Source organism: Mustela erminea, chromosome 10, assembly GCF_009829155.1.
Source record: "Mustela erminea isolate mMusErm1 chromosome 10, mMusErm1.Pri, whole genome shotgun sequence".
Lineage (NCBI taxonomy): Eukaryota > Metazoa > Chordata > Mammalia > Carnivora > Mustelidae > Mustela > Mustela erminea.
The window spans coordinates 34,025,590-34,152,696 of NC_045623.1; the positions used below are offsets into that span (position 1 = coordinate 34,025,590).

The window sequence follows — 127,107 nt, forward strand, 5'->3', positions numbered from 1 at the left end:
GCCCCTCCTCCTCTGCTCGTGCTCTCTCTCACATAGAAATAAATACAGTTGGGGTGGGGCGGGTAGTTTGAACACAGAGGACACACAGGGAGGATGCCAAATGAAGATGAAGGCAGAGATTGTGTGACGACGCATCTTTCAGTCAAGGATTCCCAGAGATTGCCGACAAACCACCAAAAGAAAGGAGGGGCGTGGAGCAGATTTTTTTCTTACAGCCCTTGGATGCCACCAGCCCTGTGGACACCTTGAGCTAGCATTGTGAGACGATACATTTGTTTGTGGAAGCCACCGGGCGTATGGTAGTTATGGCAGCCCTAGGACAACAATGCTTCCCAGAAGCAGGGATGATGGCCCTTGTAGCCCCAGGGCTATGAGTTAATAGAGTTAGGCTGTCCAAATGTTAGAGTTTGATTTTTAACACAATTACTCCACAAAGACTATATGAAATCATAAAGGAATCCCAAGAACCTTTGCAATTAATATAGAACAAATACAACTTTTTATATTAAAATCACTGCTGGAAGTTTATTATTTTTTCTTCGACTATAAAGGAGATATAAAACACAAGAGTTACATGTTGCCTTTTTTGTGTCACTGTTCCCAAGAACTATATTAGTTGAAACTATTACTAAAAAGTGAATAAACTTTTTAAAATGGTGATGTCTAAATGTAACTTGAATTGAAATAAATTCCTCGAAAGGTAAAAAAAAATAAAGCCCATTTTCTACTTGTTTGCAAACTTTCTAACAGGATTCCCTAAATCAAAATAATCAGAATGGCCAGTTATATTTGGTAATAACGTCTTTGCCTAATGCTGTGTCTTTTATGAAAAATCTTTAAACTAGGAAAATAATCTCCAATCTATGGTATCATATAAATGTTTGTACCTTGCTTTGCTCAAATGTGAAATCTTAAGTATATAGCTTGTATTCAAAGATTTACATACAAAAATAGTACAGCCTCTCACTTTTTTCCTACTGGGTACTGAGGATAACATTCAAACTTACATTCTGAAATATGCAGGCCTGGGGCCATGTGAGTACCCCCACTGAGTCTAAAATTGTCTTTAGTGACTTCCCTCCTGTGTACTTCTGGACTCAAACAGAAATGCTGCTAGCTCACTAGCCTGAACAATGGACTTGATTCATTCAACATCAGTGTTTATCTCAATATTGTATATAAATGAAAGGACTGGAACATGGGACATTGGAAGGTACCAGGAGACAGTCTTCTCCATATCGCAATTGCAACAAATCATCAGCTGTCTCCATTCTATTGCATTTCTCAGCTAACGTCTCCAAAATTTCTCCAGCTGCCACACAATCCTGCGCTTCTTTTTTAAAAAAAAACTTAAAAAAAAAAAAAGATTTTATTTGTCAGAGAGAGAGAGAGAGCACTCACAGCAGGGGAAGCAGCAGGCAGAGGGAGAAGCAGGCTCCCCACTGAGCAAGGACCTGAGCCAAAGCCAGACTCGTTACCCGCTGAGTCACCCAGGGGCCCGCCTGTGTGTTTCTCATGCACACATTTGCAGGGCCTCTTGCCCCTCTCAGAATCCTTCCTTGTCTCTTGTAGACTTTCTCCCAAGGGCTATCAGTTGATAATCAGTAAAAACGGTGGGGTCACAAAGGACTACAGAAAAATACGGTAAGTGACAATTTAGCTTCAGAAGTCACCAATCACAATTTTCTTATGCATAAGTGGTATATGGGATTTTCTTAAAAAGGGCATCTGTAAGTCCAGTGTGTGTGTGATAAACGATTCCTAGCTGAGCAGGAACCATTCTGATTCCTTTAAGTAACCACAGTCATTACGGTAACAGTGTTTGGTGAAAGCCACGTGGGTCAGCAATCGCATAATCGGATCTGGCAAAGGCAGCGCCATTGCCCTCCAGACTACATATTCGAGCGCTAATTACTCAAACGGAACTCCAGGGGCACCTGAGGTAGATGCGGCAGTTCACGGAATTAAGGGAGGAAATAATTAGTCACGGTTGCAGAAACTAGCTCGACATGAAGTGAAAGAAGGCACGTGGGCTAGTTTCCTGCGCAGCCCGGAGAGCCTTCGCAAGGGCAGATGCAAACGTCTGGGAGAAATGCAAGGGATAAACATGGCTTCTGTAATCCAAGAAGGGACGAATCTCAACTTTAAATTACAAAAATGACTTTATTTAAGTTATTTTCTGTTCCTGTGTACTACATAACCAAATAACATGAAGACATTTTATTGGGAATTTGCACTACAATGAATCAACTTTCAAGCATTTTCTGGACAGCCTTAGAGGTTTTAAGAGCATTTGACACAGTCTGAACACAGTGGGAGAAAACAAGTGGCAGAAGACCGACGAGGGGAGCACATGAGGCATTGCGTTTCAACCCAGTAAAAACACTCATTCAAGAGGCAGAATCAGGTTGGAGAGGGACTCGTATTCAGGAGAGAGCAAATGTCTAACTACATTAAAAACCATGCACAGGAACTGTCACTTCACATGGCCAACAAGTTGTTCAAAGAACCCCTTTTCACAGTCTTCTGATAAAGAAAAAATTCCCTGGGGCGGCAGGATATTGTTCCCTCTCCCCAGAATGAACCTCAGGATGTTGCCTTTGTCCTGCATGGCTCTGGGAAGACGCAATGAGCCGGAACACCTCGTTTGAAAGGCTGCCGTGAAATTGTATCCAAAGCATGTCACTGAGGCCAAAATCTGAAAAATCAACGGCAGGTCTGGTCGAGACTGTCCAAGTTTTCTTACAATGTGTCTGATTTGACAAGAAAGGATGAGAATCTCTTACAGACCCTTGAGGCATTCCCTCACTCATAACTGTGCTGTTTCGTTTACTTGTTTTACTAACTTAAGGTTACCGTGGGGCCTTACTGTGAGTTCCTGAGATCCTACCAAAAATGTCAACTGCATTGACGAGCATTATCACATTCAGAATTAACGGGAGAACACAAATTAAAATTATATGAAAATTTATCTTGTCTAGTCACTACTAAGTATTGCTGACCATTTTCATCACGATGGATCATGGATGTCCACTGTTGAAGTATAGCATTACTATTGATCAGGTATTTGGTAGGAAATTAGAGTGTAGAATAAACTACTTAAAAATGGACTTTTTTTTTTTTTTTTTTAAATGATAGACTTGGAAAAATAACAGCAAAAATCCTCTTGGGGGAGATAGTAAGAAGAGATATAAAGACTCTCTCTTCTTTTTTCTTAATATCAGAAATCATAAAACAGCATATTGCAAGAACTTGGACCTTCCTCATCCCCAGTAGCCTGAGAAAGATGCTAGCTTGTTTCAGACCCTCTCTAAGAAGATGGCTTGAGAGGCAGATACGGGGGCACCTCTAAATGGATGAAGTACTCCTAGAAGGCGACTTTCCAGGCCTTCCTGCCAAACGGGATGCCATGTAAGTTGTTGGAACTCTTTACAGCAGCTTCGGGGGAAATGTAATGGCATTTTTCTTGTTGGGTGAACAAGAAAAATCTACAATTGTTTCACTGTATCAAGAACACTTATGTTAAGAGTGTTAAAAGAACAAAAACAACGAAACAAGAACCTATCACATAACTAGTTTTCTGAGGTGTGATCTTCTTAGGGGAGTTCCACTGGGATATACTTCTATGCTCTGCTTCAAGCAGACCCTCACCAGACAGATACCTGTTCTGCGCTTAACCATGAAAACCGACCAGAAAGCGCGTCCATCATGGGCTTCCAGCAGCCATAGGCGTGGTGAGCACCTATGGTGCTTTTCCACTGACAGAAGCAGTTTCTCATGAATCCTACAGAGGTTGGAGAAATAGAGCTAGTTGTTCCTTTTTAGCAAGAGCACTTGTAAAATACAGAAAGGGATTAGGTAAATACCCCTTTTACACTGAGTTGATCCATTAAAGGACTTTAAAAAAGTCAGCAGTTCATTTACCTGAGTTTCCCATTTAAAGGCTAAATGCAATTGAATACTTTTTGCTTATAAATGTGAACCCAAACTCATGACATTAAAAAGGGCCAGAGTCAGAAAACTGAGACTCCAGATGAAGTTTGAGACTTTGGAATTTTTATAAAATCCAATAGAAACATCTATGAATTTTCCTTCTTCTTTAAAGCATAAAGTCACAGAACAATACTGAATTATGGGCTGTTATTTAGAATTTAGGTTAGGGGTCAGCCTGTGACATCATTAAGCAAGCAAATCAGTCTCTTTTAGAATTGGGAGCAAATTATTACAAGTGATAAAACTACTTACTAGTCCCTTACTTCAGTTGTGAAGCTCATGTGAGATTATGAATTAACACTAGATAAAAGACGTCAGCACGAATGATTTTTAACCTGAATAGATCCCTTTTGAAGGGTGATATAGAAAACAACTATAAATTTTATCCAGAAAAGTAGTGCACCCAGTGTTTTACCAGTAGTTATTTAAGCTTACCTTTCAAGAGGGTGTTTTTGTCATACTCAGTCATGGAGAATCTTTGAAGTCTTTAGTTTGTTTGCTTAAAACAAAGAGGTCTGTGTTGGTAAATACAACAAATTGTTCATAATCAGGATCCTAACTATGTTCTGGAATCAAATATTCTCTCCCATAAGAAATACAGCCATGTACTCTTTTAAACATATCACTTCAATTCTAGGTGGGAAATAAGTTATACAAAATCACTGTTCTGATACTTGGACAAGAGCAGAAGTCATAAAGCATCCTAGACTTCTTGATTTCATTATTAAACAAATGAAAAGCATCTCTTTCCCAAATCTTCCCTCCATAACAACTCTCTGCATCTCAAACACGACTGAGGTACGTGTGTCTGCTGTGTAGTTCCTAGAAGTTGTGTTCTGTACGTGACTCGGAGCAGCACTGTGCGAAGTCACTGGGATCAAGGCGTAAAAATTTAAAAGCAGTTAGTTTGAAACCCCAAATCATCTTCCTAGTTCCTTTCATTGTTAAGTCACAAAACTCTCCTAGGTGAGACTAGAGTTCTGAAAACAGTCAAGTGTGAATTTATTACATAAAACAAAATTCCCACAATCAGCAATACCAGTCTTGGATTGAGGGCACAAAAAGTGTTTTCATTTTCCTGTTCTACACAGCAGAAGAATCAGGAACAGATTTTGCCCAAGATGCATCTACTAGGTTGGATTAAATACAAAGATAAGGAAAAGCCCTGCTGACCATCAAGCAAAAATTATTTTCTAGGTGACATCCACTTAGCAATTTGTTCACCCTTTAAAAAAAAAAAAAAAAAGTAACAGGACCATTTTAGATGAGATGCTTATTTTAAGCCAAAAAGCAGAAGGAGTTCCTGTGTCTGCAACACTCGCATCCACAGCATGGGCAGGGTTACGGGAGCTCAGTTTATGGGGATGTGAGTTATTCGGTGGAGCAGGCAGAATGGAAAGCGGAGGCTGGACCCACCGCCGCCTGGGGCCACCAGCACACCTGGCTACAGGGCGCCAGCTCTATCAAAGAGTGCTTCAGCGGGGAATATTTTTTCCATCTGATGTACCCACATATCAAGATATCAAAGATTATTACATTACTAAAAAACCAGGCTTCTGATTCTGATTTTTAAATTTAATTACCTATTTTAATTAAAATAAATTTAGCTTCTCTAAGGTGGTTCACCAGTACTACATAGCAATATTCAGATGGAGGGCGGGGGTGAGATGGGGGAAGGAGAGCCCCTGTACTTTGTGTTTAAACGATATTTTTGAAATGTTGGTGAGAACGCAAATCAGTTATAAGATGGGAAATGACCAATTCAGATCAGCTCAGCATGGAAGAGATTACTGTCTTCACTCACGTAACAAAATCCCAGCCTAACGATCACACATGGATCGTCAAGTAGAGGAAATAACACAAGTGGGGTTCTGCTGGAGATGAGGAGAAATTTTGAAAACAATGGTCTGTGGCAATGCACTTCTGTGAATTTACCCTCCAGAGGAGAGTCTTCTGTAGGACGGAGGACTTGGCCAGTGCAGAAGGCAGTCAGTAGGACGATGACTAGTACAGACTCCTTGGTACATACACAAGGAAAACAAATATAAGGACCCTGGACAGGTGTAAACAAGCAAAATAATCACCTTGGCAAAATATGTTTTTAAAAAAGACCAAAGAGCATGCAACTTAAAATTTCCTCCCTTTCACGAGAATGAAATGAAACACACACAAAAAACCCCCAGATGGAACCACCTGTTTCTGTCAGTAGAAAACAATAATAGATACATTAGGTTCCAGGACAAATAAAACTTTAAAATATTAATATTGAAAAAATACAATTAAATTTTTATTAAAAAATACAGACTCCTTACTCAATCTCTGTGTACATTTTGTGTTGTGTGAAAAAGAAAAAAAAAATAAAATAGGAAAGGCATTAAGACTACCTAATTATTTATACTGTATTTGGTAGAAGCACGGTTCAGTGAAGCTTTAAAGAAAAAGAAGTTATTCCGCTTTCATTTGCTCCCGGACGTCCGAAGGCAGAGTTTCAAACAGAGCGTCTTCCACAACCAACCCGGCTCTCTTCAGGGCTCGGCAGTCTCCCAGTTCCGGAGGGAGGATTTCAAAGTGATTGCCTTTAACGTCTAAGTAGGAAAGAAATAACAAATTCCCGATTTTCGGTGAAAGTACCGAGAGGCTGTTTTTCCCTATCTTCAGGGTTTTCAGTTTCTTGCAGAAGTAGAGTTCGTCGGGAAGGCTCTCTACTTTGTTACACGTGATGGAGAAGTACTGTAAACTCTGCAGAACTCCGATTTCGGGCGGGATGAACCGGATGTCATTGTAGGACAAGTCCAAATACCGGATTTTGTTACACAGGAAGAGGTGGGAAGGCAGCACCTCTATTTTGTTGTGACTGAAGGCCAGGCGCTCCAGGCTGGTGAGCTTCTTGATGTGCTCCGGGATGTACGTGATGCTGTTGTGCCACAGTTTGAGCACCGTCAGCTTTCTCAAGTGCTGGAAGCTAACGATTTCCTCTATGGACTTCAGATTATTCTCTTTGAGGTCCAGTTCCTGGAGGCTGAGCAGACTGAACACAGCATGGGGAATGCGCTCCAGGTCACAGTGGACCAGCTCCAGCTCCGTCAGGTTGGTCATCTTCTTCAAGTTGTTGAGCATCACCAGCTTGCTGCCGTCGTTATGGATGCACATCTTCTGGAGATGGCTGGCCACGTCCACCACGGCCTGCGGGATCTTGGAAACGTTGCTTTTGATAGAGAGAATTTTAAGGCTTTTGAGATCCCGCAGAGACTCAAGGGTGACGTTTTTGGAGATATCGTGACTTAGAGAGCCGACCAGGTAGAGCTCTTCCAGATTCCGGAGCCCGTACATCCAGGGGGGCAGCTCCCTCATGTCATCAAACTTGACGCTCAGGACCTTGAGGTTCTCCTTCAGGAAGGAGAGTGCTGCACTGTGGATTTTGACTGAGCACTGGTGGAGTGAGAGCTCCTGGAGATTGTCGAGCTGCGCGATGGTGGCTGGGATCATCACATTCTTGATGATTTCAAGTTTTAGAGACTGCAGCTCTGTGATCTCAAAGACCGTGTCCGGAAGGCCAGAGAGCATGATGAGAGGCAGTTCCAGCCGGTTATGGGCATTCATCTGCAGCTTCTGCCTCAATTTATCAGGAGTCCACTCGTTATTTAAGTTCAGCTGCTTTAATTTGTTCTCGCTCACTTCAGACAGGAACACGGCAAATCTCTTGGAATACAGCGGGTCATACTGGTCTATCATATGAAGCATGAAAGCAAAGTCATTTTTCACATCTGGAATGTCGTCGATGCCGGTCTCCTGGCGGACATACTCGAAAGAGTATTCCCGTAGAGAACGGTAGAACAGCCAGTATAAGGTGTAAAGGCACGTCAGTCCGTAGATGCTTACAAAACACAGGTAGCAAAAGGACAGTTTTGAGAACAAGTGGGCCATGGTGTGATTACAAGAAAAATTTTTATATCCGGTCATGTCCTGAATGTCAACATTGCAGTCCACGGTAAACTGAACTTTGGAAACCAGGGCGCTGTTGTACGCGATGATGATGAGGAATTTTATGACCTTCAGCACCGTCTGGCGAACATACATGGCATAGAGTATATCGCCTTCTTCGACATGCAGCCTGAACTTCTTCACCTTCTCAAATAAGGCCTTCGCTTGCTCACCTTCCTTCTTATCCAGGGCCCCTGCTGTGGACTTGTCAACCACGAACTTCTCAGGGATGGACTTTAATGACTGAGAGTTGACCAAGCTGCCTTCCGGACCAGACTGGATGGTGTTGGACCTGCTCATGTTGTTCTTCCTGTTGTCCTTTTCCTCTGAATCCTCCCCAGACACTTCTGATAAAGCCCGTGTGGTCCAAGGGGAGTCAAAACACTTCCCCAGGATCGAGATGAAATGCTCTATTTTGGAGCTGGAGCCGGGGAACTTGAACCAAAAGTTGCTGCAGAGCATGAAGACCAGGGTATGGATGAGGACTAGGTAAGGAAAATACTTGGCATACCAGTGGAGGGCTCGCTCGTAACACATCTGGTTTATAAAACTGTACTGCTGGAGGTCCAGGTCTGTCTTGAGTCCTTTCATCTCCACGGTGGCGGGGTTGGTAGGCGACGGCTTAGGGGGAGGCAGCGGGGTGGTGCTGGCAACTGCCTGAGAGACATTAGACACGGAAGAGTGATTCTGAGAAGGCTGGACCCTTTTCGGAAGGCAGATGATCTTGTCTTGCATGACCTGAAACACACAAGTAATATTTTCGAATTATATTATTCAAAGAGCTCTGATAATGTCATTAGTGTGAAGACAGCAGCAATAACATCCAATAAACGTCCATTTCCTTTGCCTGGAGAATACAATGTTCGATTCCGGCACCCGGATTTCATTCCCTGCCCACGTGCCAGGAAAATGAATTATTTGACTTTGCTCGTCAGGTCTAAGTTATGACACAGAACACAGTGGTTTTCTTAGGCCACAGAAGAACTTACAACAAAGTATTTAGAGAACATTTGTGTGTTTAAAAATTTTGCATTTCTTCTCTCCCTGGAGCCTGGGAGAATCAGTCATTGGTGTGGGAATTATATCCCCTTATCAGACTGGATGGCTCCCCGGATTAGATGGGGTTGTGTATGGAAATTAACAGGATTGGCAGGAGGAAATGTAGAAGAAATTCCTGTCTTGATCCTCTCCCCTTTACTTTCTACCCATATCCTGGATTGCATGCATAGATGGATGCAAATGGTCTTCATTATTCACTAAGCTTTTATAAAGACCATTTCATCTCTCTGAAGAGAGGTATGAAAGAATACAGAAGCACTCCATAGTAAAACAATTAGGTTTAAACTTGCTGGCTTTTCACCTAAGACATTACATTGAAAACTTTAATCTGACTACCAATATCATAATTTTGGGGGGAAAAAAACAAAACAAAACCAGTAAGCCCTGAGAATGTCCAGGAGTCTCCTACCATTGCGATTTGGGTAAGAGAGAGGGCATCTTCTTGCAGATGAGGGAGCAGGAGGCAAAATACTGTTTGAATCAACTGGGAGGAACAGTCTCACCACTGAGAAGACCAAGGCACAGAGAAGTTAAGTCACTTGCAACTGTCGTCGTACTCAGGCCACCTGGACCCAGAGCCCACATTTTTATTTTATTGTACCACATTTCTAAAATTAAACCAAAAAGATGCCAATTTGACTTTATCATAATAAATTAGCATGTGCAAATTATGTTACAGGAAAAGAGCTTACTTCTTCAAGACCCTATGCAAATAAAAATGAAAGAATGAGGTTAAGGGGAAGAGAAGAAGTCTCACTACAAGAGTTACAAAAGCTTTGTCCAAGAAGATAAAGTGGGAAGCAACTATTTACTATGTCAGTCAGGACATGTGACTGCATTTCTAGAATCTGGTGGCCACAGAGGTATGCGAACTGAACAGTGGTCTTCAAGCATTTTTGTAAAAAAAAAAAAAAAAAAATTTAATAGAGAGAGAGAGAGAAATCACAAGTAGGCAGAGAGGCAGGCAGAGAGAGAGGGGGAAGCAGGCTCCCTGCTGAGCAGAGAGCCCAACTTGGGGCTCCATCCCAGGACCCTGAGACCATGACCTGAGCCAAAGGCAGAGGATTAACCACTGAGCCACCCAGGTGCCCCGGTCTTCAAGCATTTTTATCACTTGTCAGAGAAAAAATTGTGCGTGCCCACTCAGTATATGTATGTCTATTCATAATTATATCCACAAAGCACTGTTGAGCCATATGTGAAATATTAGAAAACCTTAATCATTTGAAGCTTAAAATAAATACAGCAGGTTCAGTTCCAGACTACCACAATAAAGCAAATACTGCAACACAGTGAGTCAAATGAATATTTGGTTTTCCAGGGCATGAAAGAGTTACATTTACACTATACTATAGTCTATTTTTTTTTAAAGATTTTATTTATTTATTTGACAAACAGAGATCACAAGTAGGCAGAGAAGCAGGCAGAGAGAGAAGGGAGGGGAAGCAGGCTCCCTGCTGAGCAGAGAGCCCGATGCGGGGCTCGATCCCAGAACCCTGGGATCATGACCCAAGCTGGAGGCAGAGGCTTTAACCTGCTAAGCCACCCAGGCACCCCTACTATAGTCTCTTAAGAGGGCAAAGAAGTGTCATGTTAAAAAAATGTCCACCACCATCTGAGCTTTCAGCAATTTATAATCACTGGTCATGGATCATCAGAGCAAATAGAATAATAATGAAGAAGTTTAAAACATTGGAAGAATTACCAAAATGTGACACTGAGACAGGAAGTGAGTAAATGCTGTTGGAAAAATGGGGCCAACAGACCTGCTCGACACAGGGTTGCCACAACTCTTCCATTTGTGAAAAACACAGTATCTGCGAAGTGTGATAAAATGAGGTGTGCCTGAATAAGAGTTTCCATTTTTATCTCACATCTCAATGCACACCCTTTGCATTTCTGGGGGTTGAAGCACTCTACCTTGGAAACCCCTGGAACAGAAAATAGCAGGAGGACGTCTAGACAAATGGCAGACTACCCTTAAGGACTGTAGAAGAGAGACAAGCAATTCGGCCTTTGGGGTCATGTTCTGGATGCATTCCTGCTCGTGGTCTCATTTAATGCTCCTACAGTCTGTGTAGTAAGCAGAAGGTAGGGGTGAGAGATGAGCAGGGAAAGGGAGTGTTTCCCTGAGCACTTTCCCCAAGAGTGACACCTTCGAGCTACTGTATTCATATGGCCTTGTTAGCGTTGTGAGAAAAACACCGAAGACGTGGTTTGTGGAAGCGAGATCAGAAGGTAAAAAGGCAGGTACCTTCTTAAAGTGCTAACTCCCTGCCAAGCAGCCAGGCAGACCCCGTTCCTGGCCCCTTGCCCAGCACTTCCCCAGGCTGTTCCTAATGGAGGAAGATGACAGACCTGTGGAGATTGCTTGCACAGGGTTTCAGGATAGGCATTGCACCAGGGAGCTAAGCAAATGGGGCAGACAAGGGTGGGCTGGGCTCCTGCTGGGCTCCCCTCAGCGGGATGGAAGCCCCATCCTCTTGGGGCTATCTATGGTTACACGGTGGGGCTACTTTTTAATATTCTGCATAAAGGCACCCGATTGGCTAATATCTGCCATGCTAAGGAGGGAGGCAGGTCATATTCTCGCCATTCTACAGAAGAAAAAACCAGCTAAGGTTCAGAGAATGTCAGTAAGTTGTCCAAGTTCACATAGCAGGAATTTAAGCCCGTCTTCTGTTTACAGCCTAGTGTTCTCTGACGCCTCCACACGTCTTCTCATCTCACTGAGCTTCTGCTGAGAGGGCTTCACAGAGAACAGCCCAGAGCAGGGGAGGGAGACCGAGCTGACCTCCCCAAGTTCCTCTCAGTCTTCTGATGCCAGATTTCTTTTTCAGTCTTCATGAAGACAATTTTTAAAATGTGCCTACTTCAATTGCAGGAGGGGAAGGATGGTGATCTGCTTTCCAGCAGCTGCTAACTGTTCTGAAGTGAGCACAGGGTAGAACAAATGCTGGAATTCAGTTGCTAAGGACAAGAGCTGCTCCTGCGGTTGAGAGAACATCTCATCGGAAGCCTCCAGCAGAGACGCAGCTCAGAGTAGAACTCCCCAAAAATGTGACAGTAGGTTGCCTAATCCAGGACTACAAGAAGGAACAAGGCGGGTTCAGCGTGAGGATTTAAACAGTAAAATGGCCACAGGATGGTGGAAGGAAGTTGCCTCCTCCATGCTAAAGAGACACAGTATTTCTGAACATGGTAGCATTGAGGAGTGGGTGAAGGATCTGTGTTTTCGAAGGCACGGTAAAAGAGGGAAAGACAGACAAAAGTAAGGCAGCCAGGCTTCCTAAAACAGCAGCCGCAACCACAACAACAAATGGCACAGGGTGCTCTGTGGTATCTTTGTAAAAAAGAGTATCTTGCAAGAACTTGAAATTCTTTGTTTCCTCTTTTCTGCTTTTTGGAGTAATTTGTTAATTAAACCTACATACCTCACTTCTCTGTACATTTATCAGTCCTTTAAAGATTAGAGCACCGAACAAACCTTACGGAAAGGCAGCAACATGGATCCTCAGGGTTCTAGGCTACTGGTGCAGGACTGAGGGAGAGCGTCTGAGGGGTGGGCAGGGACAAAGCCATGCCCCCCACACCCCTCGCTCCTCATCAGATCATACACACACACATCACAAGGCAGAGGAATTCCACCATTTTTACCCAGAGGAAACCCTCAGAATGCCTTTGGAGGAAAAGGGCTTGAGACCAGTAGCTACAATGTGTGTTTGTGAAGGGAGATGGAGGGGCAAGGAAAATGGGGTTGGGGGGAGAGAAAAAAATGGAAAAGTAGGATAAACCAGAGAATCCAATCCAAAAATACAGCAAGGTGAGAAAGTTATTATCCTAAAGGCAAATATAAGAATAATTCTTGAATAAGAATCATCTGTGTTGAGGAAAATACCTGAGTTGGTTTGGGAACTGGGAAGGGAGATATCCAGAAGAAGGTGAGTCACTGAGAGCAAAGGTCAGATGCACCATGGCAACAAAGAGAGCCAACCCTACACTATATTGGGTTGAACAGGCTTGGAGGTGGGAGGAGGTGAGTCAGCAGAGCAGAGAGGGGCTGGAATCAAAGAAAATGGGTCAGGCAACATGGTGGGAGGCTGGAGTGTATACTCATTATTTCTATTTTGAGCTATAAATACATTTCAGTCTTGCCCAAAACTTTGGTAAAATCTGCTACACAGACACAGACACACACATGCACACACACACAGAGCTTCTGTGAGTTAATTTTATAAAAATCACAACAAAAAGGAACAAACTTTCATGCTTGGGTTAAATCCGTACAGACAGGGAGAATTTGCCTGTGATGGTAAAAATCTATGATCTAAACTGTTTCCATGGCAGCAGGAAGGAGGACCAAGAGAACAAAATCCTTCCAGGAGTCTGTAGAACTTGGAGAGGGTCATGGGTCTGGGGGCTGGAATTTGATCCATCACAGTCTAGATCATAAGGAGCAGCTAATGTCTAGGTGGCAAACATGTATAAAATGCTCTTTCAAGGCCTTACAACGAAAGGCCTGGAGGGATAAAAATATACAGGTAAAATTGTTCCATCACTGTGCTAATATCCAGGTAATGTTTCTGAAAAAGGAAGCCAAGGGTTTCAGGGTTTGCAGAAATAGGCTCAGTAGAATTTGGACTCATAAATTCTCATTTGTAAATTATTTTGAGATAACATAACAGCTGCGTTTAGGGGGGAAAAATGAAACTTGATGTGTTTTTGAGAGAGAGCGAAAATTCAAGCTGCCTTAAGAAAGGAAAACGGCCCTTCCAAACCATGCTTGAAATGCTGCTCAGATCTAGGAAAAGAAATAAAATATTCAGATCATAATTATCAAATTTATACCAGCAAAGAGATGAATTTTTAAGCGGAATATGGGCGTACTACATCACCTATTGAAATGCCTCACACGGTCAAGCCTTTGGGTGGTAGCTGTCACTATTTTAAAACATTAGTGATCATGCCTCCATCTTAGATTGTTTGAGGCAGCTTTGATGACAGTTATTTGAGTCTCAGTACTTTGTTAGAATTATAACAACCACTATGATAATGTAAAAACAAGATCTGCTTAATTTAGACAATTTCCAGAAACCGCAGTGCGCAGTGCGGTGAAAAGCAGAACCCACCTGTGGTAACAAAGAAGTATCACATTTGCATGAATGAGACACCAAAGAGCAGAGGTTAAAACAAAACAGAACAAAACCAAACCACTTAGCTTCAGAGAAGCTGCTTGAAATAACAAAGACAGAGCAACAGAAGTAAGTGCCAGCTAATCTCTAACACTCTGGAGATAGAGAGGACATTGATGGGAGGGGCAGAGCAGGAGAGTGGAGTAGTTCTGCGCATGCCCTCCGGAGAAGGCGAGCATTTTGGCCTCTCCGCTCTATGTCAGATAGTCTGTTAGGGTTACCAAGAGCAATAAAGTCTTCAAGGTCCAACACGCGAGAAAGACAACTAATCAGCAGTCAGTGTGATAACTGCTCAAACCCCTGCTCGTCTTTCACAATGAACTTTCTAATCAACTTGCCTAGACCCAGAAGGGGGAAAAAAACCACCTTGGTGGTATTTTTATTGGAATTAAATTACTTATAAATTAGTTTAGGAAGAACTAACATCTTTATGGCATTGATTCTTCTTCTCCACGGTGTGTTTCCATTGGTTCTCATTCAATTTTAAGACTTCCAAGAGTGTTCTATAGCTTTCCTTACATAGATTGAGGACACTTAATGTTATGCCTAAATATTTTTATTATTTGCTATCATAAACCTTTTTTTTGTTTGTTTGTTTTTTAAACACAGATGGTAGAGTCCTTCTTTCCTCCTTTCCTACCTTTGTGCCGTTCCTTAGAAAGCCTGGTGAGTCTGGTGGACGCTCTTCCAGATCTCTATCTGTGCATTTGCATATATATGACATATAAATGCATGGAATCTCACTATATGAACTGTTCCTCCACCTTGAGCTTTTATGTCCTGAAGACCCTAATGCGTTGGCACACAGGGCTCTATTTCATTTTGAGGACCAAAGAATTCCTAGTGTGGGGATTAATTTACTAAAAACTTTTCAAAGATGACATTTCAATGATGACATGCATTTAGGTAATTTTTCTACTGAAACCAATGTCAATGTCAAAAAATGACACATTGTCTCACTTTATATGGAATTCTACAAAACGGGACAGAGAGCGACGGGCAGTCACCAGAGGTTCTCAGCAAAGTTTTGGCACCAGAATGTCTTGGCGATTGAGATCTTCTGTATCCTGTTTGTGGCAGTGGTTACAACTTTTATGCATGTTTTAAAACTCAGATGTAGTCCTTGTTTTGATAAAGAGTACATTCTTGAAGATGGCAGGGTTAAATGAGATGTAATATTAACAATACCCCACCAGCTTTAAAAAAAAAATTGTTCTTTCAGACTTTGCACCTGTCTGTGATTTTGTTTTATTTTTTAGGTGTCTCTCTTATGGATCTTAAAAAAAGAAAAATCCAACCAATCACCCTTTTTATAGTGAATTTAACTCATTACATTATTTTGTTCACTCATATTTGGATATTTACTAGTATTTGGACTTATTTCTGTATATTTTTTATTTTTATATATCTCTTTCCTTCTTCCTGCCTTCTGCTGCACTGATCATACCACTAGCTAGTTCCCATCCTGCCCCACCTGGTTAGTAAGGTGTAGACTGCATTTCTAGGAAGAAGCTACCTAAAATTTCTTAAAACATACATATTTTAAGTTCTCAGTATTGCAACCCTGTACTCAAGCATGTTTGAACTACCCAGTGAACTACCCCATTGCGCTCTTGGGCTTTGTTTCAGTTTTCTCTTGAAACACACATTAAAAAAAAAAAAGACCTATAGTTGGTTGAGGTTATTTGTAGGTTTATGAAATCATGAGCTCATCAGTTTTCTTCGTTTCTGCATCTTCTCTAAGTAAATTCCTTAATAATTCTTTTAATAAGGGTCTGTGGACTGAAAGTTCATATGTCCTGTGTATCTGAATGTGTGTCTATTGCTTTCATTCTATAAAATTCTCTCTTGACAGCAGTTTCCCTTCTACACTTTAGAATACTAGTCCATCTTCTTCTGGCCTTTATTTTCACTGCTGGGAAGCCTGCTGTCTGATCGAGTTTGTTCTTTAGTGGGCAATCTAGCTTTCTCTACGGTAGCTTTTAAGATCTTGCCTTTAATCCCAGATCCTCTACAATTTCACTTTAATTTTGAATATACAAGGATTAATCCTGCTCAATATCTGTAGCTCAGGACTCAACTTTCTTCAGTTTTGGAAAACTTCACCAAAATTCCCTTAAATTGCTTACACACTTGCTCTATCATTTCTTCCATTTTTTCCCCCCATCATTCCTATTAGATGGATGTTAGAGCCTCTCAGGGATCACCCATGGGTGTGGGTGCTTTTTAATTTAATTTTAATCTGGGTAAACACCAGAATCTTACTGAATTCATAGTCTTATTTTTCATATTTTTAAATTCAGTGACTTTTTTTTATTTCTATGTTTTCTATCCATTTGCTCTTCCGTCACAGCTCCCTAAATTTTTAATGGTATATTTTTTCTCTCTGACCACTGTAAGTATATTTACTTGAACTTCATTATTTGGTTCAAAATGTAGTTTGGTCTCAAGTAAATCAATGGACCAACGGCTAATTTTGCTGAGAGCTTTCTCTGAGAGTAGTTTTCTTCCTGTGCCCTCAGTGGGAGGCTGGTTCTGAGGTGGAGATTGTCTCCCACCATCTCCTGTGTGCTCTTTTGTGGTTTCCTGCACCAACCCCCAGGCCCCCAACCCACCATTGGCTCTTATCATGGCGTTCTGGTTGTTCTGCTCCCATGTCAGGGTCTCACAGATCCGGTTGGGAAATAGCAGGCAGGCTGGCTCCGCTCCTGGCTGGGAGGCTCGGTTTCCTCAGAAGCACCAGTCCACCACCCAGTTACTTGTCATTCTTTTCAGCTTCCTTTTGGGGAGTGGGGGCCTTTGGCTTCAAACAGTAACCAGGCTCAGGTCTCTTATCTTGTTTCGTGCATTTTTAGCTCCCCTTGCTGGCGGGAGCGCAACCCCTGGCTGCTACTGCCTGTCCTTGGCTCACAGCCCGGCAGTCACTTCAGCTCAGCCCCACTCAGTAGTCCGTTCCTGCTCCACAGAAATGCTCTCTTGTTTTCAAGTCCGTGTAGGCATTTTAAAAAAATCTCCTCTTACACTTTATCGTGGCTACCTACATTGAACAAAGCAAGAGTTTTCAAGTACAACACTTGCTCTAGGATCTTTTCCAGAAGAAAAATCTGCGTGTGTGTGTGTGTGTGTGTGCGTGTGTGTGTGTTTTAATATGAAAATTTAGTCTCGACTATGAAGAATCAGCATTACTTGGGCAGTGCCAGACAAGGTACACCTGTCATGCCGAATCTCTCTTTCTATCACACAAAGGCTGAATTTCTTTATGTGTCTCCCAACAACAGCACGAGAGTACGTATTATCCTACAACCTTAACAATTAAGTCCATTACTCTTTTTCTGTACATTAGAACCCCAAGATTATTTCCCTCATCTAGACTTTAAGTCACAGTTATGACTATATTACCACTAAAAGAAGTGAGAACTTCTTTGCTGCGTATGATAAAATGGCAGGTGTCATTTCAACATGCTCAGTTGTGATCCAGGCATATTCTTTAGATTGGGGTGATTCTTTAAAGAGGTAGTGGTTTATTTTTTTTTTTTTTAAGATTTTATTTACTTGTCAGAGTGAGAGATAGAGCAAGAGAGCAGCAGGCAGCAGGAGAAGTAGGCTCCCTGCTGAGCAAGGAGCCTGAGGCGGGACTTGGACCAGAGCCAAAGGCAGATGCTTAACTGACTGAGCCACCCAGATAATTTGGTTATGGTCTAGTTACAATCAGGTAGATGATAGCCACAAAGAGGCAGATGGGTCAGTGTGAAAGTGATAAACCCTGTCCTTTTCCCACCCCATAGATTCAAATACAGCTGATTCCAAAGGGTTCTATCCCACAGCTAATCATCTAGATTTGCCCCCAATCTGACATTAAAAACAACAACAACAACAACAACAACAACAACCCCTCTCCTAACCCAACAATGACCAGCAAGAAACAGATCCTAAAGACCTCTTTCCCAGGACTTGTTCAGAAATATTAAGGATAGAGTAGTTTCAGCTTTATCAGCTAGAACTTCTTCTTCTTCTTCTTCTTCTTTTTTTTTTAAAGATTTTATTTATTTACTTGACAGAGATCATAAGTAGGCAGAGAGGCAGGCAGAGAGAGAGGGGAGGAAGCAGGCTCCCCGCAGAGCAGAGAGCCCAACGCGGGGCTTGATCCCAGGACCCTGGGATCATGACCTGAGCGGAAGGTAGAGGCTTAACTTACTGAGCCACCCAGGTGCCCCTCAGCTAGAACTTCTTGAATATCCACTCTATGTTAAGCATCATAGCAAAATCAAGGAGGCATAACCAAGGTTTACTCTTCTAAAAGCACTTTAGCTCTATTGGAGAGACATAAAGAGTCACATGAAAAGTCACACAGGGGTGCAAACAAGGCATGTATACACCAAGTGAATGGTGTGGTAAGTACAATGAGCACTCAGGCTTGGAGTGAGGCGGGTAGGCTTCATGGGGTTGGAGCACCTTCACTTGGATCTTGAAGCTACTGGACTTGGATAGGTTATGGGAGGGTTAAGGTCAGAACCTCGTGGGTCCAGAGGCAGGAACAAAGAGTTGCATGGGAAGAGCCAGAGAAAAGAAGGGAAAGATGGAGTGTGGCTCTTTCTCTCTGAGGCAGACTCAATTCTCCCGGGAGAAGGGAGAGATACAAGGGAAGGAAGTTAACATTCATGTCTCCAAGTTATCAGTTAATGTACAAATTTAACTCTCCAAGAAACAAGGTGCTAGAAGATAAAGAAAGCACCTATTCTCAAGAGACTATATTTGCCTCCATCAGTGACAGCATTCACTCTGAAAATGCAGATTTCACTTCAGGGCTAACCGATGGAAATATTTTAGACACAAACACATCTTGGTGAGAAAGAGAAGGAACTGAAAAGGTAGGAAAGGTGGTTTTAGGGTGGTGAACACCAAAATGGGTTCATTCTCAGCAAATGTCTGAGTCATATGTCTTCCTACTCTCCAAGGCTGGCGTGTGTACATTTGTGTGTACATTTGGGGGCAGTCACCGCGAAGCACAGACACAGACATCTCCAAGCACCACATCTGGCATCCCTCTCACCAGCACAAACAAGCACCTGTCTCCAGGGGAAATGGGAACACATAACTGCGAGGTGTGCGGTTCACTGTGTGCCGTGTGCATTGCATCTGCCTTCTCTTTAAGGATGGTGCTTAAATCTTATGTGATGGACAGGTAATAAGACACTGTACGGAGGAAGTCTACCTATAGCCAGAGAGTAACAAGGAAGAGAGAGAAGAAAACACCAGTCTTAAGCAAACTGCCCAGTTTTAAGGTGTTTATTAACAAACACAAAGACTGAGTAAAATGTCTGTTTTTATTGGTTGCTCATTTCCTTGACAGCAACGGGAAAAGGAGAAGAAGGAAAAAAAGTCATACCCTGGCACTTCTGATGTGCAGAGTCAATGTCCTTGAAGCCAAATTCAAGGGAATGGAGAGAGGAATTGATTAAAATGTGTAATTTTGAATTCATGAGTTCTCTCAGTAGTAAGGTATAGCAATAGTTCACTTGCTATAGGTTTCATCTGTACTGACTAAAACCCAGGCATCAAGCACTTCTTCTCGGTCCTGTATTATCAGAAATTTCTGTGCTTGAGGGACTTGAATGCCATTAGTCTGGGAGAAGAATTAAACACTGAAGAAGTTATAGTTTCTGGAGTTATTACCATATAGAATAAGGACATATAGTTAAACAGAACAGGAAGAGGGAGCCTGGGTGGCTCAGTTGGTTAAATGGTTAGGCAGCTGCCTTCAGCTCAGGTCATGATCCCAGGGTTCTGGGATTGAGCCCCCGAGTAGTCGGGCTCCCTGCTCCGTCAGGAGTCTGCTTCTGCCTCTCCCTCTGTCCCTCCCACTGCTAGTTTGTTCATCCACGCTCTCTTTCAAATAAAATCTTAACAAGAAAAACAAAAACTGAACCATCTTTCAAGCCCTGGTTTACCCCCTATCATAGCAGATAAGGAAGCAGGATGATTGTTCATCATTTTACCTCCTAGACCAGCAAGCTCTCTAAACGTTGACTCCATCCTTAACTAACACTGCCTGGTACAAATTAGGTATGCAATAAATAAAAGGTGAATAAGCAAACACATTTTCCCACCAAAGGGAAACAAACCACAATGGTAAGCACGCACACTTATAAAATCGGATGCCAGTGAACATCTGGAAATATATGTGTTCGAGCTACCTTCCTCTGAGATGAAACAATTCATTTCACACATCTTCCAAATTGCCAAATGATGTCTGCCTTGTGATTCCTAAAGCTGGAGCTGAGTGGTTACTCATTTAAGATACATGAAGAGGGGGCCAGAATTGGAAAGCAAGATCCATTTATTCCTCAGTCAGAAAGAAACCATCACATCTGCCTTAGAATCACATCTACATTTGATACTTCCCTTAATAAAGGGGATTCTCCTACCACTGTAAATACACTGACTTTTCAAGGGTGAGGACGACTACACATTATAAATGTTATTTTAATTGACTATTTTTAGAGAGAGCACGGGTACGATTTTGTGAGTGTGGGGGGACGGGGAGAAGGAGAGCGAGAATCCTAAGCAGACTCTGTGCCCAGCGCAGAGCCCCAACGCAGAGCTTGATCTCACGACCCTGAGCCAAAATCCAGAGTTGGTCACTTAACCGACTGAGCCACCCAGTGCCCCAAATATTAATTTTTTAAACCTTTGGTGAGTCTGAGACTTTTCGGTCATCAAGGATGCTCTCATTTCCTGTATCTTAGTGGTATCTACATTGTGTTTTCTTCTCCATTTGAGGTTGGCTGCACCAGGATGCAAAAGGAATTAGGGGGAAAAAAATTAAAAAATGAGGGAGTGGATCAGATTCAAAACCGTTTTTGCTTCATGGCATTTTTCCATAAGCCAAGTGGACTAGTGAATTATTTGATTCTTGGCAATTTAAGATTTAAGTGGAAAGCATTTCAAAGTCAAAACCACATGAGAGAATTTAGAGGATTTAAAAGAAACTATGGGTAAACATTAGGAAACTACATAGTTCACAATAGAGAGAGTTTGTTTCAGTTGCCTGTGGAATTTAAAATATTTATAGTTATGCTCTTGAAATAACGAAGGAAAAGATCTTTTTGAAACAATCTCCAGGAACTGAAATCCTAGTTCTGCAATCAACTGACTTACCCTGGACACGCTGTAGTTCACAGATAAATGTGTGAACAGGACTAAGATGAAAGAAATTGGAAGAGTCCAAAGAGAAACATAAATCCTCTGGGCTATCCAGACAATAGTGCTGTAAACCAGCACAAAAATGCATAATTCTAAACAATGCAAGCATACAAACAAAAAAATTATACTGAGGGATTTTTTAAAAAAATGGTCATTTATTTTAGAAATTTACTCTAATAATCCAAGAAAAATTGCTACAGTACTCAGCAAGTGAATGATGTCAAGGCTGTGGTCAATCTTATGTGAAGGAACAGAGGTTATCGTTTATGAGAGAATTCCTGTACCTTGTTATGACGTCACGGAAGACTAGCAGGTAAAGCAAGAGATGGCAATTCTTAGTCATTAGGTTTGTTGGATGGTAGGAAATCATCATGCTTTTTGGAAGCTAACCTATCTGGACTCCAGAAATATCATTAACTTGGATAAGAAAGATGCCACACCTTCCAGGTAAATATATCTTTTACTTTGCAGGGTGAATTTCAGTTACCGATATTTTTCTGACTTATCTAGATAGTTGACCTCTGGGAAGAATGCAAGATTCTTCTTTGTTCCTCCCTACTTTCTAGGAGAAATGGGGCTAGTAGTGACAGTAGCATTAAAGTAAAAGTAGGGAAGCTTGGTGCTCTTAAGACGGGCATGCTCTTAAGATTTGGATTCTTTCTTTAGAACTTCCCTTGGGAGTCACTTTTTTTTTTTTTAATTTTTATTTTTTTAAAATTGTTTAAAAATATTTTATTTATTTGACAGAGAGAGAGAAATCACAGGTAGGCAGAGAGGCAGGCAGAGGGAGAGAGAGAGAGGAAGGAGCAGGCTCCCCGCGGAGCAGAGAGCCTCATGCGGGGCTCGATCCCAGGACCCTGGGATCATGACCTGAGCTGAAGGCAGAGGCTTTAACCCACTGAGCCACCCAGGTGCCCCACTTTTTTTTTTTTTTAAAGATTTTATTTATTTGACAGAGAAACATGGCGAGAGAGGGAACACAAGCAGGGGCAGAGGGAGAAGCAGGCTTCCCGCTGAGCAGGGAGCCTGGTGCAGGGCTGGATCCCAGGACCCTGAGACCATGACCTGAACCTAAGGCAGACACTTAATGACTGAGCCACCCAGGTGCCCCTGGGGGTCACCACTCTGAAGTCTCTTTTCTTCCTTGAAGGTGGTGTGATATGATGGGTCTGGAGCCCCCTCTCTCTTGGAAGCAGACCGTATCCAAGGAATGCCTGGGGAAGGTAGACCAGAGAAGCTCTCCCCTTAGCTTTACAGTGAATCAGCAATCTCTTCCCCTCTCCTAACCCTCCCTTCTCCCCTCAGTCTCTTCCTTGCCTTTCTCGCTCTGGGCAGGCAGACATTAAATGCAGGGAAAGAGGATACTGAGGCTTTTTGAGCTCCCCTCAGCCCCTCTTCATCCAGATCACATAGCCTTCAGTGCTTAGGCAAAGGAAGGCCTTGTGACTTATCTGAGGTCTGCCTTAACTCAGCAAAAGATGGATATAGTGACTTTAGGTGGGGCAGAGCTGGGCTTTCATCAAATGTTCTTTTGACTGGTCCTGTCCTTTGTCTACCAAGCTCCTGTGTGGTGCTCTGGGAGAGAAAAGAATTGAGCATCTGGCCTTTATCTTAGACCTTTCTCAATCTGCTTCGCAGAGAACCCAGCTAATCACACTTTGGGCTATAAGGAAATGCACCAGATGAAGCACTTGAAGTATATAGTTAGAGACTAAAAATAACAGATTTCTATTTTATCACCACTTTTTCACAATAAATTGTTAAATAAAGATGATGACTATCCTGCTCATTTAATAACACTGAGGTTCAGGAAAGCCATGTGTTTTACCTAAAAACCCATCTATGGGAGAATTCATATTTTCTGTTTGAAATCTGGGGGAAAGACTTTACTTTTCTCTTTAAATTTACTTGATGTAGCTGAAATTATAAAAATCAACTCAGGTTTTACATTTCCAGTGAGCATGAGGCTTCTTACAAGGTAAATGATGATGTAATTGATGGTCTGTTTAATAGACAAAAGCCTTGTGGTTGATGGTGTAGAATTTCTAAAAATATAAAATTAAGTGACTAACCAATATAGTCATACACGAAAGTGATCCAGAAGGAGGTCTCTCCACATTTTCTCATCATGCATTAAGCATTTCTGAGTCCAATATGTAGCACCTACATTTTATTTTCTTCTTTTTTTAAATTAAGTTTTTATTTTCTAAAGATTTATTTATTTGAGAGAGCACACACAAGCAGGGGAGGGGCCGAGGGAGAGAAGAGAGAGAATCCTGAGCAGACTCCATGCTGACTGACCACGGAGGCCGATGCAGGGCTTGATCCCACGACCCTGAAATCATGACCTGAGCTGAAACCAAAAGCCATCTCTCACCCAACTAGCCACCCAGGCCCCTTTAAATTTTTATTTTAATTTCAGTTAATGTAAAGTGTTCTATATAGCACCTATATTGTAAAAGTTAACATCATTATCCCAAAACATAAGCTAACATGTTTGAACTTAAAGCTACAGAGCCTTAGCTTTAAGTATCAGTGCAAAGACTCTCACCAGTCTGAAGGACTAATATGCTTGGAGCTCAATTTTAAAATAGCTGACCCTAATATTGCCAGTTAGCATAGTTTACTTCTTAAGAAAGCTAATGTTTAGGACTTGCTATTATTATTATTATTATTTTTTTTTTTTTTAGGACTTGCTATTATATGATGAAAAGTCACTATGCATTTTAAGAGCCTTTATTTCTTTATTCTTTAGGGAGAAGATACCCTGTTAACATTAAAAAAAAAAAAAAAGAAAAAGAAAAAGAAAAAAAGAAAAAACCCTGAGTCTTCTTTTGCTATAGAATCTTCCAAGTGAACATATATTAAATTTTACTTTGCCTCACAAATCGTATTCCTTGTAACACACCATAACCCTTTCTTCCCCAGGAATGTAATTTAAAAATCATCGAATAATGAGTATTGACAAACTTGATTTCCCCAGGTAGACTTAACTGTTCTCCATCGTTTGTCGTCATTGCAAACAATGGTCATTGAAACATGACCACATGTGAGCATGAATGTACACACATGCTACAATTATCTTACACTTTAGATGGATGTATATGAATGTTTATCTTTGTAACAGTGCAAACAGCTTCAGAGCCAAGACCAAGTTTTGTGTTGTTAGAACTTAGCATATAACAGAGCGTGTAAAATAAAATGGTATAATGAATGAAAGAACATGTTATTTTGCCTTTCTAACTATTCGTTAAGCTCCCTGGAGCAGAGATGGACCCTTAATTATTTTGTTTTCCCCATAAAGCCAAACATAGTCCTCGGCACCTAGTCACCATTCAATAAATACATACTGATTTTGTTGAAATTTGCAAAAATTTCATTGAACAGAATACTTCTCCCTATCACCACATATACTCAAATAGAAACTCTATATTAATCTGTCAAGGATGTCATAGAAGAGATTTGTCTATTGGGTGGGAACCTATAGTAAATCACCTCAATTCCCTGCCAATTCTGAAATTCTGCTGTTTATTTTTTAAGGAAATTTAATTAGTTCAGGACTACAAACTTTGGATAATAAAATAACCAAGTATTATGAAAGTATGACCATTACTCAAGAACCACTAAATTTTAAGTTAATTTTTAAAAATCCCTGAAAGACTAAAGTATACTAAAGAGTTAATGAACATTAAAAAAAAAAAAAAAAAAGCCCTGAAAAGTCCATTTGAAAAACTGGTTGTTTAGAATGAAGAAATCATTTTCCTACAAAACAACATGGAGGTTTTCAGACTTCTAGGGAAGCTCATAAAATCCCATCTCTGGGTACAAGATCAAGTATTAATACTGTTCTAGAACTTAATCAGTACCCACAATATGGTTTACTTCGGGATGTTGGCAGTATACTTCTCTGCACAACATCTGAATAAATGGGCAACTGTCTGGATAAGAAAAACCTGGTTTTCACCACAGCAGTCAACTACGATTTTATTATAAGATAACCACATATGGTCAAAACATAACAAATTCTCAGTTCTGTACAATATATCCCACTGGTCTCGCAGAGCTGACTTTATAACTTCTTCTGTGTAGGTACCTCAATTTCTGGAAGTTTCTTTGCTAAAAGAGCATGATTTTTTCCTACACAAATTTTGGCCTGTACTTTTCGAGTACACGAGGGCATATAACCACATATTAATCAGGCTGTATTGATCTGTAGCACATTACTATAATACATCTTCAAACAACTTGTTTTTCCAAGTCTGTTGCTCAAACATAGGGCCTATCTCACTTCTTTGTCACTAGGCTTATGCTGATTATTATTTTTTTTTTCCCAAAGATTTTATTTGTTTATTTGACAGAGAGAGAGAGGGAGATCACAAGTAGGCGGAGAGGCAGGCAGAGAGAGAAGGAGAAGCAGGCTCCCTGCCAAAGAGAGAGCCCAATGCGGGGCTCGATTCCAGGACCCTGGGATCATGACCTGAGCCGAAGGCAGAGGCTTAACCCACTGAGCCACCCAGGCGCCCCATGCTGATTATTCTAAGAATGATGCTTCCTCCGTGCTTACCCAGTCCTAGAAGGCTGCATTTAATCTCTGATATTTCTAAAGGAAGATTACTTGCTACTGGCTGCTTTTTCTACTTTTGGGGGAAGATCTGATTTTTATTTCCTCCTCATTAATTACCCCACACAAGTTTTCCTGTCAGTTTATGATTCAGTTTTAAGCTGCACGTTCATACAATTGTTTTTATTAAGACAGTCACTGAATTCTTCGGGCTGCTGAAGCATATTAATGCATCTACCCCACACATTTCTTGAGTCCGTGGCAAGTCTGAGACAAGCAGGTGGGCACAAAGATGAATCAGACACACATCCTGCCTTTTCGCAACTTCAGGACTTGTAGGAACAATGAGGTATGCTCTTGACATTTTCTGCCACGCACTCTGGCTAAAGTGTCGACCAAGGGTCATACTAATTGCTTTGGCAATTCATAAGGTCCTAGGTCCCCAAAGCTGTAGGATTAAGTTCTTTGTCCTAAATCTCATGAGTCAGACTTAAATCTGAAAGCTTCACTCTAAGACCTCTGATATTTGTGGGAGTGCAGTGCTCCCAAGTACTGGTGGTGATGCACAAGGTAGGTTAATGCTGATGTCAAACCTGATGAAAAGGATGCAAATAAGAAAAATTGCAAGGGGCAGCACTCCCTTATGCTCCCTCTGGACCTGGCACACTGGCCTCTTCTGTTTTATTGTTAGCATTCTCTTCCTCTAGATACCCACAGCCCTCCCTCTCTCAGTTCCTTTAATTCTGCTCAGATGTCACCTTTTCAGAGAGGACTTCCTTGACCACCCTTTTTACAGTAGAAGGCTTGTCACTCTCTCTCCTTATATGGCTTTATTTATTTTTTTAATTTTTGGAATTTTAAAAATTTATTTTTATTTTTTTAATAAGATATTTATGTATTTATTTGTTAGAGATCATAAGTAGGCAGAGGCAGGCAGGGGTTGATGGGGGGGTGGAAGCAGGCTCCCCTGCTGAGCAGAGAGCCCAATGTGGGGCTTGATCCCAGGGCCCCGGGGATCATGACCTGAGCCAAAGGCAGAGGCTTGAACCCGCTGAGCCACCCAGGCACCCCTGGGCTTTACTTTTCACAAAGCACTTCTATCTAATGTATTTTAAGTTGATTATTTTATTTATTTATTTTTTTACCAGAGACTTGTCATTTTTTATCACTGCCTGACCTCACTGCTTAGCACTATTTATTATAGAGAACAAAGGAACATTGTTTGCATGACACACGGATTCTTGGGCCATGTGGAAGGTCATCTCCAAGGAAAGAAAACTCACTATTTTACATGACATTTTCAGAAAGTTCTAGACTTTTTGAGAGTCTGGGTTGGTACTGAGCCAAAATCTTTCTTCCTAAAACTTGTTATTAGTTCTATTTGGTGTTCTAGGACACAGCGCATAAGTTTAAGACATTTCAACTTTCCACACATATTTGCTGTCTATTCTCATGCTCCCATCAATCTTCTCAACTTTAGGCCAAGCATACCTTCCACCAGGCCTCAGGGGGTGTGGGTTTCTCTCTTGCATTGGTCATAGTCTCTGAAGTTATGGTGTGAGATACCCACAAATGGATATACCTATCTTTGGGATTCAAAGCTCTCAGCCCCCTTCTACAGCTGTTAGAGTCTCACTGCACCTTACCACTTGGCAAAAACTGTGTTATCTACTCTTCCTTATTCACTCATCCCTTCATTCCACAGAATGGTTTCTCGTGAGTACTTACACCAATGTGCTATTACCCTTGGCCCTGGGGCTAGAGGATAGACTTGACATGAGGCATGACCTTATGGAGTTTAGATCACTTAGAGGTATTTCTTCCAGCAGATTTTTGCCTTCGAAACAAAAGTATGATGAATCTTATAGCTAATGACTCTTCTACTTGTGGAATTTGGAGTTAAGAAATTTCCAGCTTGGAAAAGAAAAAAGAAATTTCCAGCTTGTAAAATACAACGGAAATATTTGCACAGAGATTTAGAAGTTTATAACTGAAAAAAAGGATAAGATTTAAATGGAGCACTTGACTCTATAAAGAATACTTAAATAAATTAGTTCATATTGTTGGGGTGGTGTGTGTGGAGGGGGACAGGGAGAGGGGAGGCTCAAGGATAGAGGGCTGAATTATCCATATTCCTCAGTGCATAGTAATTATCATTCCTACAGTGCCTCTTCCTTCCTCTATTCCTCCTCTCTTTCTTTCTTTTTCTCCCTTTAAGCCATTCTATTTCCCATCACTACTGTTAAGTGAGCACTTGTTTTATAAACTTTGGTATAAATTTATCAAGTGTCTAAAAAAAATCAAATTAGAATTTTATTAATATTGCTTTAAATTTATAAAACAATTTGTGGGGACTGGACTCTTTGCAATATCAATTCTGTACTATCTGAGGACATATAATATTTCTCCATTAATTTGAATTGTCTTATATGTCATTCACTAGACATTTTAAAGTTTTCTGTGAAGTTCCTGTGCATTCTTGGCTAGCTTAATTCCTCTACATGTGATAGTGGCTATTTTGAATGGTATCTTATTTTTTGTTAAATCTTCTAGTTGGTATGTATCTTCTAGTTGGTAGTGTTTTATTACATATTTTTAAAAATGAACACAAAACAATACTGGGTTAATTTTTTTTTAAACTATACTAAGGCTAGATGTTCCAAAACAACAGAAATTATAAACATAACAAAATGCAAGTGTTTATACAGACAAACAGTACAGTGGAGGAAGAAAGAACAGCACTCTTTATATTAAGCAGAAGACTCCAGATATAACCTAGAAATTTACTAACCTTACAATTAAAATGTAGTCCCGGTGTTAGCCAAATGTTTACCTCAGAGTCCCTGTGTGGATGAGAGGACCCAGATGCTGTCAGTGTCCTCAGTGAAATGGGAAAGAGGGGACTTCGAGAGAAACCAAGTGAAAACAAAGGAGGACTAGTGGGTCTATTTGGCTGATAGGATTAGAGGACTAGAGAGGGTCTCCAAGTGCAGTGCCCTGATTAGAAACACAAGATCATGCCCTTCATATCAGAGCAAACCTACTTGACAGAGGCCTTTAAACACAGGTCTTGGTGACTTATAACTCAGGATGAACAACAGAGACTAAATATATGGTAAATCTCATTTGCTTCTTATAGAAACACACACACACACACACACCCACACACCCACCCACCCCTAAAGTCTATCAGTGCTATGTTATTTGAGGGAAAAGATGCATTATTAAACCATCAATAGGTAACATGATCATAACAATCCATACTAGTAAGATAAAAGGAAATGTTCTTCATTCATTAACTGGCACTGGACGGCACCAGATGATCTAAGAAAAGCATTTAAATTCATGCCCATGTTAAAACCAAGAGGATGAGGTGAAAGGCACTCATATATTATTCTCATGGCCAGGAATTCACTGCACATTAAATTGTCAAGGTGATAGATGACAAGAGTTAAGTTCTAGGGAAGACCAAAAGTATCAGTTTGAATAAACCAGCGTTAACAAGGAAGTCCGAACTTAGTTACTTAGATGCAACAAGGACTTTGAAAGAGTGTTTCCCTTACAGCACCCACCACCATCCTAGAGAGGTGGGAAAGGTTGCTCTTTAAAATTATTTTCATCATCAGATGATTTCTGTTTTACATCCCTCAAAGACCTAAAGTAGAATGGTGATATGAGGGTACACAGAAACTTTATAAAACAGATCTTAGATCAGGGCTTCATTTTCAGCCTCCCCACTGGGGCCATCTGCTCTTTCATCAAAATTCTGAGTCTCACCTAAAACATGAGGTTAATCTAAGTAGGAGTTTCTGACTCTCCATCTCTAAATTCAAATTTGACGAAAGACATGGGGTGCCTGGGTGGCTCAGTGGGTTAAGCCTCTGCCTTTGGCTCAGGTCATGCTCTCAGGGTCCTGGGATCAAGTCCTGTGTCGGGCTCTCTGCTCAGCAGGGAGCCTGCTTCCCTGGCTCTCTCGGCCTGCCTCTCTGTCTACTTGTGCTCTCTCTCTCTGTCAAATAAATAAAATCTTAAAAAAAAAAATTGATGAAAGACAAAGATCTACTAGAAATGCAGGCAGGATGGGGCAGAGGGTGGGGGAAGGAGACAGAAGCTGGAATTCAGGGCATGTGATCAAAATGAACTCCTTCAGAATCGTTCTGGAGTCTCTCATTTTTTCACCTCTACTTTCCAGGAACCGTCTGTGAGTCTCTTCACCTGCAGGCCATTTGCTGTGAAGCTGACACTGATGGCTCTCAGAGAAGCAGAAGTTACCTTCAATAAGCACCAAAAATCAAGGTGGGGATCGACTCTGACCAACAAACTCTGATGTCCCAAACTCTTCTCCAGGGTGACCCTGCTGGCCAGACTAAGCCCGAGTATTGGATTACATCCCCAAGGAGTTTTTGGTAGGTGCTCTCAAGTCACTGAAATCATTCTCTTGGCTTTCTTTCCTAATTCAGAAAGCAGGAAATGTCTTTCTTGTGTAACAGTCACAATGCAGTCTCTTTGGACTTCCAGGGGGCTTGTTTCGTCCAGTTCCTGTTTCTGGTTTCTAACTACTAACTCTATATTTGGTAACAGCCTGCCTGTGGGCTGTTTTGGATTTGGTCATAATAAGATAACCTGGAGTCACGGAGCAGAGATCTAAAGCAATCTTATTTTTCCAGGAAGCAATGTGTTGACCTTTCAGGATTTGTTACATTTTATTGAGTGTGTTGAGTCTTGAATAGTGTTGTTTATAGCACAAAGTTGGGTGTTTACACGATTGGTCCTCAAGGGTGTGTGACTGTGCAGGAATAGGATACGTACAGTCTCCTGGTTTACAATGAGTTTACATTTGCTTCTAATGTGCACTGATGTAATCTAAGGAATGCTTTTTATATGTGCTCTTATTGCATGGCAGTCTTGAAAATAGCTACTTGCTTGGAAATGGACAAATATTTGTCCAAAGAGTAAGACCCGCATGTTGACTGTAACCCTTTACACCAGGGCAAAAAAAAAAAAGGACACTGATAACAACTGATTCATAGGTAACAACTTCCTCCTTTCCCCAGTAGTCTCAGAATGCAAAGTGTTAAACCTCTATGAGCACAATGTATTTTTTAAAGATTTTATTTATTTATTTTAATGAGAGAGAGAGAGAGTATACATGCACAGGGAAGAGGCAGGTTGGGAGAGGAAGAGACAGAATCCCAAGCATATTCCATGCTGAGCTCCCAGCTGAGTGCGGCTTGATCCCATGACTGATCTTGAGATCAAGACCTGAGCTGAAACCAAGGGCCAGACCCACAACCAACTGAGCCACCCAGGCACCGCTGAACACAGTATTTTAGGAATAAACAATCAAGTTTTACTTGCTATTGGAAGAAGCCATTTCAAAAAGTCAAAAAGCTATCAGACTGCTGTTTTATCACCACTGAGTGTCCTTGTAACCCTACGTTAGATTTGCTTTGTTATGTGTTTGAACAATAGGAATAATTTGTTTTGTAAATAAGATCAGAAAGAAAGATCACATTTTCATTTTACAAAGGGAAACCCAAGGCATAAAAACCTATTTTATGATATGATTTTAATGATTAAGTATTTATTTATTTTTTAAGATTTTATTTATTTATTTGACAGAGAGAGAGACAGCAAGAAAGGAAACAAGCAGGGGGAGTAGCAGAGGGATTCTCACTTAGCAGGCTTCCCACTGAGCAGGGAGCCTGATGCGGGGCTCGATCCCAGAAACCCAGGATCATGACCTGAGCCGAAAGCAGACAAGGACTGAGCCACCCAAGCACCCCTATTTAAGTATTTAAACTATTGCCTTGGAATTGGGAAAGGAATTTTAGTTTCACAGAGAAGCTTTTGTTTATGAAATTACCAGTCATTAAGCCAATTTCAGAGGATTATAGAACTAAAATAAGAGCTCAAATTCTTCCCCTAAGGAACATTACTTTCTTTTGTAATGCGGCTATATGGGATGTTCTTACTTTCTTAGGTAATTTGTACCATATTTTATTTTTTTTGTTTCTTCAATGTTTACTATAGATTGAAAGTTATTCTTTTTTTTTACGGCGGGTGTACAGTGAATAATCTTTTAGGAAATCTAAGACGGAATTGGGGAAATTCATTCTTTCTTTCGATTTTCCCTTTTTGTCGTTTTGTACTTGTTTTTATACTGAAGATCCTGTTTTACAAGTAGTATTTGGCCCTGTGATTTGTGCAAGTGCACAGGGGTGAATCAGCAGGAGATCTGAATGTCCGCTGCATTCTTTTTGGCTTTGGGACAGATTACCTAACCTTTCAGATGAAAATTCTCATCCGAAAAATGGGACTAATCCACCTCTACAGTTTCCCTCTAAAGAGCCGAAGTACATAGATATTCTCTGGTCTCTAGATTCTGAGCATTGAGGGCAGGGGCTGTTCTGTAGTTCTCTTCCAATGCCTAGCACCCCACACCATGCTTGGCATATTGTGGGTATGTAGGGATGTTTGTTGGATCGAATGGTCTACTCTGTCTGAATCTGCAGCCTGGAAGCCTTCATATTCTGACACAATCTTCCTTTGAGGCATTTCCCATTGTTTAGAGCCTTGACATCTCAGACTATACTCCCTGGATCTAGTTAACTGAGGTCTGTTTTCTTTTGAAGGCTGCGAGGAAGAAACAGGCCTGTGAGTGAAGGGCCAAGGGTAGGTCACTCTCTGAGGCGTGGTGGTGGCGCTGGGTGGGGTGCTCCTTGGGGAGCACCAAGAGCCACTGCACAATAGTGAGACATGACAGGGCTGTGCTCCAAGAAGATGACTGTGATTGCGGCACAGGAAGAGATGACCAAGTCATGCTTGAACTCGCTTGAACTTCTTCGCTTGTCCCTTCTGAGCCCACTATGGGCACACTTTTTTTTTTTTGAAGATTTATTTGACACAGAGAGGGAGAGAGAGAGTAAGGGAGGGAATACAAGCAGGGGGAGTGGCAGAGGGAAAAGCAGGCTTCCTGCCGAGCAGGGAGCCCCATGTGGGGCTCGATCCCAGGATGCTGGGATCATGACCTGAGCCAAAGGCAGATGCTTAACAACTAAGCCACCCAGGTGCCCTTATGGGCACGCTTCTTAAATGATGTTCACTATAGACATTTTCATGGGTTCATGCTTTTGTTTTCATGTTGTTCCAAGTAAACTAATAGTTTTTTTTTTTTAAGATTTTATTTCTTTGAGAGAGCACAAGCAGGGGGAGTGGGAGAGAAAGAAGCAGGCTTCCCACTGAGCAGGGGGCCCGATGTGGGGCTGGATCCCAGGACCGTGGGATCATGACCTGAACCGAAGGCAGACACTTAACCAACTGAGCCACCCAGGTGCCCCAAACTACTAGTTTTATAGACCCTCTGTGTGATTTCTCTTTCCTGCATTTCATCCTGCCATGGGGACACAAATGAGAGAAACGATTCCTGCACTCTGTAAGTAGGTCTTGTGGCCGGGCCAGGCGCAGTGACATAGTAATAAAGTAAAACAGATGGGAGTCCTCCTGGCCATGTCACCTCCCTCTCAATTTCCCAAACCGGCCACTTGAAATATTTGCCCTTCTCCTGGAGGACCCTACTCCATGCCTTCCTTGTTGCCACATGCCGCCACCCCCCTGACCTCACCAGGTCCCTGCAGATGTGTCACTTTCTACCTCACAGAAGCCATGAGGCATAGACTTTCATTTTCCTAAGCCTCTCTCTCACTCTCCCCCCACAAAACCGTCCATTCCTCATAGATCGGGTGGAAGACAGCCCCTCTCCCCAAATCAAGGGTTATCCTGCCACCTGGACCAGAATCCATCACCTCCTTCTTTGTGAAGAGGACCATCCTTCTTTACCCACCCTGAACTCCTTGGTCTTATAGGATATCTAGCTATGGATATCTAGTTATGCTCAAAAACAAACTTTTCTCAGATGCTCAGCCCTTACAGTCATGATTTTTTTTCTCTCTCATATATCACATTCCATCTTCCATCAAATCTTAGTGCTTATCCTTCAAAATGTATCCAGAACCACAGCTTCAATCCTTGTACAAGCCATCGGATTCTTGTCCTGCCTGAATTACTGCTCTGGCCTTCTAAATAATCCCCTGGCTTCCACCCTTGCCCCTTATACTGTGTTCTTAATAGCTAGAGTGGTCTTGTTGAAACACAAGGCAGAATCTGACAACCTTCTGCTTGAACCTCCCATCTCACTCCGAGCAAGGCCTAACCCTTCATAGGGGACAACAAGGTCCTACGTGAACCACAGCTGGGGCCTCTCAGGCCTTATTCTTCTACCCTGCCCCTCCCTCCCTCTGCTCTAGACCCTGGCTTCACGGCTCTTCCTCCAGCATTCCACAGACACCCCTACTTCAGGCCTGGAATGTCAGCAGGGGTCTTTCTAGGTTCATCTCAACATTCAGACTCTAAGATGAGCCTAACACTCATCTGGCTGTGGAATCACCTAGCAAGATCCAGGATGAAAGTCACAGCTTGCCGGCAAAGCAACATCAGGCTTCCTACCTTTGGAAGAACCTTCATATCTGTGTATGGTCCACACCCTGCCCAGGACCTCACTGCAAGCCCCTCCTCCCCAGATCATCTCAGGCATAAGGAAAAGAGATCCGCTGGAGGTGGAGGTCTGCCTTTACCCTGTTTTAAAAGCCTTATGCTCCAAAGGGACTGATAACCTGTTATAACTCAATAGATACCCTTTCCGTGCATCAAGGGATGTGCCTGCCCAGTTATAGGTGTCCGCACAGTCACAGAAGTCCCATGGTGTGGCTTCCTCCCAGGCATCTGTCATTCTTCCAGCCCAGCCGCAATTGACCAAACAGCAGTCATTTCTACCATCAGCACCGTTGCCTAGTAACACGGCTAACATTCTACTTTCATCAGGTCTCCAAGGAAACAGAGCTAGAAAGTTGAGAAAGTCAAATGTCAAATTCTCCTGGAGAAGGGGAAGGGATCTGTGAACACTCTGTCCACGCGTCTCTTGTTTTTGCTCTTCCCTCTTCTGGGGAGGCTCCTCCCTGGACATTGGCCTGGCTTCCTCCTTCACTTCCTCCAGTTCCTTTATCCGACGTCCCCTTCCCAAGGAAGGCTTCCTGCTTGAGAAATGCAACTCCTAACGTCACCTGCTGAGACCATCCTCATATACTCTCGTTTCTTTTCCATTGTCCTTATTACCTTCTAATATATAATATTATAATAATATAATATGATATGATTTAATATGATATGATATAATATAAAATAATATAATATAATTTTCTGATATTCTAACATATAATCCACTAACTGGTTTTTCTTATTGGCTTTCCCACAGAATTTAAACTCCATAAGGCAGGGATATTTGTCTTTTACTTTTTCCTCCTGCCTTGGTAATTCTGAGCACCTAGGACAGTGCCTGGGACACCGTGGTTTTTTTAACAACCATTTATTTACTAGTGAACATATGTTCTTTCTCTCAAGTTCTAGTTTTTCACTGGCATCCTTTTTGCGGGGCAGAGGAAGGGCAAAATGTTCTCAGGCTACAAATAAAAAGCAGCATGGGCTTAGAGATTAAAAGCAGAGACTTTGGGGCTCAACTGCCTGGGTTTTTGCCATTTATCTTGGAGGTTTCCCTAAGCTCTCTGAGCCTTTGTTATCTCACTGGAAATGAGGATAATAATAGTACCTACATCTTACAGTTGCCATGAGGATGAAATGAGTTAAAATATGTATGAAGTATTCAGAAACTCTCCTGACACTTGGGAAACACTATGTGGTAACTATTATTGAAATCAACTTTTTTTAAAAAGAGGTTGGCGGAGGAGGGGTTGGGGCAGAAGGAAAGGGAGAGAAAGAATGCTAAGCAGGCTCCACACCCAGCACAGAGCCTGATGAGGGCTTTAGTTCATGACCCTGAGATCATGACCTGAGCCAAAATCAAGAGTTGGTTTCTTAACCAACTGAGCCACCCAGACACCTCTTAAAAGTCAACACTTAAAAGGCCTTTATTTCTATTCTGCACCATTTCTAGTTATTTTCCTTTCTTCCAAGTTTATCTTCCTCTCAGCTAATCTACTTGAAAGTCACATCTACCCCACAGTCTTTAATTTCCATTCACTTTTCCAACCACTCAAACTATGATTTCGAATGACCTATGTGCCACTTTTCTCTCCTTAGTCCATGAGTTAGCTGTATGCCTACCATCATGATCTTCCTGACTTTTGAGCCCCTCCTCTCTCCTGGTTTCCATGTATCTGTGTGGCTGCCCCTTCTCAGTCTCCAGCAGGGGCACCCCTTTTTCCTTCACTCTTGCTTTGATACTTCTGACATCATGTCACCTGCCACATTCCCCTGGGTGATTCCAAGGCATAGATAGCTTCAACTCTCACACTCCTGACACCCAACAGGTGTCAGTCCTACTGACAATTTCCCAAAGAAATCACGTTCTTCCCCGCATCCATGACTTAGAACTTTCTTTGTCCTTCTTGGCACCTTTTTCCACCCCTAGTTCCCTCCCCCTGACTACTGCTGATTCTCCAAGGTTTTTTTTTAAAGATTTTATCCATTTACTTGAGAGTGAGCAAGAAAGAGCAGGAAAGAGAGGGAGAAGCAGACTCCCTGCTGAGCAGGGAGCCCAATGTGGGGCTCGACCCCAGGACTCTGGGATCAAGACCTGAGCTGAAGGCAGATGCTTACCTGACTGAGCCATCCATGCTCCCTGGTTTTCCAAGTTTTAATATAATCATCCCCTTTTCTCTTTTCTCCAAGCCCAGTGCCCCATCTCTGTAATCCCTTACTGCTTTTTATCCCTCTACCATAGTATAACACTTAACTGCTGGTTTATTTAGTTTTACCTGAGACATTAACTGTGTGTGTGCATGTATATATGTGTGTGTGCATCTCCTTAAAGTATAGTGCCTGGCACATAACAGGTAAGCAAAAGCATCTGGATTCAATATATGAATATATAGCATCTACACAGAATAAATTTTGATTGGGTTACATTTTAATTCAGAAATAAATCTGGGGGGTGGTGCCTGGGTGGCTCAGTCAGTTAAGCATCTACCTTGATTTTGGCTCAGATCATGATCTCAGGGCCATGAGATCGAGCCCCACATCAGGCTCTGCACTGAGCATGGAGCCTATTTGGGATTCTCTCCCTCTCCCTCTCTCCTTCCCCTGACCACACATGCACAGATGTGCACATTCTCTCTCTCCTCTCTAAAATAAGTAAGTAAATACATATTTTGAAAATAATTAAACATTAGGTGAAATAATTTTATCTTCTCAAAATGCTAGTTCTTTCAGAAAATCCTATCAGGAATTAGTATAAGAGGTAAAGAAAAAGCTTCCATTCGGGCAATATAAATGACACTGTGGCTGTACATACTATATTTTCCTGTAAAGCCAACGCTGAAAGATAAGGGATTCCCTTTGATGTCAGTGGCATCAAGTATTACTTGATCACAGGCAATGACTATCTGGGCTCAGTGAAATCTTACAAGTACCCTATTTACCTTATTAGGAACATTCAGTAAATACGTGTTTTGGGCTTCCTGCTGTGACTACAAATACCATACACAGGTAGAGAAGAGCAACTAGTACTTACATGGTTCAAAATCACACTGCCAGTGCTTTTTAGAGGTTTCGATAGCTGAGCGTCTTGCTCTGGCTTCCGCTGGGACCCAAGTCTAGGCACCTACCTGGAGAGTACATCCGAACACACCGATCATCAGCATAGCCACCGAAAGGTAGTCGGTAAACACGTCCCACCATGGTTTCAGCACCCGGAAGGCAGGCTGCTGCTCAGAGAACTGCCGGAACTCTGTCACCGGAATCATGGTTCTGAGAAAGGAGAGGTTGTGGGTTAGTTCATCTTCGTGCAACACACTGCACTGACAGCCTTGGAGATGCCGCTTCAACCGTGAGAAACAGTCTGCATCTGTCCAGGAGTTGTGATGGTGTCTGAGTGTTTTATTAAGCCAACAAACAAACCACCGGTAGCGTGGTTTCCTCATGGAAAAGGCAAGTCCTTTAGTGACTATTATCCCATAAGTGGGTTCCCTTTGGCTGCATGTGGATTGGAGAGACCATGGCCAGGGAAGAGCATTATTTCCTGGACTCTCCCTCCCCCTAAACAAAAAGGGAAGGCGCTAGAGGGAAAAGAGCCCCACCTTTGAAATGTTTCTGTTATTTACCTTACCATCCTGGGTTGCTGATTAAACTCGTACGTGCAATCTCAGCACTGGTTTGTGTTATTTACTGATCTCTCCTTGTAAAAGAAAAGCGCTTGCTCCCTGGGAAGGCTAAGCACTTTGCCACATGGTCCTTGTCATGTAAGAGGGAAGATCTCCCTGGTGGTGGTTGCTGTAGGGCGAGGGGATACTTTGGAAAGGACTTCATTTTTTCTTGCCTCCCATTTTTGTCCCTGTGCTTTTGACTTCTTTTCTCTATTTTCTGTATTCTCATCTTTCACCTTGAACCTCAAATTCATCCTGATTTTCTCCTATGCGAAATCAGTTGCTCCCAGAAATATCTATCTCTAGCGAAATAACAGAAGATAAAAGAATTAGAGCACCTGAGGCTCTGGGGGAGAAGGGGAAAGACGCCCATCCTCTTCTAGTCTGTGTTGTACTTTCTCACGGCTCAGCCACACTGCCTTTACTGTGATCCGGGACTCGAAGTTTATCATCCTGCTACTGTGAGAAGGAATGTTCTTTTCTTATGGTAACAAATAAGGGTAGCCAATGAGAGACAAAAAGAACATTTCTCTCCTGTTTGGCTCCTTTGGAACCAATAATCTAGCTCTCTGCATCTGTCCTTGTTACTCAGTCCTCATTAAAGGCAAGGGCAAGGCTACATTGGCAACCGATTTCCCAAGCTTTGCTTGTGTTTTGGATCTTTCCTTCCTGAATACTGAATTAACAGCTATACAGCAAACAGTCCCAAGCCAAGTCAAGCCAAGCCTCTTGGAGTTCATAGGTGGTTTATCTTTGGAAACTACTGTTACCCATTCTGTTTTGTTGCTTTAGCTGACTTCCTTAAGCAGAGATACATCTTCTTTTTGGATTTGTGCCTTAACACAAGGTTGAAAATTTCAACTGCCCAGTGCCACTCTCACCTTCAACCTACCAGCTTGACATCTGTGTAGCATCTGATTTGACTTTTTTTTTTTTTTAAGATTTTATTTATTCATTTGACAGACAGAGATCACAGGTAGGCAGAGAGGCAGACAGAGAGAGATAGGGGGAAGCAGGCTCCCTGCTGAGCAGAGAGCCAGATGCAGGGCTCGATCCTAGTACCCTGGGATCATGACCTGAGCTGAAGGCAGAGGCTTTAACCCACTGAGCCACCCAGGCACTCCTCGACTTTTTTTTTTTTAATGATTTTCTCATTTTATCGAAACCCAACTTGCCTGTTACTAACACTAGACTGCAAGCTTCTTGAAGGGAGATCCTATAAATCAAGCATGTGTATTCTCAAAACATATGTTGCCGGCAAGCCGCACAAGCTAAATAAAGAACTTTGCCCGATTCCTCGAGTCTTTGACATTTCAGACTAGTCCAGGGTTTGATATCCCGACACTTTATGACCTCTTTGCTTCTCAGTGAATCATTACAACCTCACTGCCCCAAATGTTTCCTAGTCCTGAAGGTTTCAAGGGCAGTCACAGAGGCTCTCACTCATCTTAGCTTCTGAGTTCTGCTTCAGAAGCTGCTGTCTTATTTTATTTTTCTTTCCCATCACTTACCACAGTACCTGGCAAACAGGAGGAGGCCCTAAACCAGTATTGTTGAATACGTGAATTCCGATGCTTGTGCGTGGAGCAGTGCTCTTCCAAATCAGTTCTGGGGTGAGCCGATCTAGCCGCTGTGGCAACGCTAACAAGGACGGCACTGGTGCTCTGGTCTACGTTCTCAGATGGATTTTTTGGTTGTTTCTTCACAGTAAGTGCCTGTATACTTAGGGGGACCTGGGCTTATCTTGTCATTATTTTCCATATTAAGAGACTAATGCCTGTGAAGGCAACTTGGCCAAGGACTCAAAGAAACTCGCTTATTTTGGGTGCCCAGGGTTTGCTTTTTTAATGAGGGCTGCAGATAGAGAAAAGAACAGTAAGCCTCTACCTCAAAGCTTCTCGAAGTGTGGTTCATGTTTTAGTGGCCTAAACCCTTCAGGGAGTCCACACAGTTAAAACTATTTAATGTTAAGTTTTGTTTTTGCTTTTGTTTTCGTTTTTGCCTCTTTTAAATCGTGGTGCAAAAGCAATGGTGGGTAAGGCACCTTAGCATGAATCAAGGTAGAGATTTCAGACTATACTGTGGTGATTGTATTCTTCATTGGCATATACTTACAACTTTGAAAAAAATACCAGTTTCATTTAATGTCCTTATTGACCTAATAAAAATTATTTTAATAACTCACAACCCATGACTACATGTTGTATTAATGCACTATATGATGGAGAAGAATACATAAAGCATTTCTCCTGCATTCCACAGTACGATGGTTGTCTCAAAGAAAAGTCCTTATTTGAATTGAAAGCTGAATTAGCTACTTTATCATAGTACGCCACTTTTATTTGAATAAAATAACTGGTTTTTCAGACTTTAGTATGTCTGCAGATAATTTATCGAAATGAATAAAGTGAGGCTAATACTTCAAGAAAAGCCACTGATACTATTTGCTGCCTGAAATGAAATTCAAACTTCCAGTGGTGATTAGACAAACTAAGGATTCTAAGAAACTTAAGTATTATGCACTGCCTCCTAATACTGGCACAGCCTAATTAAGATGGGTCGTTAGAAAGAAAATATAACACATGGTCAACAGCACATGAAAAAATGTTCCACATCACTCGGCATCAGGGAAAAACAAATCAAAACCACAGTGAGGTTCCACCTCATACTAGTCAGAATGGCTAAAATTAACAAGTCAGGAAACAACAGGTGTTGGTGAGGATGCGGAGAAGGGGAACCCTCCTACACTGTTGGTGGGAATGCAAGCTGGGGCAGCCACTCTGGAAAACAGCACGGAGGTTCCTCAAAAAGTAGAAAATAGAGCTACCCTATGACCCAGCAGTTGCACTACTGGGTATTTACCCAAAGATACAAATGTAGTGATCGGAAGGGGCACCTGCATCCCAGTTTTTATAAACAGCAATGTCCAAAATAGTCAAACTATGGAAAGAGCCCAGACTTCCAACAACAGATGAATGGATAAAGAACATGCAGGGTGTGTATGTGTGTGTGTGTGTGTGTGTGTGTGTGTGTGTGTGTGTGTGTGTGTGTATATAAAACAGGATATTACTCAGCCATCAAAAATTATAAAAAAAAAAAAAAAAAAAAAAAAGAGGCGCCTGGATGGCTCAGTGGGTTAAAGCCTCTGCCTTCGGCTCGGGTCATGATCCCAGGGTCCTGGGATCAAGCCCCGCGTTGGGCTCTCTGCCCGGTGGCGAGCCTGCTTCCCTACCTCTCTCTCTGCCTGCCTCTCTGCCTACTTGTGATCTCTGTCTGTCAAATAAATACATAAAATCTTAAAAAAAAAAAAAAAAAGAAATCTTGCCATTTGCAAAGTTGTGGATGGAACTAGAGGGTATTATGCTGAGCGAAATAAATCCATCAGAGAAAGACAATTATCACAGGATCTCACTCAGATGTGGAATTTAAGAAACAAAACAGAGGAGCATAGCGTAAGGGAGGGAAAAATAAAACAAGGTGAGATCAGAGAGGGAGACAAACCATAAGAGACTCTTAATCTCAGGAAACAATCTGAGGGCTGCTGGGGGGTGTTGGGGGAGGGATGGGGTGGCTGGCTGATGGACATTATGGAGGGCATGTGATGTAGTAAGCACCAGGTGTTATATGCAAATGGTGCATCACTGACTTCACCTCTGAAACTAATATACTGTATGTTAATTAACTGAATTTAAGTAATTTTTTTTAAAAGGTGGGTTATTAGAGAAATAGCTGGTCAAAATGTCACAGCCTTTTAGTGTTCGAGTCCCCAACACACTTCACCTCTTTTGGGTAAGTGTATGTATATGGTCATGCTTATGTACATACATGTGTGCACATATATACTACATATGAATGTATGTAGACAGATGTATAATACATAGATGCACATAGACTTTATAATTTTAACATATCATAATCTCACTCAAAGGTGATATCCAGCACAGCAATAATCCTTGGGATTATTTCTGATGCAAAAAAAGGGTAGGAAAAAAGAAGTTGATTAAAAAGTTCCAATAATTAAAGACAGGACAGATGGACCTTATGCTCACTGGTTGAAAAAAAATTTTTTCTATTCTTTCACGAATGTCAGCATCTCTGATGACACACATGTGTAACCCGGACTACACTTGATTTCTCTTTCATTATTATTTTAGCTTCCAATTGATTTGTTACCATTTCAAGAGTTAGTGTTTCAAGCTGAAGGAGTCATTTCTGAAAATAAACTGCTTGGGTTTAAATGGTTTTTTTCCCCCTAAGCATCAATCAGCATAATTTTATTTCTTTTTATTTTTTTTCTATTTCAGAAATGTAAATGATTATCTCTATATTTCTTCCAACGTGGATTTCCAACATATTATGTAAGAGTTTAGTTTAGCTAATTAAGTAATGTCTTTGGAAATACAGCTTTCAATTCAGTCATGAGATTCTGGTGTCTTAATTAAAATTATATAATTTTTACATTATGTTAAATATCTGCCCCATGTCCCTTTGGAGAAATCCAAGTGCATTTCCTTATTAAAAATATTTATTTCCAAAAGTCCTTTTAATGGCTCTACAAAATTTACTTCTCCAGAAGATCATATCATATAATCCTTTGGTAAAGAGTATTGGTAAGGTTAGTTGCAAACCTAGAGTTTCTTATTTCTTTCATTTATTTGACTCTTCCTGAACAATCCGTCTTCTTCCCTCTCAGGAGAATCTTCGTATCATCTTCTCCAGAATTAATTAAACAGAACAAATTCTGCTCTATTAATCCTTAACTTTAAGACTATGAAACTTATTCTACTTTGATTCAAGCCTGATTGCTAACATTGTTCAATGCCTACTGGCAGGTACGGCCAGCACTTGCTTTGTTCCACATTTTCCTGGCAGCTGGAAAGTGGCATCAGCTTTAGACAGTACAGCCATATACCACTCAAAGGAACAAGAGCCAATTCCAAATGAAAACAGGTATTAAAAATGAATGTAAGCACATAGAATATGAATTCTACAGAAAAGAAATCCACATACATTGTTCATCTATGTTACTAAATCAAATGGCCAATTCTCAGTCCTCTCCTGTTCACTCTATCAGGATATCAGCAGAAAGGCGTAATTTGACCATTCTTTATTTCACTCTCAGGATGCCACAGCCTTTAGGTTTTCCTCCTCTTTCCTTGGTTGCCCATTCTTTAACTCCTTTGCTGTTTCCTCCTCTTCTTCCTGACCTCTGACTCTGGAGTGCTCAGTGCTCAGTCTTTGGTCCTCTTCTCTTCCCAAAGTCATTCATCATCTGGTGATTGCATCTAGTCACATTGCTTTAAAGAGGATCCTTACCAAACACAAATTTATCTCTTCATCCAGAGTCATGGACCCAACTGTCTACTTGACATCTCCCTGTGGATATCCACCAGACACATTAAATGCAAACCCACTCCAGTTCTATCCCCTTATTCCTACCTCCTCCGAACTCCAAAAAGTCTTGTTTCTCTTGTAACTCTCTTATCTCAGTTGATAGAACTCCCTTTCCAGTTGCTTATGCTAAAAACCTTGGGGTCATCCTTGACTGTTCTTTGTCTCTTACATCACACATCCAATCTGCCAAAATATATTGTGTTCCTTAATTTTTTGTCTGTCTCCTGCAAGAATGTAACTTTTATGAACTTATATTCACGAAATGTAGGTACTTTTCAATTCTACTTTGTACATTGATGTATCCCAATTACCCAGAAGATAATGCTTGACATACAGGAGACACTCAATATTTGCTGAATAAATTAGTGGATATGTAGTCATTTTAATGAGGAACATGGGTGCAGTTGACATTAGCTTTAGACATGATCATTATAAAGGCAAAGCGTGTCTCTGAGTAATGTCATAGGAGGAAGATTCCAGTGCAGGGCCAGAACATCAGCTGGTGTCCCGATGCCCGTGTGGAGAAGGAGTGCAAGTGAGGAAGAACACAGAGATACCATGATTTATTTAGGGGTTCTTTCCAGCTGTACCCAAAGGCTCCATAAATCCAAACAAAGTCATCAGGATATGCTCAAAACATCAATTACAAAAATAAAACAAACTGCTTTTCTTCTGGCAGTGCAACGATGGAGATAAAAAACAGGATAAAATGCCAAATTTTCCAGTTCCTAAAATGATAACTTTCTCTCTTGGGAGAACATGACTTTAGACTGTGTTTTACTCTGTAGTTGTGGTACACATGACAAAATAGCTCTAGAAAAGAAGATCATAATTCTACAGTTCTATATGCCATTAAAAGAAAACCATAAACGAGTTATAAAATTTTAGAACCCGAATGGCACTTCAGAGATGACTCGTCAAGAACTCTCCTTTTATGAGTGAAGAACTTGACCGGAGAGATTAGGTGACTTGCCCAAGGAACACAGCCAGTGGTGAGCCATAACTTCTAACCAAATCTCACCCTTTATAGCTCTTAGTGAATACTGCATCAAGATGATTCAAATGTAAAGAGTTTTAAATATCCTAAGAAACAAAGAGTTTAAGCAGAATTTCTTCTGCATTCAGTTTTTCTTTTCATATCCCTATTTGATGGTATGAAATTTTAAAAAGCTATTATTAGTACATTTAAATGATTCTTGAGCTCTCCTGGCCTTACAGTCCCCAAAAGCAAGAATTTGACTAAGGCAGAGTGAGGAGAGGCAAGTGAAAGTTGCAAGCCAATGGATACATCTGTGTTATTATCTCCTTGCATATTTCCATGACGCCATATGTTAAATTAATGTTCCAGTCACATCATTTGGAAAATATTCAAATTGAATTTCACCTGTTTTTCTGAGAGTGGTAGTCGTGGTGGGAAGCAAAAATTACTCCTACTTAGCAGTTCTCTTTCTTAAAAAAAAGATAAACCTCTTCCTCATTATACATTTCACATACCTAAAGAAAAATCCCTTTCATAATTCTTCTTCAGGTCCTACATTTCAAGGACTTGACTTTACATGGTGGTTCCACAGTTATCTCTATTGTAGTCAGAAGCTTTTGAATCCACTAAAAATTTATATATGATGATCCACAGCTGAACTTTTTTTCTCTCAAGCATGGGTCATGTACTTGCTATAGAATCAGGAGAGTATAAGCTAGGTCAGGTATTGAGCTAGGTGCTAGAGGAATGGAAGTGCGCAAAACAGAAGACAAGGTGCCTGTCCTCACCCCCGTGTTAAAGAAATTCCTATGAAAGCAGGAATTATAATTGGTCTGCTTTGTAAATGTGACTGATTAGTATTTCCTATGCCAATGTTGCATTTTAAAAGGTTATTTTTATTTCGCTGAAGATAGGATTTAAATCTTGTTTATCTCTGTGTCTTCTAGAAAACAATACAATGCCTTAGAATGGACCTCGATTCACATTTGTTAAATCAAAGTAGGCCTCCATATACACACACACTCACACACAGATACGCACACCCATTGGAGCATTTTGTAGTAAGGACCAAGCTCTTGTTTCTGTTATTATCCTCTGTTATAAAGTATAGAGTGACTATTACCATATAGCTTCACACTGTAAATAATGATTATTCAAAGAGCATGCACTACTGGAGACAGGGAGAAGAAGAAGAGAGTCAGGAATAATTTATAATTTCAAAGTTAAGGATCACTGAAATTTTAATGCACAATGTTCTGTCATGAATGCTAAAGGGGATTTGTGGATCAATAATGACTTCTGAGGTCCAGCGTGTACCCAATGGCCAACTTCTGTAACTCCCTTATCAGAACATTGCTCTATTAAGAAACAAGAGACAGAAAACAGATCCATACGCAACAGTCTTATGATAATAATGGTTTGGAACAATGCGCTTCTAAATCTTGCTGAGATCTTAAAAGAAGGCTTTGCTTTCTTTAGAATTTTCGTCAAAGAGCTTCAGTTCCATCTGTATGACACTAGTTACTATTTAATGTTTATGGTGTACATGTCCAGTAAATGTGAATTCACAAATTTTTTCTAAAATGAGGCTACATTGTGATCTAATAGTCTTAAAAAGTGATCATAAAGGATTATCATCAAATGTTACTTACTGCCTTCCCCTGTCATTGCAAATTTATGGAAATTCTCTCCGAGAAAATATGGCTTTGGCTCTCAGACATCCCACTGGCCTTCCTGGTCGCCTCTTCGTTTCCTGCTGTTTCTCTTTCCTTTAAAGCAGGAACAGTCTTGCAGGAGGCACTGTGTATGCACACACCTCCACCCTTTCCCTAAGGGGATTCGAAAGCCTTGAAAAGATTGTGTGTTTCCCTTCCAACCCTTGATATCATTTAAATATGATTGAGATTTCAGTTCATCTTATCAGTCTTGACTTCTAAAACCCAAGTCTAGGGTTCATTTGAGTAGATGCGTAATGACTGCTTTGAAGACTATCTCTTCCTTTAATGGACAAAGAGAAACATTAATCGCCAGTTTTGCCTGCCTGAGCAAAGAAAACATAGCAGTCCTAAGTGGCAGATGCACGGTGAGCATTCTGAGTGGGCCAGAAAATGCAGACAAAAGAAGCCTGGCCAAGAGGTCAGTCCACCTGGGAGTCTGCTTCCTTTCTGACAGGACAGCCAGCAGAGGAGGGTAGGGAGACACAGAGACCCCGTCCTTCAGAACATCAACACTGAAAGTTCTTACTCATTTTTTAGATTTTTGGAGTTTAAAATGGTCTGAAGCCTTTGGTTTCATATTGTTAGCTCAAGGGCCTACCACGCTCCATTGTTTAAGTTGAATTCCTAATGAGTCTGGGGGGCGGTAGTTGTCTCATCTGTTCCAGTAGGCAGTTTGCCATGTTTTATAAATACTTTTGACAACCATGGATAGACTGATACCTAAAAAAACAGAGTCAACCAAAAATGTGACAGGCAGCTAAAGTAACTCATTACTAAGAACTTTCCCGCTAAGCTGTTTTTGTTTTGTTTTGTTTTGTTTTTTAAGTCTGGTAAGATTTAAAAAATTCTAGCTATGTTCAATATAACAACTAGGAAACAAAGTCACACTACTCAGGAAACCAGAGATTGGCATTTAAAGTGAGAGACTGGAAGACTCACAGATTTATAGCATAACCTTTTGATTGCCCTTTTTATTAAACTCTTTACAGGGAGCTACACTGAAGGTTTGGTAATAGCAGAAAAACATTAACTGCTAAATAATCCTCTTTGGAGCTTTTCAAAAAGGTTGTTTTCAAGAAATCAGCTCTTGGTTTGTCTTTCCTGTTGGACGTGCTCAGTAAAATCCCTGATCAAAGGAAGTCCAGGTCCTCCAGGCCCCAGGAAGACAGGACTCTTTGTAAGAAAATTAACAACCACCATATTTGGCTGTCAGAATATTAAAATGGATGTGGATGCACCTAAAAACTAGAATATTAGTTTTTGTTCATCCAACTAATAAATATTTAATGCAAGGCTTCTCGCCTACAGGAAAAATATTTGTTGGGTTTGGCTCTAAATTTAACATATTGATTTAATGGCCCATCTTCTCTGAGTTAGATATTATATGAGTTCCCTCCTCTCTTATTTTCTCACAGCAAAGCTAAATGAATTCTAACATGATGATATCTGATACTCCTAGAGGCTTGCGTTCTAGAAGCTGGGAATTAACAGTTTCTTTGGACGAAGGTTCTAGGAGAATATGGTCAAAGGCTCCTTGCCTCTCAGACCTAGAATGTGCCAAAAATCTAAATGAAAGAAAAACTTGGAAGATATGAATCAACTAGTTAAAGTACATCTGTTTCTGAAGATAATAGATTCTTTTGTGTTAAAAAAAACACAAAAACAAAAAAACTACTCTCCTCCCCAAAAGAAATAGTGAAAGGAGGTGATACACATGACGTGACTGCAAAGGTCAAGTGATCTGTGTGGCTCTTGAAAAGTCACTATGAGGGAGATTGAAGCCATAGTAGCAGGGCCTTGTGGTTCATCCTAGGACTGAAATAAATGTCCTTGCAATCCCCACCCCCTACCCCCTTGCTCTGCAGATTCCTATGCAGCCTGCAGACCTTGGCTCTACCACCACTTGCCCAGGCAAAACATCCCTAATCTCCCCAGCAAGGTCCAACCCAGCCCGCAGGCTGGGCAGCACCCTGGACTCCCAAGGTGGCCCCTCTGTCACAGACCCCATAGTCCACTCATTTGTGTGGCTCTTGGATGAATGCTGCTCTCCATTCTGTTCCCATTACCTAAGTTTTTGGCATGTAACAGGTGCTTGACATATATTTGTCGAATAAATGAATAATTAAAATAGAGCTACAAGACCATTTAAGAGTGAAATCTCAGGCTTATTCATTGAAATACTTTGTCAGCAAAATGAAAATAGAGGAAAAAACATAGAACCCATCAGTTAACATGGAATAAGACCCAAAGTAGCGCCATCTTTATAGATAAACTGTATCATATTATGAAATTGTTTACTTGCAGTTGCTATTATTAGTAAGAAAGATGGCTTAGGGCCAGTGGAGTCCCTTCCTGAGAAAACTATCTCAAAGACATGGAGGACTCTGCTAAATATATATATTTTTAAATGGTTGAAAGACCTAGAAAACAAGATACTGAAGCTCTGTAATCTATCAACTTGCATGGTGCTTTTTGGTATCTAAAGCTATTTTGATCCACAACTTCATCAGTAGGATGAAAAAGTAGGCTAGAGAGGCTTGAAAGGAGCACAACTAGTTCAGTAGTTGTTAAACTGGGAGGGTTTTTTTTTTAAGATTTTTATTTATTTGTTGGAGAGAGGGAGAGCACAAACAGGGGAGTGAGGCAGAGGCAGAGGGAGAAGCAGTCTACCCATTGAGCAGGGACCCCATTGTGGGACTCCATCCCAGGACCCTGGGATCATGACCTGAGCTGAAGGCAGAGGCATAACTAACTAAGCCACCCAGGCATCCCAGATTGGGAGGTTTTATTTATTAATCAAAATACTGAAAAATGTAAAATTGTGTAGAAAGGTCACAGGAATTTATCTAAAACCTTAGATTTAGTTGGAAAAAGTAAGGAAGAAACAAACAAACAAATCCCTAACTTTTTAAAGTCAAACGTTTCAAAGCTAAGAGACTCTGGAAGTTCTGAAGTAAAATGGGATTTAGGAATGTGTGGATGATCTTTTGAGTGGCTCAGGTCCAAGGGAAAAATCAAGGTTTACAGAACAACAACTGTGGGGATTTGTTTGTTTTTATTTGTTCTGTAATGTTTGATTCTATTTTCAGATGACCCATGTTAATAGACTAATGTTTTAAGGACCAAAAAAATATCTCTCTAGACATAAATTTAAAGTGTTCTGGCAAAACCAAAATAAATATCCACTTAACAAAGAACCAGATATTGATGGAAAGATAGGACGGTTCATTTCTACTCCATGTCCTTAGATACAAAGAGTCCATGTTGGGATTCTTGTGGGAAAGAAGTTGGATTTGGGAAGATGAGGTGGAGAAAGCCATGCCATCATGATTCACCCTTGCTCTCTGCCCTCTGGAAGCTGAGAAAGGGATAAATTATCTTTGGAGATACTGACTTCAGGAGCATAGTTTCTCAAGGATAGACACAGTGTCTTTAAGAGCTTTGTATCCCTAGCACCTACCACAGCACCTGGCAGCTTTATTCATTCATTCCCCCCCACCCCAAAGATTTACTTAATTTTGGTGCAGGGCAGAGAGAAGGGGAGCAGGCAGAGGGAAAGCGAGAGAGAATCTCAAATAGACTCCCTGCTAAGAGTGGAGCCCAAAGCAGGGATTGATCCCAGAACCCCACGATCATGACCTGAGCCAAAATCAAGAGTTGGACACTTAACCGACTGAGCCATCCAGGTGCCCCTTATTCCTTCTTCCTATAAGCCCTAGAGTAGCTTAAACTGCCAGGTATTGAGCTCACCCATGTGGATATACCAGTGAGTAAGCCAGAAATAACACCTGTCCATATGAACCTTACATTATGATGGAGAGACAGTAAAAAATGACAACCATCTACTCACAGTTGTGATAGGTATGATGAAGTAGAAGTTTAGGACACTGACACATACTGAGATACCTGAGCTACTGGAGGCTCAAGAAGTGATGTCTGCATAGGAACAGAGGTAGGAATAGTTATGTAGGTAAAGCTGGAAGCCAGGACCAGGAGAACATTCCAGGCAAAATGAAAAGTCTGTAATATGATGACTCTTTTTTTCCCCTTTAAGATGTATCATTTTGCCCTCCATCACTCTGCCATAACTCTTTCATTTCTGTGTACTTTGAATAAGGTTAGATCTGATATTTTCTATCTCTGGAGACATAGGGTAGCCCAAGCTGGTCCAGATTGTGAGACAAAGAGGGCAACAAGTTACACATTCTTAGACGGAAATGCCAAAGGCACCAAGACTCACCAAGAGTCTTTTTCTAGTTTTCTAAAAATTTATGCAAAGCAACCTTTTTGTAGAAGTATGGAGACCTTATCAGCTTCAGCTTGTACTTTGTTGGTGAACTTCCTTCTAAAACACATGAGCTAACCTCCACCGGATCTCCGGAATTATCCCCCACATAGTGCCTTCACTCTCTTGTTAATTGGCTAAAGATGCCCCAAAGTTCTGGGTGGGGAGGCCACGTTTGGTACTGAATTCACAAAATGCTCACCACAAACAGTGAACATTGTTCGGAATCTCAGCAGATCAGTCACGTCCAGGAAGGGGCTGTTCAGTAACTTCCTGGGACTGAACACAGGTGGTTTATTATTATTATTTTTAAATTTTCTCCTTTTCTTAATTCCTTTGAAAATATTCCTCTTCCTTCCTTTACTTTCTCCCCCCTTCCTTCCATCTTTCCTCCTCCTCTCCCTCTTTCAACATTTGTTATCCAACTACTGTATGTCAAGAACTGGGGATAAAAGATAAATAAGAAGCTATAGTCAAAGAAGTGGGCCACAGATCTGTTAAACTTTTCTCTTTGCTCCTCAGTTTTTTGCATAAATTCAAACTCAAAAGGTTTATGAGCCAGACCAGCACTGGGAAAGATGCACACCAGCTAGCCATTTAACTTCTGCAGGGATAGTGTGCCAAGAGACGTGCCACAGAAGGACAGAGATATAAAGCCAAACAGAAGATTGCCCTGGTATGAAGGAAAAACGAAAGCAGAAGTGAACAGAGGCCTTAACGTTTCACAATTTGAACTTAGAATAGAGTGGGACAGATTTTTTTATGAATCCCTTGCTACACAAACTCTTGCAACTTGCTATTCAAAACCCAAGACCCAAATAAATTTGGATAATGAAAAATAATATTTGTTCCATATTTTTATGTCTTTTTAAAAAGATTTATTTATTTTGGAGAGAGCACGTGCACGTGTGCATAAGAGTAGGGGTAGAGGGGGAGGGAGATAAGCAGATTCCTCGCTGAGTGGGGAGCCTTGATGCAGGGCTTGAGCCCAGGGCCTCGAGATCATGACCTCAAGTGAAATCAAGAGTCAGATACTCAACTGACTCAGCCACATAGACACCTCATCATGTCTTTTTTAGATCAAGGTATAACTGACATATAATACTGTATTACTGTAGGTATATACTATGATTTGATATATGTGTATATATTGTTAAATGATTACTCAGGTCAGTTTAGTTAATATACACCAGCCACCCATAGTTAAAACTTTTCTCTTATGATGAGGACTTTTAAGATGGATTCTTTTAGCAAGTTTCAAATATATAATACAGTATTGTTAACTATAGTTTCCATGCTGTACATTACATCCTCAAGACTTACTTATTTTGTAACTGGAAGTTCATTTCTTTTGATCCCCTTCTCCCATTTTGCCTATCCTTGCCTCTGGTAACCACCTGTCTCTACAAATTTTGTTTTTTATTTTTTAAGATTTCTCATTTAAGTGAGATCACATAGTACTTGTCTTTCTCTGTCTTCCTAATTTCACATTACATTATGCCCTCAAGGTCCATGCATGTTCATAAATGGCAGAATTTTCTTCTTTTTATGGCTGAATAATATTCTACTGTCCATAAATACACACACCACATTTGCTTTATGCACTGGCCCATCGATAGATGCTTAGGTTCTTTCCATGTTTTAACTATTGTAAACAATGCTGCAATGCACATGGGGGGTACTGCTATCTCTTCAAGTTAGTTTTTTTTGTTTGTTTGTTTCTTTCAGATAAATGCCCAGAAGTGGAACTGCTGGATTATACAGTAGTTCTATTTTAATTTTTTCTGGAACCTCGTACTGTTTTCTCATACTGTTTTCATTGATGTCTACACTAATTTACATTTCTACCAATAGTGTACAAGGGTTCCCTTTTCTCTACATCTTCCCAACACTTGTTATTTCTTGTTGTTTTGATAGTAACTATTCTAACAAGTAAGTGGTTGATAGATAACAGGAGGTGATATCTCATTGTGGTTTTGGTTTGCATTTCCCTGATGTTGAGCACTCTTCATATACTTGTTGCCCATTTGTATGTTTTCTTTGGAAAAAGAACTATTCAGATCCTCTGCCCATTTTTAATAGAACTGCTTTTTTCCCCACCTATTGAATTATATGAGTTCTTCACATATTTTGGATATTAACCCCTTATCAGAAATATGATTTGCAAGTATTTTCTCCTATTCCCTAGGTTGTCTTTTCATTTCATCTATGGTTTCCTTTCCCACATAAAAGCTTTTTAGTTTGACGTAGTCTCCACTTGTTTATTTTTACTTTTGGTGTCAAATAAAAAAAAAAATCATTGCCAAGACTGATGTCAAGGAACATATCCCCTATGTTTCTTCTAAGAGTTTTATGGCTTTAGCCTTACATTCAAGTCTTTAATCCATTTTGAGTTTACTTTTTTGTGGGGTATAAGGTAGTGGTCCAGTTTCATTCTTTTGCAGGTAACTGTACAGTTTTCCCAACACCATTTCTTGAAGAGTCTATCTTTTCCCCATTGTCTATTCACCCATTCTTTCTTTCTTTCTTTTTTTTTTTTTTAAAGATTATTTATTTATTTATTTGACAGAGAGAGATCCCAAGTAGGCAGAGAGGCAGGCAGAGAGAGGAGAGGAGGAAGCAGGCTCCCCGCTGAGCAGAGAGCCCGATGCGGGACTCGATCCCAGGACCCTGAGATCATGACCTGAGCCCAAGGCAGCGGCTTAACCCACTGAGCCACCCAGGCGCCCACCCATTATTTCTTAATCTGGCATTTATTTCTTCCTCTGCTGAGAAGGTCCATAGCCCTTTTCAAATCCTCAGTAGGATTTGTAATCCCCCCATATACTTAACTCCTATACTAACACTACCTCAGCCATTGTGGCTACAGAAAAGCAGAAAACATCTGTGTAAAGAAAGTAGCAGTGGGAATTAAACTAGAAAAGAAGTAAGAACATGAATGAGTCAGCATGAGGGTATAACAGCTTTAAAGGCATCAACTTCAAAGAGAAAACGAAATTATTTGGGTTGCCCTAGTAACACCAAGATAAAATGTGGAAGTGAAAATGCAAGATTTAACATTAAGAAAACCTCCTTTAGCACTAAGGTTTCTCACTCATGGAATGAGCTTTACCATGGCAACAGGCAAAAAACATGTAAACAGATTAAAGAAAGAGAATATCCAAGGGAGTAGAACCATAGTAATAAGGACTAAGCTAATCTAATAAACATTCTGTACCTTTCTTTTAACTCCCTGAATTAAACGGGGGGAAGGCAAAGGGTCTACAGGGATCAGATGAGACTTTCTTCAGTAATGTGTGATCTTAAATGACTTTAGAAGTTCAGCTTTATGTATTATTTCCAACGCACTCCTTTTTCCCCGAATGGCATGGCACCTCCACACCTTCTAGGGTGCTGGCTTTAGGAAAAGACAAAAGAAAGAAACAAACGTAAGGAATAGGTTACATTTTCCAAACCCAAGCTCTGCATTTTGGGAGGTGATATGTCCCTAGTGATGAAGGCAAGAATAGACAGTCACTATTAACGTAGCACAAGGGTTTTAACATATTCTTCTAGAATTACAGTGATGGGGGGCACAGCACGCAAGTCAAAGCACCTGAGTGTGAATCTTGGTTCTGCCTGCTTGTGAGATGGGTGACCATGAGCAGGTTTTACTTAATCTGTTTCTTCTTTAAAATGGAGAAAAGGATAGAATCTTTCTTCACTACTGGGAGATCTGTAGCAAACACTAATTGCAATACTATAGCACTCAACATGACAGCTACTAATACTATCGATAAAGCTGGCAATCAAATTTGGTAAGTGTGATAGGGTGTTTACTAGCAAGAATAAGAGCTCCTTGGTGTTTGGAGCCTTCAGTTCTCTGGGGTATCACACTCCAGAGCAATTCTTTAAAAAACAGAAGAAACAAACTTTGAATCATTGTTGTTAGATGGAAAAGGAAAAGCATAATAGTAATGACTATTTAATATTATTGTGTCTCCTAACTGCCAGGCGTTAAGCACGCTTTCTGTGGGGCTTCCACATTAAACCCATGAGGTAGTATTATCTTTGCTCTACAGAAGAGGAAGTGTGCAAAGAGAGATTAAATAATTTCTCCAAAGTTTCAAAGACTGTTAATGGCATAGCAAAGCTTCTCACTTGGGTCTGTCAAATTCCAATGCCCAAGCTCATTGCAGTTCATTAGAGAAATTATTTCAGTCTCTAACAACTTCCTTTACGGGAAATTCAGCCTTGTCATCCATGGGCAACAACACCTATTTGAGGAGTTAGCTATCTGAGGACTGAATTCAGGGCAATCATATTTGCAATTTGCTCACTCTAGTCTAAATTCTGGCACTGAGAAATAAATCCAATCTGAGGGAAGATCTTCTTAAAGGTTATAAAGGGCTCAGCTTCTCTCTGGAAAGGAGGAACTGGTATGAGACTTATTATTCTATCATAAATAGCTAGAAAAACAGAATTTTACCAGAGGAACAGAGAGTCCTTAATATTATACTTTTGGTTATACCTATTTTTCATTTGATACTAAACCCTTGGTTGGAGAAGGCCATGCTCAAATTTTATACTGTTCCAATATCTTTTTGGGGGATTCCCCATGTGATTTCCAGGAACTCAGAGTAGCAAAACAGCAAGAACCTTCTGTACTGAAAACTTGAATACTGGGAAATGTATACCAAATTAAAATAGAAGGACAGCGACTACTTACTTCCTTTTCATTGTTCTTTTTCAAATTAATTTGGCCAACACACTTAACTATTAACCATCTCTTGCCCCTAGAAAATTACCAGAATTTCCCTTCCCTGATGCCCCAGCAAAGTGTTTTGCTTTAGTACAGATATGCCCACAAAGGGCACTGGTTTTTCTACAAAATGGTTCTAATGTTCACCGTCTTTTTAAAATTATGACTCTGCATTTTGGGCTTCCCCATACAGGTCCACAAAGTTTCCAGAGGCACGGAATAGAAATATATTTCAGTTGGGGGTGACTGGGTGGTGCAGTCGGTTGAAAGTCCAACTCTTGGTTTGGGCTTAGGTTCGTGATCGAGCCCAGTGTAGGGTTCCCCACTCAGTGTGGAGCTGGCTTAAGACTCTGTCTCTCTCACCCCCCCTTCCACGTCTCCCCTCCCTGGCTCTCTCTCAAATAAATAAACTTTACAAAAATACTTAAGGTGAATTTCATGTGAATACTCTCATGGGTACCTAAAGTCTCCTTCCAATCCCTGGGGCTATAGCCTTAGTTGTGCCAGCTAATTTTTGATGTTAAGATATATCCAAATATAGTGGACCACTCTGAAGTTGTAGCTCTTTTAGGGACACATCTGGCTTATGACATAGCTTCACATCAACTGAGTTCCAGGGCGCACATTCCCTTAGCTTCAGTTTTCTTCACACCATCAAAGAGTGCCCTGCAGATCCTTCCATTACTGCTAAGCTTTCTGCTTTATCTCACTTGCTTTGTCCCAGCTCTCCAAGTTTCCACCTTTTCCAGTTTTCCCCAATATAAGTAATTCTGATCAACCTGATGTAAGAGATGTGGGGTTTCAGAGAGGGAGATGACACCAAGATTTTTGACTTGCAAAAGAGAAAGGATAGGATTGCCATCTGCTAAGAGGAGAGGGATGCCTCAGCAAGAGCGGGTTTGGGGACGGAGTGATAAGCTTGGTTAGAGACCTGTTAAGTATGAGCCACCTATCAGGGGCTCCACTCACAACTGGATACAGTAGGCTGGAGCTAGGAAGATCTGGGCAGGAGATACAAATGTGGGAGTCATCATCCTACAGGAAGTAGGTAAAGCTATGGGGCAGGATGAAGTCACTTAGGAAGTGCATAGTGAGAGGAAAGCTGTCTAAGGACTTCCTGTAGCAAGGAGCATTTTCCCACCAGATGCGGGACTGAGTCACTCTCATTTCCTTAGGTTTCTGTGCAAATGTCGTATTATCTGATGCCTTCTCTGGTCATGCTATTTTATTTTATTTTAAGATTTATTTGAGAGAGTGAAAGAGAGAGAGAGAGCACAAGTGAGTGCAAGTGGGATGGGCAGAGAGAGAATCTCAAGCAGACTCCCCGCTGAACACAGAGCTGCATGTGGGGCTGGATTCCATGACCCTGAGATCATGACCTGAGCTGAAATCAAGAGATATGCGCTTAACCAGCTGAGCCACCCAGGTGCCTCTCTGGTCACCCTATTTAAAATATGAATACTAACTTGCTAGGACCAGTAGCGCACCAGTCCAGCATTCCCTTTTTCATTCTAAGTGACTTTTCTCAACAGCATTATCTTTGACAGATGCCCTACATATGCACTCCCTTGTTTACTTGTGTTGTCTGTCTCCTGAGTTATAAGCTCAGTTGTACAAGAAACGGGAACTTTATTTTGTTTATTCCTATCGCCCAGTGTGCAAAACAGTGCCTGGCACATAGAAAGTACTCAATAAATAGTTGTGGAATGAAAGACAAACATATACTTATTTTGAAATTCTCCCAGTGGTTAAAAATGTGTAACAGATATATTTCTGGGAATACCAGGATTTAGAATCAAGTGCGCTTAGTTTTGGGGAGGAGAACCACCAGATGGCTTACAACACACTGCATTTCTCATGCAAACTGCACTCCACATAGAGGCAAAGGGGATGCAAAGAATGCATCCAAAGCCCCCTGAGAGATTTATGAAGAGGCTGAAAAGGAGACTTTTTTTTTTTTTTTTTTTTTTTGTGGTCTTGTTCAAGGAGTTGGGAGAAGGAAGATGAGAGTGTTCTCAGCCTGGTTTATTCTGAACCCGAGGTTCCTTTATAAAAATATTAGTAGGATTATGTTCTTTCCTCTATTCCCATGGCCTGCCTAAGCTACCTTCCAGGGTGCTACCACGGAATCAGGTAAAGGCCACAAGAAAGGAAGAACAGGTGTTTACTAGGCAACAGCAATGCAACAGTGATCACTGATTATTTGTGTCAATATAGTCTGCCGGCAACAGAGCAGTAATGCCCGAGAGCAGAAAAAGGTGAGAAGTTAAGGTGGATCAGAAGTAGAACAAATCAGCAATACTGCTGCTCTTTAAAAAAAACAACAGGATACGGAATTGGGGGTATTCAAGAGCCAGAAAGTTAATCTTTTCCTATAACTGCAATGATTTGGGTCTGTTACTAGAGTTTGAGACTCTTTTAAGAGGAATGTGGAAAAACATCAGACACTTACTTAAGAGCAACAAATTCTACAAATTCTATCCAGATCCAACTGTTTCTGACTCATCTCTGTTGCTGTTATCCTGGTTCAAGCCATCATTATCTCTCAACTAGATTATTGCTATTAGAACAGATCTCCCTGCTTCTACCACTGACCCATGCAGATTAAGTCTCAACAGAGCAGCCAGATGATTGTATTAAAATATTGGGCCAGACACTCTCCTAGACATCTCCTCTGCTCATCTCACTTAGAGAAAAAAATCCATAAGCTTTCCCAAAATTCTATAGGACCCCATGCAGTCTACACCACTCCCCACTCCAATATCAGTATCCTAGCCCTGCCCTTCACTCTCACTTTGTACCAGGGCACTGGTCCTTCTTGCAGGTTCTTAAACATTCCAGGTTCACTCCTGCCTCAGGACATTTGCAGTACTTTCTGCCTGGAATTCTCCCTTTCATGATATCTGTCTGGTGCAATCCCTTGCTTTCTGAAGGCCTCACTGAAACATATACAGATTCGAACCAGTTTTCACCATCTCTGTCACCAATGCTCTGGTCCAAGACTTCACCAGCTCTTGCTTGGATAACATGGCAAAGCCAATTTCATACCACAGACCACCCCGAGCCCCAGCACTCTGTGCCTCCTGCCCTGCTTTATTTTTCTTTATAGTATTTAGCACCTTGAACATACCACATATTTTACCTATATATTCCTCTTCTGTTCCCTCTCACTTGAATGTAAGTCCCACAAGGGCAGGAATTTTTTGCCTGCTTTGGACATTCTTTTGTCTGTAACATTTAGGAGAGGGTCTGGCTCTATTTGTCATTCAATAGATATTTGCTAAAAGAAAAGGCAGTAGAAACAGAACCCATACAGGAATGTCACGTACACTGAGATAAACAAAGGAATATAGACGTATAGCAGGTGAGTCAAGAACCTTCAAGTGCATGGACAGACTAAGGTACCAGATACAAAATGCTTCAACTTTGGGTACAAAAACAGACTTCAAACCACTAGGTAAGAAGTTTAAGGTAGACAGGAAGAACCCGTTATTAAATGACTGAATAGAAGGCTCTAGAACAAAACCTGTCAGTTGGTCATGCCTTGGAAATGTGAAAAAAATAGGCAAGACTCTCTCTCTGGAGGCAGAATGCCAGCTGAGAAAAGCCCCCTGCCGCTCCACTCAGAGCCTAAGATAAATCTTTCCCTGGGAGCCAGCGTCACTTAGGAAATGGCAGAAAGTGGCATGTGTTTCCAAAGGGAAAACACGTGACCTGATAGGAAATTACGAACTGTCAATTGGAAAACCTGTTGACAGAATCTGGGCTGAGCCAGTCTTCTCAAGCTTATTAGAACATCTTGGGGAAAACAAAACCCAGGGTCGGTAGAGCTACCCAGGGTGGCTCTCACTGTTGGCTGCACACTGGGATGAGCTAGAAAGCTCTAAAAATACTGATGCTTGGGTCCAGTAAGTCAGAAGAGCTGGGGTGGCCCCTGGGCAGGAGGTTTCTCAGGTGATTCTAGCAGGCAGCTGAGGTTGACCTATTTCCCTACAAACACCTTAATTCCTCTTCCTGTGATAAAACATTAGATGAAATCTGAAGGAAAAACCAGAGCTTCATCTGGGCCTATCAAAACAGAACTCACTTATTTAGAAGGACTTCAGCACTCTATACATGTATATTTTATAGCTCTAAGGAATAGGTTAATCATGCCTTCAGTTCCTGTGCACCTCCCACCCTCTCTTTCCCCAGAACAGCACTTCAAGACAGGCTCTCCCTGCGGCCCCCTTCCCATGCGAAATGCATGCCGCTAGAGGACGTGTGGGAGGGTCTTCAACCATAAGGGCAGAGTCCCATTTCGGAAGCCTGTGGCTGAGTCTTTTCATATGCAGCCCAGGATCAACACTTTCCCCTACCTGCTCTGTTCATCCTTCACTCCCCTCCCTGGGTTATTTACACACCATCTATTGCGTGTGGTTGGCTGTGTACCTAGTCAGGGTCTGGACCTTGGCATGTAACATAGGACTTCATCCCCAAACGCTCTGCAAGGGCAGAGCATTGCTCACATTGGCACTCTGAGCCTCTGCCCTAGTTTGAGCAGTCACGGTCGGACATAGACAAGAAGCTCCACGCGGGTAGCAATGATTTACCCTTCCAGAACACTCTCGAAATGCAGACGATGCTTGTCAATGTTAGAACTGCAATCCATTTTAATTTTACAGTCATTTTATTTTAGAATGACAGTGAGTATTGAGCTTACCTAGCAAAGATCTCTTCACGTATAAAGGAAAACGCATTTCCCACACAACGTGAGCTAAGGTTGGCTGTGTACCTGCTTAGGGTCTGGACCTTGGCATGTAACATATTACTTCATCCCCAAACATCCCCAGGCTCCAGGTACCGTGAGCCCATGCTTACAGAAGAGATCAAGTCTGTAGAAGGTTTAAATGTCCTGTCCAGAGGTACACAATGGTAAGCAGAGAAGCCTGACTACAGCGAGGGAATCTGTTTTTACAGCAGCTGTTCTCAGTCACTAAACCTAACATTCCACAGATAATAGAAACAATAGAATTGAAGACTGAATTCCTTTGAGATTTAATTTAGGAAACAGTTAACAAGAAAGGGTGTTTTCCCTACAGAATTTCTTTAAAAACGGGAGTGGTGCTACTTAAAATTTCCTATTAGTTTACATTATCATATTGGAGATGCTTTCTTTTAAATTTGTATTATACTCATGGAATAATACCTACTCTGTGTGTGTGTATTACACTAGTGTGTGTTTTCTTTTAAATTTCTGTTTGCTTTTCCATTGGCAGTGGCTCCTAACGCTCTGGCATTAAATCTCTTAGCTCTTCAGTCTCTTGGTCAAACACTTAATAACTGTAAAGAATTTAAAGGGTAGAATCTACTTCATCCAATAGCTAAATGAGAGTATGAAGAGTCCACTTTCCTGTGAGAAAACTGTCCATTTTCAGCATACTGAGCATCCATATTATTAATAAACATAGTTTATCACTTGATAATGAAGAATAAGATACAGGTTCAGTATATTATACCAATTGCTTAGTTTTAGAAAGACAATGAAGGGGTGCCTGCATGGCTCAGTCGGTTAAGCATTTGACTCTTGATTTCAGCTCAGGTCATGGTCTCAAAGTCCTGAGATGGAGCCCTGCCTCAGGATCCACGCTCAGTGTGGAGTCTGCTTGAGATTCTCTCTTTCCCTCTGCCTCTGCCCCTGCTCCTCACCCCACTCACGTTCTCTCTAAGTAAGTAAATAAATAAATAACATCTTAAAAAAAAAGGCAAGATTTCTTCAATCCTGTTCAGAGGTGATTCTAATATAAAAACAGTGATGGTGCTTAGGTAAAATCTTTTTTAAAGTGAGGACATAGTGGTCTATTTTTTAAAATATTGTGTTTCTCTACCTTCCCCACTTCCACAAAAATAAATGTCTTAGTTGGAGTACAAGATGTTGAGAGATGGGGAAGGACTATTTTATTTTAATTTTTTAAAAGATTTTATTTATTTATTTGCAAAAGAGAGAGTGAGCACAAGCAGGCAGAAGGGCAGAGGAAGAGGGAGAAGCAGACTTCCCACTGAGCAGGGAACCCAATGCCGGGGCTCCATCCCAGGACCCCAGGGATCATGACCTGAGCCAATGGCAGCTGCTTAACTGACTGAGCTACCCAGGCTCCCAGGAATGACTATTTTAAAATGTTATGGAGGTTACAAACTTTCTCTTTTTCAGATTATATTCTAAAAACAAATATATTTTTACAACAGGCTTTGCTCCAGGTTTCCAAGCAAACACACCCAAATAGATTAATTAATCTATCAAAGCCTTAGGCTGTTTTCAGATGCTATACTTATACTACTTATGATGTCATGCAAATAATTTTGATTCAGTTTGTATATATCAACAGGAAGAGGTCTGGCAGAAACATAAAAATTCTAAGCAAACTAATTTTGAGACTTAAGCAATTCCATTACCAGAAATGTTAGTTAAGCCAAACAGTAGTGTGGCCAAAGCACATCAAGGAACACCACTGTTTTCATGATTTGTGGTTTCTTCATATAAGGGACCTATTCTGCTTGTATTTGGATGTGGCACAGGGGGGCTTTGAAAAGCACAGTGGTGTATTTCGATTACAAAAAAAATCTCAATACAGCTGAGTCAGTGTAAAGATGCTCGAAGTCACACACTCACATTCTGAGGTTCTCTATAAATATGTTTGCTGCTTGACACTGAGAACACACCTCGCCTCCCTTACACCATTTTTGGGTATGTATATAAAATATTCTAACGTGACACGGTCCTTTGTGTGTGGCTCCAGTTTGGGTCTAATTTTTTTTTTTTTCTCTTCTATGACAGAACAAATCCCCTGAAAATTTCTGCAGAAGCACATTCTCATCAAATTCAGCATCCTTCTTCTAACCCCGGGGCCACTGCTTACTGAGCCCACGACCATCCTTAGGTGAACCTACAAAGAAAGGATGTGCTCCTACTTAGAACACTGGCATGAATTTCAGAGCATCTTAATATAAAATGTAAAGGTAGTTTGTGCAAATTTCCTTCTCTGTGAAGTGATTACAGCTGTTATGTGTAGGGTGATCTAAAGTCCTTAGTCCCAAACAACTATATGCTCACAATAAAATAAATAACACCCCTGTTATTACCTTGTACGTATATATTACATCACTGAACATCGACATTCCCAGAACACGAAGTTTAGTCATGAACAGCCACATTCATCTACAAAAATAAAAAGTTATCCCCACTCACCATTTTGTTCAATCTAATGTAGTGGTTACAACGCAAATTTTACAGCCAGAAGACCTGGGTTTAAAATTTAGCTCTGTGTCAACATCTTTAAATTATGCACAGTTTGAAAAGTGCCTGGCAGTAAATATGACAATTATCAACCTCATTATTTAATTAAGAAAATATGAGCTAGGCTTCTCTCTTGGGAAGATTTTGGGTCCTCAACAATCCTATTTACTGTATGTTTCTCTATATTTACTGCATATGGAGAGGATCCAAAAAGTACCCCAAAATTGTGGTGTCCTTCTTAAAATGTTTGTGAATTTTTTTCAAGATGGGCCAGTTTCCTCCAATCAACCATCCCAATTCCAAGTGTTACCTGTCCTTGGTGCATGGGTATATTGAAACAAACCCCATGAAAACGCCACCCTGCCTCAATTCTTGAACCAGGTGTCTGCAAACCCAGAGGCCTCAGATGTGCAAATCTGCCAGGTCCGCCACAGCTTATTGGCTCCTGGAGCTTACTCACTCAGCACCAAGCATGTCTAGAGTATGACCTGGAGTTTTAGGAAACTCTTGAGTAGAAGGAAATCTTAAAGATAATGATAAAGTGATGGTAAGGTTAACCAAGCAGTTGACCTAAGGACAAATCCTTTCCTACTGCACACCATGAGGTGGGTAGACCTGCTTCTGTGAAGAACACACAACTTCAGAAAGGCTGTTCCTCTGACTGCTGCCATCTACCAACATAGCTGTCTTTCTGGGGCCTATGGGATGGTCAACAATGTGTGCGCCTATGCTTTTTGTGCCTTCAGCTATAAGACAGCCATATCACAGTGGGAGAGAAGATCACTTATTGTCTCCCAACATCCAGTCTCTCCTTTTTACATGATAATAGGTAAGTACATGTGCCAGCCCTCCAGGGGTGACCATGTGACTTAGTCCTGGCCAGTGAAATAGAAAGAGAAAAAAATATAATCAACTCTGAGTTGTGCCCTTCAAGGCAAGGAGTATACTCTCAAAGTATCTTCCTCCCCACTTGTGAGTTGGGATGAAGGCTTAGTATTCATCATCTTCAATCAGACCAGTGAGGGATACATGATACCAATGCTGAACCTTGACATCATATATCCAGAGGATTATGTTCCCACTGGTGTGAGAGAGAAATAAAGAATGTCCTTTCTTATTTCAGTCACTGTTAGGGATGGAGAAAGCAGAGACTCTAAGAGTATTTGCAATAATATCCTAACTCTCTAGTCACATTGGCCAGTGCTCACGGTGGAGGAGGTGTATGCACGCCAGATGGGGAGGATGAGAAGCCACAGGATACACATGGCAGATTTTATAGGCACACTGATGTTATTCAAAGATTTTGGATTAAAAGAAATTATTATATTGGAACCAAGAAGGGTGTAGTTAAATGTGCTTTTTAAAATTAAAATACAAGATAGTAAATGAAAATTGGTCCTTCAACAGAATGCTTCTAGCTCTACTCTAGATTTCTGAAACAAGCTTAAGTTCAGAAAGTCTGATTTCTGAAAATCTCTTCTATCCTGTGGGAGGCTCTGATGGAAAATGTGAAGAGTATTCGTTGTAGAAAGAACAGTAGGCTGGAAGTTCAAGTTTCGAGACCAAACTCCACCTCTGACCACACTATATTAGACAAGTCCTACAGGCCTGGTATTTTCACATCAATAAAAAGAGTCTCACCCCTATGTGTCCAGTCAATATACACTGGACAATACACAATACACACACACACACACACACACACACACACACACACACACTACTGGGTTGTGTGTGGGATAAAGATGATGTAGACATGACCTTGAAAGGCAATAAGATGCTAGGTTGTAATCCTGGAACAATGTTGTCTAAGTGGAAGCCTTCCCCAAAAGGCTGCTTACCATCTCAGCAACCGCTGGGAAGCTCTTCAGTAGATAAATTCTACAATTCACACAATACTCCTAAACAGCTTTCTATACCTCATTATTAAATGTGAGAACGCTATTATAGATTACCAGCCATTTGGGGAATGCTTCCAACCTGAAATTCAGATATAAACACATAATCAAGAGTGAGTGAATGCACAGAAAAACTAAAAGCAGGAGAAACACACAAACAGACATTATTTAAATTAATAACTATATTCTCAGGGTACTAGCAGAAGATATTGTGTTCATAAAACAAACATATCAGAAAAAACTTGGAAATTAAAAATAAGATAATAAAAAAAGTCAATATATGGTTTAGATTATAATGCTGAGGAAATTCATCTTAAAGTCAAATAAAAAGGCAAAGGGGAGGAACAAATAGATATATAGATTCCAAATCTGTCAGCTAAAAGACAGAAAGTTCATAGAGTAAAAAGATAAAATGAATGCATAACCTATCAGGGAAACATTGCAAAATTTTCCCAAACTGCAGGATATGAGACTCAAATTAAAAAAGGCTGACCAATGTGTCCAGCACAATGAATGGATATAAATACCTGTGCCATCATGAGGTTTCAGAACTCAGGGATAAAGAGGTGAATCCTAAAAGCCTCTGTGGGAGAGAAGTTAGAAGATTCACACAAAGAAACAAAACCCAGACCAGCATGAGACTTTTCAATGACAATACTACATACCAAAAGATAATGGTAAAAAAGAAAACCTTTAGAATTCTTAGCGAAAGTAATTGTTATTTAGAGTTCAATATCCAGCCAAACTAACTTTCAAGTCTGAGAGTAGAATAAATAATAGATTTTTGACACTGAAAGGCTCAGAACTTACTTTTATGCATTCTTTCTTTAAAAGGTACTGAGGGCAAAAACATACACATAGATCAATGGAATAGAATAGAGAACCCAGAAATGGACCCTCAGTGCTACGGTCAACTAATCTTTGACAATGCAGGAAAGAATGTCCAATGGAAAAAAGACAGTCTTCAACAAATGATGTTGGGAAAATCGGAGAGCCACATGCAGAAAAATGAAACTGGACCATTTCCTTACACGACACACAAAAATAGACTCAAAATGGATGAAGAACCTCAATGTGAGAAAGGAATCCATCATAATCCTTGAGGAGAACACAGCCAGCAACCTCTTTGACCTCATCCACAGCAACTTCTTCCTAGAAACATCACCAAAGGCAAGGGAAGCAAGGGCAAAAATGAACTATTGGGACTTCATCAAGATCAAAAGCTTTTGCACAGCAAAGGGAACAGTCAACAAAACCAAAAGACAACTGACAGAATGAGAGAAGATATTTGCAAATGACATAGCAGATAAAGCACTAGTATCCAAAAATCTAAAAGACCTTATCAAACTCAACACCCAAAGAACAAATAATCCAATCAAGAAATGGGCAGAGGATATGAACAGACATTTCTGCAAAGATAACATCCAGATGGCTAACAGACACATGAAAAAGTGCTCCAAATCACTCGGCAACAAATACAAATCAAAACCACAATGAGATACCACCTCACGCCAGTCAGAATGGTAGTTAGGAAATGACAGATGCTGGCGAGGATGCAGAGAAAGGGAAACCCACTGTTGGTGGAAATGCAAGTTGGTGCATCCAATCTGGAAAACAGCATGGAGGTTCCTCAAAAAGTTGAAAAGCAAGCTACCCTATGACCCAGCTATTGCACTACTGGGTATTTACCCTAAAGATACAAATGTAGGGATTCAAAGGGGCATGTGCACCTGAATGGTTATAGCAGCAATGTCCACAATAGCCAAACTATGGGAAGAACCTAAATGTCCATCAACAGATGAATGGATAAAGAAGAGATGGTGTATATATACAATGGAATACTATGTAGCCGTCAAAAGAAAGAACATCTTGCCATTTGCAACAATGTGGATGGAACTAGAGGGTATTATGTTGAGCGAAATAAGTCAATCAGAGAAAGACAATTATCTTAAGATCTCCCTGATATGAGGAATTTGAGAGGCAACATGGGGAGTTTGGGGAGTAGGGAAGGAAAAAATGAAACAAGATGGGATCGGGAGGGAGAGAAACCAGAAGGGACTCTTTTTTTTTTTTTTTAAAGATTTTATTTATTTATTTGACAGAGAGATAGAGAGATCACAAGTAAGCAGAGCAGCAGGCAGAGGGAGAGGGAGAAGCAGACTCTTCACTGAGCAGAGAGCCCGATGTGGGGCTCGATCCCAGGACACTGGGATCATGACCTGAGCCGAAGGCAGCCACTTAACCAACTGAGCCACCCAGGCGCCCCCAGAAGAGACTCTTAATCTCACAAAACAAACTGAGGGTTGCTGTGGGAGGGGGATGTGGAGAAGGTGGTTGTGTTATAGACATTGTGAAGGGTATGTGCTATGGTGAGTGCTGTGTAAGCCTGATGATATCCCTGAGGCAAATAATAAATTATATGTTAATAAAAATAAATAAATAAATAGATAGATAAATAAAAATAAATAAAAAGTACTGAGGGATCTAAAGGCAATTTTAAAAAATCCTTCTAAATCCCAGCTTTAAATATCCAGCTGCAGACTTGATATTTATAATTGGATTTTAACAGGTACTTCAAAATTATTAAGTCCAAATCAGAGTTCATTTCACCCCCAAATCTGCTCTCCCACAATCTTCCACATTTCAGTTCTTCTTGTTTGAAACCTGGAATTTTGACTTTATTTTCTCACAACCAGGTCCATTCTGTCCACAAAGCCTACGGGGGTCAACCTTTACATTATCTCCAGAACAGGACTATTTCTCACCACATTGACTGCTACAACCCAAGCCACCAGTGGATCTCTCGTGGTTTATTGCAACAGCTTTCTAACTAGTCTCTGCTTCCATACTTGCCTCTTATAGTATGGTCCCTTCTCTGCCTCTTTTTCTCAAAGGGTGCCTTCTCAGGGGACCAGTAAGGTGAATACTACACATTATTTGCCTTTTTATTCTCATTTTCTCCTGAGTATACAGTGGAGTTTTCTAGAAGCTACATGACATCTGACAGTGAACAGGCTGAACAGACCCTGATGAGACTATAAAAATGTAAACAATGTTGTTATCTCTTTTTTGGAAGAAGATACAGTTATTTTCATTAAAATACATTATCTGTGTTAACTTGGGGTGGCTTCATTATTGTCATTTTAAAATAATACTTAGTTTTAAATTCCTAATATGGTAAAATATCTACAGATATAAGACACACAAAGCTCTTTTGGGGTCTTCAATAATTTTGTAAGAGTGAAGGACCCCAAGACCAAAAAAAATTGGCTAAGGGCTTCTCTACACTGCAGCCAGAATGATCTTTTGAAAAGTTAAGTTTGATTTTCCCCCTCATTTGTTCGCAATCCTCTAACAGCTCCTCAGTTCACTCAGACTGGAAGTGGACAAAAATAAAATTTTTTAAAAAGGGTAGGGGGGTACCTGGTTGCCTCAATCAGTAGAGCATTTGACTTTTGATCTCTGGGTTGTGAGTTTGAGGCTCACAATGAGTGTTGAGATTACCTAAAAATAAACTCTTAAAAAAAAAAAAAAAAGAAGTGGGCAAGACACTCTATGAGCCTACAATATCCTCTCTCTCTTTTTTTCTTTTTACAATATCCTCTCTTAATTACAGCTATTCTCCCCCTCAGTGCCCTTCCCTTACCCTGACCCTCTTACTATTCCTCATCATGCCAAGGATACACCTTTAGATTCACTATTCCCTCTGCCTGGATTGCTCTTTCTTCTGACAGGGGTGGCTCTCTCCCTGAATTCAGGTCTTTGCCTTCTAAGCCATATTTTTCATTGGTTCCCTTTCCAGATATTTAAAATACTTGCAAATACTTCCTTGTCCCCTGTGGTAGTGCTACCCCTTACTTTTGCCACTCATATATTTGTTTACCTTACCCTCTCCAGCACAGAGTAAGTCCTCAGGAACAATGCTGGTTTTAATCTCCTCAAAGGATAGCAGACTTGATGACTTGTATCCAGTATGGTCTTAAATGAAAAATACATGAATTCAAGGGGTTATCTGACTAAGCCTTCAGGCAAGACCATATTCGACCCATGGCAGAGAGCCCCAACTCTACTCCATTTTTTTTTAAAGATTTTTTATTTTTTATTCACTTGACAGACAGACATCACAAGTAGGCAGAGAGGCAGGCAGAGAGAGAGAGAGAGGAAGGGAAGCAGGCTCCCTGCCAAGCAGAGAGCCCGATGCGGGGCTCGATCCCAGGACCCTGGGACCATGACCTGAGCGGAAGGCAGAGGCTTTAACCCATTGAGCCACCCAGGCGCCCCTTCTACTCTATTTTTAAAGTGTCTTAAAGATCCAGGCTCTATGAAAATTTGTGTAAAGGATGATGTCTTGATGTCATCTTCATGCTGCAAGTTAATTTTTTTTACCTCTTTTCTTTTTTTATTTTAAGATTTATTTGTTTTAGAAAGAGAGAGCATGAGTGAGACGTGCAGAAGGAATGGGGGAGAGAATCTCCAGTAGACTCCATGCTCAGCACGGAGCTCAATGTAGGGCTCAATCTCACAACCTGATATCATAACTCAAGGTGAAACCAAGAGTCAGATGCTTAACTGACTGTGCCACCCACGTGCCCTAAATTTTTAACTCTTTTGAGAAGAGATGTATAATTGCTCTTCATATTCAGTTGGAGTCCCCTTTATACCTGTGGAAGTAATTGTAAGATTTCTCCTTGTCATCCTCATCTTAGCTGGAACATCCAATTCCTTTCATTTTTTCCACATAGATTCAGTTTTTCAATGCTTTAATCCTCTTTGTGATGGTCTTCTGACTCCCAAATTTTTCATCTTCCTATTTATTTTTGTAGTCCTAAATTAAACTGTGAGAGTTAGTGTGGTATCAAAGGTTCCTAGAGTCTACTTTTCTTTTACTGCATCCCAGTGTATGCTTTTAAAATACACAGTACATTGCCTTGTAAAAGAAAAACTGTTTCTAATCTGTTTCTATGATATAAGTTGCACCCTCTTCCCAGAAAGAAATGTGCTCTCAATACAACCTCAAGTAACTGATTCTCATGAACTTTAATGACATTAAGGCTTGTTCTGGGAAGTTAGTTACCACCCACACAGTTGACCAACTGTCAACCAAGTTTAGTGCCCTTTAACAAATATTATTTTCTTTTGATGTCAAATCTAATGCTTTTCTAACCATTCTGTTTTCCCACAAAATGTCCCTATCAAGAGCAAGTCTTTAAATTAGCCAATGAGAAAGCTTTTCTTTTACAGGAAGTTGGTTATAGAACTTTGATACATACTAACGACAAAGTTGTCATTTTTTTTTTTTTAAAGTGCAGGGGTAAGTATCTTGTTCTAAAAAGGGAGAGATAGTAAATATTTAGGATTTACAGGTCACATATAGTCTATGTTGCATATTCTTTAAAAAAAAAATTTAAACAACCCTTCACAAACGTAAAAACCAATTTCAGCAAGTGGGCCAGATAAAAAACAAGCTGCAGACCCAAACTACATGGGTCACAGTTTGCCAATGCCTAGTGTAATGGTTCTTGAAGGTTCAATGGAGACTCACTCAGCTCAGAAGAGGCAGAGCTACAAGTAGCCTCTGGATTAAGAGACTTCATGACATGCATGCTATTGACATGCTTTGTGTTTCTCTTCCTGGGCCTTGGAGTTTTTGCTGGTTTATGGCAATTTGAGCACTTAAATGCCCAAGTCTACTGGCCGTTTGAATGGATTCTCATTCTACTGGGCTTAGATGACTTGCCATCCAAGTTGAGAGCTTGGAGAGCAGTCTAGGCCCTACGAAGTGGTTGAACATGGGGTTGAAGTTAAAATAGAACTCCTTCCCAGAACAAGGTTAAAGAGGTACACTGACATCTGAGAGACATAAAGGACTTCCAAGGAGTCAAGTGTAGAACCCAAAGTTTCTGTCCCATGTTTTAAGGATTTCCATGGCCAGTGTTTGTATTTGACACATTCCATGGCTAAATGTCTGTTACTTTACTAAGAAACAGTCAAAGCCCTTAAAAAGAAAATTTAGGGTGAGCAAAAGTATGCATTATTAAGAAAAAAGTATCCAAAACTTGGAAATGAGGCAAAGGGAAGGCAGTACACCATTTTGATGTAACACTAAAGACCTGTTTGACAGGCTCACCCAAAGATTTAGAGAAATATAACTTTCTTGGACTTGCTAAATATTGCTGATTAAATTCCAGACTTGTAGATTTTTTTTCCAGTATAAAAGAAAATCCCAAATATTGTTTATTTTTCATGGCCCTGAAGGACATTACCTAGTTTTTCTATCTCACCTAGCAATGTTATTCTGACATTCTTTTTTCAGGTAGTTCCTTGAATGCTCTTTGAACCAGGTGGATTCTTTATTAAGAGCTTGAATAAATCCTTAACATGTTCATTCTACATTAAGAGTCACATTCAACTTTTTGAAAATTATCCTTTGACAACATTCATAGAAGTCTTAAGTTTTCTGTGTTTTGCTTGCAGTCGGAATGTGTATATATTTGCATCTGTCTAACAGTGAAAATTGTACATAGGAATTTTTTTCAGAGGTTTTCTGTTCATTCGCCTGTGTTTGGAAGCGGTTATTTATAGTCTTCTGTTTTTATGGTGAGTGAGTCCCTTGGGCCCCTACTAGACCTTTAGCTTCCCACTTGCTTAGGACACCTCTAAGAATGAAGGTTAAGTGGTTGCAGGAGTTTGTCTCTTGTGTGTTAGGAGAATACTTCCTTAAACAAACAGATTCACTTTGAAAAGAAGGGAAAAGGGAAATCTGTCTAGGTGATTTTACAAGGGTGTGGGGAGAAAGGGTTAAGGGAAATTTCTGCCAGGTCTTGGTCTGACAGTGAATTCGAAGAATAGTGTGAAATAGACTGAAACAGATCCAATTTATCAAGACAGCCTCTATCACCATCCCAGGCAAAAGAGCAGTACCTGAAAAAAATGTTAACCAATAAGAGATATTTTAATTTTATAAGTGACTTTATCCCTTTCCAGAGGGAAACTAACAAGACAGTAGACTTTCAAATGAATGGGGTTCACATTTTCTAGGCAGAAGCTAATAAACACTTATTTCTAGAGTAAGGGGTATGAAAAATATCCCTCCTCCACTGTACAACAAAAAGGGGGAAAATGCACAGAAGTTTGGCATTAACCGGAGGTGTTTAGTTCCTAAGGATCAGGGATCCAAAAATATAAAAATAGCTATAGAGTTAGCCCTCAGTAGTGCTTTCTATATTTCTTTTTTCTTTCCTAAGATTTTATTTATTTTAGAGAAAGATGGAGAACATGAGCAGGGGGAGGGGGAGAGAGAATCCCAAGCAGACTCTCTTCTGAGCACCGAGCCCAATGTGGGGCTTGATCTCAGGACCACGAGACTGTGATCTGAGCCAGAATCAAGAGCTGGATGTTCAACCAGCTGAGCCACATAAGTGCCTCCTTTTCTATAGTTCTTAGCCAGAATTTTTAATCCAAAATTTAAAGAGATTTAGCAGTGCTTTAATAGTACTTTGCAAACTGTGGTTGAAGTATACTAAAATTCAAAGTTCAATGGATATTCCTAAAGATGAATACTTGGACAAGTTAAACTATTTTTTAATGAAAATTAATGAGTTTAATATCTCAGCCCTGATTTTATTCTAGTTTGGGACATGATGCAAAAATTATACCTCATTTCATCAAACTCACCTCAAAATTTGAAACACAAAGTTATACCTGACCCAGCAATTCCATTTCTATGTAACTCTATCCAACAGAGAAATGAAAACATATGTCCACCCAAAAACTTGTATTCAAACATTCATGAGACCATTATTCCTTATAACAACCTAAACATTCATCAACTGATAAATGGATAAAGAAAATATGGTATATCCATACAATAAAATATTATTTGGCAAAAAAAAGTCACGGAGTACTGATACATACCACAACATGGATAAACCTCAAATGGATGCCAAGTGAAAGAAGTCAATCACAAAAGGCCATGTACTGTAGGATACCATTCACATGAAATGTCTGGAATAGGCAAATCTATAGATACAGAAAACAGACTTGTGGCTGCCTAGAGCTTGGGAGGAGGCGGGGGGGCATGGTGGGAAGAGAGAACTAATGGGTACAGGTTTCTTTTTGGGGTGACAAAAATGTAAAATTAGATTATGGTGAGGAATTCTATAATTATACTAACAGACACTGAATTGTATCCTTTAAACTAAGTGTTATAGTATGGAAATTATATCTCAGTAAAGCGGTTAAAATGTATTTTAGCTTATGCATGACTAATCTGTTCTCTGATAAGATGCATATTTAATTGGAAGTTACTAAATTTCTTGTATTTATATCATAGGTCAGATCATTATTTACACTAAAAATTTAAGTGTTTGTAGATATGTTCAACAAAATTGAATTACAGCTAGTATGTTTTTTTAATGGTGGTTATAAATTTTAGGCAATGCTGCAGTAAAGTGAAACTGTGGAATGTCATAGTTATTTGATAGATTTTTAATCTGAATAGGAATCATACTATTCTTAAAGATTTTCTCTATCTATTTATTTATTTATTTTTTAAGATTTTACCTATTTATTTGACAGACAGAGATCACAAGTAGGCAGAGAGGCAGGCAGAGAGAGAGGAAGGGAAGCAGGCTTCCTGCTAAGCAGAGAGCCCGATGTGGGGCTTGATCCCAGGACCCTGAGATTATGACCTGAGCCGAGGACAGAGGCTTTAACCCACCGAGCCACCCAGGCACCACCCAGGCACCCCTATCTCTTTATTTAAAGAGAGAGAGCCTATACACACATGGGGGGATAGGCAAAGGGAGAGAGAGAGAGAATCTCAAGCAGACTCTGGGCAGAGAATGGAGCCCCACTTAGGGCTTGATCTCACAACCCCAAGATCATGACCTGATCTGAAATCAAGAGTTGGATGCTTAACTGACTGAGCCACCCAGATACCCTTATACTATTTTTAAATGGCAGTGTAAATTATAATTCAGGAGAAATTAATTTTAAAGCTTGGGACTAACATTAAAATTAGATAATGAATGAATAATCTTTGACAAAATACTATCAAGGGATAGTTTAAATTTACATATCATAAATACATACATTATTTGTTCTTTATAACACTCAAAGAAGGTCATAATCATTTTATAACATGCTCTATAAAATTAATTTTATCGTAAAAAGTAAAGTCTAACATTTTAAATACTGTCATCCACCATGGCTTAGCTTAGCTTATGTGATTTATCCGAAACATAACACACACTGAGATAAAATTATTTTTTAAAGTATCTTAATAGAATAACTAATAAAATAAATAACTTAATAGAATAAATAACTCAAAACAACTTTTGAGATGGACTTTTATCAATATGAGGCTGTAAAATTATTTACTTACATATCCTACCCAGGTAGCAAAAGTTATTTTTGTCTTTACCCAACCCAATGTGTTCTTTCAAAAGAGGCAATTGGGTTTCGTGCTTTTTAAAATAAATTTTATTTATTTGAGAGAGAGAGAAAGCAAGAGAGCACAAGCAGGGGGAACAACAGAGGGCAAGGGAGAAGCAGGCTCCCCGCTGAGCAGGGAGCCCCATGTGGGGCTCCATCCCAGGACGACCTGAGCCAAAGGCAGATGTGTAACCGACTGAGCCACCCAGATGCCCCAGCTTTTTTGCTTTTATACTGTTTTTCGGAATTGAAATTGTAAATATATGAAAGTCAACAAGCAGAATAATTAGAGATTCCTGACCTCTAGAGAAATTAGAATTCTGACTTTTTAAAATAGACTTGTTTAAGTGGTTTATTTAAGTGGTTAGTAATTTAAGTGGTTAGTAGTTAATGCAACAACCAACAAAATGGCCTTATCTCATCATTGGACATCTATATTTTTCTCTGACATTTTACAATGTTGTCTTAAGATTATGTTCCGAATTTGGAGCAATAAAGACAGGAGATTTTTTTATACTCAGAATATATCTGATATACACTAGACAGTCTCTAGGTAGCATCAAAGTTTTCCTCCCTCTCCTACAATCCAGAACATGGCATGCATAAGTAAAAGAGATGCTGGAGATCATTAGTTTTAATTGATTTGCTCCTTAATTCCTTAATTAGGTCAATAGTAGGCTGCTCTGTTTATTGTAATCACATTATGGGGAAAGCTTTCATGTGGGGGGGAAAAAGCTAATAGACAAAATGTTATTAATGTGATTACATTTTTAGGATACACTCTTGGGACAAGTAAAATCTTCTGCATGTTTATGTACAAGGATTGACTGAAATAATGACTGTCAACATATTTACTTCTAAAATTTTTGGGTAAATTTTAAATACTTGCAGGTCAGTTAGAGATTAGTGAGGCAATTATTATTAACTGCTGCTTTGTAGATTTCTTAGTATATGAAATCCTAATTTCTTTTTTTTTTTTTTAAGATTTTATTTATTTATTTGACAGACAGAGACCACAAGTAGGCAGAGAGGGCAGGCAGAGAGAGAGAGGAAAAAGCAGGCTCCCCAAGGAGTGGAGAGCCTGATGTGGGGCTTGATCCCAGGACCCTGTGATCATGACCTGAGCCGAAGGCAGAGGCTTTAACCCACTGAGCCACCCAGGTGCCCCTGAAATCCTAATTTCTAATCACAAAGTTTATAAGGAGAGACACTTTTACTTTACCCTTTCTCATCTTTAGGTCTTAATTTTTTCATCCTTACTGCACAGGCTAGCCTTCTGTACAATGTGAAATGGGGACTAGGCTTGTCCTTGGAAACCAGCTACCAAGCCACCCAGTTAACTGCCAACTGTTACTCCACAGTCTAATAACCTTCAACCCACATTCTTTATCTAGTCTCATAATGATGTCTAACCATCGATTACTTTTATAAGATGTCCCTAGTAAGAATGAATTTTCAAACTGTCTTAACAGAAACCTTTTCTCTTATATGTCAGACTGGAATAGAACTTTAACGTATGCTCATAAATAAATGATTTGTCTAGAAAGTTTTTCTAACAGTCTATTCAGTCTACTAGTCATCCGGTACCATTTCCTTAGGAATAAATTTGCTTTTGCCCTCATGGCATATGGTTAGTCTTTCTCCATCTTGGATTTCATTATTTACTCATTCAAAAAATATTTATTGATCCTTTGCTACATGTGAGGAACTATTCTAAATATTAGTGATACAGAAATGAACATATTCAAACAAACTAGAAAGTTGTGTGTGCTGGACAGTATTTCCCAACTTTGCTGATAAGAACATTATCCTAGAGCTAATGTCAAGGGAGATAATACAAATTAGCCTGGGAGTGTTTTTCTAATGAAGCTATTTTCATAGTTATTTAGAAAAATCAAGGTGTTATTAGCTTAAGAATCTTCTATAATACTTTTCTGGAAGTTGGATTTATTGGTTATATTTCCCATTTAAAAAAAAAGACAGTTGAACCTTTAAAAAAAAAACCCAACTATTTATTTATTTCAGAGAGAGAGAGAGAGAGAGAATGAGTAGGGAATAAGGAAGAGGGAGAAGGAGAAGCAGTTTCCTTACCAAGCAGGGAGCCTGATGCGGTGCTCAATCCCAGGACCCTGAGAGCACCCCCTGAACCTTTTCCTAATTTTCATAAACCTCAACAATATTTGAGAAAGAGTATTTAATAATTTTTGTTGGTTTGATAAGTTCTTCAAATACACAGAATGAAATCACAGGACTCCTGAGTTTTCAATCATTTAGCTTATTTAGTGACTTTTGTCTCAGATATATTTTATGTAATGCTAGCCTCTAATTTCCAATCACATATAGAAATATTTCCCTGTACATATTTCATGACCCTATTAAGAAGGATAACTTCTGGTTACACTATCAAATTTCCTAATCAGAATTTAAAATAACAGAAAGGGAGAAGGATACACTCCGAACTGGTAGCTTAGAAATGTTACTGTAACATCTACCAGTAAATATTTATCCCACAACTGTCTTGAGCAGCTATGTCCAGACTCGTGGTGGTGCTGTGGGAACAGAACTGAACAAGACAGATACAGTCTCTGCCCTCAGGGAGGTTTCAGTGCAGCTCCAAAGGTGATAAAGAAAAGATGTTGAAAAACAATTACTGGAGATTTGACAGTGAAGGAAAGGAAAAAGAGCAATACAGTTAAAACAAAAGCTGGAGGAGACGAGGATGAGCTATTTGCAGGAAAGGGACTGTGCCAGGGCTGATGGGCTCCAAATGCTGAAAGAAGTCAATATACAAAAAAACCAAGCTCTTCTAAGGCTTGCAGCTTCTGAGACCGGACACCAGAAGCGCAGCCTTATGCGCCCTAGGGAACTGGAGTAAGGAACAGAACATGAAAAAGCAAAGAATGACATCACAGCCCCACTCCCCTGCAAATATCTACTTGATACGAACTGAAATCTCTTTGGGAGGGAACGCAGTATTTCGTAAGTATAAATAAATGACTTAAAATACAAATGCTCTATTAGAGACAAACTAATTTATGCTCATGTATAATTGACCAGTTACGAGAATGAATAGTTAATAGCAGAGCCTTCCCAGCATAACATAAGTAAATAAAGGGTATTGAGCATTTAAAGTCTGGGAAGGGCTTCCTATCCAGGAAAGAAAAGAGTGCAGGTAGAGGGGGCTTTGGAAGATAACTTTATAAATTTAATAATTTTGCCAAGGGAGAACTGGGACAACTAGAAGTCTTATATTTTTTTACAAGTATATTTCAGCTTAAGAGCTGATAGAGTATGCTTCTCTTTATAAAAGCAAAAAAAGAAAAGAACAATCTAATACACAGAATTTGTGAATTAAGGTACCATACACATTCATACAAATACATATATTGACTTTTCTTTATGTCTTTAGTTCTGGCCCTTTTATGATTTTCGGGCATAATATAGAGCCATGCCACTCCATGTGTTCTCAACTGGGGGGCAATCTAGTCGCTGTCAAAAATCAGTTTTGAAAGGCGGGGTTAAAAAAAAGAAATCTTGGGCGCCTGGGTGGCTCAGTGGGTTATGCCGCTGCCTTCGGCTCAGGTCATGATCTCAGGGTCCTGGGATCGAGTCCCACATCGGGCTCTCTGCTCAGCAGGGGGCCTGCTTCCCTTCCTCTCTCTCTGTGATCTCTTCCCTTCCTCTCTCCTACTGTGATCTCTCTCTGTCAAATAAATAAATAAACTCTTAAAAAAAAAAAAGAAATCTTAAATAATTGTTTGTAGCCTGCCAAAAGGCCACAGTTCATGAACAGATATACAGCGTATCTGCAATATAACAATTTATCTAAAAAAAAAACTCGTGGAGGGAGAATAATAATGAAAAAAAAAAAAAAAAAGGTTGGAAACACTTTTCTACAAGCTCCATTATGTTTTCCCTAGTGTTTCAAGCATTCAGGCAGTTTTATGGCTTAGCCAAAATAGCTCCTCTTTGCTCTACCTTCCGGCCCTTCTCCAACAGAATAGCTCTGGTTCTTCCCAGTTCTTAGAAGAGTTCTTCAAACCACATATATTTCTGGATTCCTTTGACTCAAAATACTTCTGTCATCTGAAACATCTTCAGTTACTTTCCTAAGCTTTAAGGCATCTTTCTTAAAAATGATTTCTGAATTTTGCCACTTGCCCCTTTTCTAAATCCTATTCATTTTCTGAATCCACATTATCATTTTTCTACCAGCTGCCATTCACAATTTGATATACCACAGACTATAGAACCATATTTTATTTTATTCTATTTATTTGATTTTTTTAAAAGATTTTAAAATTTTTATTCATTTAAGAGAGAGAGAAAAAGCGCATGAGTAGGAGCATGAGAGCAGAGGAAGAGGGAGAAGCAGACTCCCCACTGAGCAGAGAGCCTGATGCAGGACCCTGGGATCATGACCTGAGCCGAAGGCAGATGCCTAATCAACTGAGCCACCCAGGAGCCCCTGTAGAACCATATTTTAGAGGAATACCCATCCAATACCATAGTCATCCTAAATTCACTCCCAGAATTTGTGAGTGTGTTACACTTCTAAGCAGATAGCCCAGATTCTCTATTGAAGAGTTCAGTCATTCTCTATTCCTTATAATTAGGAAAATTTCAAGATGTTTCTGCCAAACTATCTACTGTAAGCAAACCTCTGAGATTATCCTTTTGTCTTTCTGGGCCAGCCCAGGCAGCAAATGAGAATATATTAAGGTACTGGGCGTTTGAGGCCATCCTAGTTCCTCTCCTCTCCTGCCTATCTTGCCTCACAGTGTCTTTCTTATTTCTACACTCCAGGAATACCATCTATCTAGCAGGCCTCAGTCATCTACTATTGTAGTTAAGCTTCATTTCTGTTACCACTTCCATTTTTCCCACCTCTCATATTTGTGGGAAATGGTCTGCGTCTTCTCCCTGTGTTGATTCTCTCATGAAGGTCACTTCTGGTTGCAGTCTCTGCACTGTGCCATGGTTAGTCCTATTACCAACCAAAAGGGTTTGAAATCCTCCTTGCTCATTACCTCAACCTTCTCTCAAGGTAGGTATTCCTTTCCCTCAGGTAAATCCTATTCCTAATTAAAGAAATCCATCTGGACCACTGGAAATACCAAACTACTCAAATACTATTGATGGGCTCAGTACTTGCAAAGTTAATGAGTTTTCTACACTACCACAGGAGCCATTTATTAATGAAACATAGCTCTCTTATCTGGTCCCAAATGGCCAAGGCTTTAAGAAGTATGGTCTTCCAGGGATGTCTGAGTTGCTCAGTCAGTTAAGCACAGACTCTTGATTTCAGCTCAGGTCATGATCTCAGGGTTGTGAGACTGAGTCCGAGGTCAGGCTCTGCACTGGGCATACAGCCTGCTTGGGATTCTCTCTTCCCTCTCTCTCTGTGCCCCACCCACCTTTTCTTTACAAAAAATGAAAGAACTAAAGAAAAAGAAAAAGAAAAAAAGGCCTTCCAGTAAACGTAATACCAATTAAACTGGTGGAGAAGGGTGGGACAAACAAGTCTCAAAGGGGAAGGTGTCACTAATAATCTTGTGACAGGGACAAATAATTTAGGCCCCTTTCCTAATTACTATAAGGCTCTCTCTCAGTATATCTGACTCATCTTTCATTCAGAAATTAGAAACTATTTGTATTTTATACTAAGCAAGAAATATAAAGAAACAGAAAAATTCCCTTGCCCTCAAAGAGTGTACAGACTTTCATAGAATATTATCCAGTCAAATAACTAAAAAAGTAAAATATATACATATATATATTTTTAAATTATTAGGAGTATATGGTATCTGAATTATAAGTGAACTGAGAAAGGATTTAAAATAGAAGGTATGTGCACTCAGGAAGGAGGTAGCATTTAGGCTGGTCCTTGAAGGACATGCAGAGTTTTAGCTAGCAGAGATCTGGTCAGGGGTGAGGTATGTGGTGGGAAGACAGTGGGATTGTCATGGTGCCTTTGGTGATAAGCAAGGCTGTGAAATCAGAAGACACAGAAAACAGGAAAGTGTGTTTGCCAAAAATTACAAATTCCAACTCACTGAAGTATGGCTAATAAAGCTCTAAAAAAAAAAAAATGCAGAGTGGAGCAAATGAAAAACTATGTAAGGTGAGTAAATGTTTGTAAGTCAGGACTACAAAAAAAGGATGTGATTCAAAAGTTAAAGATGCTAGAGACCAGATTAGACCTTTGTCTAGCCATATGAAGAATGAATCACTGATAACAATGACTAATCACTATACGCAAGTAAAATATAGATGGAGCAAAATCCAGCAGCAATTTCCTTCAGTACTGGGATACAGGGGTGCTAATCCCTACCATTTACAGAACACCTAGTATGTGACAGGAGCTGTCCTTTATATGGATTGTTACATTTTGTCCGGATAATACTCCAACTAAGTAGGTGTTATTAACTCCATTATATGTCAGGAAATGGGCTCAGGAAAATTCCACGGCAGAAATTAGTTTACACTCCTACTGGACAGTAAAGCCAAAATCTGATACCAGCTTTTCCCATCTTGAGACCATGCTCTTTCCCCCATGCCAACACAGCCTGATTTATATTTTAAGAGAAATGAAGTCCATTCAAAGATACCTTTATAGTCATGTCACCCTCATTGGTTGCAAATATGCTCTCATCAGTGATCTCGGGCTGGAGATACAGCCAGCACTCCAGGGAATGAGTATAAAACCTTGCGAGTGTATTGGAGCCTATGGACCGTCGCTATCATGTGGATTGAGAACAGCTGATGAGAAAAAGTGAAATGTCCATTAGGTTAAGTTCTTAATCTGTCATTTAACGGAGATCAGTGGCAATAACAGGGGTTTAGGAAATAGATGGTCCTAATTCCAGATGTGAATTCTGCTATATACTAGTTCCATGGAAAACTCTGGACAGGTGATTCTACTTCTTCAATCTCAGCTTCTTCACAGTCATTACAGCAAGCTAACAATACATTTTTGTAGAAAAAAAGATAGGCAGCTTTGGAAAACAAAAAATACATCAATAAGGCTAAAGAGGCTTGGCTTCATTCAGGCATTAAGCTAGCCATCTTGTCTTGAGTAAGTCACAAACTTTGACCCTCTTTCTTCTGTAAAAAGTTGATGGCACCATCTACTTTAAGGATTTTTTTTATGGGGGCACCTGGGTGGCTCAGTGGGTTAAAGCCTCTGCCTTCAGCTCAGATCATAATCCTAGGGTCCTGGGATGGGAGCCCTAATCGGCATTCTGTTCAGCAGGGAGCCTGTTTCACTCTCACTCTCTGCCTAGTTGTGATCTCTCTGTCAAATAAATAAATAAAATCTTAAAAAAAAAAAAAAGAATTTGTTTTATGAATCTAAGTGTAATGTATGTTAGGTACCTACAGTGCTCGACTATATAATAACAATGTACCCACCATATTAAATCATTAACACAATGCTTGGCAAAATTTGTATAACTTTCCACCCCATTTGTTTTACACTTGGGCTCTATTATAATGTTCCTGGTGATTATAACTTAAAAATACTACAGACTATTGGAAAATCGTAACAGCAATTTGGTAAAAATTAGACACCTCAGGCATTTTAAAAATTGCTAACCTTGTATTGTTTTTAAAAGTTAAAATTTACATAAATGGAAAATTATTCATTCTTTTATACTCCCTCATATTTTTTTTCACTAAAAGCATTTTCTTCTAAAAGCATTCCATTAAACAAAGTGCTTAGTCAATCTGAGAAATAAAAGATTAGTACCATTAACAAAGACTTTGATAATTTTATTACTAAGAAAATTGTTAAACATGCTTGCTGTCTCTGATAGCACTGTTGAAGTGGTAGGAACCATCTGTGGTCAATCCATTATGTGAACCATGAAAAGGAGCCATCCTTACAAAGCTGGTCCCCAACTGCTTCTCAAAAGCAAACAAACAAACTGATCTCAACACTGTATTTAAATTAATCACTCCAAAGTAAAGTAAGTCAGGATTACACCCCTGGTCTTTCCTAATTAAGCAATTCAGAAGAAATACAAATATCATAGATTAGAGCTGTATACACCTAATGGGTTATCTATATCCACACGCCCAACACACGGTTTATGAATCTGAGCAAATTTGGGGAAGCTAAATCTACATTTTGGGTTTACACAAATCGTTAAAAAATTTAAAAACGTACACACATATAAAGTTCCTTGGTTCTAGCGATTTTGCAGTGTTGGCCCAAGCAAGGGGGTTACCATCACTTTGCCTCCTTTCCCATCTAGATGGCATCTTATTGACTTGTCCATGAAGAAGCCTCACAGATGCCTCAGGTAAGCACTCCATACCTCTCTGTAAATGTGCCCATGGGTCGAACCTCCATTTCTTACATTATAAGAAGTATGTGATTAAAATAAGACTGCCATTCTTTATCTATTCCTCCCCCATAAAGCTACAATAAATAGGGCCACTCAACCCTCCCTTTGCCCAACGCCAGCACTCCCACAAATATGACTGGTTCTTATTTTTTACTTTAAGGAGGATGGGGACTTGCGAGTGTTTACCTAACGGGTTTGCTGAATTTCAAATGTTTAAAAAGAATTTGAAACCAAGTGAAGTTTGATCTTCACACTCTGAAATACCCGTCCTGGGATGTGGGCTAGGTGTCTGTGGTTATTCAGAGCTAGGTACCGTGCGAGCTTTTGAAGGAACTGTAATCTGATGTACACCGGCAGGCGTGGGGTGGGGGAGGGAAGAACTGGCTGGGGAGAAAAGAATGGAATTAGCGTCTACAGGAGCACATCCCAAGGTTCCGGAGTTGCTAACTCCATCCCTAGCCACCTCGCTGCTTGGAACCAGCTGGAAAGGGAAAGACCAGCGACCCTGGGTTTGGGTTGAAGGCGGCAGTCCTGGTCTCAACCGCCGGCCTAGACACCTGGCTTCTGGGGCCCATCCCGACCCGGCTAAACCCTCTCTCCCCTCAGGTCCTGCAAAGGGGCAGGCACGGCGCTCTGGTTCCCGTCGGAGACCATCAAACTCCTCTCCCCCCGAAAGTGCTAACTTCAGGGGCTCGGGGGTACAAAGGGAGAGCAGACCAGGAGGGACAGGCCGTGGGGTCTCACCGGGTTATCAGGTAGGGAAGAAGGACGAGCGCCCCGGGGGTGGCCGCCTTTTCGCCTCGTCCTCCACCCCCCAGTCCACCCCCCCCAACCCCCACCAAGTCCGCAGAACCTGCGGCTGCCGCGCGGTGCTCCGCCCCAGGCTGGGGTCCCCGGCCCCGACGCTGGGGCTGGCTTGGGATGGGTGGGGTAGGGGCTGGCGGGTCCCAAAGCCCCAATAGCGGGTGGCTGCAAGGACCAAACACTGGGCAGGCGACCACCTTCCGCCCGCCCGAGAGCGGGAGCAGGCAGGGCGCGAGCGAGGCGGGGAGAGCAGTGGCTCCCGCGCACCTAGCGGACCCAGCCCAGCGGTCCTCGGCGGGCCACCCCTCTCCATCCCTCGGCGGTCCCCGCCCTTACCTCTGGGCGCGAGGGTGCCGACGGGGAGGGTGCTGGGGAGCGGCGAGCTGTCTCCCGGTCCGGCTCAGCGGCGGCCAGCGACAGCGGGGTCGTCGGCGGGGCCGCTGCTCATGGCGTGTGGCTCCCGGAGCACTGCGGCCGCGGCCACGGCGGCGCCTTCCTCCTCGTCCTCTTCGCGGGCTCCGAGCCGGGACGCAGCTACCGCCCCAGCCCCGCAGCCCTCCTCCCCTCCGCCTCCCCGGCCGCGGACGGAGCCGCCTCCAGCGCCGCCCCGCGTGCAGCCGGGCCAGCGGCAGCCAGCGCCGCCCAGCGCCCGGCCCCGGGGTCGCCGCCGCCGCCGCCCGCCCGCCCCGCGGTCCCAGCCCCGCTGTGACGCAGGCCGCCGTGCCCGGGAACTTCCTCCTCTGCGGAGACCACCCCGCGCCCGGACTGGCCGGCGAGGCTGCCGCTGGCCGCCGGACGCTTTCCCCTGGATGTGGAAAACGAACCCTCCGGCGCTTCCCGGCGGGGCCGCCCGGGCCTCTGAGGCGGCCACCTGGCTGCCTCTGCCTGGGGAACCGGCTGCGCCTAATACCTCCCCCATCCCTAACAGGACACGGAAAACCGAGCCTTCTCTGCGCTCTGCGGCCGCTCCACCGCCGCAGCTCCTCCCCTGGGTGTTAGAGGGGAGCAGCTACCACTAAAAATAGCCCTTCTGGCAACTCCCCTGCAGGACTGGGGTCAGGATGGAGATCATCCCTCCTCCTCATGTCCCGCTCCTCAGGAGAACAGAAGGACCCCAGAAGAACCCCAGAAGAACACAAAAATGAGGCGGGGCGGGGGTGGGGTGGTAAGGCATTGAGGGAGACGGAGGAGAAGGGTTAAAACCAATCTCTCCGGACACTCCATCTCCTCTCCAGCAGGAAACCTCATGTTCCCGGACACTAAGAGCCGGGCTCCCTCGTCTCTCAGCAACAGGTTCAGAGGCGACGAAATTGAACGCTCCGCCTACAATTGTGAACTGTGCATAAAGGAGCTGACCGTCCTCATCAAAACCACCTGTTATTAAGAGTATGGGGGAGGGGTTCTCCCTATTGATTGAGCTGAAGCATGATTTTCTTCTCCACAGTCTCCTACCCAATTTCAGGATGAAAAAGCAAACTATATTCCTGAAAGCTGACAGCTATTCCTATGGAAAATCTTCCCAGTGAAAAATGTGCAGACAATATTACTAGGTTATATAAAGTCTCCTGGGATGCCTTCTCAATGTTAGTTATTCGAAGAGTACTGAAAATGAACCTACTGCTCTGTCCTGGCAGTCAGGAAAAGGCTGATATTCCTAATCGTCTTTCACTAGTTGACTGGTGCTTACAAGCAAGCCTTAACAAAGCAGGCACCTCCTTTAACCCCATTTCTAGTTCCAAGACAAAATGAAAAAACAATTTGTCTAGACGTTGTTCTCTTAAGCTTTCAACTGTTTTTCTATTTTGTTGGATTTTTTTTCTCCCCTGCTCGCTGGGCAAACTACCACACTTTTTTTCCAGTCCAGTATGTTGTGGAAGTCAACCTTAAATCCTCTGACTCTAACACCACCAGCCTTAATTTCCGTAGATCCTCACGAAAATCTAGGGTGGAGCTTTCCTCCTAGATATCAGGAGGAAAAATTCGTGGAGAGTTCCTGGGGAAAGGGAGAGGTTGGCTTCAGCAATGTGCTAAAATTGCAAGCACTTTGCAAGCTACCAGACACTATCTGAGGTAGACCCCGCTCTTAAGTAGCCCCCCTCCCCACCCCATCCCCCGTGGATTTAAACACTCTAATGAGGCAAATACTAAGGGCACAAACCTCCTGTCAGGGGCTTTGTTCTGCAAGCTCCGAGCATCTCCATCCTTCTGTACCATCCCATCCTGACTTCAAGTTTACACATTCCTGAAATGCTTCCTCATTAGCCAGTGGCAAGCAACTATTAGACTAGACTTTGGACTCAGGTGAATCAGAAATAAATCCTTACTCTTCCTGTGTAAATATAAGGGAGTTACTGCTAATTTTATTTTTTCCCCCATCATCAGCAATATAAAGATAGTACTCTAGGATGCTGTGTGAATTAGATAACATGCTTAAAGCAGCAAGGACAATGCCAAGCGCTTTGTAAGTACACAATAAATGGTAGCTGTTATGGACGTAATCTACTCTTCATAGACCTGAAAGCAAAAGGACGAGGAATGGCAACAAGGTTTGGAAATGGAATATGAACCCTGAAAATTGAGTCTCCTGCCTCCGTCTCATGTTTAATTGCAGTACTTTTGTCTGGGCATGACCTTTCTTCCTTCCTTCGTTCCTTCCTTCCTTTCTTTTTAAATAGGGTGTATTGGGTAGGGCTACACGTAGTCATGAGATTCACATGCACTCTGAAATCTGAGAGGCATTAGTCTGAAAACCACTGTTATACTGTTTAGATCATGTCTTCTTATTTTAGAGCATGTACACCCAAAGTCTAGTCACCTCACCCCAGTCAATCTAACTTAAATCAATATCCACACTTATCAAGCCCTTGGAAAACCATCAGGTGAATCCACAGCCGACTCCTGTGAGTGCTGACCTCTGAGGGTCTCAAAGAAGCACCACAGAGGCCCTGATCTGTGGGAAAGAAGCATCCAATACACCAGTGGATGGCTGAATCTGCAGATAGTACCAAACCTTATAGATGCTGGGGTTTTTTTTGTTTGTTTTTTTAAAGATTTTATTTATTTATCAGAGAGAGAGAGGGGGAGAGAGCGAGCACAGGCAGACAGAATGGCAGGCAGAGGCAGAGGGAGAAGCAGGCTCCCCGCCGAGCAAGGAGCCCGATGTGGGACTCAATCCCAGCACGCTGGGATCATGACCTGAGCCGAAGGCAGCTGCTCAACCAACTGAGCCACCCAGGCATCCCTAGATGCTGTTTTTTTTTGTCTGTACATACCTACCTATAATAAAGTTTTATTTATTAATTAGACATAGTAAGAAGTCAACAGTAATAAAATAAAAACAATTATAACAATATACTTTAATAAAGTTATGTAAATATGGCCTTTCTCTCAAAATATATTGTATTGTACTCCCCCTTCTTCCTCTTGTGATGATGTGAGGCGATAAAATACCTGTGTGATGAGATAAAGTGATGTGAGTGACATAAGCGTTATGATGTAATGTTAGCCTTCTGACACTTTGTCAGAGGAATGATCATCTCCTTCTGGACCACAGTTGACTGGGCATCTGAAACCGTGGGAAAAAACTTCAGATAAGGGGGGGACTGCTGCATGAGGCTTATTCCCTGACTTCAGGGTATTCACAGAGCTTGAGAGACAGAATCTGGCAGCCCATGAGTCAGAGTAAACAGTTTCGAACTAAATGTGATTGCTTTTCGGAGTAAGGAGAGGGCACTATACCTTGGTGAACTATGTATATAGACCCACCATCTTCCCCTTTCACTCACCCAATTTTTTAGATCAAAATTTGACATTCTCAATGGGCTTTCAAGAGTGAGTTCCCACATTGAGATACCACCTTACACCAGTTAGAATGGCCAAAATTAGCAAGACAGGAAACAACGTGTGTTGGAGAGGATGTGGAGAAAGGGGAACCCTCTTACACTGTTGGTGGGAATGCAAGTTGGTGCAGCTACTTTGGAAAATAGTGTGGAGATTCCTTAAGAAATCAAAAATAGAGCTTCCCTATGACCCTGCCATTGCACTACTGGGTATTTACCCCAAAGATACAGATGTAGTGAAAAGAAGGGCCATCTGTACCCCAATGTTTATAGCAGCAATGGCCATGGTCGCCAAACTGTGAAAAGAACCAAGATGTCCTTCAACGGACAAATGGATAAGAAAGATGTGGTCCAGGGGCGCCTGGATGGCTCAGTGGGTTAAAGCCTCTGCCTTCAGCTCAGGTCATGATCCCAGTATCCGGGGGTCGAGCCCCCCATCGGGCTCTCTGCTCAGCAGGGAGCCTGCTTCCCCTCCTCTCTCTCTGCCTGCCTCTCTGCCTACTTGTGATCTCTGTCAATTAAATAAATAAAATCTTAAAAAAAAAAAAAAAGGAAGATGTGGTCCATATACACTATGGAGTATTATGCCTCCATCAGAAAGGATGAATACCCAACTTTTGTAGCTACATGGACGGGACTGGAAGAGATTATGTTGAGTGAAATAAGTCAAGCAGAGAGAATCAATTACCATATGCTTTCACTTATTTGCAGAGTATAACAGATAACACGGAGGACATGGGGAGATGGAGAGGAGAAGGGAGTTGAGGGAGATTGGAGGGGGAGATGAACCATGAGAGACTATGGACTCTGAAAAACAACCTGAGGGTTTTGAAGGGGTGGGGGGTGGAAGGTTGGGGGAGCCAGGTGGTGGGTATTATGAAGGGTAGGCATTGCATGGAGCACTGGGTGTGGTGCAAAAACAATAAATTCTGTTACGCTGAAAAGAAATTATAAAAAACAAAAAAGTGAGCTCCCACACCAAAACTCCACACAGCTACAAGTTCACCGTGCACTGGTTGGCAGTAGGGAGCTGAAGTGGATCTTTCTGGGCAGTGTGGGGGAGTGGTAACAGATTTGGGGTAATATGGATCTGGGCTCAAGTCCTCAGTCCACTCTTACTATGTGGCCCTAACCTTCTTAATCTTTGAACCCCAGTTTCTCCATCTGTGTATTCGAACATCAGTACCTACTTTTTTTTTAAGGTTCTGGTGAGACTTAGAAAGAGTACGGAAGTGGTAATTATATTGTTTTGCTGTTAGCTACAGTAAAATGCAGGCTGGGTTATAGCATTCCATGAAGGCATATTTCAAAAGTTGCTTTCTCTGTGAAGCTTCTATAGGCTCCAGGCGAGTGTAATTCTCCATTCTTTGTGTTCCCCTAGCACTTACCATGATGTGGTACTATTTATCTCTTTGCATTTTTGTTTCACTACTGTACTTTTTTTTCCCCCCAATCTCTATGTCAACACCTAGCACGGAGCTTGGAATTAAATGTTGAAAGAATGCATTTTTTAAATTTTCAGAAATTTTTTACTGGTTCTGACTTTCAGTATACAGTAATTTGTATTAAACATCAGGCTCTAGAATGCGAAATCCTCTAGCTCATAGAATTTATACTAACATTACGTATTATGTATATGCATGTGCTTAAACCTTGCTTTTTCAGTGCTGGGCCTGTTCTTGAAGACCAACCTGCTATGCTTGTTTTGTTTTATATTTGATGTCAGTTGATCCTGCCTAGTAATAGTGAAAGTAAAATCTAAATTCTAAACCAAAACCACCAGCAGGGTTTAACCCAGCATTCTCTACCCACCCTATGCACATCTGTTCCCCAGAGCAGTTCTGAGCTTTTGTGGGGAAGTCCTGAGCTAACAGAAAGCATCATTGTTTTAAGTTTCAGCTCTTGTAGCACTGTTGCAACAATTAGCAGTTTCTGAATTAATGGTTGCCAGTTAAAATCCACCTTTAGCAACAGTTTTGAAATCCTTGACTCTGTGCCATTAAAAATGCGAAGACCAGGAGAATAAAACATCCCCTAGAAAATGTCGTGTGAGCAGGAAGTTGCCCAAGAGGTAATGTGGTCAAATGTGGTCTTGACCCTAAAATGGCGGTTGAATGTGTGCCAGAGGAGAGGCTGTTGGTGCTGAGGATTTAAAAATAAAATACTAAAAAATTATGGGCCAAATTCTTCTAAAATCAGTCTTGTTTATTTACCATCACTCCCCCAACCCCCACCCACCGCCAACACACGCAGACACAGAAGATTGAAGAGGTCAGTCCCACTAATCTGTGATATAGTTTGGAAATAATAATAATAAACACTTGGTAGGTACATACTGTGTGCTAGGTACTATCTTTATATGTATTTTCTGATTTATTTACCCTTGCTATCCAAGCAGTGTTATTTCCTCCTACTGACAGAGGGGGAAACTGAGGCACATTATAAGCAAGTCACTAATCAGAGGTCAGATGACCACTGAGTAGAAGAATTGGGATTTGGGCCCAGGCAAGTCCAATTTCAGAGTTCTTCTGCTTAACCACTGCTCAATCAGATGGAAAATGAATATTTTAAAATTGAGTACATCAAGTATATTTGATAAGGTACTTTTCAAGGAGTTTTTGAAATGGCATTAGTTTGTGCTTTTCCCAATAGCCTACTCACATCCCAAATGTATCTTCTTGAGATTTTTTCAGCTTACTCTAACTGAAAAGCATTTCATGACTGAAAATAAACTTCTTAATGAAAGATCATAAAGTGTCTGTGACTTTGAGTTTAGGCAATATGAAATATACCAGGTAGAGAAACTCATTCTTACAATTATTATTCATATTGATGAAGTCCCAGAACCTAGGTCAGGTTTGGTGGGGTGAAGTTCGTAGCCCACGGCTAAGGAAAGAATTCTTAAGACGTCTCTGGTGCAAAAAGGTGGTTTATTAGAGCACGGAGACAGAAGCCGTGGGCAGGCGGAGATGCAGCTGCCCTGGGTTTTGAGGGATGGCAGGTTATATACCTTCCCGTTGGGGGGGTGTAAAGGGAAGGGAGATTCTTGGTGGGGTGTTATGATCCTGCTATCATTTACATTCCCTTCTACCTCAGCCTCCTCCAGTTTATGGTGGGGAGGGAGACATTAGGGCTTCAGGAACTGAGAGTTATTTGCCTCTGGAAATTTGTGCTATTGATAAGGTAACCTCCCTGTTTGTAGATCTCTAGAACATCTGTAGAGCAAGGGAGATTCCTGTTCTGCAGGATTGTGATCTCTGCAAGTTAACTATTTATCGTTTTATGGCAGTCAGGGGTGCCTGAGGAATGCTACACATATTACGGAGGGGAGCGGATGGAGAGGGGGTGCAAGGTGCCAGCTTTTGCTCTGTCCTCAGTCAGCCTCCTGCTCCCTCATCATTCCCCTCTGAACAATTTTGATCCTTAAATCTTTAAGGTGGTTGAAGGTGGAAGGTCTCATCTTCTGTAACTTCTTCCTGCTGAATAGGGGTGTAGAGCTGTCCCTACCTGCTCAGGTCAATATTGATCAGTGTAGGAATGTATAAGGGAGTTACGAAAGGTGGAGGCAGCTGAATCCAGCGCTGACAGTGAAGAGGCGTCCTCGCGCGTGATAAGGATCATCTGTCGTGGTGAAGTCATTGCAGCTATGGAGTCTCGGCACCAAGTAGAGAAATATTGAACAAAGCAACATATTAAGGTTAATAAGGCAATAAGAATGAGAAGCCCAAAAAGGAGATTTGGCCATAGCCCTCCTCCAAACCAGGAACTTAACCAATCACTGAGAGAGAGAAAAGGATCTGTCCTCAGTCAGCCTCCTGCTCCCTCATCAGTATGGGCCAATGATAAGTAAATAACTTTCATGTAATACATATATGATAAAAGCTTACAGTAAAAAATGAGTTTGACATTGTCAATGGTGGCTTTTATTTTTTGCACCTGAATCTCACTGCTATAATTCTAATACTAAATAATACCTTCCTGCTACTATTTATGAAGCACGTGCAGCCACTGCTCAAAGAACTTTACATGTCTGAACTCATTAATTAAATCTGAAATGACTATCTGTAGCCATGCAGTGAATTATTCTGAAGGTAATGAAACATCCTTAAGGGGTTTGGAACATCCCTATTTATTAAAACAGAACAAAACACTAAGCTGTACCTCCTAAGGGAGGTAACTCAATTTTCCCAGAACTCCACATTTCTAGTCTTTTAACTCCATATCTTATTATGCATATAGAATGTACCATAGAACATCTCAGATCACAGTGTAACACTGACTTGCTTCAAATTTCAGTGACATCAGCCCTGACAAAGCACCTAATTTCAAGCCTAAGGAATTGCTTCTTCCCTTTCACTAAGAAGCTGCTTGCTCTCTGAGGCATGGCTATCGATGGCTCAAGAAACCTTACCAGGGTAGTGAAATTGAAGATGCTCTTGTTACTCACATAAACATGACTCTCTTTGGAAAATTATCAGGGGACACCCAGGTTGACTCAGTTAATCACTCCACGCTTGATTTTGGCTCAGGTCATGATCTCAGGGTTGTGAGATCAAGCTGTGTCGGGCTCTGTGCTGACTTTGGAGTCTGCTTGAAATTCTCTCCCTTTGCTCCTCCCCCCACTTATAGGCTCTCCCTCCCTTTCACTCTCTAAAATAAATAAATAAATAAATAAATAAATAAATAAATAAATAAAATCTTAAAAAAAAGGACAACGATATGAAAGGTGCTTTGTATATTTAGAAAATGTTAAAAACCACACCCAGATGATCTCTTCTTAAAGCCATCACTCATACTGATATATGATGCATTTTCCCGAGTTTATTTAATAATTTCCTGAATTTACCCATGTTGTTTACCTCTCTGGGAAAAAAAGAAAACAAAATCAATACAAAAAAACTAAGAAAGCCTGGTTTTCCTTCTCAGTGTCAATGGTAGTGGTCATTAATGGTCATTTTTATCACTATTAGTGAAGAGAACGTAAATCGGGATTAATGAGACCTAGATTCCAGGTGTGGTTCTGCCATTAACTAACTCTGGGACTGGGGACAGGTCTCTTAATGTCTTTGCATCCTCGGTGTCCTTATTTGCACTGAAGGGGTTGGAATAGGTAATTTCTTAGGGCTTATTCAGTGCCAAAACTTTTCAGATCTATCTTAAAATGATACATATTTATCCTCCCTAGATTTCGGTCAGTAATGGATATAATCACCAACATTTGATCAAGGAAAGGGGAAGGCCCCCCATTGTTCTAATCCATAGGAAATCTGCCTGGAGCATGGCAGAGCCATCAGGCAACATCTTCCCAAAGCACTGTTGTCACTCACCATCCATGGCCAGTGAGCTAGGGCCATTCCTCTGCTGAGGCATTTCCAAGCAGTTCTCCTTGGAACTCTCTCCTTTGAGCTTCTGGAGAAATAGGGGGTCCATGGTCAAATTCCCTTGGAAGACACTATCTCCCTTTTGGAGATTCACAATGTGTGTTAACACACTTAGCACTCTTGAGTCCTGAATTAAAAATACTAGTTTAGGGCGCCTGGGTGGCTCAGTGGGTTAAGCCGCTGCCTTCGGCTCAGGTCATGATCTCAGGGTCCTGGGATCGAGTCCCGCATCGGGCTCTCTGCTCAGCAGGGAGCCTGCTTCCCTATCTCTCTCTCTCTCTCTGCCTGCCTCTCTGTCTACTTGTGATCTCTCTCTGTAAAATAAATAAATAAATAAAATTAAAAAAAAAAATACTAGTTTAATTTTGCTGACCCTAGCATTTCTCTAGCTTTATTTGGTAATGGAGCTGTTTCCTTTGTCACAACTACCAACATTCCAGGAAGAACAAAATCTCTCAGAATAGGACATTTGAACTGTTATTCCAGAGTTGAAGATTGCAGAACCTTTGTGTGACCTTTTTTCTTTGGAAAGCACAGGAAATTATCAGCCCTATTAATTCATTTAATGAATGCTTACCAATATTAATTCATTTAATGAATGCTTACCCTCTGGTAGATGTTTTCCATAGCTACTTTCCTTCCAAATAGCCCTAAATAGAGTGCCTTTCATCTCTAATAGGACAAAGAGCACCCATTCTCACCAGTAAGTGTGGCCTTCCTCCTTTACATTGAGGAATATTTCCTTGCCTTTAGATATTCTTATTAGTCCCTGGGTTCTTTGACACCTTTTAGAAACCTGAAACTGGTATAAGACAAACACAAACATTCTGAGTACTTAAAGGGCTGGTGTGAAATAGTTGTTTTTTTTTTAGTTTTATCTAGTTTTTTTTTTTTTAATTTCTTTTCAGCGTAACAGTATTCATTGTTTTTGCACCACACCCAGTGCTCCATGCAATACATGCCCTCCTTAATACCCACCACCTGGTACCCCAACCTCCCACCCCCCCACCCCCTCACCCCCTTCAAAGCCCTCAGATTGTTTTTCAGAGTCCATAGTCTCTCATGGTTCACCTCCCCTTCCAATTTCCCTCAACTCCCTTCTGTCCATCTCCCCATGTCCTCCATACACTATGGAGTGTTAAGCCTCCATCAGAAAGGATGAATACCCAACTTTTGTAGCAACATGGACGGGACTGGAAGAGATTATGCTGAGTGAAATAAGTCAAGCAGAGAGAGTCAATTATCATATGGTTTCGCTTATTTGTGGAGCATGACAACATGGCGTGGAATAGTTTATCTATTAATGTCTTGGAAGACAGTTCTCCATTGGTTTCTAGTATTTTCACATATCTTATTAAAAAGGCACTGCCCGTCTTGTAAGCAAGGCCCTTTCTTCCAGACTGTAAAATTCAGGGATACTTACAGAGTGAATAGCCTTAGAAGATAAAGAAAATGTCTCCCTCTGGAGCAAAAGGCCATCAAACCTACTGTCCAGTATAATAATGTTTCTCTTCAGCAGAAGAGGCAAGCATACTCACACTTGTTATAAAACATTCACATTCCCTAAGCTCATAGTTCCTTTCCTAGAGCACAACCTATTACTGTGTTGGGGCCCAAGTAACCAACACAAAAATACTAATACCCCTATAGCACAACCTACTACTGTATTGGGACTCCAGTAACCGACACAAAAATGCTAATACTCTGGCTTCTGCTTTTGCTGAGTAATGAACTTTCATCTGATCCAGGAGTTTCCTGTCTTCTATCACCATCCAAGAAACTGTGGTGCCCCCTCCCTTTTTTTTTTAGCTTGCAAGGGATAAAGTCTCAGATTCTCCACAGTTCTGACAATAATTGGCTTTTCCCTCCTATGAATTGGACATTGGTAGAATAAGTTTATATCCTCAGGTGTTCTCCCTCCCCGAATCATCCCCAGTCTTGTGACTATTCTCTTCTCTGACTGCCTCTCTAGGCCTGTTGTAGCATTTATGGTTGTCTCTCCTTGTTTCTGAGGTCCTTTCAGTAGAGGGCTATTAGAAGTGATGTGTTCTGATCATGGAATTTCGAAGAAAGACACAGGAATTCTGCTCAGCATGATAACATTTCATTAAAATGATTAGAAATTATTTAAATGTGATCTCATTTTTCAAAAGAAATTGAAAAATTAATCCTCAATGAAAAGTATAAGAAGTACCATCTTATAGTAAAGAATGGACGTGTGTGTGTGTGTGTGTGTGTGTGTGTGCGCACGCGTGCACAGGGCGGGGTGGGGATAGAGGGTGCCAGGGAAACGTCCAAGTTAATTGCACTGATTGCTTCCAAAAACAATGTAGAAAAAGACTTGAGTTCAGATAAGATAAATTGCTTCACGTGACCAAAGGAAGGATCATTTTACCACAACATAAAAACAATCATAGCCTTATTTAGGAGACTGAAAACATCCAGATTTTCTACGTCCTCAATATTCTTCAGCTTATAAAATGCTCCTGACAACAGTCTGATCTGATGTCATTTCACATTAGCTGTTGAGTTCATTGGCTAAACCAGAAGTCAAAATTGTGCTTTCTATAACAACGCTTCTGATCAGCTGCTTTGAAACAATCAGAAAATGTTTGCAGGGACTTTAGAAATTGGTTTGGAAACCCAGTCTGGAAATCATAAGTGGTAGTCTGATAACATGCTACAGTGATCTGAATGCCACAGATAGGGTGTAAAGTAAGCTTTGTTTAATACTCTATGGTGCCAGGCACCATTTAAGCATTTCACATGTATTATTTCACTCAACCCATGTAACAATACCATAAAATAGGTACTGTCACTGTCCCCATTTCACAGATGGAAAGGATGGGGCACTGATGGGTAATGTCATTTGCCTAAGGTCACGCGGCTAGTAAGTGGCAGAGCCAAAAACAGAATCCAGGCAACCTGACTCCAAAGCCTATACTCTTATGACTCCCTTTTTACTTTATAACATCACAATATTTTAAACTGCTGGAAAAGTGATTTTTGCCCCTTAGAATGCTTAAAAGAAATCGACATCAATTTTCTTACTTTTTCTGATTTTTATCTCTAGATTATTATCTTCTCAGATATAATGCTTCATTTTTCTATGAGGAATACACCTCAGGACCACTAAGGGTGAATTATGTCTGTCATCAGCCCATGTGGACAGAGAAAGGAGATACTATGTAGCCCACTGGAGTGGGGAGACACTCCAGTTAAGCCACCTTGAAATCTTCCGTGTAAGATTTTGATTTATCTTGAATTCCTAACATGAAAAATCTTTTAACAATCTGAAAGACTATAGATTTAATAATCTAAAAGAGAGTTTTCTATTTAAGTCTGTATTGAGAGAAAAAAAAAAGCAACAATATATTAAAAGTTATTAGTTCTTTATTTGGGCAAGCTTTAATCTTTCATGATCAGGAGTAGTAAGTAATACCAGATCAACCACAACTGCCACAGTCCCCAGATGGACACACTGTGACTCTGTCTAGACCAGCAATAGCATCACAATGCTTTTCCTCAAATCAGACTGGTCCCTTATCCCCTCCAATCTCCCAAGGAGCATGGAGGTGGGAAGACTAGGGGACTTTGGCATGCTTGAAGGGGAACAGAATTTTCAAAATCTTGGAGGACCGCTTCTTAGAATGGTGAGGACAGCCTTTATAGATTGCTGCCCAGCCTCTGAAATTCCAAAATATTTCTGAAAACTAGTGATAGCAAAGTTAGACAGAACTTTCTGCACGATTAGATCTGTTCAGCGTTCTGAAGACAAATGGCATGGTACAAATTTCAAATGTGAGAGGGAGATGCACTTCTGTGCGCCCTGCCAACATTTTCAGAGGAAAATGAGGGGGTCAGCATGGTCTTTGCAAAACAACTTTTGTGGAGATTTTTCCCTCTTCCTGTCAAGGTTTTGAAAAGCCAAGAGTTGAGTGGAGATTCTTGCCTGTCTGCTTCTGATAAATAGAGTGAAGCTAGAGGTTCAAGAGAAGCACAGATGAGTCCATCTTCCAATCTTTCTGGGACCTCAAGCAGCTGCACAGAAGTATTGTAATTCCTTAACTAAAAGGATTTGGATTTATCTTGATTTTAACTAGCACTGCTTAAATTAAAAACAACAACAACAAACAAACAAACAAACAAAAATACCATAGAACTGAATTCTTACAAACCCAATTTTTTTTTGTCAAAAAAATTCCCAAATGTTACAGTTGGGTTACTCTGAGGGAACCCCGCCATCAAATTTGCATGTGCCTTCAGTGGCTTCACAGCTCTTCACCACCTCCTTGATTTTGTAAGTATCTTCATCCCCCTTCTAATTTCTCTCACTTTTCTTCTCTCCTCTTTCTCTTCCCCTCCCAACTGTATTGGTCTTTAAATGCTCTATCCAAATCCTCGCTCCGTGAAGTGTTTCTAACACTTTATTTTCTGAAAACTCTTACAGTAATTAATCATTTTTTAGCTTCCACAGCTGTGAAAACTTAGATAAGTTGCTTAGCTTCTCTGAGCCTCAGTGTCTCCATAGGTAAATGGGGATAATTACAGTAGTTTATAGTGTGTTGAGAGGATGAGGTGATTTAATATGTGCGCCTGATCCTAAATATGCAATGTGTCAATTTTTATTAATATTCAACAGTTAATTATATATTCTCTTTTTTTTTTATATTCTCTTTTTTGACACTTTATATTTTTTTTTGTTTCCCACATAGTTGAGGTTCAAAACTTATTTGTTGACTTAATTATTTTAACATTGAGTCAAAGGGGGAGTATTTCCTTTACATTTTTAAAAAAATAAATTCACATTAAAAAATAAATTAAAAAATAAATTAAACTTAAAAATAAATTTTAAAAATAAAAAATATTTAAAACAATAAATCACATATTTTAAAAAATTTAAAAAGAAAATAAAAAATAGGGGCGCCTGGATGGCTCAGTGGGTTAAGCCACTGCCTTCGGCTCAGGTCATGATCTCAGGGTCCTGGGATCAAGTTCTGCATCGGGCTCTCTGCTCAGCAGGGAGCCTGCTTCCCTTCCTCTCTCTCTGCCTGCCTCTGCCTACTTGTGATCTCTCTCTGTCAAATAAATAAATAAAATCTTAAAAATAAAAATAAATAAATAAAATAAAAAATAAATAAATTGCTCTGTTGAGCAGTGTCTGACTCTTGATCTCAGCTCAGTTCTCTGTCTGAAGGTCGTGAGTTCAAGCCCCATGTTGGGCTTTATGTTGGGTGTGGAGTCTTCTTAAAAAAAAAATTATGAACTGATAAACTTGAAGAACTGCCACTTGCCAGTTTTCTTAAAAGCCAAAATCTTGATGCTTGATATATAAAATTTTTAAAGAAGTAAACATAATAAAGTATTTTTTTATACTTTTGTTTCTATTTCAACATATCACCCATGATATATAAAATAATCATTAGTTCTCTTCCCCCAATCGAAACCCATGAAATTATTTTTTTGAGAAATTCTTGTGTAAAATATCATGTTGCAGAACTTCTGTGAATATAAGTGATTCAGTGTCTTTTGTTAATGTTATGGGAAAAGAGTATTCACTGAACATTTTGAAATACTGCTTTTATTGTTTACCGAAATCTGCATGTAGGAAGAAATAGCCAGCTTTAACATATCAATGTTGCAAGTTCTTGTTGTACCTGATTTCCACAGGGGTGCATTCCATCAGTCCCCCAGCCACTTCAGGAATTTGTTATCTGCAGGGGAGGGAGGGCCTTGCGCTCCAAAGAGAACACATTTTAAAAGTCCGTTTGAAGGGTAAAAATTGACCATGTTAATTTTAAAACAGAAATAGTTCAGCCATTTGAAGACAAGAGAAGTCAACATTTTTGTTCAGAAGAATAATGGAAATATGGCCTTAAAAACCAGGACAGAGGTGCTGAAGGTTGCTCAGGAGCTAAAATACTAAGATCTTTTCTGCTAGTTGAATTTTCAATGTTTAGAACACAAAGCTCTGTGAATTACAAAGGAGCTAGTTTATCAGTATTACTTGGATTTCTTTAGAAAGTAGTTTAACCCTTCAACTAGTCTTCACACAGTAGTTTGTAATGGAGACAAAACTTTGAATTGGGGAGCGCACTGGCGGGAAGATGAGATTGGCTGGGGCAGTTTCCACATTCTGCCCTCTTGCAACAAGGATTTGCTTTTGGCTTGCACTGGTCTGAGGTACCCAGATGGAATTATCTGAGAAGGGGAAAACTTGTTCCTGGTGGAACAGGAAATGCAATGGCTGAGGGACAGGCACCAGGGACCAGAGATTGGGTTTTAAGTCAAGATCCTGGACTCCTCTGGTCAAGATAGAGAGCTCTGTGCATGTTAAAAGTGAAAATGGCATAATCTGTGTTAACATCCCATAGTTTGGAGGCATGATGATGAAGGAACACACATGGATTTGTGGCACATGGAAAATATGTGCACAGGAAAAGGAGACCTATGATTTTCTAAACTTAGGAGAACATTCATTCTTTGCCACCTAAATGGCTACATTCTGCTTGGTTATCAAATCTGAAAATTTCTAAGGAGAAGACTGTGTTCCTGGAGTCCCATCAGAGCCCTTAGGGATATAGCAACACATTCTACCATGGCCATGATTGACCCTGCATTGTGGTCCTGGCCTTTGCATATCACTGGAGGAAGTGTGACTTTATTTCATCATGTTGATGAGTTATAAATTATAAAATTCTTTTTAATTACTCCAGTGCTATGTTTATGGGTCCTGGGTTTGTCCCTTTGGGGTGGAAACCAGAAAATTCTCAGGATAGTAAAGCCCGCCAAGCATATAAGGCACTATGATTGCGTCACTGCAGAAGATCTAACAGGTGTGTCATAAAGATGTACCATTGGTCTCCTTGGATGAACAACTGCTATGGTTCCCAAAATCATGCTTCCTCCACATTGTTTCTCCTTGAGAACCCCTGGGTTGTATTCATGCTGCCTTCATCTTTGTTATGACTATGTTTACACAGCTTTATAGTTGGCCCTCCTTTGGGAGAAATATGCTGAAGATTGATATGAATGCAGCTTGGAGAGATCCTCTCCAAGGATCCTCTCCAATTATTCCCTTCAAGTTAGCAGCATTTGCGGTCACCTTGTTTGCCTAGAGATTAACTTTAGGAACAACCATTGCTGTTGGGATGTTATTTTGTTACCAGATGAGAACAATTTTCACAAATAAAACTTCTGTTGAATCCTAGGTTGAAGAAAAGGCTAAAGATCAATTTCAATATTACCAACTAGATGACGTTTTACCTTACGATATGGAAGTAGATGGAAGAACTTTAAATGGGTATTTACAGGGTCAGGGTCCCTGAAGGAGATGGGCTAGAGTGGCCAATTACAGAAGGCTGTCACCAGTAGAACTTAACAATAGAACAACTGAGACAAAAAACAGATAAAAGAGTCAGAATTGGGGGAGCCTGTGTGGCTCAGCCGGTTAAGCATCAGACCTGTGATTTCCACTCAGGTCATGATCTCAGGGTCATGAGATTGAGCCCCAAGTTGGATTCTGCATAGGGTGTGGAGCCTGATTAAGATTCCTTTTTCTTCCCCGCTCCCCACCATGGACTCTGGGGGGGCGGGGGGGAAGGAAGAAGAAGAAGCATTCAGTATAAAGCAATAGAAGATTCAAGTGGTACTTGGTATCCTTTGACTAAAGGAATCAAAAGGAATGAAAACCTTCTTCACAAGCCCCTTTACTGAAGAGCTTCAAGTAAAGATATAGAAAAGGGAGTTCTTTTCAGCCATGAGATGGTTATGATACTGATTGCTTAGAGGTAAAATTCTTGATGATTCATTTGATAGAAGGTGTTTCAAGAATAAGAGTTTGCTTTTCTAGAAAGTGTGTGGAGAATTAGCTATATGATGCTGAAATAGATCAAGCCCCAGAGAGTGAGAAGAAAAGTAGATAGCACACAGTTAAAGTAAAATTGGTCTTTAAGCCCTCTCCATTACACAAAAATTATAGCTATTACTAAAGAATTATGCAATGAGCCTACTCTGATCAAGGTGTGGTTTTTTTTTTTTTTCCTCAAAGGTGCCCTAGTGCCATGATCTAAATATTTTTATTACCATTTTGAAATGGGAGAAGCCATTCTGCTTATGCCTTTGATTTCCTGCTCCTCTTTGCCACCCTACTTTACCCCAAAAGGAAAAACACGTTACAAAATGTAAGTTGTTGCATTGTCCCTGGGATTATTTTTACGTGGTTGCACACTATGGACAACACCTGCAGATATAGTGATGCTTTTACCCGTTTCCCCAGCTGACATTTCTTATGTATTATTCTAAATACTACAGAACTTAGTATGTTAGGTTCAACATAAGCTCAAATTTTATTACCTGTCTTTTAATAATGCAGATTTTTATCCAATCTAACAAAGATTGATGGATGTTCTATAGAAACAAAAACAAAAAAAGATTGCGAGTTGAAATCTTCCTTCAAAACCTCTCTCAAATGCCTCCAAAATTTTCCGTTTGCACTTGTACCCCCTAGGTTAGCTCTCATTGCTTTATGGGTACATGGGGGCTACTGGTTCCTTCCTAGTCTCTTGTCTTCACTTCATATAGACCACCCTCCATGCAATCATCTATCTTCCAAAAGTATAGCTCTCAGCATGTATGTTATGACCAGCCCATAGTAGCTGCTCAGTAAATCACTTGCTTTAAGTGATTCCACATTGCCCAAAGGAAAAAGCTTAAACTCAAAGCCCTGATGTTTTGTAAATAAGAATAAGAGACTATGATATAATAAAGAATATATTTGGCCTTTGTCCCCCGTTCCTGGTAAAAGAGCTCCTAAAACTCTTGGAATTTCCCGAATGATAGAGTGTCTTTGTTAAGCTAATGTGATGACTCATCAGCCTGGGCCTTCAGATAGCTTCAGGATGGGGGTTGGAATCAGAAAGGCCAGCCATGTGATTAGAGTGTTGCAGTTTTGGCCCAGCCTCACATGGGGTGAGGGAAAGTTGTAGGGACTGGGAGTTGGAGAGGGGTGAGTCTGAGATCAGTCATGTCTTCATAATGAAACCCCAATAAAAACTCTGACATCAAGGCTCATTGGAGCTTCCCTGTTGGTGAACTCACAGAAGTGCCTGGAGGGTGACACATTCTCTCTCAGACCATGGGGAGAGGGCACATAAGCTGAGTTCTGTCCTAGGCTCTCCTCATTTGGCTCTTCTTGAGTTGTAACCTTTCAAATACAACTGTAATAAGTATAGCATTTTCATGAGTTCTATGAGTCATTCTGGTGAATTATCAAACCTGAAGGAGTCATGGAACCCTCACATTGGGCAGTTGGGCAGAAGTTTTGGTGGCCCGGGGACTCCCTGAAACTTGTGACTATCATCTAATGGGAGGGCAGTCCTGTGGAGGGCTCTGCCCTGAACTTGTGGAGCCTGCACCAACTCCAGATAGTCGGTGTCAGAACTGGGTTGGGTAGAACCAAAATCCAGTATTAAGTAGCTATTACTGGAATCTATAGAAATAGACCATGGCACCAGAGCATTACTTTGGATATCACAGCTGTAGTGGAAAGATTGATTTACTAAAAGACTCCTGGGACCATAAAATGATAATACCACTTCCTGTGCTCTGGGTTAAGCAGAATCCGGAAGTTAGGTTGGGCTCATGCTAAGGAACCATGCCTGTGAGTCATTTGAAGAAAGAAGAATCAAAATATTTTGACTAGCCTAGGGGAAGGCATTTGAAATGCATTACGATCTATGCTCTTGATTCCATGGGATGGGTCCTACCAGTGGCTTATTTTGACAAAGACAACATAAGTGTCCTTTTCCACTTAGTTTCTCTGAGGAACATTCCACTTTGGCAAGACAACTGAGCCTGGCTGACAAGTTATAAGTCAATGGGTAATTCTGTGTGAAAATCTGGAGTCTTCTGGGCTGTCTACATCCTAGAGGCACTTCTGAGAAGAATCGAGCTGCTGGTGCTGGTGAGAGTGGTTATGGCAAGAGAGAGGCCACTGTCTATTTGTTGCTCGCCAAGGTATCTGTTTCCAACTTTGGCAGTAAAACATGGCGGCAGAGGGAAAGAAAAGAGAAGGTCCAATGCACTGCACCTCTCTTGCCTACCAGATTCCATATGAGTGCTTTGACTTGAATTAGCTGATTTTATCCTCATAACCTCCCTGGGGAGGAGGAGGAGGCTTGACCATCCCACCTCACAGAGACCCAAACTGTGTCTGTGAGTTTCTGGAGGTCTCCCAGCTCATAAGTTAGAGAAGGAGCAGGAGAATTCAGCACTGTCTGACTCCAAATCTAAACCCCCCATTCTCTGTTACAGATGACGGGTCAGCTTTGGGCTGCACCCTGGCAGGCTTGACTTACCTCTGGGTGAAGAAAGCAGAGAAATGTTACCTTTTCCCTTTCAGCTTAGTCTAGAGTATGTTCCTGAACCAATTTCCCCCAGACAAGCCAGAGATCGCCACTGGCAAAACAATACTGAAATCTTTTGCAGTCTTTTCTCTCAGCATTCTCTCACTGAGGTAAATTGGTGCTAATTCTGGGAAGATGGGAATGAGTCCTCCTCACAGCCTCCTGGAGACACTGCTGGCACAGCCTCCCAGGGCATACTTGGCCATGTTTCCAGAGTGCTCCCCCCATTCCCCTGAATTAGCTCCATCTACTTGCAAGTAGCAAACAATGACTCTTCCAGCAAGAATCCTTGATGGTGCATCCCTCTGACTGGCAGAAGGTTCTCTAGAAGGCTCAAAACATGCTGAAACCACCCTGGGAGGTTGAGGCTAGAGGACCTACATTATCAAGAGTCTATGAGTCATTAGCAGGTGCCTTTGTAGCGTGGTTGGCCAGGCCCTGACACTTGGGGGCCTGGAGTGTAGTGCCAGACACTGGTAGTGGATGCTCAAAGGACACTTTGAGACACATAAGACATGCTGACCTTCTCAGTGTTAGTTGGCCACCAGCACAGCAGTAGCCTAGGACAGTGTCTTGCCTGTCCAAAATTTTGAAAAGACCGGGGGGCTGGAGCCTGGGCTGCAGGCAGAGGGTCACCACTCACCAGAGAACGAACACCTTGAACTGAACAAATTCTCCCTCCCATTTCCTAAGCTTCCCCAGCAGTTGATTTCCCATGGAAACAAGCAGAAATCTGTTTTAGTCATCTGGCATTTTTTTAGTTCCCTAATTTGTATGAGAACCTGGAGATATCGACATATGGTACATTCATTACCCCAGAAAGCTACAGTTGAAAGAAAAATAGTTAAAGCCAGTCTTAAAACTGGAAAGCTTCGGCATATGCCTTCAAATGACTTTCTCAAATCTCAGAGATTGTCCAAAATGCTTCCAGAATCATTGTTTCTATTGCAGCTCCGTGCTTCCATCAAGATACACATTTGAACCTTGGTGTGTGCCTCTCCCCCTTTACCTCCTGACCCAGATGGAGAGAGTGGAAGGTGACCCAGCCGAGTCCCCGATGTGACCCTTGGACTCACGAGTCCTGTGACCTTGGGTTAAAACAGAGCTCATGGGCCTCATTGTCCTCATCGTGAAAATGTCATTCAGTCACCTACCAAATATTTACTGAACATCTATTTCATGGCAGGCACTGTTCTAAGCACTGGGAAGGAAACAATGAATAAAATAGCATCCCCATCTTTGTGCAGTTTAAATTCCTTGTGGGGGGAGAGATGCAAATGAGTAAAAGGCATAATACATTAGCTGGCAACAGGGGTCATGGAGTAACAGAACAGGGCAAGGGAGTGTTTGTGCAGGGTGATTGCAAATGAGAAATACACTGGGGTAGGAAGGCCCCCTGAGAGAGGAGGCCGCTGATGGGAGGCCAGAAGCCGGTATGAGGTACACTGGATAGATGGCAGAGGAAGAGCATTTTGCAGGGAAGGCCCTCAAGTCAGGGACTACCTCTGTTTTTGAGAAATGGCAAGAAGTCCAAAATGGCTAGAATCTGTGAGTGTGGGGCTTCAGAGGCCACCGAAGAGGGTTTGCCTGTGGTTGCTCTCTGAGGGTTCTGAGCAGGGAAGCTATGCTCTAAGTTGTGTCAAGGTAACTGTGGCTGTCCCTCCTCAGTGAAGGAATCGAGCTGCCATCGCCACAACTGAAGGGAGGCCCCGCGATGGGCAGGACCTGGGGACTTGGCATCTGGTGGTGAGAAGCACTTGAACTGTAGCCTATATGTTAGTTCGGAGGCAGAGCTGCTGGGGCTTCCAGAGGAGAGATGGGTGGGAAAGAAATAAGGGAGGGAAGGCCAACTCCATGGTTTTTCGCCTGGTTACCAGGAAGAATGGAGTGTTCATTTTCTGTGACTGACAGTAGTTTAGGGGGACAGGCGGGGAGGCATGGCACATCTGGAATTCAGCTGGGGGCATGGGAAGTGTGAACGGCCAATTGGTAATCCAAATGGATACAATGAAAACATGTTGCTCAACAAACAGTAAAGCTTAATCAAATGAATTAGATCTGGAGGGAGGAGTCAAGATGGCGAAGTAGCAGGCTGAGACTACTTCAGCTAGCCGGTGATCAGCTAGATAGCTTATCTAAAGATTGCAAACACCTGAAAATCCATCGGCAGATCGAAGAGAAGAAGAACAGCAATTCTGGAAACAGAAAAACAACCACTTTCTGAAAGGTAGGACCGGCGGAGAAGTGAATCCAAAGCGACGGGAAGATAGACCCCGGGGGGAGGGGCCGGCTCCCGGCAAGCGGCGGAGCAACGGCGCACAAAATCAGGACTTTTAAAAGTCTGTTCCGCTGAGGGACATCGCTCCAGAGGCTAAACTGGGGCAAAGCCCACGCGGGGTCAGCGTGGCCTCAGGTCCCGCAGGGTCACAGAAGGATGGGGGTGTCTGAGTATCGCAGACCTTGCGGGTATTGGAACGGGAAAGCCGGCTACAGAGACAGAGCCGACAGTAAGCTCACAGGTTGGGGTTACCGTGAACCGGTCACAGGCTCGGTGAGTTCGGAGCGCAGCCGGAGGTCAGGCAGATGGGAGTTAATGGGCGCTGTTCTCTGAGGGCGCACTGAGGAGTGGGGCCCTGGGCTCTCGGCTCCTCTGGGACGGAGACCAGGAGGCCGCCATTTGTATTCCCGTCCTCCGGAACTCTATGGAAAGCCCTCAGGGAACAAAAGCTCCTGAAAGCAAACCCGAGCGGATTACTCACCCCGGCCCCTGCTAAGGGCGGTGCAATTCCGCTTGGGGCAAAGACACTTGAGAATCACTATAATAGGCCCCTCCCCCAGAAGATCAACAAGAAATCCAGCCGAGACCAAGTTCACCTACCAAGGAGTGCGGTTTCAATACCAAGGAGAGCAGCAGAATTCCAGAGGAGGAGAAAGCAAAGCACGGAACTCATGGCTTTTTCCCTGTGATTTTTTTTAGTCTTGCAGTTAATTTAATTTTTTTCTTTTTCATTTTTTGTTTTTTTTCTCGCCTTCTGGTTAAATTTTTTTGTTTTTTAACTTTTACCTTTTTCTTTTTTAACGTTTTTTAACTACTTTATCTAATATATATATATTTTTTCTTTTTTATATTTTTCTTATTTGTTTTCTTTTTTTAAAATTCTTTTCTTTTCTTTTTTCTTTTTCTTTTTCTTTCTTCCTTTTTGAACCTCTTTTTATCCCCTTTCTCCACCCTCACGATTTGGGATCTCTTCTAATTTGGTTAAAGCATATTTTCCTGGGGTTGTTGCCACCCTTTTAGTATTTTACTTGCTCCTTCATATACTCTTATCTGGACAAAATGACAAGACGGAAAAATTCAACACAAAAAAAAGAACAAGAGGCAGTACCGAAAGCTAGGGACCTAATCAATACAGACATTGGTAATATGTCAGATCTAGTGTTCAGAATGACAATTCTCAAGGTTCTAGCCGTGCTCGAAAAAGGCATGGAAGATATTAGAGAAACCCTCCAGAGAGATAAAAAAGCACTTTCTGGAGAAATAAAAGAACTAAAATCTAACCACGTTGAAATCAAAAAAGCTATTAATGAGGTGCAATCAAAAATGGAGGCTCTCACTGCTAGGATAAATGAGGCAGAAGAAAGAATTAGTGATATAGAAGACCAAATGACAGAGAATAAAGAAGCTGAGCAAAAGAGGGACAAACAGCTACTGGACCACAAGGGGAGAATTCGAGAGATAAGTGACACCATAAGACGAAACAACATTAGAATAATTGGGATTCCAGAAGAAGAAGAAAGAGAGAGGGGAGCAGAAGGTATACTGGAGAGAATTATTGGGGAGAATTTCCCCAATATGGCAAAGGGAACGAGCATCAAAATTCAGGAGGTTCAGAGAACGCCCCACAAAATAAGAATAGGCCCACACCCCGTCACCTAATAGTAAAATTTACAAGTCTCAGTGACAAAGAGAAAATCCTGAAAGCAGCCCGGGAAAAGAAGTCTGTAACATACAATGGTAAAAATATTAGATTGGCAGCAGACTTATCCACAGAGACCTGGCAGGCAGAAAGAGCTGGCATGATATATTCAGAGCACTAAACGAGAAAAACATGCGGCCAAGAATACTATATCCAGCTAGGCTATCATTGAAAATAGAAGGAGAGATTAAAAGCTTCCAGGACAAACAAAAACTGAAAGAATTTGCAAACACCAAACCAGCTCTACAGGAAATATTGAAAGGGGTCCTCTAAGCAAAGAGAGAGCCTACAAGTGGTAGATCAGAAAGGAACAGAGACCATATACAGTAACAGTCACCTTACAGGCAATACAATGGCACTAAATTCATATCTCTCAATAGTTACCCTGAATGTTAATGGGCTAAATGCCCCAATCAAAAGACACAGGGTATCAGAATGGATAAAAAAAAAAAAACCCATCTATATGTTGCCTCCAAGAAACTCATTTTAAGCCCAAAGACACCTCCAGATTTAAAGTGAGGGGGTGGGAAAGAATTTACCATGCTAATGGACATCAGAAGAAAGCAGGAGTGGCAATCCTTATATCAGATCAATTAGATTTTAAGCCAAAGACTATAATAAGAGATGAGGAAGGACACTATATCATACTCAAAGGGTCTGTCCAACAAAAAGATTTAACAATTTTAAATATCTATGCCCCCAACGTGGGAGCAGCCAACTATATAAACCAATTAATAACAAAATCAAAGAAACACATAAACAATAATACAATAATAGTAGGGGACTTTAACACTCCCCTCACTGAAATAGACAGATCATCCAAGCAAAAGATCAGCAAGGAAATAAAGGCCTTAAATGACACACTGGACCAGATGGACATCACAGATATATTCAGAACATCCCATTCCAAAGCAACAGAATACACATTCTTCTCTAGTGCACATGGAACATTCTCCAGAATAGATCACATCCTCGGTCCTAAATCAGGACTCAACCGGTATCAAAAGATTGTGATCATTCCCTGCATATTTTCAGACCACAATGCTCTAAAGCTAGAACTCAACCACAAAAGGAAGTTTGGAAAGAACCCAAATACATGGAGACTAAACAGCATCCTTCTAAAGAATGAATGGGTCAACCGGGAAATTAAAGAAGAATTGAAAAAAATCATGGAAACAAATGATAATGAAAATACAATGGTTCAAAAATCTGTGGGACACAACAAAGGCAGTCCTGAGAGGAAAATATATAGCGGTACAAGCCTTTCTCAAGAAACAAGAAAGGTCTCAGGTACACAACCTAACCCTACACCTAAAGGAGCTGGAGAAAGAACAAGAAAGAAACCCTAAGCCCAGCAGGAGAAGAGAAATCATAAAGATCAGAGCAGAAATCAATGAAATAGAAACCAAGAAAACAATAGAAGAAATCAACGAAACTAGGAGCTGGTTCTTTGAAAGAATTAATAAAATTGATAAACCCCTGGCCCGACTTATCAAAAAGAAAAGAGAAAGGACCCAAATTAATAAAATCATGAATGAAAGAGGAGAGATCACAACTAACACCAAAGAAAAATCAAACTATTATAAGAACATACTATGAGCAACTCTACGCCAATAAATTTGACAATCTGGAAGAAATGGATGCATTCCTAGAAACATATAAACTACCACAACTGAACCAGGAAGAAATAGAAAGCCTGAACAGACCCATAACCAGTAAGGAGGTTGAAACAGTCATTAAAAATCTCCAAACAAACAAAAGCCCAGGGCCAGACGGCTTCCCGGGGGAATTCTACCAAACATTTAAAGAAGAACTAATTCCTATTCTCCTGAAACTGTTCCAAAAAATAGAAATGGAAGGAAAACTTCCAAACTCATTTTATGAGGCCAGCATCACCTTGATCCCAAAACCAGGTAAGGATCCCATCAAAAAAGAGAGCTATAGACCAATATCCTTGATGAACACAGATGTGAAAATACTCACCAAAATACTAGCCAATAGGATTCAACAGTACATTAAAAGGATTATTCACCACGACCAAGTGGGATTTATTCCAGGGCTGCAAGGTTGGTTCAACATCCGCAAATCAGTCAATGTGATACAACACATCAATAAAAGAAAGAACAAGAACCATATGATACTCTCAATAGATGCTGAAAAAGCATTTGACAAAGTACAGCATCCCTTCCTGATCAAAACTCTTCAAAGTGTAGGGATAGAGGGCACATACCTCAATATCATCAAAGCCATCTATGAAAAACCCACCGCAAATATCATTCTCAATGGAGAAAAACTGAAAGCTTTTCCGCTAAGGTCAGGAACACGGCAGGGATGTCCATTATCACCACTGCTATTCAACATAGTACTAGAGGTCCTAGCCTCAGCAATCAGACAACAAAAGGAAATTAAAGGCATCCAAATCGGCAAAGAAGAAGTCAAATTATCACTCTTCGCAGATGATATGATACTATATGTGGAAAACCCAAAAGACTCCACTCCAAAACTGCTAGAACTTATACAGGAATTCAGTAAAGTGTCAGGATATAAAATCAGTGCACAGAAATCAGTTGCATTTCTCTACACCAACAACAAGACAGAAGAAAGAGAAATTAAGGAGTCAATCCCATTTGCAATTGCACCCCAAACCATAAGATACCTAGGAATAAACCTAACCAAAGAAGCACAGAATCTATACTCAGAAAACTATAAAGTACTCATGAAAGAAATTGAGGAAGACACAAAGAAATGGAAAAATGTTCCATGCTCCTGGATTGGAAGAAGAAATATTGTGAAAATGTCTATGCTACCTAAAGCAATCTACACATTTAATGCAATTCCTATCAAAGTACCGTCCATCTTTTTCAAAGAAATGGAACAAATAATTCTAAAATTTATATGGAACCATAAAAGACCTCGAATAGCCAAAGGGATATTGAAAAAGAAAGCCAACGTTGGTGGCATCACAATTCCGGACTTCAAGCTCTATTACAAAGCTGCCGTCATTAAGACAGCATGGTACTAGCACAAAAACAGACACATAGATCAATGGAACAGAATAGAGAGCCCAGAAATAGACCCTCAACTCTATGGTCAACTAATCTTCGACAAAGCAGGAAAGAATGTCCAATGGCAAAAAGACAGCCTCTTCAATAAATGGTGCTGGGAAAATTGGACAGCCACATGCAGAAAAATGAAATTGGACTATTTCCTTACACCACACACAAAAATAGACTCAAAATGGATGAAGGACCTCAATGTGCGAAAGGAATCCATCAAAATCCTTGAGGAGAACACAGGCAGCAACCTCTTCGACCTCAGCCGCAGCAACATCTTCCTAGGAACATCACCAAAGGCAAGGGAAGCAAGGGCAAAAATGAACTATTGGGATTTCATCAAGATCAAAAGCTTTTGCACAGCAAAGGAAACAGTTAACAAAACCAAAAGACAACTGACAGAATGGGAGAAGATATTTGCAAACGACATATCAGATAAAGGACTAGTGTCCAGAATCTATAAAGAACTTAGGAAACTCAACACCCAAAGAACAAATAATCCAATCAAGAAATGGGCAGAGGACATGAACAGACATTTCTGCAAAGAAGACATCCAGATGGCCAACAGACACATGAAAAAGTGCTCCATATCACTGGGCATCAGGGAAATACAAATCAAAACCACAATGAGATATCACCTCACACCAGTCAGAATGGCTAAAATCAACAAATCAGGAAATGACAGATGCTGGCGAGGATGCGGAGAAAGGGGAACCCTCCTACACTGTTGGTGGGAATGCAAGCTGGTGCAGCCACTCTGGAAAACAGCATGGAGGTTCCTCAAAATGTTGAAAATAGAACTGCCCTATGACCCAGCAATTGCACTACTGGGTATTTACCCTGAAGATACAAACGTAGTGATCCAAAGGGGCACGTGCACCCAAAAGTTTATAGCAGCAATGTCCACAATAGCCAAACTATGGAAAGAACCTAGATGTCCATCAACAGATGAATGGATCAAGAAGATGTGGTATATATACACAATGGAATACTATGCAGCCATCAAAAGAAATGAAATCTTGCCATTTGCGACAACATGGATGGAACTAGAGCGCATCATGCTTAGCGAAATAAGTCAAGCAGAGAAAGACAACTATCATATGATCTCCCTGATATGAGGAAGTGGTGATGCAACATGGGGGCTTAAGTGGGTAGGAGAAGAATAAATGAAACAAGATGGGATTGGGAGGGAGACAAACCATAAGTGACTCTTAATCTCACAAAACAGACTGAGGGTTGCTGGGGGGAGGGGATTTGGGAGAAGGGGATGGGATTATGGACATTGGGGAGGGTATGTGCTTTGGTGAGTGCTGTGAAGTGTGTAAACCTGGTGATTCACAGACCTGAACCCCTGGGGATAAAAATATATGTTTATAAAAAATAAAAAATAAAAAAAAATGAATTAGATCTGGAAGAATGACTGCTTTTGTCTTCAAGGAAAAAAAAAAAAAAGAGCAACCTCTTCTCACTGTGTGGTGAGAAGCCAAGATGCCTGAGAAGTAAGTCATTTTGAGAAATGAAGCTTCTGTGCTTTCCTAGCATGGTCACTATTATCATTATCTCCTTGTAGTTAATTATCTAAAGGGATTCACAAATTAGAGGTAAAGGAAGCTTTTGTCATGGAAACATACAATAAAGAAAGCACACATCCAGGGTGCCTGTGTGGCTCAGTGGGTTAAACATCTGACTCATGATTTTAGCTCAGGTCATAATCTCAGGGTCATGAGATCAAGTGCCACATCAGGCTCTATGCTGGGCGTGGAGCCTGCTTGAGAGTGTCTCTCTCTCATGTCCTCTGTCCTTCCCTCTCTCTCTAATAAAAAAGAGAGAGAGAGAGAGAGAAAGCACCCATCCACCCACCCATTCATTTGGTTTCTTTATGAAAGTTACATGGTGCTATATAGTATGAATGTTTGTATCCTCACTCCCCCTCCCTCCACACACACCCTGGCCAAACGGATATGTTGAAATCTTAACTCCTAATGTGATGGTATTAGGAGGTGGAGCCTTTGGAAGTTAGTTAAGTCATAAGGGGGGAGCCCTCATACATGGGATTAGTGCCCTTATAAAAGAGCTCCCACAAAAGGACTTACCAAACTCAACACCTAAAGAACAAATAATCCAGTCAAGAAATGGGCAGAGGACACAAACAGACATTTCTGCAAAGAAGACATCCAGATGGCCAACAGACACATGAAAAAGGGCTCCACATCATTCAGCATCAGGGAAATACAAATCAAATCCATAATAAGATACCACCTCACACCAGTCAGAATGGCTAAAATTAACAAGTCAGGAAATGACAGATGTTGGTGAGGATGTGGAGAAGGGGGAACCCTCCTACACTGTTGGTTAGAATGCAAGCTGGTGCAGCCACTCTGGAAAATAGTATGAAGGTTCCTCAGAAAGTTAAAAATAGAGCTACCCTATGACTGAACAATTGCACTACTGGGTGTTTACCCTAAAGATACAAACATAGTGATCTAAAGGGGTCTATGTACCCCAATGTTTATAGCAGCAATGTCCACAATGGTCGAACTATGGAAAGAACCTAGATGTCCATCTACAGATGAATATATAAAGAAGATGTGGCATATATGTACAATGGAATATTATGCAGCCATCAAAAAAAAATCTAAAAAAAAAATCTTGCCATTCGCAGCGACATGGATAGAACTAGAGGGTATTATGCTAAGTGAAATAAGTCAATCAGAGAAAGATAATTATCATATGATTTCACTGCTAAGAGGAATTTGAGAAACAAATTCCCAGGACCCTGAGATCATGACCCCAGCCGAAGGCAGCGGCTTAACCCACTGAGCCACCCAGGTGCCCCACTAACATTTTTAAAGTAATTTCTGAATAGGTAAAACTTGCACATGACACAAAATTAAAAGAAAATACACAAAGATACACGGAGAAAATGGTATACAAGATGTCAACTGAGAAAAGAGGCTGAGCTACACACACACACAAAAGCATTTATTTGGGGTCTCAGAATTGCAATTTGGGGAACACAGATTTGGGCAGGAATCCAAAATGTACTCCCCTCCCAGGTAAGGGCTCAAAAGTCAAGGGTTTTTAAAGAAAAAAAGGGAATACCTGTATATGTTGTTTACAAAAATTATGATTGGTATGGGTGGCAAAAAAAAACAATCTTGGCTGAATATAATTGATCACTAAAGCTGTCACCAGGCAAAGTCTCTCACTGTAGGAAGTTGCAGGTGTTCAGGCTAAGTTCCTGGAATATTTGCTGTTTGGCCCAGTTCAAAAGTTTATGGTTCTAACAGGTTAGGATGTGCATAAGGCTCATCTCCTTAATGGCCTCTTGGCTCCATTTAAAAGTCTCTTGACATAAGTAACCCTAATTAATTTCACCTTTCACATGGCCTCTATTGATCATGAACATTGTCAGAAAGCATTGCTGATCAACCATAGAGGACTTAGTCCCTTGTTGATGGAACAGACCTCTCCCAGTAAGTCATATCTGGCATTGGGGAGCATTTTTAGTCATTGATAGTTGTTTTGAGGCATCACTGTTGTTGGGGTCAGGCCGCATGTGAGCAATAAGGGGGATGTCAGGAAGTGGTTGTTAGGCAGTTCACTCACATGGGGCTTTATGAGGTCACCTGGAGTTTCAGATGAATTAATTTATGGAATGACCATACGCAGATGCTTATAGAGGTTTTAGCAAGGTGACAAGCATAAAAAGAACAATTAGCAAAGAATAAATTATAAACCTCAGGGACATTAGGCATTAATCTAATAAATTGTTACAAATGTTGTATTATTAAGTATCTAAGGTTTCAGTAAACTTCAGTGTGATAGAGCAGATCTAAGGAAGTAAAACCTTCCATTAAATTTGGCAAATCAACAGGGACAGCAGAGTGTCATTTTTTTAACAAGATTGATAACAATGTATAAAAATGGAGTCACTGTTGGCAACTTTTTTTTTTTTTTGAAGATTTTATTTATTTATTTGACAGAAGGAGACACAGTGAAAGAGGGAGCACAAGCAGGGGGAGTGGGAAAGGGAGAAGTAATCTTCCTGCTGAGCAGGAAGCCTAATGCGGGGCTCGATCCCAGGACTCTGGGATCAGGATCTGAGTTGAAGGCATACGCTTTATGTCTGAGCCACCAGGTGCCCAGCAATTCTTTTTATAAGGTGTTTAGTTGAGCTAGTACGGTTATGCCTGGGGAAAAGCTAAAGCAGGTAGGGGAATACTTGGTGGTAACATTGTAACTCGGGGGGTAACATCTATAGCCTTGTGGGTATAATCAACAGTAGCATTTGGGACTAAAGAGAAATTAGTTATGGGGAAGACTGAGGAGTCTCTGACATCGTGAACAGAGTTTTTTGGTGACTGATCTAGCAGGCTTCTTCCTTTTGCAGTAGACTGAGAAATGTGGGTAAAAGCACTGTCTCTCCAGGAGAAAGAGGGGAAAGCAAATACAAAAACAAAAACCAAGGCAGAAGCAACAGAAAATGGTATATAGGCAGGTCATCCTGAGAAAACTGTCTCTTTTAGCTTTCATTGGCTTCAATTCCTGGGAATCTTTGTTTTTAGGTCACCAGTTAGTGTGTAGGTCTGGTCAGGATTTGACATTTTGTTTTGGTTTGTTTTTGAGATATGACCTGTGAATCCAAGGGTCTTTTTCTTGGAGTTTGCTGACACAGGGATTGGTTCATTATACCTGATGGGAGTTTTGCCAATGGGGCTGAAGGGAGTCATTCTGGAGATGTCTTCTCCAACAGACAACATCTCCAGGTTGTAAGGTGTGATGTTTAAGATTTCTCTCCCCAAGAACACACTGTGAGAAGATGGCTCTACCAAAGCATGGTTATTTATTTTTTTTAAAAAAGATTTTAATTTATTTATTTGACAGAGGTCACAAGTAGGCAGGCAGAGAGAGAGGGGGAAGCAGGCTCCCTGCTGAGCAGAGAGCCTGATGTGGGGCTCCATCCCAGGACCCGGAGATCATGACCTGAGCCAAAGGTAAAGGCTTAACCCACTGAGCCACCCAGGTGTCCCAAGCATGGTTATTTTTAATAGAAGCAATTAGGCCCTTACAACATTGAAATAGGTTGTCTTTTGTCAACTGTGGGTCAAAGAAGCAGAGGCTATGAGTATTGGGTGTCCTTTTATAATAACAGATTTCTATTAAACTTGTGCAAATACATACACTTGTCATGAAAAATAAGAATATTTAACAAGGGTTTCAGAACTCTGGATGAAGGGAGAAAAAGATAAATGTTTTGACCTTTGTTGTAAAGACAATGTATCAACTCATGGTAAGTTACAGATAGCTGAAAGGGTGAGGGGGGGGGAGGGGGAAAGGGGTTCCTTTAAGCCTGGGAAACATAACACCAAGAAATCAGGTTTTCATTAGAGTTTTAGAAATTTTGTATAATTTCTACAACATTTATAATATACATTTATGCAAATACAACATAAAAAGCTTAGTATTACATTTATTTGACATTGCTTCCCATTAATTGGGCATATCAATCCTAATTAGTGTAGTCTCTTTTTATAAGGAGAGGGAACAGATCTTTGAGAAATTCTAGAGACCCTCTAGGAATTCTTTGTTAGCTTTAGGTCAGAAAGATTTTATTTAGAATGTGATTTGGGAAAGTTTGTCAAAAATACCAAAAGGTTTTGAACATTTGATGAAATAGGACCATACAATTATTAAAAAGCAATATTTAAGTATTTATTTGACCAAAGCAATGATAAAAAATTTCAAAGACAAACACAAAGGGCCACATAGTTAGATGCAAAACAGCTGTTTTAACACCAGAAGACTTGGTTTATTTGAGTAATGAAAGATTGATGGAGACAAAACAGACAAATCTTTGTTTTCTAGGTAGATGATATTAAAGGGAAGGAAAAAGTCTTTGCTTACAATTTTCTATTAAAGGCAGTGAAGCAGGGCTTGATCCCAGGAATCTGAGATCACAACCTGAGCCAGACAGATACTTAATGGACTGAGCCACCCAGATACCTCTCAAGTGGTAGTTTTTCAATTTAAAAAATTTATCTAGAAGTGATGTATGACAGTTGCTACAGAATAATTATAGACTTACTCTTAGAGGGTAGTATAATTGCTTATGCGTGGCATTAAATGAATATAAATTCCTTCTATATAGTAAATTAAAATAAACCATGTACTTCTAGGAAAATTATAGTGTGAGAGTTGTCTCCACACTCATCCTGACATTGCTCTGTTAGAATGGAAATGACAGAACAGGCAAGGGCACTAAGATTGCCATATTATTGCTGAGAAGGGTTTGTCCTGAACTGAGTGAGGCAGAAAAAGGAATAGAAAGATGGAACAGCTCCTAAACTGATGGCAGAGCCATGTATATATCAGGGGAAAATCACCACCAGAATTCCCAGCCTTGCTGGTAGTTATATGACATGTGGGAAGTTCTTTTAAACAAAGATTGTTGCCTGGCTGTAAATTGGAAAAGACAAGGCAACAAAGTATGAACCTATCAAGGAGTGATGACAGCTTGGCCTTGACCAGTTAGCACTGTGTCTGCAGGACAGAAAGTGTGGGTGGTTGGGTATTGGCCTTTTCAGATGGCCACAAACACGTTCTGTTGCTCAGTTTACTGTGGTTTCATGAAGAGCAGTGGCTTTTAAATATGTTGGATCAATTTCACAGCAGGAAAGACAGTGTGTGTTATGTTCCGGCACATATTGAAATAAGAGTTTAATAAACTGACACATATTTTCTGTTTTCAGTCTACCCTCATGCGTGCATTTTATTTTTCATTTTATGAAATTATTCTTTCTCATAATATTTTTTATTTAAATTAAAAAGCCAGAAAAGGGATGCCTGGGTAGCTCAGTCAGTTAAGTTAGTCAGTCTGCCTTGGGCTCAGGGCATGATCCTATGGTCCCAGGATCAAGTCCCTCATAGGGCTCCTTGCTCAGCGGGGAGCCTGCTTCTCCCTCTGCCTGCTGCTCCCTCTGCTTGTGCTCTCTCTGACAAATAAGTAAAATCTTTTAAAAAATAAAAAATAAACAAACAAAAAGGCCAAAAAGTAGATAAATTTATGTTTAGCATTTGATGTTTGTCTTATTTTGAAAGATGATTTAGACATTCAATGAGTACCCATTATTTAGTTTAACTCAGTATAAACTTTGATCTTATTTATATTTATTTAAATTACTTGGTTTTTAGTAATTATGCTTGGATTAGCCATTATACAATTGATTATCATTTTAAGTTATTTATTGCTGTTGTTGACAAATTTTGTATCTCAGAGATCATATGAGCTAATTTGATTAGTAAGCCTGGGTTAAAAAAAATGGTTGATCTCATTATATTTAATGCTAATAATTCCAAAGACAGGATTAAACCAACAAACTTGAATTAGCTTTTATTTATTAAAGATTATTTTAGATTATATGAACTTGAAAAAATTTTGGATTAGTTTTTATGATACTTCTGAGAACTTCACAAATACTTAATTCATAAGCACTTGATTTTCTGTAAGCCAATTAAATAGAGCTCTTTTCTGAACTTACACCATCCAGAGGTGGAAGATCACATACCTATAACATACTCATATACACATACAAATGCAGAGACCTTATAGTTTTTATTTTTACTTATTTATTTATTTTTGTTTTGAATTTCAGCCATGCCTCAGGTATGAAATGCAAAAAGAATAGCTGGATGGATCAAATGATGGTTCTAGGAAATGGACAAAGTTAGGGTTACTGGCTTAGATGGCCAAAGTCTTTTACACTATTTGTATGTTATAAGGATCCTTTTGGAACTGTTTCTGAAGTTACTATTTTTTTTTAGAAGCTTCTGTACATCAATCAAAGGGCATATTCTATTGTCCCCCAGAAGTTTGGATTCCTCTCCTCTAAGGGTGCACCTTTAAGGTAGATTGACCTAAGTGAAAGCTTCCCCAGCATGGCTTTCACTTACAAGCATATGAATAAGTTGGTAGAGATCAGAATGTATAAGTTTCAGTGACCAAATTATTATTTGTTTTTTGTTTTTAGCAGACTCTAAGGGGTCTTTTTTTTTAAATTTTTCATTTTTTAAAAACATATAATGTATTATTAGCTCCAGGAGTACAGGTCTGTGAATCACCAGGTTTACACACTTCACAGCACTCACCATAGCACATACCCTCCCCAATGTCCATAACCCCACCACCCTCTCCCTACATCCCTTCCCCTGGCCCCACTCATTTGTTTTGTGACATTAAGAGTCTCTTTTGGTTTGTCTCCCTCCTGATCCAATGTTGTATCATTTATTCTTTTCCTACCCCCCAAACACCCCCAACCCCCGTTGCATCTCCACTCTCTCATATCAGGGAGATCATATGATAGTTGTCTTTCTCTGATTGACTTATTTTGCTAAGGATAATACCCTCTAGTTCCATCCACGTCATGACAAATGGCAAGATTTCATTTCTTTTGATGGCTGCATAGTATTCCATTGTATATATATACCATCTCTTCTTTATCCATTCATCTGTTGATGGACATCTAGGTTCTTTCCATAGTTTGGCTATTGTGGACATTGCTGCTATAAACTTTTGGGTGCACGTGCCCCTTTGGACCACTACGTTTGTATCTTTAGGGTAAATACCCAGGAGTGCAATTGCTGGGTCGTAGGGTAGCTCTATTTTCAACTTTTTGAGGAACCTCCATGCTATTTTCCAGAGTGGCTGCACCAGCTTGCATTCCCACCAACAGTGTTGGGAGGAGGGTTCCCCTTTCTCCGCATCCTTGCCAGCATCTGTCATTTCCTGACTTGTTGATTTTAGCTATTCTAACTGGTGTGAGGTGGTATCTCATTGTGGTTTTGATTTGTATTTCCCTGATGCCCAGTGATATGGAGTACTTTTTCATGTGTCTGTTGGCCATCTGGATGTCTTCTTTGCAGAAATGTCTGTTCATGTCCTCTGCCTATTTCTTGATTGGATTATTTGTTCTTTGGGTATTGAGTTTGCTAAGCTCTTTATAGATTTTGGATACTAGCCTTTTATCTGATATGTTGTTTGTAAATATCTTCTCCCATTCTGTCAGTTCTCTTTTGGTTTGTTGACTGTTTCCTTTGCTGTGCAAAAGATTTTGATCTTGATGAAGTTCCAAAAGTTCATTTTTGCCCTTGCTTCCCTTGCCTTTGGCATTGTTCCTAGGAAGAGGTTGCTATAGATGAGGTCGAAGAGGTTGCTGCCTGTGTTCTCCTCAAGGATTTTGATGGATTCCTTTCTCACATTGAGGTCTTTCATCCATTTTTAGTCTATTATCATATGTGGTGTAAGGAAATGGTCTAATTTCATTTTTCTGCATGTGGCTGTCCAATTTTCCCAACACTATTTGTTGAAGAGGCTGTCTTTTTTCCATGGGACATTCTTTCCTGCTTTGCTGAAGATTAGTTGACCATAGAGTTGAGGGTGTATTTCTGGGCTCTCTATTCTGTTCCATTGATCTATGTGTCTGTTTTTGTGCCAGTACCATACTGTCTTGATGATGACAGCTTTGTAATAGAGCTTGAACTTGGAATTGTGATGCCACCAACTTTGGCTTTGTTTTTCAACATTCCTCTGGCTATTCGAGGTCTTTTCTGGTTCTATATAAATTTTAGAATTATTTGTTCCATTTCTTAAAAAAAAAAAAAAGAATGGGATTTTGATAGGGATTGCATTAAATGTGTACATAGCTTTAGGTAGCATAGACATTTTCACAATATTTGTTATTCCAATCCATGATCATGAACATTTTTCCATTTCTTTGTGTCATCCTCAATCTCTTTCATGAGCACTTTATAGTTTTCTGAGTATAGATTCTTTGCCTCTTTGGTTAGGCTTATTCCTAGGTATCTTATGGTTTTGGGTGCAATTGTAAATGGGATTGACTCCTTAATTCCTCTTTCTTCTGTTTTGTTGTTGGTGTAAAGAAATGCAACTGATTTCTGTGCATTGATTTTATATCCTGACACTTTATTGAATTCCTGTACATGTTCTAGCAGATTTGGAGTGGAGCCTTTTGGGTTTTCCACATGTAGTATCATATCATCTGCAAAGAGTGATAGTTTGACTTCTTCTTTACTGATTTGGATGCCTTTCATTTCTTTTTGTTTTCTTATTGCTGAGGCTAGGACTTCCAGTACTATGTTGAATAGCAGTAGTGATAATGGACCTCCCTGCCATGTTCCTGATCATAGCAGAAAAGTTCTCAGTTTTTCTCTATTGAGAATGATATTTGCAGTGGGTTTTTCATAGATGGCTTTGATGATATTGAGGTATGTGCCCTCTATCCCTACACTTTGGAGAGTTTTGATCAGGAAGGTATGTTGTACTTTGTCAAATCCTTTTTCAGCATCTATTGAGAGTACCATATGGTTCTTGTTCTTTTTTTTTTTTATTAATGTATTGTATCACACTGATTGATTTGTGGATGTTGAACCAACCTTGCAGCCATGGAATAAATCTCACTTGGTCATGGTGAATAATCCTTTTAATGTACTGTTGGATCTTATTGGATAGTATTTTGGTGAGAATTTTTGCATCTGTGTTTATCATGGATATTGGATTGTAATTCTTCTTTTTGATGGGATCCCCCTTGTCTGGTTTTCGGATCAAGGTGATGCTGGCCTCATAAAATGAGTTTGGAAGTTTTCCTTCCATTTCTATTTTTTGGAACAGTTTCAGGAGAATAGGAATTAATTCTTCTTTAAATGTTTGGTAGAATCCCCCTGGGAAGCCGTCTGGCTCTGGACTTTTGTTTGTTGGAGATTTTTGATGACTTTTTCAATCTCCTTACTGGTTATGGGTCTGTTCAGGTTTTCTATTTCTTCCTGGTTCAGTTGTGTTAGTTTATATGTCCCTAGGAAGGCATCCATTTCTTCCAGATTGTCAAATTTGTTGGTGTAGAGTTGTTCATAATATGTTCTTATAATTATTTGTATTTCTTTGGTGTTGGTTGTGATCTCTCCTCTTTCATTCATGATTTTATTGATTTGGGTTCTTTCTCTTTTGATGAGTCTGGCCAGGGGTTTATCAATATTATTAATTCTTTCAAACAACCAACTCCTAGTTTCGTTATCTGTTCTATTGTTTTTTTGGTTTCTATTTTATTGATTTCTGCTCCGATCTTTATTATTTCTCTTCTCCTGCTGGGTTTAGGCTTTCTTTGTTGTTCTCTCTCCAGCTCCTTTAGGTTTAGGTATAGGTTGTGTATTTGAGACCTTTCTTGTTTCTTGAGAAAGGCTTGTATTGCTATATATTTTCCTCTCAGGACTGCCTTTGCTGTGTCCCACAGATTTTTTTTTTTTTAAAGATTTTATCCATCTGTTTGATTTTATTCATCTCTGTTTGACAGAGATCACAAGTAGGCAAAGGGGCACACACAGAGAGAGAGGAAGGGAAGCAGGCTCCCTGCCGAGCAGAGAGCCTGATGTGGGGTCCGATCCCAGGACCCCGGGATCATGACCTGAGCCGAAGGCAGAGGCTTTAACCCACTGAACCACCCAGGCGCCCCTGTCCCACAGATTTTGAACCACTGTGTTTTCATTATCATTTGTTTCCATGAATTTTTTCAATTCTTCTTTAATTTCCTGGTTGACCCATTTATTCTTTAGAAGGATACTGTTTAGTCTCCATGTATTTGGGTTCTTTCCAAATTTCCTCTCTCTTTTTTTTTTTTTAAGATTTTATTTATTTATTTGACAGACAGATATCACAAGTAGGCAGAGAGGCAGGCAGAGAGAGAGAGGAAGAAGCAGGCTCCTGGCCGAACAGAGAGCCCAATGCGGGGCTCGATCCCAGGACCTTGGGATCATGACCTGAGCAGAAGGCAGAGGCTTTAACCCACTGAGCCACCCAGGCGCCTCCCAAATTTCCTCTCTTGATTGAGTTCTAGCTTCAGAGCATTGTGGTCTGAAAATGCAGGGAATGATCCCAATCTTTTGATACCAATTGAAACCTGATTTATGACCCAGAATGTGATCTATTCTGGAGAATTTCGATGTGCATGAGAAAAGAATATGTATTCTGTTGCTTTGGGATGGAATGTTCTGAATGTGCCTGTGATGTCCATCTGGTCCAATGTGTCATTTAAGACCTTTATTTCCTTGTTGATCTTTTGCTTGGGTGATCTGTCTATTTCAGTGAGGGGGGTGTTAAAGTCCCCTACTATTATTGTATTGTTGTTGATGTGTTTCTTTGATTTTTTTATTAATTGGCTTATATAATTGGCTTCTCCCAAGTTAGGGGCATATTTAAGATTGTTAGATATTTAAGATTGTTAGATCTTGTTGGACAGACCCTTTGAGTATGATATAGTGTCCTTCCTCATCTCTTATTATAGTTTTTGGCTTAAAATCTAATTGATCTGATATAAGGATTGCCACCTCAGCTTTCTTCTGATGTCCATTAACAAGGTAAATTGTTTTCCACCCCCTCACTTTAAATCTGGAGGTGTCTTTGGGTCTAAAATGAGTTTCTTGTAGGCAGCATATTGATGGTTTTTTTTTTTAATCCATTCTGATACCCTGTGTCTTTTGATTGAGGCTTTTAGCCCATTTACATTCAGGGAAACTAATGAGAGATATGAATTTAGTGTCATTGTATTGCCTGTAAGGTGACTGTTACTGTATATTGTCTCTGGTCCTTTCTGATCTACTACTTCTAGGCTCTCTCTTTGCTTAGAGGACCCCTTTAAATATTTCCTGAGGAGCTGGTTTGATGTTTGCAAATTCTTTCAGTGTTTGTTTATCCTGGAAGTTTTTATCTCTCCTTCTATTTTCAATGATAACCTAGCTAGATATAGTATTTTTGGCTGCATGTTTTTCTTGTTTAGTGCTCTGAATATATCATGCCAGTTCTTTCTGGCCTGCCAGGTCTCTGTGGATAAGTCTGCTGCCAATCTAATATTTTTACCATTGTATGTTACAGACTACTTTACCAGGACTGCTTTCAGGATTTTCCCTTTGTTGTAAATTTTACTATTAGATGATGGGGTGTGGACCTATTCTTATTGATTTTGAGGGGGGTTCTCTGTACCTCCTGGATTTTGATGCTTGTTTCCTTTGCCGTATTAGGGAAATTCTCTCCAATAATTCTCTTCAATATACCTTCTGCTCCCCTCTCTCTTCTTCTTCTGGAAGAAGAAAGAGAGATCCCAATTATTCTAATGTTGTTTCGCCTTATGGTATCACTTATCTCTCAAATTCTCCCTTCGTGATCCAGTAGTTGTCACTCTTTTGCTCAGCTTCTTTATTCTCTGTCATTTGGTCTTCTATATTACTAATTCTTTCTTCTGCCTCATTTATCCTAGCAGTAAGAGCCTCCATTTTTGATTGCACCTCATTAATAGCTTTTTTGATTTCAACTTGGTTAGATTTTAGTTCTTTTATTTCTCCAGAAAGGGCTTTTATTTCTCCAGACAGGTTTCTCTAATATCTCCCATGCCTTTTTCGAGCCCGGCTATGTGAATCTTGAGAATCATCATTCTGAATTCTAGATCTGACATTGGATCAATGTTCATACCGATTAGGTCCCTAGCCTTCAGTACTACCTCTTGTTCTTTTTTTTTCTGTAGTGAGTTTTTCTGCCTTGTCATTTTGTCCAGATAAGAATAGATGAAGGAGCAAGTAAAATAATAAAAGGGTGGCAAAGACCCCAGGAAAATGTGCTTTAACCAAATCAGAAGAGACCCCAAATTGTGCGGGGGGTGGGGGGGAGAAGTTCAGAAAAAAAAATAAAAAAAGAAAACAAATAAAAAATATATAAAAAAGAAAAAAATATATATATTAGACAGGTGACTAGAACAGGGTCACCCACTTAATTTTCAGAGTGTTTTGGTCTCTTAGAAGAGACCTCCCACAATTTTAAAGAATGAAAACCATATATTAGGGTAAACACAATGAAGGGATGGAATATGACTATAAAGATGAAAAAAGAATTTTAAAAAAATTTCTAACAAAGGAGTTGATAAGGTAAATTGGTTCGGAGAATAAAGAAAAAGAAAGTGGAGAGAATTTGCTCAGGCTGGAGACTAGATCAAGCCCAGAGCTAGATTTATGGTGTATTTTGATCTATTAGAAGTCGTAACCCAAAATTTTTAGAAGAAAACACCCTACATGTATACAAAAAAATAAAGTTAGATACAATGAAGGACAAAATATGACTATAATAATGAAAGTTCAAAAAAGATTTTTTTAAATGAAAGGTATTAAGATAAGCTAGTTAAAAAACATTAAAAGAGGAAAGGGTAAAAGTTAAAAAAAATTAGCAGAAGAAAAAAAATTTAAAAAAATTAACTTTTCAAGACTAAAGATTCATGGGGAGAAAGCCATGAATTCCATACTTTGCTTTCTCCTCCTCTGGAATAATGCTGTTCTCCTTGGTAAGTGAACTTGGTCTTGGCTGGATTTCTTGTTGATCTTCTGGGGGAGGGGCCTGTTGTAGTGATTCTCAAGTGTCCTTGCCCCAGGCAGAATTGCACCGCCCTTCCAGGGGCCAGGCTAAGTAATCTGCTTGGATTCACTTTTGGGAGATTTTGTTCCCTGAACACTTTCCATAGAGTTCTGGAGGACGGGAATGAAAATGGTGGCCTCCCAGTCTCCGGCCCGAGGAGCCAAGAGCTCAGGGCCCCCCCCCCCCCCACTCCTCAGTGCACCCTCAGAGAAAAGCGCTCATTCACTCCTGTCTCCCTGGACTCTGGCCGCACTCCGAGCTCACCCAGCCTGTGACGGGTTCAAGATAACCCCGGGTTGAGAGCTTACTCCTCAGCTCTGTCTCTGTAGCTGGCTTTCCTGCTCTAATATCTGCGAGCTCTGCGACACTCAGACACCCCCGATCCTTCCGTGACCCTGCAGGACCTAGGGCCATGCTGACCCCGTGTGGGCTTCACCCCAGTTTAGCCTCTGGAGCAATGTCCCTTAGTGGAGCAGACCTTTAAAAGTCCCGATTTTGTGCTCCATTGTTAAGCCGCTTGCCGGGAGCCCACCCCGCGGTCTATCGTCCCGTCGCTTTGGATTCATTACTCCGCCAGTCCTACCTTTCAGAAAGTGATTGATTTTCTGTTTCTAGAATTGTTGCTCTTCTTCTCTTCGTTCTCCTGTTGGATCTATAGGTGTTCGGAATGGTTTGACAAGCTATCTAGCTGATCTCCTACCTGATGTCGTCTCAGCCTGCTACTTCTCCACCATCTTGACTCCTCCTCCCAACTCGAGAGAGTCTTGAAGGGCATTAGGAAATTCTTCAGTAACAACTCACGCTCCAACTTCAGTCCAAGGGTGCTAAGAAACAGAGGGAGTTCCTGAACCCCCTTTGTTAGGGTTTATCTCAAAGAGTGCTTGACTGCCCGGATGATTCAGGAAACTTCAGGGTGTTGCTATCGATGAAAAGCTCAGCTACACTGGGGTAGATAGGTAGAGGGTTGGGGAAAGAAGGCAGAGGAGAAGAGTAGTGACCATGGTCAGTTCAGGAGCTCCAGAAAACTTTTCTACTTCAGATAGCCTCTAGGGAAGGTCAGAGTTGTCTTTAGAGAGCCAGGATTAGTTTCTTATAAGGAAGAGAGTTTTGAGTCATTTGATTACTTGGAGACCTCTGTATACCAACTGAAATAGGCTTCTCATTGATTTTTCTTGGTTATATTCCCCCTTTCCAGTTGTGCATGCAAATCAATTCATTTTCAAATTTCAAAGGATCTCCAAAGTTACCATTGCAATTTTATTTGTTTATTTATTTTAAAAGATTTTATTTATTTATTTGACAGGGGGAGCAGCAAGCAGAGGGAGAGGTAGAAGCAGGTTCCCCACTGAACAAGGAGCCCAATGCTGGGCTCCATGTGGGACTGGATCCTAGGGTCCTGAGATCATGACCTGAGCTGAAGGGAGACACTTAACTGACTGAGCCACCAGGCTCCCCTGTGACCATTGCAATTTTAAATGTAGAGTGCTTCTCAGGTAACTCTAGAGAGGAGAGTGTTAATACCCTGTAGAAGCCTTATCAAACAGAATCTTGTTAGGAAAGTGTTAATCCCCTGTGAGTACTGGATAGAGTCAGAAGGGATGTGTGAATCCCCTGTGAGAAATTCTACCGAACAGAATTGGGTCAGAGAAGTTTTACTCCCCTGTACAAACAAGCACCAAACAGATATCCAAAGAGAGGCTAGAACCTCAAGCAAGGAGGCAGGTTCAGAGCCAGGAGGACTCAGCACAGGAACTCAGGCTGTGGCGTCGGGGGACAACAGAGCACAGAGAGCTCAGAAGGTACCTTGCTCGACCAACAGCAGCACCAAGTTGAGGCTGTGTGTCACTTCAGATCCCACTTCTTCAGACACCAGAAATGTCAACCGAGAAAAGAGGCTGAGCAAGAATAAAAGCAAAAACATTTATTTGGAGTTTCAGAATTACAACTCAGGAAACACAGATTTGGGCAGGAACCCAAGAAGTACCCCCCCCCCATCCCTGCCAATAGATTTAAAAGACAAAAAAAAAAAAAAAAAGCCTATATATGTTGTACACATACATTTTTGATTGAGGAAAAAAAATACAAAAATTTTTTTGGATAGTGCTGGTGGCAGAAAACCAATCTTAGCTGAATATAATTGGTTATTAAGGCTATCACCAAGCAAACTCCCTTACTCTAGGAAGTTGCAGGTGTTCAGGCTAGGTCCTATTGATAGCTCTCCCAGAGAGCTATCAATAATCAGGTATAAGAAATGAGAAGTAGGTAAGAAGAAAGCTTGGAGAAAGGAAGGGGAAACTGATGAGTACCTATCCACTGTCAGATATAACGCCAAGAATTTTAAAGACACTGTCTTAATCTCCTCCCCCTCCCCCCCGCCCGGGAGATGTTCATTATTCTCTCCCATTTTACAGATGAGAAAACTGAGGTATAGGAAGGTTAAGTGACTTGCCCAGTGTAACACAGCTAGAAAGTTTTCAAGACAAGATTTAAACTTAAGTTTGGCTGATATCAAGGTCCAAAGCCCAGGGACTTCCACCCTCTGACAAGGACAAAGGGGAGCAGGTAACCAGGAAGGTAGAGATGGCTGAACTACTCTAGGAAGGGGTGGGAGGTGAAATCTGAAAAACTAACAATTGTAACGTCGAACCCACACCCAACGGGCAGAAGCCACAGATGACAACCCTTCTCTGTCTCAGCACCTCTTCAGACACGTGAACTTTTCACCAGGCCGTATTTTAATTATTCACAGAGGTCCAGTCTAAGACAAGCACACAGAGGTGGTGAAGTTTTGTTGGGAAAGCGGACATTCTACTTTTATGTGTGCTGCCTTAGTCCATCCCCAGAATCCTTACTTTTGTGGCTAAGTGGAAATCAGTTATCATCACTTAAGAACTAACTAAGATTTTTT

General features: G+C 40.9%; 1 protein-coding gene and 1 pseudogene across 3 annotated transcripts; one reads left to right on the top strand and one right to left on the bottom strand.

The window, feature by feature from the left end:
* Window positions 1–2,143: 2,143 nt before the first annotated feature.
* On the bottom strand, window positions 2,144–83,709 carry LRRC8C (leucine rich repeat containing 8 VRAC subunit C). 3 transcript variants are annotated; one of them, XM_032361346.1, is made up of 4 exons: window positions 83,419–83,709; window positions 68,381–68,470; window positions 37,668–37,809; window positions 2,144–8,712 (listed from the first exon to the last, which is right to left on the bottom strand). In XM_032361346.1, exons 3-4 carry the CDS (start codon window positions 37,803–37,805, stop codon window positions 6,439–6,441), a joined length of 2,412 nt encoding a protein of 803 aa, XP_032217237.1. In that variant the 5' UTR covers window positions 37,806–37,809; window positions 68,381–68,470; window positions 83,419–83,709; the 3' UTR covers window positions 2,144–6,438. The 3 variants fall into 3 exon arrangements, with proteins under 3 accessions (XP_032217237.1, XP_032217236.1, XP_032217238.1); XM_032361345.1 differs by lacking the exon at window positions 68,381–68,470; XM_032361347.1 differs by lacking the exons at window positions 37,668–37,809; window positions 68,381–68,470; window positions 83,419–83,709 and adding an exon at window positions 37,574–37,659.
* Window positions 83,710–98,796: 15,087 nt separating this feature from the next.
* LOC116566878 lies at window positions 98,797–100,227 on the top strand (annotated as a pseudogene).
* Window positions 100,228–127,107: the final 26,880 nt, after the last annotated feature.

Coding starts and splice junctions, on each gene's coding strand:
- LRRC8C (XM_032361345.1), bottom strand. CDS start 37,805: ATGATTCCGGTGACAGAGTTCCGGCAGTTCTCTGAGCAGCAGCCTGCC. Junction 8,713..37,667: donor TGTTCGGATGTACTCTCCAG/GTAGGTGCCTAG, acceptor TGTGTGTTTCAG/GTCATGCAAGACAAGATCAT.